At 41.2% G+C, this 144,179-nt stretch overlaps 7 protein-coding genes and 1 long non-coding RNA gene across 9 annotated transcripts in view; 5 read left to right on the forward strand and 3 right to left on the reverse strand.

The window, feature by feature from the left end:
- camkvl (CaM kinase-like vesicle-associated, like) overlaps nucleotides 1–2,920 on the reverse strand; it is a 36,424-nt gene extending 33,504 nt beyond the window's left edge. Inside the window, exon 1 of the mRNA XM_038722467.1 lies at nucleotides 2,575–2,920. The gene's annotated coding sequence lies outside the window, so the exon portion shown is untranslated. The remainder of the gene's footprint in view (nucleotides 1–2,574) is intronic.
- Nucleotides 2,921–21,565: 18,645 nt separating this feature from the next.
- LOC119905435 (follitropin subunit beta-like) lies at nucleotides 21,566–23,089 on the forward strand. Its single transcript, XM_038722470.1, has 2 exons — nucleotides 21,566–21,905; nucleotides 22,395–23,089. Exons 1-2 carry the CDS (start codon nucleotides 21,744–21,746, stop codon nucleotides 22,656–22,658), a joined length of 426 nt encoding a protein of 141 aa, XP_038578398.1. The 5' UTR covers nucleotides 21,566–21,743; the 3' UTR covers nucleotides 22,659–23,089.
- Nucleotides 23,090–23,188: 99 nt separating this feature from the next.
- Nucleotides 23,189–28,475, forward strand: LOC119905432 (mitochondrial glutamate carrier 1-like). Its single transcript, XM_038722468.1, has 10 exons — nucleotides 23,189–23,321; nucleotides 24,166–24,275; nucleotides 24,701–24,826; nucleotides 25,216–25,271; nucleotides 25,736–25,826; nucleotides 25,906–26,024; nucleotides 26,129–26,324; nucleotides 26,429–26,586; nucleotides 26,714–26,789; nucleotides 26,895–28,475. The coding sequence occupies exons 2-10, from the start codon at nucleotides 24,253–24,255 to the stop codon at nucleotides 27,052–27,054; spliced, it is 1,005 nt and encodes a 334-aa protein (XP_038578396.1). The 5' UTR covers nucleotides 23,189–23,321; nucleotides 24,166–24,252; the 3' UTR covers nucleotides 27,055–28,475.
- Nucleotides 28,476–29,840: 1,365 nt separating this feature from the next.
- On the reverse strand, nucleotides 29,841–45,449 carry LOC119905433 (tetraspanin-2-like). The gene is made up of 8 exons (XM_038722469.1): nucleotides 45,238–45,449; nucleotides 38,472–38,574; nucleotides 32,952–33,049; nucleotides 32,742–32,816; nucleotides 32,573–32,656; nucleotides 32,404–32,460; nucleotides 32,236–32,319; nucleotides 29,841–32,145 (listed from the first exon to the last, which is right to left on the reverse strand). The coding sequence occupies exons 1-8, from the start codon at nucleotides 45,304–45,306 to the stop codon at nucleotides 32,080–32,082; spliced, it is 636 nt and encodes a 211-aa protein (XP_038578397.1). The 5' UTR covers nucleotides 45,307–45,449; the 3' UTR covers nucleotides 29,841–32,079.
- LOC119905436 lies at nucleotides 33,363–35,189 on the forward strand. Its single transcript, XR_005444819.1, has 2 exons — nucleotides 33,363–34,287; nucleotides 34,418–35,189. It is a non-coding gene; the product is annotated as an uncharacterized LOC119905436 (long non-coding RNA).
- Nucleotides 45,450–50,562: 5,113 nt separating the features above from the next.
- ngfa (nerve growth factor a (beta polypeptide)) lies at nucleotides 50,563–73,503 on the reverse strand. 2 transcript variants are annotated; one of them, XM_038723699.1, is made up of 3 exons: nucleotides 73,319–73,503; nucleotides 55,002–55,109; nucleotides 50,563–51,885 (listed from the first exon to the last, which is right to left on the reverse strand). In XM_038723699.1, exon 3 carries the CDS (start codon nucleotides 51,872–51,874, stop codon nucleotides 50,984–50,986), a length of 891 nt encoding a protein of 296 aa, XP_038579627.1. In that variant the 5' UTR covers nucleotides 51,875–51,885; nucleotides 55,002–55,109; nucleotides 73,319–73,503; the 3' UTR covers nucleotides 50,563–50,983. The 2 variants fall into 2 exon arrangements, with proteins under 2 accessions (XP_038579627.1, XP_038579626.1); XM_038723698.1 differs by having other exon boundaries at nucleotides 73,316–73,503.
- Nucleotides 73,504–123,629: 50,126 nt separating this feature from the next.
- LOC119906265 (potassium voltage-gated channel subfamily A member 3) lies at nucleotides 123,630–129,584 on the forward strand. Its single transcript, XM_038723831.1, has 3 exons — nucleotides 123,630–126,748; nucleotides 128,465–128,539; nucleotides 128,679–129,584. The coding sequence occupies exon 1, from the start codon at nucleotides 123,876–123,878 to the stop codon at nucleotides 125,469–125,471; it is 1,596 nt and encodes a 531-aa protein (XP_038579759.1). The 5' UTR covers nucleotides 123,630–123,875; the 3' UTR covers nucleotides 125,472–126,748; nucleotides 128,465–128,539; nucleotides 128,679–129,584.
- Nucleotides 129,585–137,774: 8,190 nt separating this feature from the next.
- kcna2b (potassium voltage-gated channel, shaker-related subfamily, member 2b) overlaps nucleotides 137,775–144,179 on the forward strand; it is a 9,377-nt gene continuing 2,972 nt past the window's right edge. Inside the window, exons 1-2 of the mRNA XM_038723822.1 lie at nucleotides 137,775–137,945; nucleotides 138,690–144,179. The exon at nucleotides 138,690–144,179 is cut by the window's right edge and continues 2,972 nt beyond it. Coding sequence (XP_038579750.1) covers nucleotides 138,807–140,309 — 1,503 coding nt within the window. The 5' untranslated portion in view covers nucleotides 137,775–137,945; nucleotides 138,690–138,806 and the 3' untranslated portion in view covers nucleotides 140,310–144,179. The remainder of the gene's footprint in view (nucleotides 137,946–138,689) is intronic.

The raw sequence follows: 144,179 nt of genomic DNA on the forward strand, positions 1-144,179 counted from the left end.
AGCGCAGCCATGAAAGTGTCCGACCTCAGTTAGAGTGAGTCCTATACTGCGCTGTGATGGGCCAGCTGCGTATTCGGGGCGTGGCTTAGAGAAGGGTCAATTCAGGGAAAAGTTCAAAAAAGCAAAAATGTTCCATAGAGTGCCTACAATCTTCAACAGCTGTGGTTCTACCTAAATTTAATTAAAATCTGTTTTTATGATCTCCTGCTAAAAATCAGACAAGAACATTACCAAACAAAAGTTACCAAATCATTATAGAAAAAAAGCAGTTCAAAGGCAAGCAGATTTCAAATTGTGATTCAAATGATTGCCCAACAACAGTTACATGTTATACAAAATAACAATCATGCAGATCTTACAAATTGTTATAGCTAAGTTATTATTTTACCATAAGATGATTTACAAATCTGTCCCTCTGTCCTCTAATACCCTGCTGATATACTTCATCCTCCAAATGTTTCTGGCTAGTGAGAGCACATCACAGGTCAGCCAGCTGAAAATCTCCAAAATGAATCGCAGATTTTTTCTAAAAGGTAGCAGGCTTAACTGTGCGGATGAAGGTTATAACCTAAGCTGCATCTTCCATCTTCTGCACAAAAAAAGTCTGCGAAACATACAGTACATGCACACACAGACTTGAACACACACACAAACACACACACAGTATATCACTGAAACCATCTTTGTTTGATTATGTGTGTTGGCTTGTCAGTAATCTGGCTTGTTCAGCAAAATCCAAGGATAGCAGATTTTTTTTGTGCCATGAACAGTACAGTACACAACGAAAAAGCTCACCAATGATTTGAAAGCCTTTTGTCCTTTAGGCTGCAGCTTTTCCACAAACTCTAAATGAGGTCTCGAGAGATGAGTTAAAACATAAAGCACTGCAGCTTACAGGTTAGCTTAAAGGACAGTGGCTACAAAGAAGGAGGAGAAAGAGACTTGTACATAAACAGATAGATAGATATAGAGAGAAACAGATAGCTGAGATGGACAGATCTGATTGAAACCATCATGTGACAGTGCGTATTGTGAAATGGAATGCTCAGCATACAGGTGCGAACTGCGAGAGATGTGGCAACTTAAGTGTTGTCTGATAGAAGGTTTTTGTCACCCTGTTAAATAAAATCAGAGTGAGCATTTCTTTACCAGTTAAAGACTAAAAAGGACTGTGATGTGAAAAACAGAGCAGCATGCATATGTCAAATAAGATGAGGATGCGGGCAACCCCCCCCCCCCTCGCCTGCCCCCCTTTTGTCATCCCCAGACTCTTCATTTTCGGCCACTTTGTTCGCTTTCTTGGTTAAGCAACCTCCTTTAGTCTCTCTCTGGGGTGCAGGAATGTAGTAGCCTACACTAGATTTTCTGTGATGTTTTCTCTTCTCTCTTCTGCTCTCCTCATTTATCAAATCACACAAGCTCATATAAAGCAAGTTAATGAGGCCGGTAGAGGGTGGACTCTGCTTTCACTGGAAAAAATGAAATATGATATACTGTCCTTGTGGTTTTAATAAACTGTTTTAGTATGTTTATTTACAATGGTTCAAACTGTAGCCTGCACCTCTGCTGCTACTTTTCTACTCCTCTACCACTAATCCAGTGCCCTGCATGCCCAACTTACTGTATTGCCCATACATTAACAGCAACTGTTTCAGCAGCCTTTCTCTTTCAACATTTGAGCTCACTGTGCTATCAGTTATTTCAAATTCCCACTTAAAACCTAATAACACCCACTTTGATTCAACATAAGCCTGCAGTCAACATGCTGACCTAGTATGGAGAAAGTAAAGTGGCTGGTGCTTCTGCTCTGTTTAATGCATAATTAACAAGTGAATAACTGGAAAAGCTAAAGCTGGTGCAGCTTCACAGAATCAGCCAGTGAAGGGAGAAGGTGTGAGGAGGGAAATGCAAATGCCCTGCTATACTTGTACCTCAAAGAGGACTAATTTTTCTTCAAAACTATAACTTTTACTTTTAGAGAGAAGTCCTACAAAGTGACTACTTGGACTAACTGTAGGCCTAATTGTAAAGTGACTCTCTTTGGTGAGGAGCATTAAAAGTGTAAAAAGTAAGTTTTCAAATATCCTGATGGTAAAACCTGCCACATGAAAGTGAGGGACTACCCTCATCATATCTGTAATGCTGAATAGAAAGCCGGGACATTGTAGAAATAATCGAAATTTACTGATAGGTTACGTTACGTTACAATAAGGACAAAAATTAAAATCGCTCCATTGACGACTATGGGCAATTTCGGTTTGGCACATAGATACAGTCATTTACAAACACTTAAAAATTCAACAAGCCCGTTGTTACATATAACCCACCGTCTCTCGTTAAACTTTCTTTCTGACATGACAGGCAGCCAGACGCTTTCTTCTGCTTTCTCCGTGCCAGTTTCACTGCAGCAGTTTTACGCGCGGTCGCCGCACAACGCTCATCAGCAGCAGCAGAAGAAGCAGCGCGTCAGAAAACATCTCTTTTATCCCTTTTTCGTCTGCTTTCTAAACCGCCAGCAGGGATTCAATCGAGCGAAATTAAATCACCGCGCTTTGAGTGAACAGCGTGCCTTACCTTGAGTTGCGGCTTGGAGAAGTGTGGGTGCGTGTGTTTACAGCCCCCCTATCCAAAATGGAAATCTCTGGTCCTAGTTGGTACCTGGACTCGAGGATAAAGAAAAAAAAAACAGTACTAATGTTTCTTTGTTGATGTGCAGAGAGTGCCAGAGAGGTGAACTAACCGCAGCTCCTGCTCTGGCACGACTGTCTGTTCTTCGGTGAGAATTAGTTTGGTTGTTTCTGACTGCCGCCCTCCCTCCCACTCACTCTCACTCACTCACTCACTCACTCACTGTCTCCCACCCAAGAGAAATAGCCTAAATAGTCTTTCATCTATCTCTCTGCCTAGCAGGTGGGCATTTTTGAATAATGTTAGATCATTATTAAAGGCTGCTGGAGGCCCAAAATGTGTGTCTTCCACCCCCTCCAAATCCTGCATGTTTTTATGGCGAAACTAAACTGTCTGTATGTGTGTTTGTCAGCACAGTTGCTCCGGCTGTCCGCAGGCAGCAGATTGGGAGTGGTCAGGATTAAACCGTGGGATTATACCTCAACATTCATCATTTCATCTCACACACTGGAAGCACACTGGTGGACAATGACATCAGTCTTTGGCAGACACCGGCATGGAGACAGATTCGTGTGGGTAGGGATGGAGTGAAAGGCAAGAGGGAAGGAGAGAGAAAGAGAAATGAGCGAAGTACCTTTCACCTCAGATTGATCCACGTGGCCTAAATATATGCGTCATGTGAAATCCATCACATACACTAGCCAGGCAAAAAGGGCAGAAACGGTCACGAGATATTTACTGGGTGAATGTGTGTGCTTGTGCGTATGCAATGTGACTACATGCAGCCCTGTGTGTGTGTATGTGTGTGTGTGCGTTTTTGTGTAGTGGTTGCATATACACAGCCAAGTCGGTATATGTGTGCCTGCATACTGACAGATGGTTACTGTAATGACGCAGGAACTAACTACTGGGTTTCTATGAGGTTGTATGTCTGTGCCTGTGCACATGCTTAGTTGAATTGTGTGTGTGTTTCTTAAAGAGCGAGCGCGCGCGCGCGCCTGTGTGTGTGAAAGAGAGAGAGAGAGAGAAAGAGCGAGAGAGACAGAGAGCAAGTTGAGTTTGATGCAGATGCAACAGATATCACTTCTCCCCCTCCCCCCATCACACACACACAGACACAGACACAATTTAATTTAAATCTGAAAGACAATGAAAGACAATATTAAAGAATTACATTAACAAAAAATAATGTGAATAACAACATTCCTTTAATAGAATAAAATACATAATGAAATACAAATATGAAATACAGTGATATACATGGCATATACCTATAAGTAATCCAGTTAGCATTTCAATGTGATTTTAACAATGTAAGAAAAAAATAATGCTGATAATAAAGATAGGTTAGTGGGGATAATACATATAATACATATAAGAGATGGCCATTAGTCTATAGCCTAAATGACAAAATAAGGAGATGGTGACTTTAAGTAGAATATGGTAAGTGCAAGATTAACTTTTGGGGACATTATATAGACTTACGTTCATTTCCTAGAGACCTACCCTAAACCAGCTACTTGCCAAACCCTAACCCTAGCAGTCAAAAAATCTGCCACCAGTCAAAAAATCAGCTTTTCCCCTTGGATTTTGTCCCCAATTAGACAAGCCGCAACTGGTCTTTAGTCTGAAATGTGTCCCTGAATGCAGCCTAAGTCAGAACACACACACACACACTGTGTGGCAACATGGTTTTGCCTTTTTGTCCAGGTGCTTACAGTCTTTTCCCACAGACATTCTCAAGAGACCTTGAATCTGCTGCAGCTTCCATTTGCTGAAAATACATTCGTACAAAGGTATGTGAGTGTGGGTGTGTGGCTGTGTGGGTGTATGTGTGTTGGGGTCTGACTAAAGCCTAGTTCACACTACATGATTTTAAGCCCGATTTTCCAGTCGGTGAGCTCGGCGACCGTTGGGCTGTGATCAGGGGTTAATCAGCGATCGATCGGCGGCCGCCAGTCATTATGTGTGAACTACTCAACAACGCATCAAAACAGCCCCCTGACACATCGCTGACACATCGCAGATGCGAGCCAGATATCTAGCATACCAAATATCTGGAGGAGCTGGCCAACTCGACATCCACATCCAGCCAATGAGAGCAGGCTTTTTCTCCACAAAACACTTTTTACTCACCTCCAGCTCTCTTTATAGCTCAGACAATCCCTGCTACCTGTGTGTGCTAATCCATTATTTCACCCATATTCTTTGTCTTTATAATTGCTAGCTTCATAATAACAAACAACAGCTGTTTCATTTCGTGTCATTTCCCGTTTCACATTTTGTGTGTGTTTTCTTGACAAAACGTGGTTTGGAGACCACCCGTCCAGTGACACAGCCGCTTTCAGTGGTAGGGTGCGGGCAATCACAGCCTCAAAAATTACTATGACGTTGGACTAGAATCCAAATAGACACTGTTACATTGTAAGAGGTCATGACCCAAAAAGTTTTGAACCCACTGATTAGGGTGAATTATGATTCAGCATTTTCAATTTATAATTTCTCTCTCAATATCAGAACACTTTAACCAGATACAGTTACACACAGGGGATGTTGATTAGCTGATATAACAAACCAATCAAAGCAATTTTTTATCAGTTGACAGGCTTATATCATGCCTACACGTTCTCACTCCCAACTCTCACATATAGATGCTTGGTTAAGAATCCTTGGCATCACTTTCGAACACCCTGGGTACCCGTTTTTTGATGTGTAGGGCTCCACGGTCAAGTTAGCAAAGTAAAAACATTCAATGTTGACTTTTTATTTCACAATGGGAACGAACACCGGCCTCCAGACTGAAAGTCTGGTTTCTGGCCTAACCGTCCACCCTAACCACCTCCTTGTGACAACAGGTGGGATGTCAGAAAACATCAAAACAACAAAAGATCAGTTTTGTTGAAAGAATACAGCTGGATAGAGGGGTACATTACTGATATAGAAGGTAAGTTTGTGTGTTTATATTAACCAATATTATATTTGTAACAACGTTGGTTCATCAAGCTTACAGGCTAACAGATGTTGTGTGTGTCCTTTTCAACCTCTACTGTCTTGTCCTCCTTCATGTCATTAGTTTGCTCATGACTTTCAAAAGAGCTTGCTCAAATGTATCATATACCGCTAACATCAAATATACATTCAGAGGACGAGATTGCATTAAAGTTTGGAGACTTGTGTTGACCTGTCAGGCCCTTGCCCTGCCTACCGCCACTATTGATCATCATCCACCATTACCCCTGCCACCACAGGCTTATAATTATGCTACTGCTCTAAAAGAAAATGAGAGCAACTACTACTGTGGCATGACAGTCACCCTCTCCAATGCAGTCACTGGTGATGGAAACAAGGGAACAGAGCACAAACAAGACCTGGCACAGTGTTCTGTTCCCAGTGTCTGACTTCATCTGTGTTCAAAAGGATTGATCCAAGGATTGCAGACTTTGACAGCTTAGAAGCCAGTATGCAAAGACAGAAGAGGTGGCTAGTGACGGAGCCCATTGCAGCGGCACAAGAACAGGTAACGGATAATCACACATTATCTTGTGACTTTGTCATCAATCCTCATGCCCCCCATTAAGGTGCCTCACCTGACTGAAAGGTTGTTGACAGCGCTGGGCTTCTTCAGGGGCTTCTGAAGATAAAGTTTCCAGATGTGGACAGTTTGGTTGAGTACCGTTACCTTCTTGCAGGACCAGATGGTGTTTTTGCCCTAAAAACCTAACCATGACTAGTATTACCTGGTATTGGGACAGATGGGCATCACAGGGATGATATGGTGTGATTTTGTTTCCTCTATTGCACCAATGAGTACCACCTAGAGTGGACACACTTTGATGCAGAGAAATGGGAGTCAATGAAAACTAAGCTGTAAAAAATGTCTTCCCTTCAATAAAAGTACGTAAGAACTGAATAGCCAATGTAGAGTTACAGTATGTTTCGGTGTTTCCCAAAGGAAGAATGACTATCCATAACTTCAAATGTCCACTTTAAATTGGAGAGTATTTGCATTTAAAATGAAATAGGCTCATAAAAATAATACAAAATTCAGAAAAGAATTATATTTTGTGTCGGTTATGTAATCAGGAACTATGTAGATTGTTGGAAATACAGAATGAGTTTTGGATAACCCCTTTCAAATAGACATTACCATAGGATTAAAAGAGAGGTCCCTGAAAGTTGGTGAGTAGAGCACAAACAGTCCATGGCTGGAGAACCACGCAGTGAGGGGAATGACAACAACGAATATATGATTTTCTTTGATGTGCATGATTGCCCCCTCTATGTGCATCCGCAAGCGAGCAATTTCTTGTATGTATGTCATTTCTTCATTACTGAACTGCACACCTGTCCCCTATAATGTTGGGATTACAAGTTTTACATTTATGTCACTGAGGAGGTCTTTGATAAGAAACCCTTTATCTGCAATGACGTCATTACCTGGTTCCAGGAGGCTCAGAATGCCTGACTCTCTGGTGATTTCTTTATCTGAGATGGATCCTGTGTATGGGTCAGTGCCTAGGCTAATTGACCCAGAAGGAGTCATGCAAATCAATGACTTTAGCATTGTGGTACCTTTGTAATGGAAGTATGTGACTGTGCTCAGAACCTTTGAGCTTAAAGTTTGGGTGTGGGTTTCAGTTCAGTCTAGCACCACCCGTTATTTGGGGAATGTCTTTTTATAGATTGGTGGCATCAGTTCATCTATGGCCTCTCTACTTGGCCATATTGATAATGTTCCAAGTATAAAGAATAGGCAATTGCCCCACATTATGTCCTGCTGACTGTGGCTTGTGACAAGTTAAGCCGCACAGGTAAATCCACAGTGAAAGAAAATCCCTGTCTGACACAACAGGAAGAACTGGTTGAAGAGGCATAGGTGTTAAGCATGGAACCCACATTTCAGAGCATCTTCTTCTGTTCAGTTTAACCTTTGTATTTGACTCCATGTAACCACAGACTCTGCTAGGAAGACTGCTTTGAGGGTGTCATCATTCTTAAATCCAGTGCAAAATATGATCAGCTTGGGCTCTCACTGAAAGCGTCAGGGATGAAAATAAATAAATAATAAATAAATAATTTTTATTTTCTTCCTCCAGATGAGCAATCTTCCTCTGTACTGCATCAAACAGACCCATGAACACATAGTGCCTCCAAAACCTGCATTAAAAAAAGTATGCGTTAGAAGAAGAGACAAAAAAAAAATGGCACTACAAAAATATTGAAACATGAAAAGCAGTTATTGTAAAAGTAAGACCAAATCTTTCCAAATGTATTTTATAAACAATATTATAAAAATAACACAAAACACAAAAAAGAATGAATTACTAAAAACAATATTAAAATTGGTCCATAAAAATGTATTAGTTCAAAAGATTTTCTTTTCTTTACCTGAATTACCTTTTTCATATTTCATGAGGCAGGAAGCAAATGTCAGTAGATAAAACATTGGTCTAAAATTATGTGATGCATATCATCATAAAATGAATACCTTAGGTTCTATCAGACATTACTTTAGGCTCTGAGTCAACATGTGATGAACTTAGATCATTATTTTTTGACATTTAACAGATAAGATAAGCAATTACTCAAGGTAATGAGAGATGTATTGATGAGTGCAATCACTAGTAGCAGCCCTGTACATAGCTGGTAACTCAGTTTTCTTCCTTATGCAGATTTGAAACCTTCACCTCTTCCTCATAAAAGTTATAAGTTGCACTACAAAATCATAGAAAAACGTTATTGTTGATGATCTTAGTTCAGTTCCTATCTGTACAGCTAAGGTTTAAAAGCATAACTAAATACACACAATGGTACCTTTTCTGATCCGGATGTTGATGCTCTGGGTCTTGTGACACTACACAGACATGACAATTGGGGACAAATAATAATGCATTTATTGTCTTTTCATGGTGATAAGTAAATTATTTGTCTAATGTCAGGTGACAGTTACCTCCGGATGCGTTGAATTGTCTTTCTGGCCTTGGGCTGATACTATGACATGCTAACTTAGCTAGCTTATTACATTACCTGAAAATAAGGTTTTATCTTGGCAATCCACTGCCGACAGGTGTCTGGGTTACTTGGAAATCGACAGAAAGACAGGCATTGATCACGTTCTCGTCTTTGATAAGATGTACAACCTGGTACGCAGCAATATGCCATACTAGCATCATCGGCTCAACTCACCTATCTGCTTCATGTAAGCACCCTTCCTTGATCCTTGAAATTTCAAAATGGCGACTGTCTTGATGTAAGCGAATCCCTGTGTCCTTTTTACCTGTTAATAATTTCAAACCTTGAGCTGTTTCAGCTACCTCGGTCTGTCTGTCCCGTCTTCCTCTTTAGCACCACCTGGTTTTTCTATCTTTGTGGGGACTTATACACACAAAATGGCTTTGCTATTAATGTGGGGATTTACCTTCATACACAAACTTTTTTTGCCATCTTTGTGGGGATTTGTACTGTTTTTTTCCTCAACAATTTATTACGACAGAAGTGAAACCATTGGCAATGTTATAGTAGCTTCCAGCTTTTCTGGTAATGTTGTTCAGTTCTTAGCTTCTTTAAGTAAAACATAACTGCTAATAGGTTACTTGTACATAGTTTCAGCTACAGAAGCCAATTCAAAATCTTCAGCTCTTTAAGGACAGTTATGCTTCTATTCAAACTGTGTCTACCTTTTATGCTTTTAGATAATATTAAGGTTTGACATTATTATAGTTAGGTTTTAAGCTTTTATAGCAAAGCTATAAACATTATCAGCTAATGCAGGTTAGCTTCCAGGTTGTTGCAGTGCAGTGCAATGCAATTAAACACTCACAAAGCCTTTTCAGGTAACTTCCTTTGACAGTCTTACAATTTAGCTTTGCAACATTTTTAGCAATGTATTTCAGCTCTTAGCCTCTTTAGTTAAAGCAGGTTGTTAAGCATTTGAGCTTCAAGAATTTCAGGCATTTCCTTTAAGTCTTCTGAATTTTCAGCAGCTTTTTGCAAATGAATTTCAGCTTTCATGCATTTTATGCAGGAAATACAGTTTTTCTAGGTACATTTTTAACAATGTGTTGCATTTTTTACGGCATATATTTTAATGTAAAATTGTAATTTGTAAAGTAACTAGTAATTATATCTGCCAAATAAATGTACAGTAGTGGAGTAAAAAGTACAATAGTAGTGGAGTAGAAGTATTAAGTCGCAGAAAATGGAAATATTCAAGTAAAGTACAAGTGTACTCGAGTCAATGTGCTTAGTCATTTGACCACTGGTATTTGAATGATCAAATAACATGCATGGTCATCAAGTAGCGGATGTTGTTGATGACACTTGCGATATCAAATCTCCTGAACAAGCTGGTAGGATCTGATATGGCCTAGAGAGCATCGGTGCAGAACTCCTAACTGGTAGGCACAGGGGTGTGAGATTGCCAAATTATGTTTCATGATGAATCATCATTATGAATCACTGTATTTGTAATGATATGCACTGACCATCACCTTCATGAGATCATTAAAACTAAGCCACAAAACACGTCCCTCACCGTTAAAGACCCACCACATGCTGGACAGAGCCATCTTTCTAGCCAGACAAACAGATGAGGTCAACAAAATTGTGCCATTAAAAGCAAAACAGAAAGCACAGCTGTTGGGATGAAATTAAAATGCATTGTAGCTTTGAGGACTTAGAGCAAAGATCCCTGTGCCAAATGTGCCATTCGGAGCCGGCAGGCTTCAAGGCCGGCAGCCATCTAGAAGGAGGGCTCAGAGCTCTGGCTCTCCTTCACTCACTTTTTCACATTCTGGTTCCCCTTTCTCTTTCGACTGTTTTATTTCCATTCCTCTGCTTGCTCTCCCTTTCTGTCACACTTGGCTTTAACTCAGGGAATGTGTGTGTTTGCTTGCATGTGTGTGCACGTTTGTGAGTTTAGATACATATCGGCTATTATAAACCTTGCAGGCTTGAATAGAGGTTGACAAACAATTGATGTATTTTAATAAAAATCATCCTGATTCAAGCACTCTTCTTTGTGCGTGTGTGTGTTTGTGTTTGTGTGCACTCATCTTTATGAGCTACCGTGGCACCCATTCAGTTGTCTTTACTCTCGGATTTAAATGCTTCTAATTGTTGTGCATACACACAGTAATGGTTTGATACATGAATTTACATGCAAATTTCCCCTTACAGGCTTTTTTAGCATTCAATTTAACAGCCTGAAATCTTCTAGTATATATTTCAGATTTGGCATCAAGTAATATAATGTTATTAGTGGTGTGACCATCTACTGCTTGCACTCCCTTACCATGTTGTTGCTCAAACATACATGACACACACAAATGCACTCACCATGTGTTTTACTGGATTGTCTCCCACTTCCTTTTGTCGGAAGCTTACCATCCCTTTCTCCCTCTGCCATCCTGCTCACCCCCTCCCCTTTCATCTTGCCTGCCCTCCTCTGCCGTGTTCTGTCACTCATCAGCATCCCTCACACAGTCACTCAACTCCCAATTTTTTCTTCCCCTGCTATCTCTTCTTCCTCTCTTTCTTCCATTTTTTCCTTGGTCTGTCTCTTTATACTTGTTTTTTTTGCAACTTCTTCTCTTTTTTGGCCCTCCTCATTGGGCTGCAGGCCAGTGTGGGTCAGAGGCAGGTTGTAATTACTTCACTCCTCCTCTGACAGCAATAGTGAAGGAAAAAGAGAGCGAAAGCTAGAGAAATAGAATAAATAAAAGGATAAACAGACTATTATTTATACCCAAAATCAGTGCTAAACTGAACCTTCTGTCCCATTTCTTTTTTCACCAGAAAAGTTCACATTCATGCAAAATCAAATTAAATGTGCTGCACCTCACTGAAGTTACATCTGATTTTATCCACTGACAAGGTACATGTCTGCACAGTCTGACATTGAGAGATAAATAAAATGGTAATATAGAATGAGTTCTCCCACATGCTTAATGTAGCATAGGAGATTTGGCCTTAATTGGTGACGCTATATTTGAGTTGTAATGTAGGGCGGGCAATGCCTCTTTGACTTCAGTACTGGGTTGGGAGAATTTGCATTCCTTTAAAAATCAATAGCAGTTCTGAAAAAAATTCACCAGACATAATGCATTAACATGAAAAGGAAAAACGAAGGAAAGACTTCAGTGGATTGTATTTCATTAAATTTTTCGTTTAGATCAGACCTGCGTCACGTTACAATTTTTTTTTCATAGTGGCAGCTTAAATGGCAGGAGAACTCATTAGTTAAAGGTTGTAACAGGCAGGGGTAGGGGATTGTTTGAAGTTTCAGCTGGATGCATCACTGTGAACGCTTTTGTTAATTACCCAAACTAGTGAGGAGGAGACGTTTTCAGTGTTGGCCATAGGCCACCCTCCAGATCCTATTCTTATCCTGGGTGATCGATGATATTTCTTCAGCTGTCTGGGGATCACAACCTACTGAGACCAATTACGGGTGCCAATATTTATTTATTTATTTCCTTTTTCATAAAATAGGCAGGTCTTCACACACTGTACCAGAGTCATCTTGTACTCAAACAAATGTAATTATGGAGTACTTATTATTGTTAATATAGTGTAATGTTTTCTTTTATAACTTTATTGTTGTTGCTGGTGAACAAAATATTTTAGACTAACTAACTATAAAATATATATAAGTATTTTTGAAGGTTATGTTTACATTTTTAAAATTGTAATAAAATACTGAGTTGTAGTGTAGTTAGTTAGTGTTAGTGTAGTTACAGGGTATGTTAAAGTGTATCATGAAGTTTTTTGGTTGTTACTGGTTTTTTGTTGTCCAATGTCCTGTTCACTGTCCACTATCGTAACATCCACCCAAACACAAATGTGTTACCCACATGACAAAAACCCCAATCAAAATAAACATTAAAGAGAACTAAAGAAAAATGCATGTCTGAGCACACATACAGTATATGGAATAAATAAATGAAATGAAAAAAATGCCACTGAGGCCAAAACTAAAATGAAAGGGAAACGACATGAGATGGTTGGCAGTCCTCACACTAAGAGGAAGGTGGGGAAGGAGTGAAAGGAAGGAGAGTACTCTACATGTTACCGGTAAGCCCTCTTCACAACTAGGTTGATTATTTTAAGAACTGTGAGATTGATTTTGAGGCCCTGTGGGGGCCTTGCGGGTCTGTGCGAGTGAAAGTGAAGGTGCATACAGACCAGAAAAGGAGGTGGAATAAAAGTTAGGACAGGGAAGATCACAGCGGAGAGGAAGGGAGGTGGGAGGAGTGAAGGGGAGTAGAGGTGGTCTCCAGATTCCTGAGGTTATTAATAAGAGTGTGTCTTCAAGGACACCAATGATGATTTGGGTCAAACTATTTCCTCTTCCTCTTGAGGTGTACCAAGGGCACTCAAAAAAAGGGCCCCAGAAAGATCACCCTCTCCCAACTTGAAATAGGCTGCTGTTGTTTTTAGGGAGCAATAGCCCTGCATTACTGAACATGGTAAACAGTATAAATATCCTCACACTGGCAGGGTTATAATTAATTTCAAGAGAATCTTATTGGCAGGTAAAAGAAATGTGTTAGCAACTGGTGTCAGAAGAATCCTTTAAGAGACAAACAGATAGAACAGAAAACGAATGATTACATACTGTCCTTGGAGATGCTCCATTTTCTAATTTCATTCACTGGAAAGCTTGAGAGTCTGAGTTTTTTCCTCAGCCAAACAAGATGTATGTCCACTCTTTTTTTGCTGCAGTCTCTCCATTTGAAGAGGACCTTGCCTTGGCTTCTTATTATATGATCAAGGAAGCAGAATGTTCACTGCCGCCTACAGAGCGGTCTCTGTGTGTGTGTGTGTGTGTGTGTGTGTGTGTGTGTGTGTGTGTGTGTGTGCGTGCGTGCGTGTGCGTGTGTGTGAGTGTGTTCACAAAGATATGCAGTTTAATGGCGATTCAGTCTGAATTCCGTCATATAGGCCTAGATGCAATAAAAAGACCTAGCTGCCAGCTGTGACTTCTTGCCATGTTCATTTTACACCTGTTCCACTGAGCTTTTAGTTTGAGATAATGATATGTCCTCTGGGTTGTGGGAGTGTCATAAAACGTTTCTGCTCAGGTGAGTTATGCTGTTCCGTTACAGCTACCCGTGGAGAACAAAATGATGAAATCAAAAGATTTGAGATTGTGTATGTCTGCCATCTAGTGGTCAAATTATGTCACAGCTGGGAGTATGTCGTAGAAAGACTCACTGAACTACTGTTTAATTTGAACAAAATCAGAGTAAATGAAATGCCGTGATTCAGGAGTAGTGAAACCAAGTGTTAAAGTTTTTTTTATTTTATTTAAACTTCTGCCTTGTTGCCTTATATCATAAATGTTGTCATAAATGTAGCCCACCGTAATATGCTATTTATTATCCAGACAACATTTTGAACAGTAAACATATGGGGGTCTATAGCCAATAGAAATACCACTAGATCCGTCTGTAGTTTTCTGAAAAAAAATATGTGTAGCTAATTAATTGCGTTGTTATAGTTAAAATAAAGCATCTTCTTTGTATACACCACATTTAGAGGGGGTTTATTTTTGAAACGATAGTAAGAACAAGTTTATTGCAAAACCGCTGGTAGTTAAACGGCTCTGGTTAAGATTCGAAAGAGACCAATGAATACGGTTTCCCAGCATGCCACGGGTGTCCACATCAATGTTCACATACAAATACCTACAACACAACGAGGGAAAAACGGGAAATTGGACAATGTCACCGCAAGTTTTTGTTTTTTTTTGTTTTGTCGCGGACAGCAGCAATGTTATGATAATATTTTTGGGGTTTCGCACCGTAACAAAGGTTCCGTGCAAAGACGAGGGTGTATTAATACATCCTGTCAGCCATGTTTCCTTTCGTGGGCGGAAGCTCATTGTAGAGGTCACATGCTGAGTGCTAGTCACTCCACCAATCACCTCGGGGAAGGTCTGAGACAGGAGCCAATAGTTACCCTTGCAGGGTATCACCTGATTCGGGTGAGCGAGTGAACAGAAAAATGGGTCTGTGAGTGGTTCTCACAGGAGAAACTTGGTGACGTAGCTTCCCGGCGTCACCGGTGGATGTGACGCTCACTGACTTGGAATCGCTCGCGGCTGGCAAATGAGCACGATGGATGAGGTGGGGCACAGCTCCAGAACCCAATTCAGACTACTCTCCCCCCACGTTTTGTAACTTATGAAGTAGGACAGAAGTGTCTTTTTCATAGTTTACTCAGCAGAAGGTACAAATGCTGGTAGCTAATGTGTTATTCTTAAAGATTTACAGGTATATGTCAAAATCATTTAATAAAATATGACTTTGTTTTAAAATGATATTTTATAATTGTTTTTAAATTTAGCCCTCAAATTAAACACACACAGGCATAAATATACATACATTTAAAAAAATATAAAATATCTTAAATAAAATTTTTTTTAAAACCTGTTCTGCCCGGAAACCTGGTATACAGTATGAAGAGCTGAATACCTTGTTGCACCAGACAGATTTTACTTTAAAAAGAGAGTTTTAATATAGTCTTTTGTCTGTTTTATTATTTATTTTATTATGTTTTTTAGAAACAGAATCAACTTTATTTGCCTGGTATGTGTACACATACGAGGAATTTGACTCAGGATTGTACATTGCTCACGATGTGCTTACTCATACAACAATGCAATTAAAAAATAATATAAAATAAAATCAGACACAGGCTACAGTATAGAGAACACAATATATATACACTAGAAACAAACAAAAACAATATAGAGAGATTGAGAAAATAGTGCAATTAAGGAGAGTGCAAAGGATGCAGGAGTAAATTATTATTGTCATAATAAATATCATTATTTTGTACATTTCGTAGGTGGATGTGATATACAGGTACACATACGTACATGAATGTACACATGTACACAGTGCGATGGAGCATAGTGCAAAGGAAGCTGGAATAAATAAGTAGTATTATGTGCAGGTGTTATGTGCTTGAGGTGGGAGGATTTAGTAAACAGTATATAAAACATGAACAGTATGAACAGCTCTGAAATAGAATGAGCTGTTCATACTGTTCATATTGTAAAGTCCTCAATGGAGGGCAGGTTGGCATTGATGATCTTTGCTGCAGTCCTGACTGTCCGTTGTAGTCTGCTCCGTTCCTTTTTGGTGGAAGATCCAAACCAGACAGTGATGGACGTGCAGAGAACAGACTGGATGATGAGGGAGGATGAAAAAAAAGAAACAGTCAAGCAAAATAAACAACACAGCACAGCCATGAGAACTAGAATAATAACAATACCTTTAAATAAATAACTTAGTGAAAAGCATAAAAATAGTTCTACCTGTGACACCCATGGACAACCTCAATTTGTTTGTGTGTGTATGTCTCTGTGTGAGTGTGTGTGTCTGTGAGTGCGTGTGTACTTGTGCATAAGCCTGTTGCAGAATGTAGTTGTTAGAGAGAGTGTGATGCCATAACAGCGCCGCACCAACCCCAGCAACAGGCAGGCAAGAACCCCAGTAGCCAGGGAACCCCACGACCTTCCGAAAGGGCAAAGGACCCAAGACCACATGTGCCAGGCCAAGGAAGAACAGCAGAGAGCCGTGCCGGGAGCCCCCGCTGCCGCCAGGGAGTGAGAACGTGGGAGAACAAGAGACGACAGCCCCCAGCCTAGGCCAGAACCCCGCCACCCCCAACCCTCCGTGGCCCTCCCTCACCAGCAGTGAAGCAGCACCCTGCACACACACACCTTCTGCCCCCCAAAGGAAAGGGGCAGCAGCCATCCCACGACAGCAGCAACAGCCCCACAGCCCCAGGAGGCCACCAGATGCACCCAGCCCCTAGGACCAACCAACTGTCCGCATGGAACCCAGAGCAGCGAGGTCACAAACACCCACCCTGACTACATGATAGAGTTGATCAAGGAGGACCAGAGAGACTGGAATTTGTTTTTTTATTGTAAATATATTTTTAAAGGAAATTTTGTACATTATATGTTAGTTTGTGTAAATAGGTCTATAAATTATTTGTATCCTGTGTCAATTCGCTGCTGCAACACCGCAATTTCCCCTCGGGGATCAATAAAGTATCTATCTATCTATCTATCTATCTATCTATCTATCATATGTCAGTGAGAATCATGACTCTATACTATACTAATATGTATGTATGTATGCCTCTATACTAATGTCACTTAGGTCCCCCAGCACGCAGAGTGATGGGGAAACTGGGACGGGGTACCTTAGCCATATTGATAGATCTTCACATATCTTCTGCCAGAGCTTTTGGACAGGTGCACATTGCCACATAGCATGCATGTAACTATCAGATATGTTACCTTTGCAGTTAAGGCAGATGTTTGAATGCCTAAGACCCATTCTGAACTTCCTTTGTCCTGTATAGTGTGTTCTATGGAGAGTTTTATACTGTATGAGTTGTAGATTGGGATTTTTAGTCATTCTAAAAGTATTTCAACATATTCAATATATTCATAGTCCAAAAATTTTGGTCAGGACTAATGGATATACCTGTCTCCCACTTTAAAAATGGGAGAGAGAGACTGAACCAATTTAACAAAACCAAAGAAAATACTACAAAATGCCTTGATTCTGGAGGTAGGAGTTGTGAAAGCAAGTGTTGAAAAGTTTTATTTTATTTAAACGTCAGCCTTGTTATCTTATAGCCTAAATGCTGTCAGAATTGTACCATTTATTTAGGCTGCTCATTATCCAGGAAACATTTTGTACAGCAAACATATGGTGGGTCCATAGCCAATAGAAATACCACTAGATCCATCTGCAGTTTTCTGAATAAATTATGTGCAACTAATTAATTGCGTTATCATAGTTAAAATAAAGTATCTTCTTTGTATAAAGTCACCACATTTAGAGGGGTTTTATTTTTGTAACGATATTAAGAGCAAGTTTATTGCAAAACCGCTCGTAGTTAAGGTTAGACCATTGAAAACGGCTCTGTTTCCCAGCATGCCACAGGTGTCCACATCACTGTTCACATACAAATACCTACAACACAACAAGGGAAAAACGGGAAATTGGGCAATGTCACTGCAAGTTTTTGTTTTTTTGTTTTGTCGCGGACAGCAACAATGTCAAGATAATATTTTTGGGGTTTTTGTTCGCACCGTAACAAAGGTTCCGTGCAAAGACGAGGGTGTATTAATACATCCTGTCAGCCATATTTCCTTTCGTGGGTGGAAGCTCATTGTAGAGGTCACATGCTGAGTGCTAGTCACTCCACCAATCACCTCGGGGAAGGTCTGAGACAGGAGCCAGTAGTTACCCTTGCAGGGTATCACCTGATTCAGGTGAGCGAGTGAACAGAAAAATGGGTCTGTGAGTGGTTCTCACAGGAGAAACTTGGTGACGTAGCTTCCCGGCGTCACCAGTGGATGTGATGCTCACTGACTTGGAATCGCTCGCGGCTGGCAAATGAGCACGATGGATGAGGTGGGGCACAGCTCCAGAACCCAATTCAGACTACTCTCCTCCCACGTTTTGTAACTTGTTATGAAGTAGGACGGAAAAGTGTCTTTTTCATAGTCTTATTAAGGATGGACAGTTTGCTCTGCAGAAGGTATAAATGAAGCGCCATGTGCTACTGTTTTGATTTCATTGCGATTAAATTAAATAGGTTTAAAGTGACATTTGCCAACTCGACTGGGTAAGTCAGGTGTAAGGCTGAAATATGCTGGTAGTTAATGTGTGTTTCTGAAAGATTTACAGGTACATGTCAAACACACACACACGCACACACACAGGTGTAGATATAAAATTTTAATTGTGGGTTTCTTTTAGGTGTTGCAATAATCAAACCAAATAAATTAAAATTGTCAATAAAGGATGCAAACTGAAAAATGACTTGTTGGTGTTGCAGTGTAACCTGTTGACCTCGGGGCATAAGATGAGGCATGGCCCCTATAAAACAAAAGGGGTTCATGTTTCTGACTGACCCAGTTCCAGGGCCCTTATCGGAGCGTGTAGAGTTACCCGTTCAGTATGATCTCAAACAGAAAGCCACAGAATAAAAACCTCAAACCATCAATTGCAAACGTCATTAAGGTAAGGAAGACAATGAATGAATGACAACAATGAAAATGTTTAACAGAAGCGAGATCTAATGTTTTGTCCTTTTTGTTGGCCTATTCCTAAATTAATTCTGGGACTTTCAATCTTGTGGCTGCTGATTGGAGTTGATCGCAGCACTACAAATCTGCCTGACAACATTCACTCTTGAATACAGAGTTTCAGACTTTTTCAGAGTCCCGTTATTCAAACAGAAAAATTTCATACCCCTCAACAAAATCTGCATTGGTAACACAAGTACATTTAGACACTCATGAAATAATTTATGATTTATTGTGACTTTACAGTTTTATCATTTCTCAAATTCACCCATTTTTTCTTTTGATTTATATGATGCCCCTATATTGTGACTCTGTTGCAGGACAGCCATTTGATGACAAATTAAGTTATTGGTTATTGTTTCTGGGCACAGGACACAGATGCCATCTTGTAATCTAAAATAATACTTTATATTTTTTTCTCTTTAAATTCAGTTATGAAACATAAAATATTGTAGCATGGTGTGTAACCAGCACACCTGCTGTGCACAATGTTCTTCAGGAGGCCACTGTAGAGTATTGAACTAACTGATGCTCTGGGAGATGTGTAGATCCATATTTTAAATAGCTGTCTTGCCTATAATCCACCTATCTCAAAAAAGCTGAATCTGTGTCAGGGCAGATAGTTGGTGAACTGTCCATGACCTACTTTGTTGTAATTATCTGATGGATTTGTTACATACAGTAACTGAGACCCAACATGATAAATATAAAAACAGAATAACAGAAACATGGGTCAGGTCAGAAAACAGTGGCTAAATCTCAAACTTATCACTTCATATGCATACATATACTAATTAAGCTCTGAATAGGTGTGTGTATGTCTCAGCATAGATTTACAAAAGTTTTCTTAAAGAAGCCTGATCTGTATTTTTGTTGACCATATAAATTGCACATATATTCATCTATATGATTAAACAGTTTGACTTCAAGATGAAAAAGTCTGCCTTTTTTGCATTTCTCAAATGATGAGAGTTATTCCATTGTTTACAAACAGTGCTGATGTAAACAAACTACCATCCACTTATAACAAAATAGGTCAATTGTCAATTGTCCCAAAACGACATATGCAACTGTTCCCCACAACGACATGTGCGAGCGTTGGAAAGTTCTAATCCACTAACAGGTGTATCAAACCTTAAGTATGTTACGAATGTCATGTGACCTTAAACACGGGGTTAACTTTGTGAAATGGTCCTAGTTTGGTTAGGTTTAGGAAAAGATTGCGACTTTGAGTTAAAACAAGTACATTACGTAAGTAAAATAAGTCATGTGACTTAACTCATGTAACGTCAGTCATCTACGAAATTTTATTTAACTTAACTACTACTATATAACTCAACTTTGACTTTCTGCCTTGTGGACTCAAACCTCGGGTTCAACGGGCTCCTGTCTGAAAGTCATGAGTTAACTTGATCCATCCATCTGAACCACCTCCCTACCCAGACTTTGTCACTCTTTATACTACGTCACCTGACTTCCTCCTTTGCTGGCATCAAGCAGCCACTAAAGGTCGTGGCCTAACAATAAATGTAAATATGGGCTGTAATAAACCGCTGCACAATTGATTAGCCGTTTTTCAGGTGAGGATGGGCTTGAATTTTGTCATCTCAACATGACAACACAGCTGCAGCATTTGAAATATATTAAGCACTAGTTTCTGGTACTTTAGTTTCTGGTCACCATGAGCATCACTAAGAATTACGGGCCATATAGCCATATTTGGCAGTGGTGCTGCTTCTACAAAATTCATTAAACACAATGTGATGTAAAAACAATTGTCAAACTCACAGTTCCCAAGTGTCTGGTCACCAGAACCATGGGCCCTTTATCCACAATTGTTTTCATCATGTTTATTGACTACTTTGGGAGGGAAAAAATCTGAGGGCACATGGCCACTCACATTAGGAACAGATGGGAATAATGAGAGCATTAATGGCTTAGATAAGGAGGGCATAACCTTTCACTTGGGTAGGACAGAAACATGTGAGTGCTGACCCAGCATGAGCCAGATGAGATCACTATTAATAATCAAATTGAATTCAGAATTATTTGATCATAAATGTGTTGATATAACTTGATTTCATTTAATTTAGCTTTTGTACAATTTCTTAAAAAGCTTCTTTAATGGTGTGGATTATGTCTCCAGGCCCCTGGGGGAAATTAGAAAATGAAAAGCATAATATTATTTTCATCCAACATATTCAGTTTTATCTAAATTGAATTATTCTTTTACATATTTCTTTATGTTTGTTTGTTTTATTTGTAAATGAATTATTTTTATTATGAAGACATTTTATTTTCACATTTCACATCTCATTCATATACCAAATTTGCAACCGGTAGTGACACTGTGACATTATGTAACAATAGTATGACCTCCTCCTCACCCCTCCCGTGCCAAATGGTTGAGCCCATTTCCTTCATTGTGGTTCTTACATGTTACATGTTAAAATGAACACTGTACATTCATGCACACACACACACACACACACACACACACACACACACACACACACACACACACACACACACACACACACACACACACACACACACACAAAACAGACCCACATGTTCTTGTTTTGAGACCACTTTTAACTTGCTGACATGTGATTTCTGGAATGATGCTGTAGTCTACTGGGGCAGGTCAGGGTGGATTAGGGTTTCCATAAAAGAGGATGATCTCCTTGGTCTTTTCAGATATTCACAGAGGAGAACAACAGGGGAGAGTTGGGGGACTGAGTGGACACAAAGAAAGCAAGAACACAGATTTATAGGATAACTGAAATAATTTCCACTACAATCAAATTGTGAAAAAAAATCTACATATGTCAAGGTGTGTTTTTTCTCTTTAATTTGGGTTTGCATACACTTTAACAAACTGATATTGTTGCAATGATATTGTCTTTTGTCTGTCATCTGTTGTCTTTTCAGAGTGACTGTCTCAAACTGTCTATGCATTCACCTATGTGTCTGCACTTTCAGCATGCCTTCGTTAGTGTTGAAATATATGCTGCTGTGCGCGTTGATGGGTGGAACGGCGTGTGCCTGTGTGCTGAAGAATCATACCTTATGGATTGAGAGGCACGACTGTGCCCAGTGTGTCGCTGTCAATACTACTATCTGCAGTGGCTACTGTTACACACAGGTGAGACGCACACATACTCACACTTTTCAACACTTAATTTTGAATATGATGCAAAAAAAAGGAGAAATATTTAGAGCAAAGTGTATAGGCCAATTAAGTGATGTTGAAGTGGTCATGCGATAAGGATACTTGATGCAACACCCTGTTTCTTGGGTGCAATGAGACAGGGAGGTCGTGGAAAACATACTTCAGCAATATATTTTGCTTCAGCATCTTAAATGTTCTAAAACACTGTTCAAGTTCAGTATGTGGATCAAAATGAAAATCACCCATTTGTTGAATCTAGATACATTGTGAAAGTGATATGGAGGCGAATAAACATTTCTCTCGTTTAGATTTATTGGCACCAGGATGTCCCTCAAGAAGTGTTACCAAATTATAAAACATCTTCTGACAGGCACCCCATTTCATTTAAAAAGTTGACACAACGTCATATTGTTCTGTTCAACCTGTGCACCGCCTCTAACAGCCCCGATTCCTCTTTTCCAGGACACCAATTTGTGGGGACGGTTTGGGAGGACCTTCGTCATCCAGCGTAGCTGTGTGCCTCTCTCCCTGGTGTACCGAGCCGTGCCAGGCTGCCCTCAGGATGTCAACGCACCGTTGTATTATCCGGCAGCCCGCCGTTGCCGCTGCAAGCGCTGCGACGCACGCTCACACCACTGTGTGCGCACCAGCCGATTCTCTTATGAACAATGCACCATGGACCTTGGCAGCGCGAGGAGCCCGACCCAGCCCGCTCTGGAAACCTGAACATGAGCTGATACAAGCAAATGCACACGCATGGCAGGGCTGCAGCTGTTGGACTAGATGGAGCAGCAGTGTTTCTGCTTGTTGATGTTATTGTGGTGCATCTCAGCCACTCAGCCGGTCACGTTGTTTTCTCTAGTTTGATAGTCAAGATATTGCAACACTGTGTTGAGCATGCACTGTAGCTTCACTGTGAATTGTATTGCCTGTGTAAATGAATTAAATGAAAATTAAAAAATGGAAATAAATGAGTGCATGATAACTAGGCCTACATTTCTATATAAAGCAAAGTCTCATTTAAAGGTTTCTGAGCTGAATATTCTCAGTTTGGGAGAATAATAACTATATATATTAACTATAATATTATTGTGTCAATTAGTTATTAGAGAGCAATGCTGCATTTAAGAGCTCTGAAATGAATTTATGGGGCCTGATCAGCTACACATGTGTTCAAGTCTCCTCCCAACATCAACGCAACGTTGCATCATACTAACCGGTTCCTGAGACTAGTTGTTCCAGCCTACTTTACAAAACTCTTTTCATTGGCCAAGAAGTCAGGTCGGGAACATCCGTTACTGCCGCATGCTCTTTCCATTCGTTCATTGAGTCCTGCTGCTGTGGGGAGGAAGAGTCGGAATCTGAACATTGATCCATCTTCATTTAAAGGTAGACAGGTTCTTTTTGTTTTTATGAGATGTAAAATAATCATGTTTTTTTTTTAAAGAATACTGTTTTACATTGTTGAAAGTAGCATATTAAAGTAACAGCACGGCAGGTGTAGGCCTACAACATTTGCAAATGTGTTTTTCTAATTGACCCCTAAACACCTGTTCGCATGATTGCAGACTCACTGTGTTTAACAAACTGAGGCTTGGGTCACTTTCGAGCTTAACGTGTCATCCATTCAGGCACATTTAATACTTAGAAGCAAAAAAAGTAAGTTTTACAGAAAAGCCGCAAGTTTTGGAGCATTTGAGATTCTTCTTGAAGAGCTTAATTATTTCTAGTCCAGACATATTATGAATGTCACTGAATGTGCAAAATATAGTTGTCTATGTCTGTGAGTGACATTAATCAGGCAATGTATTGCAGCACCTTTTGCACACTCCTATATATTTCATCCAACTTTTCTGATTCTCTTAACTTGTTTGATTTTGTTAATCATCTCACTGTTACAAATATAATAATGGAAGATAAATAATATCAAGGTTGTTTTTATTTATTACTTTAGTCACTCAGTGAGTGTAAAGTTTTGTGACCCCTGGACACATGACCTGTTTGCAACTGTAATTCCCTCACACAGTAGGCAGATGTATCCTTGAAAGCTATTTGGACTGTGGTTTGGTTTGTGATTTATGATATTGCGATGACTGAAGTTGGCTCAATTTCCTGGCTACCAGTGCAGTGGGTGGAGAGTAATGTTGAATTTATCCCTGGATCTGCAGGGCTGGACTTGCCTCTGTGTGCATATATATAACCCTGAGTTTCTCTCTACTCTTGCCTTGCTCAGTGTCTCTTAGGGACTCTCCGCCTGCACTCCCTCTACGGCCGCCTCCTTTGTGCTGACCAACTTTTGCACTCCAGACAACCAAGAACCATGGCCCAGCAACAACAGATTAGGTATGAACCTGCTCTATCCAAACCCTCCAGCATGAAACCATTGGCTGCTGAGAGAGGAAAATACGAATAAAGCATGCCTATTCCTCCTAACTTTATGGAGTAAACAAATCTAGTTTGCCATCTGTTGTTTCCCTAGAGTTAACATGGCAAATTATAGAAGCCTTAGGATGTATAATGCCTCCTGCACATGTGTGTATGTTTGATTAACTCTGTTGACATGCTATTTTTGGATGACCTAATTCCCAGAGTCACATTATACCAAGGTCTGTTGCAATGCTAATGCCTGATGAATGACCAATCCTTCTATTGCTTCAGTTAAATTACAGCAGGTTTTGTCACCTTGTCCGAAAGTGCCCTGCCTTACTCCACTTGTAGGAAAAGAATGATTGCTATGCACATGTCTGTTTTGACTTATCCTTACACAGCCTTCCAGCCAAACTGATCAATGGAGGGATTGCAGGCATAGTAGGAGTCACCTGTGTGTTTCCAATCGACCTGGCCAAGACCCGCCTGCAGAACCAGCGCAGCGGGCAGCAACTCTACAAGAACATGTAAGAACAACACCAGCCAAAAGAAAATCTTCCATTGTCATTGAAAGGATCTTCACATGTATTGTCAAAAACCTGCCTGACATTTTAAACTTCATTAAATGCACAATATAATAGTCCTTTCTTACCATGCACATTCTTTCAGTCTATCCATCATTACCTTTGAGTAACACCCTTAGTGTAAGGTATCTTTCTGCGGTCATTGACCGTGTAGATTTATTTTTATTAAGTATTAAGCTTGAGCTCCTCTTCTTCCTTCCTTGTATGAAGGCCATGAACAGTTTTCCTTTCCAAGCCCTGGTTGTATTATATTATACTCACTTGATGATGATTGCGTAACCATCAGGTGTTTCCTATAAATTTGCTGAACTAATCCTTTTTTCCCCCTTCAGGATGGATTGCCTAATAAAGACAGTTAAATCTGAAGGCTACTTTGGCATGTACAGAGGTAGGACTAGTCACACTGTCCATACTAACCTGGTGAATATTGTCCTTGGACAGAATATCAAATATATCATATAGTGGTATTTTAGATCTGATATACATTTATTATGTGACCAACACGTTTCTCATGTGACCTAAACCAAACCTACCAATTTCTTCAAAGAAATAAGGAAGCCTCTCTTGAGCAAGGTTAATTTCTTCGTCCATGCTTTTTCACTGCACAGCCTGCACTGAAGCTATGTCCAATTTATGCCTCTATTGTAAACTATTGCTTCTTTATCTGATTGACAACCTCTGTGATCCAGTGAATGGAGTTAATTTTTTTTATAGCCATCTTACTGTCTTTAGTTTCTCTACTTTTTCCTATTTATTTCATTTCTCTACTGTGCAAGCAATCTACTCAGTGTGTGTGATTCAGGAAGAGTAGTTGGTTCATTAGAATAAAGAGCTATATGCTTGTTGTTGCAGGTGCTGCAGTAAATCTCACCCTGGTAACCCCAGAGAAAGCCATCAAACTAGCTGCTAATGACTTCTTCCGCCACCAGTTGAGCAAAGATGGGTGAGTAGTGGCACTCAGCAAGACAGGACTCCTTCACTGCAATGTCATCCTTGGTTTTTAACCCAGTATGTGTCTTCAGTGGCAGGTTGACAGTGGTCAAGGAGATGTTGGCAGGATGCTGTGCAGGAATGTGCCAGGTCATTGTCACCACACCCATGGAGATGCTCAAGATCCAGCTGCAGGATGCTGGCAGGCTAGGTAATTACAAGGAAATCAGATGAATAGATTACATGCATCAAATAATGCTTTGGGATGTCACTTTTTATGCCCTGGCAAAAAACGCTTTTTCCTATATCTGCCAGTGGCCCAGCAGAGGGTGATGCCTTGTGTAGCAACAACTCTGAAGATGGGGGGGACCAGTGCTGTTCTTAGCCGTTCATACAACACCAGCCCTGCGTCTCAAGTCATGCGAGTGTCCGCCACACAGATCACCAGAGAACTGCTGAGGACCAAAGGAGTCCCAGGATTGTACAGGGGACTTGGAGCCACATTGATGAGGTGAGATGGCATTAAATACTTGCTCTTGTTTACCTGGTTGTCCATCTTTGGTCATCGGCCTGCTAATGTGCTGAACTTAATCTCCTTATTTGTTGCCTTTTCAGGGACATCCCGTTCTCCGTTGTGTACTTCCCTCTTTTTGCACATCTGCACCAGCTCGGCCAGCGTTCACCTGAAGACCCATCTGTGCCCTTCTATTGGTCCTTCATGTCTGGCTGCTTGGCTGGATCCATTGCTGCTGTGACTGTCAGCCCTTGTGACGGTGAGTGACTGGTCAATGTCTGGGGGACTGGGAACTGATTATCAGTTTTATTTTCAACTGAAAACTAAAGTTGTCTCATAGATTTAATCAATTCTTAACTGAAATAAGTTTTGTGTCACTTGTGCAGTGGTCAAGACAAGGCTACAATCCCTCAAAAAAGGAGCAAATGAAGAAACCTACAACGGAGTGGTGGACTGTGTCAGGTAAAGTAGTCATACAAACATCAAACATTATGCCTTTCACTCTCCAAGGGTAGCATGACTGGCCCATGTCACATGTTAACCCTGCACTCTCTCTTCCAATGGCAGAAAGATCCTGAGAAAGGAGGGCCCCGGAGCTTTCCTCAAGGGGGCCAGTTGCAGGGCCCTGGTTATTGCACCACTCTTTGGCATTGCCCAGGTTGTGTACTTTGTAGGAGTTGGAGAGTTCCTGCTGGGGTACACCCCCTACAACATCTACTCTGTATAAACAAGATGTTTCCTAGTCTTTGTGCCGCCTCATTAAATTACAGGCCGCTATGCCCTGGGCATAGCCATGGACCCAGCACTGTGTACCTTCTTTATTGTTGGAGGCTTTCAGAGCTAAAGGGACCAGAGAGATTCCATTTTATTTTTAACAAAAAGTGGTTTCAAAATATGCCTTTAGCATGACTATCTCTTAAGGAGTTGATAGTCCAACAATGATCGCCATTTCACCTAGATCTGACTTGACTGTGCCAGTGGCACCAAACCTTTTCTCCCTGTTTCCTTAGATTCAGCCCCCATCCCTAAAAGCACGCTGTATCAATTACCCTTCACTGTAATCTGTATATGTCCCCTCCAAATGCCCCATCTTGGCAAGCACTAGGTGATGGCTATTACATGTTGTTGAAAACCCTTACTGTGTCAGGGAGCATCTACTAAATAATGAGAAAGGCAGACTTGAAATTTTACTTGAATAGCTTCAATCCTGTTGAAAGGGTTAAATGAACCTTGGCCATCGATGTTGCTCTCTTTCTAGTGTATTTGTTTTTGAAGCGGATGTCATTTGGTAAATAAGTTCTCTCACAAACTGATTGTCACATGTTCTTCTAAACAACCTGGTTGGGGAAAATATCTGGAAAACAGAAGTGGGTCATGGCTTATGAATGACTGAAACATTTGGACTGCATGTCCACTGGGATGCCATACAGGGATTCTGTGTTGCATTACTTTCTGTTACAAGGAGTGATTTCTGGTGCTTCTGAATTGGTTGGGCCCTTGTCTACGCTGCTTAATAGTTGGTAACAAGACGGTAGCTGTCCATAGGTGCTTTCTGGGGTTTATTTTTCAGAACAATTGTGGTTGACTGTACATCTTTCTGTGGCAGCTTACACAACTCTGTTTTATGTAACGTACAAGTTTGAACTCCAGAGCTAAACGGCTCAATAATGCCTTCTGCAGTTGACTTTGTTGAACTGCTAATGTGGTGATGGACATGTTGTTTGACGGTGGTAAACTAGACTGATGATGGACAAGATTTATTTATGGCATTTGCTGTGCTTTTGGGACCATGTCTACTAAAAAAAAGTGCAACACGGTTTACATATAGCCACTTTCTCTAAGTTGACTATGGTTGTCTATGACTGGTCAGGTATCTTGTCAGAGATACAGGCGCCCACTTGAATGTATCATGTTGGGGATTTAGCAGAGCAGAGTGCGATGTAGGGTTGTGCACTAATTTCATGGGTCAAACTACTGTAACAATTTTAACAATGTAAATATTTATCATGTATTTTTAAAAATGTTCTCAAATGGCAAGTTAAACTCAAGCATTTCAACCAGTTGAGAAAATTATTGAAAATTCATTTTAGAATTATTAATGAATATAAATACGGATTTCCAAATGCTGAATAAATATGTTTAAATGCAGTTTACTTGTGTTATTTGTGGAGTATGTGTAGCTTGAATTATTTCATATTATAGTATATAGTCACAAAGGTGGAACTCAGTCATATATTCTTTGGTAGGGTTGTTGGAAATAGCAGAAGTCACTGGCATGGATAAGTTTGTGGCAGTTAAAATGATCACGCTGCAGTGTTGGGGTAACTCTACCCAGGGGAGTCCTTGAGCCTTTGCCGCGTTGCACACATAACTATCCCCTCAACTAAATATTCAGCTGTTCTGTACGCTCAAGTGCAGAAAGATGAAACTGACGTGGAACTCATGCAACTAAACCTGGAAACCTACTTAATCGCAGGGGATATCAAATGTAATCAGCTGAGAAGAAATCACTTCATGATGTAATAAATGGTTTAAATGTGTTTCTAAAACATTTCTCTTAAATGACTACATGGATTCTTTTTGATTTTTCCACAAGCTGCCTTAAAGACATGCTTTGCTTAAATATAACTCATTCCTTCACCTCTAGAACGCTACTCCTCACTGTATATTATGGGTTACAAAAAATTAGTGTTGGTTTTCCTTGGGATGCTGCAGCTCATAAATTTATACCTACAACTACAATATACACTGCTACATTTGGAATCTAAATCTGCATATTTAACTGATGGGGGCTGGAGAGAGACATTTAAAAGTTTGTTACAAATAATTTAAGTGCTTTTTCCCTACTTTTAAAAAGGAAAGATTTCTTCCTAGTATGCCTTTTTCCCTAGTGTCGACACTGCACGTTCTGTTATAACGCACGCAAAATCTGATGAAAGTATCACCCTGTATAAATTACATTTGGCAAGGAGTGGAGGTTGTATTGCAGTGCTAGAAAGGACTGGAAGTGTGGGGACTTACTGGTGTATTTTCAGGGCCTGAAACCAGGCAGCAATTGGAGGATGTGACTACGGCTGTGTGTGTTATGGAGTCTGATGCTGATATCATGATTAAAAGATAATAGATTTAACATGCTATTAAATATAGGAAAGCTGCTTGTCTGAATAATAAACGTATATGCAAAACTACTCTTATTAAAAAAACAGTCAAAAGCTTTTGACAAATACATGATTCTGTTTGTTTTTGCCAAGCACCACATCTTTTGAACCTTTTTTTCTGGACATGTTTCATGAGTGAAATCCATAACTCCCTCAAATCTGGAAAATAAACTAATAAGCAAAGTCATTCAGATAACCTAATAAACACGCTACTTGGTAAAGGCCACTGGAAGAGTACATTTTGTCACATCATTTTATTAATTACTAAAATGTTCTTCTTGCATTAGTTCAATTCAACAGGAAATGACTATAGACTTCAGAACATGTACACCTCTGTGCTGAAATATGACACAGGAAACTGTAAAACAGCTTTATTAAACTTCAAACACCTATCTTCCTGAGAAGCCTGGAATGGTATTAAAATAAATTAACACACAATCAACTACGAAAGGCTCTACTGTGTACACAGTGTCTTTTTATGTGCACAGTACATTACATCTTCAGATTTGCTCAAACAACAGAGGAACACTACAGCTTTGTGGATGGAGCTGCATGAAACTGTTCCCAGTTGATCTCCTCTTAAGTGACAGTCCCAACAACATGAAGTGGTAAGTAAGCATTTGTTGTCTCCTCACTTGTCTCATTACACTGAAATGTGAAAAGTCTTCCACGTAGCTTGATCATTTGAACATAAACACCATAAAGATCATTGGGTTAGGTCCTCAGAACAGATTTTTTTAGTACCAAGAGGCTTTTGAAATTGTTGGATGACAAACAGTTGTTGCTTTCATCATTTCGCTTTCTTGGCAGAGATGACAGTTGAGTGCAACACTTTCAAAAATCACCTAAAAAATAATGGCAGGTCTAGCCATATGCGCTACTGGTTGAATGTGTGACAATTAATTGCAGTCCAACTCTACAAAACTTTATGTACACACACTACGTTCTTTTGCTACGTGTTGTTCAAAAATAGCTTGGTATGAAAGAAAGGCACGTTAAGAAGCTGTTTTAGTTTGGATTTGCTTTGACTATTGCAAACACCGTCACGACTACAACACTGTACAACTACTGCAAGCCTTTGTCTACACACGGCATGTTAAATAGTAACACATCAGCCAAAAATAATGGACAACTACAAGAAAACTCACACATATTTACATACCAGAGTCCTGACACTTGGAATAAACCCTAAAGAATGAACAGTGGCCTGAATATACCTTCCTAAGTGGAAGTGATTAATCTTCCATTTATGTCTTCCCAACCCTCTTATCTGATGGGGTTGATGAGGTGAGGGGAATCGAGGGGTCGTTTCCCAGTTTTTCTTTTGTTGTGGATGATGCACTTTTAAGGCACAGAGGGGTTAAAAGGTGGAAGTGGGAAGAGATCAAAGGCCTTGCTTGGATAACTGATTCTCACAGCCCCGGTGCCTATTCTCAGTCGACTGTCTAGTGTATGTTTAGCCTGTAAACATGTCCTCATGATCGTCTTGACATACAGTCGAGACTCATAGAGGGATTTCTCTTACGTAAGAGGGCAGCCGGTTGGCTTAGCATGAGGACTGGAAACAAGTGAAACAGCTAGGCTGGCTCTGTCCAAAGGTAACAAAATCTGCAGAAAAAGGTCATAAGGTTACAAAATCCATCTACCAACTACCAGGTGTCTCCTGGGAACAAATGCAGAATAGCTATTTCCAGTCTTTATGCTAAGCTAAACTAAACTCACCTGTTGTTAGCTTTACGTGCATATTTACTGCACAGACAAGAAAGTGAAAAGGCGTATTCCCGAAAATGTTACACTGTTCCTTTAAAATAACTGCAGATTGTTCTTGTAGAGAGTGGTTTGTGTTGATTGTACAGTTCATAGCTTATGTGTTTTCTGTATGTGTGTGAGTAAGAGCGCTGGGGCTGCATGATGGCTGTATTCTCAAAACATTCACTGGCCGTTCCCTCTCTTGACAGCCCACTCTGATTCCACCAATCAGGATTCCCTATGAGATTCCAGACAACCTTTTTTTTAAGGCTATGGTCTCGTATAACACAACATTGCTGAGCTTGTCTGTCTGTGCGCGTTTGTGCGTGTGTGTGTGTGGGTGTGTGTGTGTTCATTTGTGTGCACACTGCACAGATAAGCGAACTCAGCTGCTTTCACCCCAGATTGCTCTCTCGCAGGCTAAAGTTTCCCAGAGCCAAGGGGTCAGTGTCAAGGCTGTGTGAAAAAGCATTGACACTTCTGTGACAGTATGTGGGTTAAAATTTTTAGTGGTAGCCAAATGGCCATGAGGAAAAAACTATTTGACATATTGTTGTTTCAACATCAGAAATGTTACTGTTCCCACAGGAAATGTGAATGGTCCAAGTCTTATCAGTATGTTATGAAATGTAGGGTATGCTGCAAATAAATTAAGACAAATGCAGAGAAAATAGTGGAAGATCAGGCCAGGAGAGCTGGGTTGAGCACCATAGTGGGAAGGAACTTTTCTAACATGGTCTCTTCCTGGTTCACTGGATGGATGATGGTTGACATTTGACTGAAAGCTGTGCAGTCTTTCGGGGCAGGGTACAGGGGATGTGAGGGGTAGAGGTCAAGGATCCAGGTTAAATGACCTCCCTGCTGTTGCGAATGGCACAACAGAGCACCATACTGAAGATCATCCCAATGATCTGTTGAGAAGAAAAAACAGACTTTTACTAAAAAGTCACTCACAGAAAAGTGCATATTTGTGTGTGTTTTCGACTCCAATCATCACTCACCATGACTCCGGCAATGCCGATGCCCACGTACCCAATGATGTAGAGTTTACTGTTGAAGAAGTTCTTGATGCCTGTCTCACAGTCCTGCATACCAGAGATAAGCGGAGTGAAGCAGTGTCAAGTCGTAGTGTACCAACCAGAATTACATTTCCATCTGACAGATCTTACCGTAGTGTCTGGTTTGAGATCAGGGCAGGGGTTTGCTATGGTTCCACAACAGTTCAGCTGAATATGTGAATAAAAACATCATATGATGGGAGCATATCCATAAGCAAATGGCATTTAAATACGGTATGTATTAAGAACATAGTGTTACCCTAAAGACTTTTCTACTTACTACTTTCTGGTAGGAGATGATCAATGTGCCGTTATTGTTTTCATTGTAGGTCGTTGCGTAGAAGTTCTGAACATCTTCGATAATCTGTGTGAGCAAGGCCAAGTGAATGATGTGGTGCCGCTGGGATTTATCACACTCATTGCACTACTCTGTAAAATAGCAAATTCACCTTGTCTTTGTTTAAGAATCCAAAGACCCCTGCGGCCACCTCAGCACCAAAGATGATCAACAGACAGGCAAAAAACTGAAAAAAATCCACAAATGACAATGAGTGAATTATCTGTGATAATATAGGTATTTTTTATTTAATTGAAAATTCCAAGACAAAAGCATTTCAATTCCATTATTTGCTCCTGTGTTTGGATGCACGTGTACTCACTGAACCCAGCAGGCATTGAGATTCCCGAACAGCTCCACAGCAGCCAAAGAAACCAACCAACATCACCAGACTGCCAGCACCTATCAGGATATACACGCCTGGAGGGACAGGGAAAAAGAAAGTTATCACTTACAAGAAGTGGTGTAGTGGTACTAAAAAAGGTAAATAAGACCTTTAATCATGAGGCAACCATCAGAATACCTTTAAATGTGATATATTCTATTTAGCAAAATAATTACAGTTTTTCTCAATTGTTTACACACAAATTCTGGTACTTGAGACACAATGACCACAACATGTAACTCATTCACCAACCCCCTGAACCAATTCTGCTAAACTACAAGCACAATTCCTGCTTTACACTCAAATTGCAGTTCTAAAACACACTTTTTTCAAAACACTACACACAATTCTCTGCTTTTGGCACAAGTTTCATGCAGAAAATATCTTGTTTTCACAAGGAACACACTGCCATTCAAATATGCACACTGACTCATCACAAGGGCACAACAGCTGTCACACAGTTTTCCAATTAGCAATCAGAGCTTTAGCATAAAAGGGCAACAGGTGAGCTCTTCAATAGAGCAATGGATGCTAACATTGGAAACAGAGGCAGAAGAGGACGTGTAAGAGGACGTGTAAGAGGACGTGTAAGAGGACGTGTAAGAGGACGTGTAAGAGGACGTGTAAGAGGACGTGTAAGAGGACGTGTAAGAGGACGTTAATCTCTGATGAGATCTGAGCCACTTTGGTTGATCATGTGGTCAACCATGGTCTAACAATGAGGGAGGCTGGGCAAAGAGTACAGCCAAATCTGAGCAGGTACACTGTAGCATCCATCATCTGGACTTTCCGAAATGAGAATAGGTAAGAAATCTACTCTCACTAGCAAATTGCAGTACTGCATATCAATACAGTACTCAATGAGTACAGTAGTACAATATTGCCTGTGGACTGCTCTGTAGGACTGTAAAAATACTGTATTATTAAGTATGTTTCAAGTATTTAGGAAATGTATACCTACTTTGTATTTACAGTATTTTACTATTTGTTTGGCAGAACTGAAAGAATACCAACACAAGGTGGTTGGGAACATCTTCAGTCTCCTGAACAGGAAACTGAAATCAAACATGGTCCTAGAAAACAACGCCACAACATTACAGCAAATACAAAGAAAAATAATCAAACAATGAGAGATTTCAAAATATTGATAGGGTAAGCTTATCAACACTGGACCATGTCATGTGCAGAAATCATCTCAGGATGAAGCAGGTCTACAGGGTGCCATTTGAACGCACTTCAGAGAGTCAAAGAATTGCGATATAACTATGTGCAAGTGAGTCCCACAACTGATGCATACACAACACTGTATACAGTAAATTATACATGTTTCAATATTGTAATGATTGTGCTTCACAATAGTGACCACTCCATGTCTATTTCTGATATTGTCATGTATGTTTCAGAGTGTCCTTGAGCTAGAGGTGGCTGCAGTGGAGCACCAGTTCATCTTCTTTGATGAGGTTGGGTTCAACCTCACAAAGACATAAGAGGGGAAGGAATGTCATCGGCCAGCGTGCCATTGAAGTCCCTGGCCAGCGCGGAGGGAACATCACAATGTGTGCAGCGACTACCCACCACGGCGTCAGCAATCACCATGCTACCCTTGGCCCCTTCAACACCGCCCATCTGATCTCATTCCACCAGATCAGGTAGACGGCCCAGAGCAGCTCAGGTACGTTGTCATTTGGGACAACGTAGGTTTACACAGGGCTGCTCTGGTTCACTGCCCACCCATGCTTTTTAGGTGTTTATCTCCCTCCATATTCTCCATTCCTCAATCCTCTTGAGGAATTTTTTTTTTTTCTGCCTGGAGATGGAAAGTTCATGACTGAAATCCACAAACTCATATACCTCTTCTCCAAGCTATGGAGGATGCATGTGGAGATATAGCAGCTGATGCTCTTCATGGCTGGAATCGCCATGCTAGGCGATATTTATTTATTTTTTTTCCCCCCCGCTGCTTGGCAAGGGAAAACACTGCTTGTGATGTGGATGAGGTGCTGTGGCCAGACTGCAACCGAAGCGAAGTTGCGGCATAGTTTGTGTGGGTGGGGTTTTTTTTTTTTTTTTAAACTGTGTACAGTAAATTCTTTTGTGCAACTTTATGTTGGTTGGGAATGGGATGTACACCGTATACATTGTTTTTGTGGGACAAATAAAATATATTTTACTGTGTATTTGTGTTCTGTATTAAAAAAAAAATATTCTCAAATAGTTTACAACACACTTATGTATGTACGGTCTGTAGTAAGTGTAACCCTGAACAAAAAAAGGCTTAAGTCATTATGATGAATGGAGAAGAGGTGTTTTCCATTCATCAGTGTTTTACATTGAGCACATCAGTGTTCAACTGGTTCTTATGAATGTCTATTCATGATAGTGTGTCTTTGGGGGGGGGGGGGAAATACCATTTTGAATGTAAAGTTTCATTTTTGCAGGAGAACTGAGGGGTTTTGCTTTTTTTTTTTTTTTTTTTTTTTTTGTAGAGTTCCAAGAATAAGGCATCTAATGTATCAGCATAAAAAGGTCTGTTTTTCTTAACATTTCTTGAAATTATGCCTCTTTCTCAAAACTAGACAAATCCACAACTTCTCACCCAATTCCCCAAACATCCTATTTTCAGGTCAAAATGAAGCTCTCTACTCAATCATTCAATTTTGCTGAAAAAACAAACTTTGCCCTCAGACTTGACACACAAGCTCTCAAACACACACTACAAGTCAGTCTTAGACAATGGTTGGATAAATTCAACACAACAAAAAATGGTTAAGTAATGTTGCTAGTTCTCCCCCTCAAAATCCTTTTTTACATGATCACAAAAGAAATTTTGCGCACTTTTTTAAAAAATTCCTTAGTGTGCTGTACACTACAACACACCAGACAACAAATTATTCTGCTCCAGCATGTCTTTGGTCTGGGACAGGCCAGAGATTCTTGTTCTCCACCTCCTCACCCTCCCTACTCTTCCTGCCTACTCCATCTTCACCTCCTCCTCTGCCCTACTCCTGCTCTGCCTCCTCATCTTCCTCCTATCCCATCTGCTCCTCCAACTGTACCTCTTCCTTCACCTCTTACTGCTCTTCCTCCTTCTCCTCTTCTTCCTCCTCTTCCTCCACTCTGGTGTCCTCTGTCTTCCATTCAGATTTCTCTGGATCCATTGTTCCAAACCTGAATAAACTGACTCTGGCCCTTTTATCTATCTATTGAAGCTTCTGATTGGTGTGTTATCAATTTTGACTGTGTTTCCACCTGGGTAGCTTTGTGCTAACTGAGCTCAACATGTGCTGATTTAGTGAACAATATTGAATGTCTGCTTTCTCAATGACCACATGGTGTAGGCAATGAGAAATGAAGGGATTTGTGTGTAGAGTTTAGAGAGAAAAACTGTAACATGCTCAGATTTGTCCAGCTCATCTGGCCATTTTAATTTGTAGAGTCACCAGCAGAGGACAGCATAGAGCTATATATAGGGCATTAACATTTCAGACTGTACTATTTCTGTGGTCAGCTGAGCAAATGGCAGCAAAGTGATCTGTGCTTTGTCAGACCCTTCTTTAGGAGTGGACCCACGTTTATTGTGCCTTTTAATAACGTCCTCACATGAGATGCCTTGTAAATAACCTTGTTGGCAGGAGCCTGATTTAGGAGGAGCTCTAAGTGGGATCCACTCATTAGGAAACATTCTGCAGGGAGGATTTCAACAACAGATTGGTTCCACCAGCATGCAGTGTGGTCGTACAGGTGGGGTCTGTTGCCAGGTGACAGGACGGGGTTGAGAGAGGACGCATCAGCCCCCAGGTGATATGGGCTCAGGTGGGAAGCCAGGTCATAGGATCCCGGCGGTCAACAAAAAGACTTGATGTCATACAATAATTGAGTTGGGTGTGTCATTTCTATTGTCGTTAGGAAGGAGAGTTTAGTTTCCAGCTTAAGGTGTCAAATGCCGCATGTCACAATAATAATTTAAAAAAATCAAACAGTCATGTTCTCATTTTCTCATAAGTTCGAAGTACAACAAAAAAAAGCAAGAAAGCAAGTTTTGAGCGGGCTTGACGCCATGGGAATGAGACATAGCAACTGCTGAGTGCTCTCAGCTTTGTCCGTGGTGACAGCGCTCTCACTGTCAAAGCCATGTGTAGCACTTCACTCTCGGAGAACTTGACAGAGGCCACCCATCCCCAGTCAAACCACATGGACATCTGAGTCTTTGTCCACACACATATACAGGACGAAGTGATGAAATACCTTACCAGTATTATTTTGTAAGAAAATCTGCAACACTTGTCTACCATTGCACAACCTTATATGTCCTAAACTGGCCTCAGAGAAGCAAATAAAGTACCCATCAGGCAGAGAATATTTTAGCCTGGAGGCTGTTAAAATAACAGACATTTTCATAAGTATCACACTGATTGCAGAGAGTGGGAGAAGGTTAATCATGATGGGACTGGGGACACCACTCTCTCCTCCTCATGTCATTTGCCTTTCCATCTTGTTTTTCCTTCATATCTTTGCCATGTAGCCCAATCTGCTTCTATGATGGTCCTCTTCCACACGCCATTTTACACACGCTCTTTCCATCTGGCAGGGTGACTGACTGAAAGGTGGTTAAGAGCACTGTGGTTTCTATCGTGCATTTACGCTCCATGTACAGCAGTAATTTCCTGTTATTCACGCTCATATCCTGTGTGAAAGAAGCACGCACATGCCTAATAAACAAAAGCAGCAGAGTATTCTTCAAGTCGGACAGTTAAACGTGTCGGCGTCTTGGTATTGAGACACCCACCGAGCTATGACACTCACACACAAAAAGACTGACTCGCACCGAAGCACTGAATAGTTTCTCCTTACACCCGATTTTTGTGCGTGTGTGGGCTTTTGTATGTGCTTTTGGAAAGTGTATTTGTGTGTGCCTGTGCATAGAGGGAAACCTGTGGTAGGAATATCGCCTCTGACACAGAGACAGGCATTTCTTATTCACAAGGCAAAGGGAGATGCAATGAAAAATGTCAATACACTATTTTAAAGCCCCTCTCCTGACTGAGAATGACAAAGATGAGAGGAAAATTGTGTAGCATATTTGAAAAGTACATTATGTTATCATTATACATTCCAGTTTGTATGGACTGCTATGGAATATATATATATATATATCACAATTAGCAAACTTCATCCTCTGACTTGTGATGTAAAGTGATACATTACTACAAAAAATAAGGACAACTCATTTTTTTTGCTGATACTTCAGAGTGAAACAACTTAACTTTCCATGACCCATTTAGTTTTCTCAGCTTAGGTTTCTCAACAACTATAAAAAAGACACACATTTTTTTATGAAACCTGAGGTGAATTGTTCAACACGTGTATTGAAACAATGGCCTTGTGTAGAATGTTTTGCAGCATATTGTTATCTATCGGCTGTGGAGATCAGCTGAGGTATGGAGCTATTGCACTCACCAATGAAGAAAGTGTCTGGAGCCTTATCACCATTGAGCAGGGACACAGTTTCTGGGTCAAAACGCAGCCACAGTCCCACTGCCAGAACAAAGGATCCCATCAACTGCAGAGAGAGATGACATTAAGACAAAAAAATGCATAAAAACACAAACACAAAAATGACCTCTGTAGACAAGTGGTCCACAGACATGCGCTGTCATGGCTTTAATTGTAACCAAACACTAATAAATACCAACTGTATTCCCTAACTAGTCTTCCTTTTTGCTCCTTTTAATTTTCTTTCCTTTTAAAGATGTAAGATGTAATCATTATGAAACTGTCACATGGTTGCAGACGATCCTTATTTTGAGAAACACAGTCATTAACTATACAGCAGAACATGAAATTTTCTTTTATGCATGTCATAATGAAGCATGTTTCTATCCTGGATTTAGATTGCTGTGAATTGGTTTCAGTATTCATCACAAACACAACACTGTGTTCATCTGTTTTTCTGGCCTTCAGAGGTTCTTTAGCTCTCCTTGAATGTGATTTTCCACATAAAAAAAAGCAATTGGTGGTGTGGAGTTTCCACTGCGGCCCTCCACCCTTTGCAACAGGAGTACAATTTCAGTAAGAGTTAGTTGGGCTAAACATTGAATATCGTGTGTCAAAACAATAGGTCTGAATATCTGTCTACATCGTGGGTGGATGATTTAGTGTTCTAAGCCAACAGATCCCAGCAAAATGTAATTTATGTAACTTTGAAACACCCATTCGTCATTTCTGGCTTCCCAGTAGGGAGAAAATGACCATAGCTTGGCTACGGGCAGCAGTGTGGCACCTTGAGCTTTAACAAGCTCTCCTGTTTGTTTGGAAATGTGGTTGTATTTTGCTCATATTTTCCTATATCTAATCCACCATCAGTATACACGGACTGAAATCATACTCCCTGCAATGCTCTTGTTTTGTGGTAAACTGACTGCAGTAAAAAAAAAAAAAGTCAGAAAGGAGGAAATGCTTTTTTTCTGCTCTCAAGGGAAGAAACTGTGGTGGGTGCTCCACTGACAGATCAATATGGAGGTTTTAACCATCACTGAGCCTATGCCCCCTGAGGATAATCCAGTCTAAAAACCTTCTGAGCTGAGCTTCAAAACAACACAGTGTCTATGTGTGTGGCTACGTGCGCAGAAGCAAAATGATTTGTCTAAATGGAGAGTGCTTGTCACATGGTCTCTTCTGTGTCCTAGTTCGAGAATTTAGGTAGACCACTGTTTGTGTGACTGTTTGTTTTGGTGTCCTCGTGCTCTGTTAAGTGACTTTATTTAGAGAAACAAACCACGTTGCCAAGTTAAGGCAACAAAAAAAAATCCCATGTCTGTATCTTCATTTTGCTTTATGTCTTCTTGTTTACCAAATCTACATTGCCTTTTTGTGGTTCTGCGCTGGCTCTTGTTTCACCTCTTTCATCTTCTGTATCTCATCCTCGTCCTTATTGTCTACACTCCTCTGCTCCTCTGCTTCAGATTCGCAGGTTATATTTTATGGTGTTGGTCTGAAGTAAAGCCAGTAGCTCAGTTGTAAAGCATTGGAATAGGACAGGTGGTGGGAAGCCGACCTCCTCCCAAATGGATGATTTAGTGTCATGCGTGGTGATGCATGGGACAGCTGAGCTCTTGGGGTTTCAGGATTAGCAGGTCCAAAGTGATAAAGTACAGTGAAGCGAATTCGGTAGATATGTAGACTTACTGAACCAGGCTGGATTAGTGTGACAGAGAGGCTCTGGATCTACTTAACACTGGTATTTGTCGGAACACCTGGTGGTGCGATGGTGTTGTTGGAGGTGTGAGGCGAGGACTGCTGCCCACTGAATGATGTGGATATACACACATTACTAAGAGCTGGTGTTGTCCAAAAGCTAGATTATGTTAAGTGCTGTATGGAGGAGCAGGTGGTTGTTTCACTGTTGGAAAGAGGTCAGAGCTCAGCCAAACCTCATTATTGCTACATTTGAAAACCACATGCATAGATGGATACCACACTGAAAGGTCTCATTTTAGAACAGGGGGCTACATCCAGCACTGCATTCAGTAGCTGACATGCTAAGTACATTCTTAACTCTGGCACTCATGAGCCTGACTAGCCCAAAGGTCCCATTAACCCCACTGCTTACGTACCTCCCTGCTATACCCCCCACCACTTTGTCTGCCATCATTACCCTGTCTGACACCAGACACACCCCTCCCGTCCCTCAGCCTCTCTACCTCCTGAATTTACCATCCCGCCCCCTGACTTATCTCCATGTATCCTCTACCCCACCTCATCCCGCCCCCTCCCTCCCAACCTCACCCAAAGGACAAAGACCCACTGTCTCCCTGTGACTATACGCATTGGCGCACAATAGGAGGGAAGCAGCCAGACACAATGAAAGAGGGAAGGGAGAGGTAAAGAAAGAATAAGCCATTAGAGGTCCCATCATCTTTTTTTCTTTGCCTACAGACACAGACTACAGAAGCATCTTGTTGAGAGACATAGTAAAAACTTCAACCTGTGTCCTATATAGGTCCTGTAAAGCCTATATTTCTCTAAAACACAGATGGAAGTGAGAGTAGCAGAGTTCCCCTGCGTCCTCTGAGGATCGTTTGAATGTCTGGATGGAAATCTCTCTGTCAAAGCTTTATTGAGGTTCTTTTACATTGTAAAGCCTACTTTTTAACGGTGCAGTTAAGAAGTGTTTTTGTGAGGGAAATTTCCATGAGAACAGGGGCTGAGCTGACACAGGGCTGTGGTCTTGGTCAGAGACAGTCTGTGGCATTATCCACTTTCTAAGTTAGGCTTATTTTAAGATAAAAAAAATAGTCTTACTGTAAATTAAAACAAAAGCAGTCTATGACAGCAAAACAACTGTAAACTGCTTCTTTAAATCCAGCAGTAATTGGTGAGTGATTTAAGCCTGTCAAAAATGGTCTTCTGTCTTTCATATGTTTGGGGAAACAGATGCAAGTGCATATTAAAAACGATGGGCAGAAGGAAAGTGTAAATAGGAGTGAGATAATTATGGGTGGAGTAAATCCCATTGTACTCTGCCACAGGGTGAGGGAGGGGGCGCATAGTGGCACACATGAACCTCCACAACACACGCAAATGTGTTGTGGAGGCCGCTAGGGCTGAACACTGGAGCAATATTTAGAGTCAATATTTTTAAAGTTAGTGCATGTTAGTAGAACTGAATTAGACGCCTCTTCTACATAATGGCTGTGAAGGGTTATGGATAAAATCTGAAAATCGCTCTCTATACTGTGTGTAAATTTAAAATTTAAATGTTGACACACATATATATAGATAGATAGTAATTGCAACAGTAAAGCCTGCTGCCAATCATCCCATTGAATCAGCTACATAAATATAGATGGATTCCATAGATACCTAAATTGATGCCTATAATTTATTACCCAAACCTCTGATAATACCCGAAATACAAGCATAATCAAAGTGGCCCTGCACCAGACTTGATGCCAAAAGCTTTAAACAATCCCTGTACATTAAGTGAGATTGTTTGACAAGGAACTTAGTCTTGGCGTTCACTTTTCGGAACACATACTATCTTAACCCTCGCCATTAACTAAATTTTAGTTTTCAACAAAGCTAACATAAATTTGAAAACAATCCAATAGTGCAGCAGTGTCAGCATTAAAAAATAAATATACTATCACTGACTTATCACTGACATACAATAGAAACAACAAAGGACCTAGGGCACTGCCTTGGTGGACACCGTTAGGCACAGGTTTCATCACAGAAAGTAAGTAAGATGCCATTCCAGCCCTCTGAACTCTTCCAGGTAGGTAAGATGTCGGTCATGCAATTGTTGTATTAGAAAAACCAATTACCTTTCATTTGGACGACAGACATGACAATATGGCAGTAGTTATTTTTGTAAATGTTCATTTAATTTTCTTCCCACTTGTTTTGAATGATATCACTGCTCATTTAGCTCCATAAAGTGTTTGGGACTTTCCTGTCAGGGTCTTTCACTTTCTACACATTTCTCTACATCTTTTCTCTCCTGTTCTGTTGCATTTTCCGTTAAGCTCACCCAATTATTAAAATGGAATGCATTGTGTATCATTTCTTATCATTTCTTATGTTTAATAAGCACATTGCAGGATGATGAAGGCTGCCATGTTCCCTGCCACACAGACATCATGCTCATGAAGAAGAGGAGCTGTACAGTTACTGACTGAAACTTTGGCTCTTTGCAGTAATCATGTGGCATGCAGTTTTAGCTGGCTAGAAAATCAAAAATATTGTTGTTCGACCAGCTGACACAATGGCAGAGTCTGAAACAATTCAAGCAATGGAGAAAACAAACAGAAACAGTGGTGTGGTCTTTTCAAGATGAAGAGCCATGCAGACGGACAAAGGCAGGTAACAATTAAACGAATTATTAATCTAACTAACCAAATTAATCATTAAGGCAATAAGAATGAGAACACTCCCAAAACGTGTTATCTCAGTTGTTTTTGATGAGGAGGAAGAAAGCTGGAGGAATATCTGTGGGAAAGACACTTTGTGCTGCACCTTTCACGCACACCACCATGAAGCAATATTTGCCCCACACCATTTACCTCCCAAGCTTAATTTTTGACTAAACAGGGCATTCAGTGAACTATAGCACATAAACACAGGCCAGGCAAGCTAGCAAGGTATTGATGTTCTGCTGCAAGCTCTTGTTTTTGTAGCTATCAGTGTTATATATACAAGAGCTTGTCTGTATTATATTAATGACAGTTTAGTTAAGGAACCCTGCAGGAATCACTACATCATGATGTTGTGACATGGAGTGAGAGAGACTTATAAACACAGAGTCACTTTCTAAGTATTGATTTATGACTGTGTTTTGAGTGTGTCAAATGAGCTTATTAAATAAGTGCATGGTGCTCTTCATCCTTCAGGTAAAAGCATCTTCATTTTTGGGCTTAAAGTGTGTGAGTGTCAGTACGTCTCACAGCCCCTATCTGTTGACAATATTCAGCGTCACAGCCTCGTCCAACAGAAGAGCCACCGAGCCTGGATCTGCTCTGCCATCCACTCATGGCTCATTGGGAGGCGCGGGTGGGGGTTGTGGGGGTTCAAAGGGCAACAATTCTGCCCCTCCTCCACCCGCTTTCATCGTCTCATCAACTCTCACTCCAACATCAAGAGAGGGGGCTGCACGCGGGGCGGGTGCTGTGATTGTGAATGGAGGGTGATCACGGCTAAGTTATAGGTGAAAGTGCATGGGGAATGTGGAGAACTAGCAACCAAAGGGTGGAGGAGCATCCGTTCAGGTGTTTCTGTGCTCCTGTGTGATGTGCAGAGTGCACACATCCACAGAATTTCCCGCTATCCTCATATGGATCTTTTTTCTGTCATTATCTGGGTCAAGTCCATGCCAACTGTCCCTCTTTTGCCATGTGAGCGCGCACACACGCACATGAATATCCCTCTCAATCTCCCAGTGACCCTTTTCTCTCCAATCATATTGGCCCTCTTGCTTTCTCTGTTTTTCTTCTCTCACTGAACATTCACTCTTGTCTGCTAGGCGATCACCCATCCTCTTTCTGTCTGTCCTCTCTCACCTTCACCTGACTGTCTTTGTATGTGTCCACATTCAGATGTATCAAAAGGAGATTTCAGCAACAGCCACACCTGTCCTGGATGTGGAGATAGAACCATGTAATGGTGCAGGGCTCCCACATTTAGGGCTCCAGCAAGCGCAGCTGCTTAGCCAGGCAGGAGCAGCAAACTGAAGTTATGCTATTGTCCCACTGTCACAATGGATCCATTCACGCTGCACTCACCACCTGATCCACTCCACAGATGCTTATTGGAAAATCTCTCTCTCTCTCTCTCTCTCTCTCTCACACACACACACACACACACACAAAGGACCGTCCCCTCTGAGGAAAGAGAATGGTGGCACACATAGGCCAAAGTGAGCCTTACACACACACACACACAAGTTATCCACCAACTTCCTCTAGATTTGAAATTAATGTGTTCATTAATAGCATGCAGTATGAATGGAATTGCAAAAAACAAACAAATATGTCAGGGTTTATGAGAATAAGTGCAAAGTAGTGTGGAGACCACACGCGCGCGCGCGTGCGCACACACACACACACGCACACCTTTCACATCCACCTGACAGTTTGTCTTGGATAAAGTGACTCTCTTGTTTCTCCTTAGTGCCCAAGCGCTGCTTTTTTTAATTTAGAAGAGGAGGCAGCTGGGGGATTTTGTGCCCCAAGGTGGTTGTAACTTCAGTTTATCAATCAGCTCTGCACCTTTTGTTAATGAAGCGATGTGGCGCAGAGAGCCAACTGCTGACTTTGTTTTCCATGCTGCCTCTCAGTCGCTCTCCCTCTCTCTGTCTTTTCATTCAGTCTCCCTTTCAAAAACACGCTTCCCCGGGAAAAGGGGGGCGGGTTTTTTCCTCTGTGGAAAATCTGATTTGAGCTCGGCGAGCCAAAACTAAAAACCTCTGGCTGTCACCCTTTCCGCGCCACGCAGAGTAGCCTTAACCCCACGCCGGACGGCAACTAATTAAAGCAAACAAGAGTCCGACAAGAGGACGAATGCGAAAACTGTAAACAATCCCAGCATCGTTACTAAAAATAACACGTGGGTGTGAAAGTCGGCTGTGTGGAGTGAATAGTCTGCGCTGCTGCACTTGCTGCGTGTTCATTTTACGCACAACTTGCATCTCGTTGCCACACAGCGATAACACCGAACATGCACTTACCCAGAATATAAAGTTGAACACGAACAAAAGGTATTTCACACATTTCATTCCTCCTTCCACCTTCCCCATTTCGGCAGGATGTCTCTGCGTTTTGCCTTTGTCCCCGCAAAATGCTCCGACGGTAGTATTGGCTGCGCACACCGTGACAATAACAGTCCACCCCGGTCACAACACTTGTGCATCAAGAAGCGCCTCCACAGCAGACTCTCTCTCTCTCTCTCTCTCTCTCTCTCTCTCTCTCTCACACACACACACACACACAAACACACACACATGCGCGCGTGCACGCACACAAAACACTGCAGGATCCGCTTAAACTCTTTCCAGACCGCCCCTTTCGATACAGAGGGGGGCTGATGGGGGGACCGAGACTACACGATGGAGACTTGGCAAATGTTTGGCCTAAGTGTTGTGTTCCCTGAAAAAAAGTATTTACTATTTACCTGTAGTAAACTGATATCCACTATGTCCTTTTTCTATTTGCCTCCCAGGTTTGCAACCGCATGCCACCTTATGGTTCTAAAATGGTAAAATCTTGCCTCTAGCAACACAGTAAGAAAACTTGCAGAGAAAACTAGCACATCATTGGCAACACTTGCTTTGACTGTGAAGTCCTTTAAGTGTTTGTAATATTCTTAAAAAGTATATCTGAGAACCTTCTAATTTGTGAGTTTCTGTTATTTTCTTCTCTGCTAGTGTAATAAATATGCTACTGCCTGTCTGGGGTGATTATTATATTAAGTGTTATTACACACCACAATGTCTGCCCGGCTATGCATAGTAGCAATGGTTTTCTGCCATAGGATATTTTCACCACATTGGCTGACAAGCTAATTTAGTGACCAAAAGATATATAATAATGGTGTTTATTTGATGTAGGCTAAATCCACTTATTATTCTGTTACCATCCACTCGCACCTTCAATATAGATCAAAAATAAAGATCAGTGTTCACCAAGTTTGTGATTTAACCCAACTAAGAAACAGTCACTGTTCAAATAGGACAGCCTGTAATGAATTAACTTTCCACATCAGCATGGACAGTGAACCTGTGATATTTTTCAACTGGGATATAAATCCCATACAGTTATAGCATCTCACATATGATGTATGGGAACCAGCATATTTGATGACAGAATTACTGCAATGTCAAACCTCATGCGCAGTGCAGGTAACATACTATTAAGACAGCAAGTTAAAAAGAGAAAGCCTTGCATCTATGCAAGAATTAGTTCCTTAAAAAGGATTTGTTTCGTTTTGTAATCTCATTATTAGATGACAGGTTTTACTTCATTTCCTTTTACAAGACAGCATTTACCTCTTGCAGCAATATAAGCATCACGTGGAGGGAGAAAAAAGGGTCAAGAATTTTTATAAAAGGAAGTTGCCTAATCGTTTGTCAATAAGACAAGTTGAACAATTATCAAAGAATGATCTGGGAGCTAAACTCTTTTCTTCTTCTATCTGTTTTGCTCCCCATGGTGTTAAATTAAGCACGGAGATTCAGTTCACTCAAGTTTATCATCTCTCTGTCATCCTCATTCAACTTAATCTTTAAAGATGGAATGAAAATCTATTTGAACAAGTAACTGCCCTGGAAAAGGTAGGACTTTTTTTTATCACAACAGAAGTCATAATTTCTTTGAGAAAAAAACAACATTTTTATTGTAATGTCACAGTTAGTTAGTGTATGTGGTATTTTTCTTTAACTGATGTTGAGTTTTACAAGTAGTTTTCCACCCATGGGTACTGGGTAAAGTTAGCCCAGTCCTGAGTTGGGTCAATTTTGTGTTCATATTTCTCTGAACTTAAAGCACAATTGACTTCTTATTTGTAAATGCATTGTCCTACCTTATGCATAGCATATAAACACAAACTAGATAAAAGTAAGAGTAGTTCTTCTGCTGGATTTCTTCCCTCAGTGTTAACTGTGACTTGGAGAATGTAACTCAATGTTCAACATAAATATTCCCCCCACAATGATGGAGAGCAGACATCTTTTTATCGCTGGGAAATTAGGCAATGGTTAGAAAATATCCTTATAGAGGACCAAAGTGGTCTGCCAAGCTGAATGCTAGAGGGAAGAAGGAGTCAGACAAGAATGGCATGGTAGTGAGAAAGGGGGAGACGGGCTACAAATGCTTAGATGATGTATTTATGTGAATATCACCAACATGTAGTTCTCGTCAGCCACTCACATGTCCCGTCTGTCTCAAAAAATTAACTGTCAACTCTCAAAGCAGCAGAGTTTGTGCTGTGAGACTCATTAAGGGAATTGCGGAGGACAGAGAGAAAACAAAACAAACAAAAAAAAAGAACGGGAAGGGGGGAGGGGGGAGGGTGGTTAGTTTGGATGCTAACCAGAGCAATGCCAAAAGAGGAAAGGCTGATGAGACTGGGACAAGACCACTATGTCCCAGCTTGTTGTGGGCTGTTGGCGGCTCGGTTGCTATGTGGTTCCAAACATGTGAACAAGAAAAACGAGCGCAGGTCATAACCTCTATGAAAATAGAGAACAAATAGCTGACTAGATAATTTTACAGCTCAACATGACAGGACTTAACAGGTCCATCGGGGGGCTGGCATGGCCAGTTGCTCTGTTCTTTTAGCCAACAGGACCATATTTCATACACACAGTGAGCCAGCCATAGTTTTAAACAAATTTAAACTGTTGTCTTTTCTATTGTTGAGTATATTCAGAATTTGAATAAACTCCTTATTTTTATCCTTGTCTCTTGAAAGGGTGGGGTCAGTAATAGCTGTTGTTAATATAGCTGCTGTCTGTTACGCCCATGTTTGAGTCAGGGCCTGGATCCTTTTCGTCAGCTCTGAAGTCATTGTTGATGACAAACTGTGATATCAGTCGGATGTGAAGGTCAACAACAGTCTCAAACGAGGTGAATTAAGTTGTTTGGGCTGTTTGTTTTTTGAAAATAATATTAATGAAGCTGTGATCCCAATACTTAGATCAGTTGTGACAACACAAAACTGAGAGAGACTTTAGCAGTGAAGGAGACTTCTATCTGTGGCAGCATAGCACCATCTACTGTTTACACTGCAAGCACTGACTGTGTTGTCATTTATTTTCAGAGAACAGTCTGTGTTCTTTTGTCATGTACTGGGGGTTGAGTAGTTCAAATGCAAGGTTTTACAAATGGTCACAGACAAGTTATTCAATGTCTTCATCCAGCTGCATGTCTGCCTATACTTGACATTGAAACAATTTGGAAAAGTATACAAAATTAAATAAATTATAAGAAAAAAATACGGTGATACCACACCTTGTCTCTACTCGGTTTCTGTGTAGGTGCAAAGTCTGCAGCCAGAATTCAACTTCATCCTTCTCTCTTTAAATGCAGGTCACCGCCTTGTCTAACTTGACAGCTACTGCGGAAAAAAATGAGAAGAAGAATAATAAAAAAACAGTTAACGTGCCACACCACATGTTTGCAGCTCCTGCCAAAGTGAGAGGTTGTCTGGGGTCACCTTCTGAAAAAAAACCTTTGATCAGACAGTCTTGCAGCGATGAGGTTTCCTGGCAACGCATCCATAGCTGAATAGTACTATTATTTGTAAAGTAGCAGCATTAGTGAGGGTGAGAGCACATCTTGGTACCTGGGGAGGGTGATGATGTGAGGCAAGGCACAGAATTCAGCTTTCAGTGAAAAGAGAGCAAAGAAGAGAGAGAGAGAGAGAGAGAGAGCGGGCTCTGTAACATCCCCTCTCATTTTCTTAAGGCACCAACATTTATCAGGTATAGACTTCAACTTAACCACAAGAGGTCAGCATATTCTTGTAAAAATCCTGTCCAAGGCATGCGATGTGAACAGAGAGAAAATGTGTAGATGTATGTGATTGGCACACATTCCCTGGCTAATACAAAGATAATCTGCAGTATACAGGTCTGAATTACCAGCTGGTGGAAGCGGAGGGGGGCTGACCCCCAAGGGACCAGATTCATTGTGTGTCAGTTTGTTTGAATGGAATTTGATCATTTGCGAGTTTTCTTCAGAATATGCACCACCAAAGAACAAAATAAATCAAGATGATGAAGGACAGGTCAGTGCATCATCATTACCAGTTTTGTCTAAATGTCTTGTAAAGGAGCATTGCGGCAAAATGTACATATTCCTGCATGCTCCTAAAAATGCTTTTGTTTACCAAAGAACTACTTAAAGGGAGTCAATAGGGGACTCCAGCTATTTTTTGTCAATGGGGCTTTCTAGTAAAGTAATGTATATTATTCATATGCTATACACTACGTAGTACCGTTACCATGTGTTGCAAAGTACTTGTTTTTCTTACGTTACTGCCAAACCAGCGTATAGTTTCTGAATTATGTTGGATGAAATCTGATCTGATGAATATTTCTCTCGGTTGCCCTACACTGCCCTTCTTGTCAACCTACATCTTTTAAAAACAAACTGGTGACAATAGGAATGACATGGCTTAAGTGAGTGAAGAAATATTGCAAATGCATACCATGAAAATGATGTGACTTGTATGCCATTGCCCTCACATTCACCAGATCTCAACCTAGGGAAGCACCTATGGGATATTTTGGACCACATTTGTCACCCATCTGTATGTATTTCCTCACGTACACAGGCTCACAGGCATTTCCCACAGCTGTGCTTACACCAATTTTCCAAGGTGACAGGAATTCTGCTGCACCGCTGGGAACACCACAGCCAATCCATCTTCCCCTGTGTGTATAAAACGCATAGCTGGACTCTCAGGCTAGTATGGTGGGAACGACATTCCTTCACCCTAGGAAGAGTCGACTCTGCTACTGGCTGCTGTCCCCTGTCCTGGAATAATGCTGCAGTGTCAACAGAGATTTAGCGATTTAGAACAGCCTCTAATAGTAACAATATATTTGAAGAAATAGAGAGCAACATCGGGGATGTTAGGAGCAGTGGTTCACAACCTTTTGTGCTTGTGAAATGTTATGAAGCAAAGTCTTCTTGTGACCCTTTTGTTTCACGGGGCATTTTAGGGGCCTTAAGAGATAACTAACTAACTAGGTAACTATTGAACTAGCAATTATTAGAGAAAAGCAAAAAACTAAAGCACTACTATGTGTTTTACCAGCTAAGCACCAAAACAGTAAAGTTGTGGAATAAGCCGAAAGATGCTTAAAAGCGACCCAGCATTGAGGTGGGAACTGCAGAGCTAGGTGATTATTCTCTGCGGGTGTGTCATTACAACCCGCCTCTTCAATATTTCACATTTTCATTGAATTCATTATTCATATAAACGTATTGATAAGAGCGGCAAGAAAGCCAACATGTGAACACTATCTTAAACTGACACAAGAAACCAGGCAAGTACTGAGGTGTTTAATAAATAACAGCATGAACAACACAACAACAACAACAACATTAAAAGCTTGAATTCATTTTGTATATACACATACTGTATATATTCATATTTGACTGTATAAACCATAAATATGACATGCAGTCCTCATAACTTAAAACAACCAGGACTTCTTAGACTGAGGTAGGGTCAGGGACCGAGGGGTTGGATTGATGAAGCTGTTTGTGTTTGTGTGTGTGTGAGTATGTGTGTGTGTGTGTGTTTGTGTTTGTAAGTGTGTGTGGACTGAATGCTATATTCACTGTGTGTGTGTGTTTGGAGGTGGGGAAGAGGATTACAGTATTGGCAATAAAGCTGCAGTGGCTGTTTAGTAGAAATGTGTGTGCTTGGGTCAAAGTTCAGTGGTCAGGAGTTGACCTCCCCAGTTAGTGCCCCATTTTTCCCGCCCAAGACTTCCGGCTGAGAACACACACACAGGCGGCGTTGATGCGGATGAAACGCCACGCTGTCCGTTCTTTGAAGGTGGTCAGGGCACTTACAAATATGTGTGTGTTGGTGCAGTAGGAGTTCCAGTGGCGACTGTCAATGCCGCGACAGCCCGAGTTGCCTGATTTGGAGCCCTGTTTGCCGCCCCGTCCCCCCGGCCTTCCCCCATTTGCAGTCCCGGAGCCTCTGTGTGTGGGGGATCGGCAGGTGGTCTCATAGAAGAACTGTTTCTTCACCACGTTGTTGATTGTAACGTTGGGCAGGACTGTCACCTCGTTCCCAGCTATGTCTGTGGCTCGTGTCAGGTTGCCCACCCAGGTATTTATGCTCTCACATACTGAGTACTCTCCTCGGTGCATGTTGTGTGATCCTGCTCTGCGCCGTACCCTCACCCCCCTCACCCGTTCAATGTCATAGCCCTCACCTTCCAGGGCATCATGTGATGGGGGCACCTCGCTGAAGATAACACGTGGCGAGGAGCGGTAACGTCTCTTGGAGAACAACTTGGGGTCCACCACTGGGATGGAGGGGTCAGGGGGGGAATCTGACGTAGTGCGCTTGGCGACAGGGCTCCTATCCTGGGTGTGTGAAGCTGCTGGATGGGGCCTCTTGGTCCTATGGTGGCTGGTCCTATGATGCTCCTGGGAAGAATGGTGTTCAGAAAGGTAGTCCCCTGCTGCTGTCTGCTGCTGTCCTGCTCTGTGATTGGCTGCCATCTGCTGTCTTAGTTTGTGGTTGGCTGCCCCAGCGCTCTGGGCCAATCCACCTCTCATGTTCAGTACAGCCTGGACGCCGATCAGGAGGAGCAGGGCCAGTGGTGACGACCTCATGGGCACACGTCCTGAGCCGAACACAAGAAAAACAAAAGTTCAGAGACAATCATGTGTATATCCAAGGTAAAGACGTACATGGTTTTCAAAACAGCAATAAAATAAAACAACAATTACATTTTCCTAAAAGCCTTTTTAAAGTTCTTTGGAGTGTCACCTTATGTTGCCCTTATATTAGCTGTATTCAAGAACAAAGCTAATCATTTAATTTTATTGTGATTCATGTGAATATACCCTGGTAAAATATCATTCAGTATAACGCTAAGTGAATTTAAAAAAATATGCCCATGCATAGAATGGCAGAAATATAGCTACCCAGAAAGAAAGAAAATTATTCAATTTTGAATACCACATATTTGATGCATCACGGGTACAACTCAAAATTTGGAGTATTTTTACAACTATTTTCTGTCTTACACCAAAAGAAAAATGCAAAAATCAATGAAAAGTATTTTTCACTCCATCCTTTTTTTCTGAGTCAATTAAAAGTTATTTTATTAACATATAAAATATTGGTGTTGTATGACACGTATCACTACCACCCAAAAATATTAATTAAATGTGATTTCTTTGGCTGACTATTATTAGTAGCAGCAATAGTATTTTTCTTTGAGGGATTCTAAAATTCATTCAGCATAACGGGTGACATTGCAGTTTAACATGAAACTTTTTTGGTCAAAAAAAGGATAAAAGTGCATTACTGAAAGACAGATTTCATTGATGTGCATATTTAACAGGCAGTACTTTTCATCCATCCATCCAAATAATAAAAGTATGTTTTCTGTGTTGTACTGAAAGCCAAGCATTTTTGTTACAAATGCTACTAGAGGGTGAAAAAGGAAAATGATAATATACTTCAGAGAGATTTACTCACTTCAGCCCATAGCTAGAGGGTCTTCAATGGGTCTTCTTTTTGATGTCACGCACTGTCACATAATTACCATCATGCAATATGCTTTAAAATGTCTGTTTATCTTTATTATACTGAATGACATTCACGAAGCACGAAAGTTTGGACAGATTTAGTATTATTTGTTGCAAACACCAACACAACCATGCCATGTGTGTTCATATATATTTTTAGGATGAATTTCTACATTGTACAAACACTTTTGCCATTAGAATTTTAATCTGGACAGTTACACTGAAGGACATTTTGACACTTTAGAGCTCAAAAACTCAATTTAATTTAGTTTAATAATCTCGTCTTTGACTCACATACATACAGCTTACATTCTTGTTAAAACTGCTGACGGACAAAAAGAAAACAGATACATCACCTATCAAGAAATACTACCAAACATTTTCTAGAACCACAATCCAGATACTCAAGCGTGATGATGTGCTGTTGAACTTTATTTTACTCTTGGTCACACAAAATAAGCAATTTGATGCCATTTCTTAGGGCTCTGAAAACCTGAGATGGGGATTTATCATTACTTAATGAAGCATAGCATTAGTCTAGTTCAGGCAGAGCACCGCTTGTAGGCCTACTGGCTGATTGGCATCAGCTGTTTGCAACATGTTTACAGTGAGTGACTGTGTAGTTGCTATGCTGCAGAATCTGTGTATTCATGTGAAATCTCTAACAGTCTTTCGTTTGACCAATGCAAAAAATGCAAAAAATACATGTTTTGCATTGGTATCGCTAGTGTTTGCCTTGTTGCTATGTCCACAAAAATACATTTGAAGATTCCTGGATGGGCTCAACTTGTTTTGGGCACATTTTCCCCTGACGGTTAGGAGTTGCTTTGGATTTAGCAGTAGCCTGGGAACCAGACAAATCTGCGAACTCATGTTTTATTTGCTCTGGTAGATCACTACTTTACATAAACTTTGCTTATGGTTGTCCATGCCATAATGGAATTCATAGCTAAACCCCTACTTATTGCTAATTTGGTTAGCTTTGAGAATGCCTGGCTTTTGACATTTTAGTTGTATGTTATTTCCCTTTTATCAAGATACTATTAGCATGCTGCAAAATGTTCATCTAATCAATAATCTTGAGATACCTATGCTTCACATAGATTAGGTACGTTATAGTTATATACAGAATATTTCCCTTGAATTGGGATGTTTATGTTTATGTTTATGTTTACGTTCTGGGGCGGCAGTAGTTCAGCTCGGCCCAGAGTTGCGTAGTGTGGACTGGTAGCTGGGGAGGTGCCAGTTCACCTCCTGGTCGCTGCTGAGGGTGGCCTTGAGCAAGCCCTTGAACCTTTAACTGCTCGGGGTGCCACACTGAGTGGCAACCCCTCACTCTGACATCTCTCTGTGTGTTATTGATATGGGTCCTGTTTGCGCATGTGTGTTTCAGACTGTGTATAATACTAACAATAATAACAGAGTGAAAAAACATTGAATTTCCTCTTGCGGGATTAATAAAGTATATCTTCTTCTTCTATCTGGCTAGCCAGGATCTTGCGCTAATTAATAATTAAATAGCAAGCAATAATTGTGTTTTGAGGGATCTGCTCTGTCAGCAGAATCCTCCTTGCTGCTCAATTTCCTTGAACTTCTAACCTCTAACAGTAGAGCCTTTCCCTCCAAACCTAACTGTGAAACCACTTGCTTAACCTAACTTTAAGTGTCTCTTATTGAAATGAAGCCATGTTCAACATTAGTTGCGCTTGTGTTGGCTCATTGGCGTTAGCTGCAATATGCTCACACTAAACTCCCTCCACCACTCCAACCTGTTATATTTGATGTTGTTGATTTAACTAAGATTTACGTTCAAGTGTGTGTTTATTAAAGGGGGAATTCACTCTCTCGGCAAAATCCTCCTCCCTGCTAGGATTCATTGAGAGGTCCCTCAAACAGCAGAGTCTTTTCCATCAGATCTTACTGTAGGGGAGACCCAGGATAGTTGTAACAGCACCACTTTTACCATGAAGGGATGACATGTAATCAATTTCATGTGTGACCACTTTCTTCCTGACCTTGCACGTGAAATTTCACAGCTGTGTGAAGAAGTATGCAGATTTTACAACCAAAACGCTGATGTTCTGTTGATTTATTTTTATTAGTGCTGATACTGTTTTAAATAACTAAGTTATAATTGTCTAACTTGTATTAAGGGTACATGAATCTTGTTTTGTGTGTTGCTGTGGCGAGTGTTTATGTGTACCTGTGGAATGTGTCCAGTTGAAGTGGGAGCCCCTGTGGACTCTAGAGCCAAACTCCAGTGCAGGCCGGGCCCCTCATGCCTGCCATCTGGACCCTCTGAACCACAGTTCTGTAACACACAGACACACACACACGCATACCAAATACTTAACTTAAATATATGGATTCATGATTCAGCTTTTCATATATAGTAAATCCCATGTTGTCCAATCCATATTTTACGAAAACCATTCACCATTTCAAATAACAAATACTGGTAATTGAATTAATGTTTCTGCCATTATCAAGACTAAACTCAAATAAATAGAAGGGACATGCTTATGTGGACTATTCAAACAACTTCAACACTTTCTTTATTTCTCATGAACGTACAGCGAGTTATTTCTTTGTCAAGCACATATATTCAGCCCATTGCACATGTGATCACTAGAATGCTGTATATCAAACACAGCAACACATCTTCTTGCTAAAAACATCATATTCTCACTTATAACATTATATAAATGTGAGAGAGAGAAAGAGAGAGGAGAAAACAAAATGGGGCTCATTTCTATCCTTGAGATAGCACATTGGACATATAGTAGTATAGTATAAGTTTTCTTCTTTCAGTGGTAAAATAGTGCAAGACGTAGTAGAAGTAAAATGTCTATAAGTAAGGTAAACACATTTAGAATTGTAGATGAGGTAGTTTTTGAGAGCAAAACTCTCGCCTCTCTTCCCCTGACCACCACTGCTCTCACAGACAGACACAATTTACCATTAATTGACCTTGTCTCATTCAAAGCACACACACACACTCTCCAAGCTTAGACTTGCCATATGCTGGAATGTGTGGAATGTCACACCTAATTTAGATGTTACACACACACACATATATATATATATATTGAATGTAAAGTTCAAGTCACTGCACTGCATGCATTGTAACAGGAGATGTAAACACATGCGCGTACACACAGATTGTCACACACGGACACACATGCCATATATGTGTACATACATGCGCATGTAGGAATGCATGGAAGGTTGTTTTTATGAATAGTTTGCAAGCCGTGATGTTTACGAATACCCCCCCCCCCCCCAGCCCCCACCACCACCCCTCCCACCACACACACACACACACACACACACACACACACACACACACACACACACACACACACACTCAGAAGGTCACTGAGGTGAGTTTAAACTGGTGTGTCAGTATTTTGGGATTATCTGCAAAGTTAAAACACACCTTGCTGGTGTTGGAACACACAGTTTATTAGTGCTGTAAATGTTTAGCTCAACATGTTTAATTTTACAATCTTGTTGTGAGAGGTACAGCATCCTGGCTGGATATATAAAAAAGCTTAGGATGTGATTCTGATTAATTGTTGAAATCTTCTAGATAAATTATTTGCATCGAAATGCCCCTCAGTGTGGCACATAATAACCAGAAGAGGTCAGTGTTGGCTGCATAGACCAGAATTCAAAGGCCACCTCAAGCATTTAGCATCTGAAATAATTTTTTCATCATCATTTTTTTTTTACTACAAGCTAAGAATGTGATGTGTACTCAAATAATGCATTTAGTACAATTCTGCAGAAGTGGTACTTTTCTTGAGTATTTCTATTTAATGCTACTTTATCCTTCTTTTCCACAAAATACCACATTAACTATATGTACTGGTTAAGATTTTTAAGCTAGGATTCAGCTTTTCAAATATCCTATTGTGATATACTGTATGTGATGTATGTGCACAATTAGTATTTTATTAATATTACTTATCTATACATCAAAACCATACAAATGATATGATGAACATGAACATATATGAATATTATGCATTACTGTAAAATAAATAACCCAAAAGCATGTAAAATAGTTACCTCAAAACAACCACAACGTAACATACATAACATACATAACATACATATATATAATGATATATATAATTATTATGGCCACTGTCTTGCTACAGTCACCAAACACTTGCTCAGTGTGGGAAATGTTGGGTCTCTGTAAATAACATTATAAACAGTACCGTCTATACCTGCTCTATATGAAAAGTCCAGAGAGATGACCTGTGTTATGAACTGGCTCTATATAAATAAAATTTAATTGAATTAAATTGAACATTAAATGGTGCTTATATGTTAATTCATCAGTACTAATAGTCCAATAACATAAAAAATCTGTGGCCATTCTACTAAATTATTACTTTAGCAGATAAAACCTAGGCACTTTTACTTCTTTAAATGCAGGACTAACATGTTATTAAATACTTTTATATTGTGGTATTGTTTACTCAAATAAAATATCTGAATACTTTTTGCCTCATTGCAATTGCAAAACAATCAAGTAATCTTGTAAGATGGAAAGCGCTAGAGACTTTTGCGAAACTCACCTACCAGTGATATCTTTTGGCTTCAATAAACACAATCATACACACACACATGGAGCTGGTCCAAATAGGCAGTGAGTTGATTCATCCAGGCTGAAGGGCAGCTCACTATTTACAGGGAGAGCCGGGAGGATCCTAATGTTAAAAATATGTGGCTTGTGTTTAATGCCAGTGGAGCCAGCGTAAACATTGCAGCGCAGGGGTCAGAGCAGTTTAGAGAGCACCTCTGACTTATAGGATTACTTCAGCACAGGATCAGAATATGTCTGGCTGTCTATCTGCGCTCCCATTGCTGTTTGTTTGTGTTAATGGTTTTGTGGAAACAAAACTGCACTCTGATCCAGAAATTGTGTGCTAGCGTCACTGGAAAGTTAGATATTTCAGCCACATCTGAGAGTGCTGACAGGGTCTGGAATAGAAAATGTTAGATGAAATGGTCCAGTGGATTTTACAAACTAACATACATCCTATATCAAACTGTGGGGGGAAAGGCGATCCATATGGTGCTGATATAACAGGAAGTCTCAGATGGCCATGTGAGGCTCCCTGCATTTGACATGCACGGAATAGGGTGAGCTGCTTTCCTCTTTAGTATTCAGGCAGACAGATCAGAGCACACAAACACACATGGGACATGCCCTGAAGAATAAGAGAGCCAGCAGGAGACAGTCCTGCTCACATGTGTCAGCCAAATAATGACAAAGGTATTCCAAAACTGTTTAAGCAAATACCACAGAAATGACAGACACAGTATGGTTCATATTTCCAGACACTCAACATACTGTATTAATACACACTGATATAAACAAAGCAGTTGTTCGATATCCTTTTATGATTCATGCCTTGTACAGTTTGCACCAGGAGGATGTTTATGAGAACATACTTTGTAAAACAGCCTCATGTGGTTGACGTCCCCTGCTCTAAAGAGGTTTCTTTTCTCACAATAAGCTGATTCACCAGCTTTGCCAAAATGTAAATCAAGACCATTTCTGTTGAGTTATCCATCACTTTCATTTTGGTATAAGCGTACAAGGTACCACCTTGCACTTCCTGGTTAAACAAGTTTGCCAAAGCTGATGAAAGTATTTGGAAAGAAGACATAAGTAACGCAGCCAGGTTGTGACCTGGAAAACCAGCATAAGAGGAAAACACCTCAGACAGAAACAAATTACTTAGCCCAAGGCAGTGGAGACTGGCCACACATTTACTGTTACTGAGCATGTAGTGCTAGTAACACATTTTCATTTAGTCTGCCTGTCCACAAGATGCTCCATTTGTCAGGATCTGGTATCTACAAGCTGCCAAATTACTGCATGTGGTTACAGCACAATGTGTTGATGGTGATACAATGACAACAAGGCAGGTGGGCCAAAACATGAGGAGTTTAGGAGAGCGTTGCCTGCCATCAATCCGAGGTTAGTTTACACTTAACAGGGTTTTCTTCCGAGCTGCGTGATACATTAGTCATTAGATACAAGTACATGTTAAAAGATGTGCAGGAGCGGCACATCAACAGTTCCCTCAAACAAACACACACCTCTCTCTCAGAGAGATGACAACGGCATCAGATTATGAGGGAGTGAGAAGGAGAGACTGACAGCTGCAGAGACAGAGAGAATGAGAGAAGAAAGAGACATGGAGAGAGTGATGTGGAGAAAAACAGAGAAAGGTAAACAGTTTTTCTGTGTCTTTCATCAATTCAGTGTGGCGCAGTTCCTCCTACTGTCATCCACTGGAAATAATTAGGGATGGGAGGGATGACTGCTAGGTCAACTTGCCCTCTTTTCACTTTTACACAAATCCAAATGTTGGAAGATATATTTATTTCCTCTTAAGAAACAGCATTTAATGCTGATTAATCATTGTTTGAAAAATGCACTTAAAAGGATCAGTCTTTGAAGGCAAAATAATTCTTACTTTTGGAGAAGGTTTAAACTCTTCAGTTAAAATGGAGGATCGCAACAGAATTCAGATGTCTTTTCTCATGGTGCCTTTTCACTTGACAGAGCCATCAAATTGTATTTGCCTCCATTTCACATCCAGTCACTGATTCATCCACAGTTGCAATTAAAGCTTGTCATGTATGGGAAGACAATCTGCTTGTCACAATTTAGACAAGCCGCCATGTGAAACTAATACAACAGCCAAGATACCGCAGTGAATCAAGTTTTTGTCACGCAAAGTGTGACATGCAGACAGAGTCTGTTAAAAGCACAATGAAGTTACACTCTCCAAACGTTCTTGAGAGGCTGTCAGTGAGCTGGCTATTCTTGGGGACCCTTAAAAAGTATTATATATGGGATACACAGCACAGGTCAGACAGTCAGAACAAATAGCGCTATGAAATAAACTTAATTTTTTTTTTTTTTCACAAGCCAGAAAATTCTGTAAAAAAAACCCATAGTGCACAGCTTATAATTCTGATTAATTCAATGTTATGGAGAACACTGGTTCATTTACACAGATGCCATAAATGAAGTAAATTAAGATGGGATTTATTAATATAAACTAAACCATTTGAACTAGCTTGAAATTGACTGTTCATGTTTGCACAGAAACACATGTTCGTTCAGCATTTTCTGTAGTTAATAAACATTTCAGTAAAACTCAAATTACAATTGTACTCCTAATTACTGTGTTTATTCATTGTAGACAGTTTTAAAAATTGTGTTTGGTATTATGTATGTGCAGGAAATATTTTCGTTGCCCATATCAGATAATAACTGACTGAACTGAAGTGAACTGTTCTGCACCTTTGTTTCTCAAACCGTCCACAGCTTTCATTTCAGGCTGGTGAACAAAAAAGTAAAAGTAAACGTTATCGACCTATAGACATGTGACAGTCGTAATGTGAATAACAGAGACGAAAGAGATCAACTTCTGCCCTGTCCCTCATCTTCATGTTTAAAAGACATTTGCTGTGAGAACCAAGGCACCTGTGTTGCATCAGGGATACTTCAAACAGTAAACACAGGAAGAGAGAGACAGGCAGCATCAAACTGACAGGCACACACAACCTGTTAAAGCACTTGACTCCTCAGTGTGATGATAAATGATGCGATATACCGAACAAAATAATATTTACTGTACAAACTGTTATAGTGCGAACTGGCCAACCCCTACAATATGGAAAAAAAGAACATATGTACATGTCTTGACATCAGCTTGTTTTAGCTTCAGGTTTCTGGGTGCAACAATAAAATGTGCCTGGCAACCACAAGCAGGTAAATCTATATCCAACTTTCAAATGTATTTCTATAAAAATAAGTAGCTTTCTAAAGACTGACCCTTCATTCAACTTAGCTGGCTGATGCTGGCAGCCGCACAGAGGCAGGTACTTTTATTTCACTCATCCGTTGAATGTTTCCCAGCTCAGTGTCACTCTGCCAATAAGACCTATGAAATATATTTGTGGCTTCAGGTTTTATGAGCAACCATTTGAAACAATTTTACTTGTAATAAAACAGTAAATGAACATGGTGCCATGCAGTGAGAGGGGGTATATCAAGAAGCCAGTATTTGAAGTTCTTTTTTGTTTCGATCAGCAAGTGTACATTATATGCACAGTTGGCGCCTGTAGGATTTAACATGAAACATGTACCACCATTTTACACAGCTGTGGTAAAATAAAAGCTTTTCTATCTGTGCAGGGTATCTTAAGAATATCAAGGAAGCATGGAGCCAAGGTGTGGAAACTAAAAGGAACAGACTTTGATAAAGAGCCAATGTCTTCATCCTGCTGTTTCGTGACTTTCTCTGGTTTATCCAGGTTCTCCCTTTCTGCTCCTGAAATTGGACCTAATGTTCGTTTTTTCTCTCACGGTTAAAAGCCAGAGGTAATGTCATGCAGACATGGCCATTTCTGTGTCCAACAGCAATAACAGATTTTTAGCAATGTGCAAGCACATGCACGTGCAGGTGCAGAGCACTGCTCTTCTGGATCTTGTGCGTCCTTTCTATCATTTCCTTGTGTTTTGGGGGAATGACACAACAATTTTTCTGATCATATTCATATATCTGAACTACCTTCCCCCTTCCCTCCCCTCCAGTTTTCAACTTGGCCACGTCAAACCTGTGGTTGGACTGTGGTTGTTTGTTTGTTTTGTTTTTGTGTTGCAGGCTACAAATTATTGGCTACTGCTTCAGAAGCTGTAAAGTGATTTCTCTAAAGACCTGCCAAAAACACAGACAATTCGATCACAATTCCCAATGGAATTTGTCTTGGAACTGGGATATTTAAAACAGCTGGACTTGTGTCAGCATATGGCTCCACTTTTGAACTTTTTCACTAATGCAAACTGTCCAAGAAAAAGAGATTTTAAAGCTTCTAGTTGAATGTAAATTCCTACTAATTAAATTGATCCCACACACCATCAGACAATAGGTGCAATATACATATATGAATTTTGGCTTACTATACACTCTTCATGTCTTCAAGGCTCAAAGGCACTTCAACTTTGACAAGGCTCCAATTCCCGTCCAAGATAATGAAACACATTTCCAGGAACCACAGGCCTTAAGTTTGGCATATTATGTATGAAGGAGGCCTGAAGCAGATCTTATAATTAGCTGAGATTTCACACGTCTTCAGCTATGCATAATGCTACACTTGGTGAAGCTTTAAAGTCAGCATTTGGCACAATATTTGTTTCGGAGTCGTTTTTTATTTGGAAGGGCTACCTTGAAACAACACAGAGACATGAGTATAATGTAACCTCAGCCTTTTCCCTATTGTCACACATTGTCCTATGGTAAGTCGAACAATGATTCATCATAATAGAAAGATTGAATCCTTGCGGTGGTTATGAAATAAACAACATTTTAGCTGACAGCAAAATTCAGCAGTAATTACATTTGAAAGAAAGAGTTGAGTAACACATAGAAACTGTAAACTGAAACAATGCATCTCTTTGTACACCAAGGAATATCACAAGTTGTTATTGTTTGTTTAACATTGTGGCTTCTAGCACTTTCCCAGAACAAAACCTGCCTACTTTGTAAAAAAAAAAAGTTATGTAATACCAATGTTTCTTGGCTATATGTTATGCATGCATTTAGAAAAGCATTTGTATTTATTACAAAGGCACTATGGCAACATTAGTGAGCCCACTCCTCTAGCAATGCCAACACAATGGCCATGAAGTGATTTGGATTTATATCACAAACTGAGAATTATCTTGCATTAATAAAGCTAAAAGTTTATATTATAGAGGAAAAACAAGGGTCTTGCGCTGCGAGTACCATGTGGTTTGCCGTATTATATGCTTTTCCTGCATCATTAAACAGTGCCACATTAGCTACAATGCTAATGTTGCTAGCAGTAGATCGCTCTGTTTCAGAGATTCAAACACTGCTTTTGTAATAAGCAAACCAAACATATGTATATTAATTTGTTATTGTAAAATTTCAGAAATTCAGAAACACAAGTTATTCTTTTTCATCCATCTTTCAAATCAAGTAGTGATCAGTAGAGATTTGCTGCGCCAGGTCAGCAAAGCTCAGGTCACAGTTCAACAAATTTGAACTTTGTGGACATTAACGTGAACACTTTGTTTCTGAGACAACTGCTGTCACTCGATAATTCTACTTTCAAAGGAATTTCATATACACTGAACAAAATTATAAATGCAACACTTTTGTTTTTGCCTCCGTTCATCATGAGCTGAACTCAAAGATCTAAGACTTTCTCTATGCACACAAAAGGCCTATTTCTCTCAAGTATTGTTTGCAAATCTGTCAATATCTGTTAATGAGCACTTGCCGAGGTGTGGCATATCAAGATGCTGATCAGACAGCATGGATATTGCACAGGTGTGCCTTAGGCTGGCCACAATAAAAGGCCATGCGAAAATGTGCAATTTCACTATTGGGAGGGTCCGGGAGGTCCAGAAACAAGTCAGTCAGTGTGACCACCATTTTTCTCATGCAGTGCAACACATCTCCTTCGCATAGAGTTGATCAGGTTGTTGAATGTGGCCGGTGAAATGTTGGTCCACTCCTCTTCAATGGCTGTGTGAAGTTGCACTCAGGTCGATACCCTGATGAGGACGACGAGCATGCAGATGAACTTCCCTGAGACGTTTCCTGACAGTTTGTGTAGAAATTCTTTGGTTATGCAAACCGATTGTTGCAGCAGCCGTCCGGGTGGCTGGACTCAGATAATCTTGGAGGTGAAGATCTTGGATGTGGAGGTCCTGGGCTGGTGGACATTCCGGCAGTCAGCATGCCAATCGCACGCTCACTCAAACTACTGGCGACATCTGTGGCATTGTGCTGTGTCATGGAGCTGCACATTTTCGAGTGGCTTTTTATTGTGGCCGGCCTAATTAAGGCAGACCTGTGCAATACCCATGCTGTCTGATCAGCATCTTGACATGCCACACCTCGGCAAAGGAGAAGTGCTCACTCACAGATTTTGACAGATTTGTGAACAATATTTGAGAGAAATAGGCCTTTTTTGTACATAGTGAAAAAGTCTTAGATCTTTGAGTTCAGCTCATGATGAATGGGGGCAAAAACAAAACTCTTGCGTTTATAATTTTGTTCAGTGTATGTTGTGATGCTGTTTAATGTTCTTGATCGCTCATGAGGCTGCTGTCTTGGTTCCTAGCAGAACTCCAGGGATGAGGTTTCTTTGGCAGTGAGGCAAGACCGCAGCCAGAGCACCGTGGCTATGTTAGTGAACCCCCCCCCACTCACCACCACCACTGCCACCACAACCAAGCCCATCCCCGGTCAACCCACCCTCTCCCTGCACTGAACCCGCAGACGTGGGAGGCCAGTCCTCCAGGCCTTGAACACAGGATGAACACAATGATTAACATGTTTTCCAGACCCCTAGTTTTTATGACCTTGACATTCAACAATCTTCTCATGACAAGTGGTTAATCTTTTGGCATTGTCTTGGTAATAACTCCCCCTTCCTGGTGAGAATCTAAGATCCCACAGCAGAGCAGTGAGAGGAGGCAGGCCAGAGGCAAGAATGCCTGACTGGCTATGGAGAGCGATGTAGACAGAGGGATAGAGAGGAAAGAATCAGAGACATCAAGGAATGGGGAGAGGCAACAAGTAATGGAGGGCGGGGTACCAATGGGCAATGAGATGTCTTGAGAATTTAACAAATAAAGGAGCATGTGATAGAAAGAAGCAGAACAAGGAAGGACAAAGTTACAGGGGAGCAGAAACGGATGGACAAAGAGGAGTTCAAGGACAGGGAAGGAGGGAGGAATTAAAGCTACAGGGAGTTGCAAAGAGTTGAGGAGTCAGAGACACATGCAGTTTCATTGCTGTCTCTTTTCTTCCAATAGCTTTAACAGAAAAGAACCTTCCTCTCATATCTGCTCCAGGAGACACAAAAAACAGCTGTCTCAGAGGTGTTGTAGCTCATGTTGCTTATTTACTCTAAGGGCATCCACCGGAGCAGAACTTGAAAAACTATAAATTAAACTATATCAGCATGTATGTGGTTGAAACTAAACGCTAACACAGATTAGGAGAAATAAATCTCAGTTGTGTTTCTGATGAAGATCTGACTAATGTTAGAATGAGTCATTCAGTTCATCATCACGAGTTTGATTTGAATCTTACAATCTGATATTTGTGTTTTGAATGTGTCTTTCACAGCTTGTACCCTCCACAAAATTGAGCATATAGATTTGCATGTGACACTTTGACTGCATGCTGTTGTAAACAAAACAGCGGAGGAGCGGTGAATGAGTAAATGAGTCACCCAGGTAAATTTGCTACAGAATATAAAACAAAAAATGGGCGTAAATAGACAGATGTGCTCAGTCAGACACCCACGTTTTCTATTGTGCCCCATTTGGGCTGCGCTTTCATCTGACGCCATAAGCATGGGTGTGGGCCCATAGACGCAATTTGGGTATATGTTGCATCAGACGTTAGGATATGCATGTACAGTATTCTTTTAATATTCGTACTTGTGTTCTGTAATGACTTGAAACGCTGTTGCAGTACAGTGAAAGCAATATGGCTGCAAGCAAGCGTTTAGCTACTTTAAATAAGTGCAACATGGATTTGATTTGTCGAACTTAATTATGTTTTGTTCCAGTAGTTTGGAGTGAAAACGTCAACGTTGAAGCATGTAGAGATTAAGTAACTCACTCCAGGGTACTGAAGTAAAATAGGAAAAAAACTGCACCAGCATGAGGACATCCTGCTGCCACGTGGCCTTAAAGAGCCATCAGGCATAACTGACAGCCTCTTTCCTGCAACCTCAAATCCTAATGTGGTCCTGGACTGTCAGTTGGTTGAGACTAGAAAATCTCAACAATTAATCATGCAGACTAGCACAATCAACTTTGTTGTACTGTTATACATAGATGCCTTGTCAGGACTGTATTGAATTCTCTGAAGAGTGTAAAAAAATGCAATGTTGTTGTCACTCCCAGCATTTGTTTCATTACAGTCTCACCCCTCTCGCTAAAGACTTGACCCGGCCATTTTCTATTCTGTGTGGTCTCCGCATCGTTCTGTCATCTGTCTCTCTTTCTCTCTCTCTGCTCCTGTGTCTCTCTGCCGCCCCATCTCCCTCAGTCCATATCTTCCTCCTCCACCCCCCCTCCCTCTTGTTCCCCCTTTAGCTGATATCAACCACCTGTCTGCGTGGGACCTCCCAGGCCCATCCTCTGTCTGTTAGCAGCATGCCATGTTCAGCATGTGAGCAGAGCTATGGTGAAAGAGATATGGTGGCTACTTTCCACCATGTCTGCATGTGTGCGTGTGTATATGTGGCCTGCAGCGGGGGTTAAGGTGAATTAATATTTACCGTGGAGCTGGATGCACAGGCTTAACAGAGAATCCAGCAGAGAGAAATGGCTTCCTGAAGCGTCTTCTTCCCCAGAACTCCGCATGATACGCCGTCAGTCCTCACGTTTTAAGTAAAACAAAACTTGATTACAGACTTAAACAGATTGTCTGTAAAGTCTTCACAACTCTATAGTTTTTGGAAGCCTGTCCGACTAAAACAACTATAAGAGGAAATATGCCTTATAAAATGCTGCTCATTGTGTAGGTGACCAATCTGTTATGCATACTATGCATTCCCAAATCAGCTATAGTAAGTGGCTTCACTTGTATCCTTGGGGCTATGGCGTGTATGTGTGTTTGATGAGTATCCAACACAAAGTTATACATACGCATGTACACACAAGCTCATACACATGTTCAAACCACATTCCTCTGATGTTGGTGTGGTTTTATGTATGTATTTCTTCTGCACTTTCTTTGAGTAATCTTGATCTCTGTAAATACATGGGATTTTGTAAGAACATATTATTGTATGGCTAAAAACCATATTTATAGCAAAGCGTCGGATAGCAAATGCTGATTTAGTATTATTTTGAGCCTTGAGTGAATTTGAGTATTTGAAAAGATCAAGTATTGTTGTTCTGTTGATGGCAACGAGGGAGCGTTTCATGTCCAGACAGGTTATAGTCAACCTACCAATCGGGATAAAGGCGAAGGAAAGTGTGAGTGAGACAATGTCATCACATCAATCCAAATGTACACACACACATAAAGAGCACTTGCGGTGAAACAATTCAAAACACCAGACATGCACTTAGTCAACAGATAATACCACAACACAGCCCTGGTAATTTGGTGATTTATTAGCTACTGTGTGTTTGGACTGTGTGCACATGCATGAGAGAAGAGTGAGCCATAGCTGAAAGTCATAGAAGCATTTAATGTGGAATGAGCAGGCATGTCTGCACATTTAGTTGTCATTTTGCAATGACAGTGTGCACAGACACAGAAAGAGAAACACGCAGACACAGGCAAACATAACCCTTTGATGCAGCACCTGCTGAAATCAGATCTTCAGCAGTCAAACACAAAGACTGACTGGATTCAGTTTTCAATGTATGGAAAAGTCCAAACACAGGAGTGTATTATTCTTGATTTTGTACAGTGCAAATGAGCTGAAAACCAGGTCCATATGGGAAAAAGGTGCTGGGACAAAAGAATCCTGCTCATGCCTGACAACAATTCTGTCCAAATCCAGTAAGTTACAAATGTCAAACAACGTTAGCTGTGATTTCTATTGAGTAAATTTTCTCCCAAACATTGTGAGCGGTTGTTTGTAAAGGAAACGCCAACAAGAATTACTGCATAAAGTAACTCTGGGGCTCACGTCATGTTTCCGTGTTTTCCACTCCACTCTGTGCTCTCCACTCCGGTGCCACATGCTTCGGGATCCTGACCTGCGGTGACCTCCAGATCCCCGTTCTCCTCCACAAACACAGACGTCACCCTGAGTCTGAACTCTGACCTCGTACCTCTCCCGCTGATTTCAGACAGAACACTTCAGCTGGTTCACTTTACACCAGATGTGCTTACCCCATTCTTTGCATTGACCTTTGCCAGACTGCAGCTCTAGTGACCCCAAAAATAACCAAAGCAGGGCCTAGGTTTACGTTTGGACCCATGAATTATCATCTAATTTTTCCCAAACAGGAAGGCTTTGTTCCAGATGTTCAAACATCCGCGACATCTCACAGAGACAGAGAGATATTCTTTCTTTTGCTTTGAGGTAGTATAAATGGATGTTTTCATAATATTCCAGGCTACTATGAGAGTAATACCTTCAAAATCACGTGAAATTGTTGGTACAGCACTGAAATTCCTCCTCCCCTTTTGTATCAAGGTAGTCCTGTAAAATTTATATGTTTAATGCTGTGACTTGTTACCTGGAAACACTTGTGGTAGTTTCTGTCTATAGCCATGAATCAGTGCTGCAAAATGCTGAACTACCTGTTTCAAGTTAATTTCATGGAAAAGAGGCTTAATGATTACCTGGAAACACCTGTCGTAGTTTCTGTGTATTAACCATGAATCAGGGCTGCAAAATGCTTAACTACGTGTTTCTATTTCATTTCATGGTAATATTCTCTACTTGCTCAATGTAATGTGACATATATCCATTTTAAAAACTGCACATCTGTCTGTATTTTCTGTCAACTCTACAGTAATGTTACCCTTTGCTTGTCACAGTTGGCTTTGTACGCATAGTTAATAGCAATTTTTTTTTGATATTGTATATAGTGTTTTTTATAAAGTAATTTTGGTTATCACCTCAGTGTCTTAGACAACCTTTAGCCAAGTTAGCTAGTCACTCAATGTAGGATAAAAATTTGCCTGATTTTCACAGCTTAACAAATGTTATGTCGCTATGGCTCTTTTTGCTTTTGTAAGGTCAGTAACTTTCAATTTTGGGAACTCTCCTAAGCGCTGGGTGTAAAAAAAAAAAGAAGAGCCAAGGTTATCTAATGCTAGCTAGCTAAGCTGTGAAAATCAGGATAACATTAGTACTACACTAGGTGACTAGCTTACATTACTAAACGGTAAAACAGTATTAAACATATAATTTGTACAGTATTAACTTGAAACAAAAGGGAACGTTTGGAACAAAAGGGAGGATAAATTTCAGCATTATAATACAGTAATTATTATTATTATGTGATTTTGAAGGAATTACTCTGATAGTAGCCTATTACATTGTGAAAACATCAACCTTTATTAACTCATTAGTATCAGGTTATTATTCCATTAAAGCTACAGTAGGCAATTTATTTCAGAATAATTGTTTGTTATATTTGTTGAAATTCTCTTTACATCCCAGGAGCAATCATAAATCAAATGCTCTGACATGCACGGTCTTGTGGCTGTCACAAGTGTGCTGTGACTGTAACAAGCATGGCCACTCATTTGATCTACCTGCATCCCTCTCTTCCTGTGCACTCATTGTGAATAAAAATGTGTTTTAGGAGAGTGGCTTTGGAGGAAGAGAGGGATGAGATTCAGTTAGATACTTTAAAAATCTATCTGGCTCTTTCAAGTTTCTCCAACGTTGCCTATCCTAGCTTTAATGTCACCATATTACCATTTTTTTAATTCAAATATTGTACTGTTGTAACCATTTTATTGTTCAGTTACCATATTTTTCCCAAAGTATTCCTATAATGTTGCCAAGCTATTACATGGTTATAATGTAATATAACCTGGTATTAATATAAAGTGCTACAATGTGAGACAGTGTCCACATATCGAGGTTGGACTGAAACTGCTTATATTTTGCACTAGCAGTTTTAGCAAAACATGTGACTATAACAACAGATAAAATAAAATAAAAATTATCACACTGTGTTATCTCTTGACTTCTAAGTGTCTTTAAGTTCTTGACTGACATGTGACGATTCCATACAGGACCACACTATTACTGCTAGCAGGATGCAAAGACATATAAAATATAAAAACGACCAAACAATGCAATTATTTTACATGGTAAGTCTGTGCTTGAAAAGTACATTTTCTGGGGAAAGAGGTCAAAAACAAATGGGCTATTAATTTATTAGGACAAGACATCTTGTAAGATGGAGCAATCAGACTTCATGTTTCTGTGTGAACAAACCCTAAATTAGTTTTTTGTTGCCAGCTGGCACTGTTCCAGATTTTAGTAACACTAGTAGTAATCATGTTGCATAATTCCAATGATTACTTGTCGCTGTTCTAAATTAGTTTTTATGCTAGTGACTAGTGCTTTACATTGCTTTAAAGGGTTATCGAAAGTGATCCTTTATAGGTGCTGCTCTTTGAGGTTAAAATAATGAAAATACATAACATTTTCTAAAGAAAAAAATTATAATTCCACTACACATATCAAAATAACTTATTTTCTTATATAGGGACATCCAGCACAGTGCATTCGGGTTCTGAAGAACAGCAATGTTTGTGATATACCTCAGAGGGTTGAGTTTAGGTGAAAAAAGGGTTGGTATGTTTGGTGTTAGGCCCCAAGGTTAAATCGTCAAAGTTAAACTGACAGTCCAGGTGTGCTGTCGCAGCCTCTCCCCTGCCCAGGTGTCCTATACAATGCTCTGCAGTCTAGACAGCTCACACTTTTCCATCCTTTTATATGTTTGAGGGCTGGATAATCTTCCTGTGGTAGTACAATTTCATAGATTTGCATGTCACGTGTCCACGCTGAAGAGCAGTGAACAAAACAGCCGTCGAATATATATTTTTATTAATGGATATTAATGTTGTTTATCCTGACTAAAATATTATTTTCACTGTTAGACACAACAAGCTCAAGTTTAACCTTAAAACTGTCACAGATACATTGTTGGTTGTTTGGGTAAATAACCCAACTGTAAAAACAACTCATTGTCTTGGGTGTTTTTCAACCAATGGGTTTTGTGTTGGATCTGTAAACTATGGACGGATCAAAACTGTGGTGCAGCCGTAACGTGCCGTAGCCAGAGTCAGTGGACTTTCGGCGTAACGCATTCCTTGTAATGATTCAGTTAGTTCAGTATTTGTTCCATAGTAATTTCTCAATATTTTGTACACCTAATTGTGTTACCCTTTATGTATCTCACTCTTTTCTTTCTCTCTCTCTCTCTCTCTCTCTCACACACACACACACACACACACACAAACACTCACACACAAACACACACACACACACACACACACACACACACACACACAGACACAAACACATACATACACACATGCATGCACACATAGGCGCTAACATAGGGAAAGCTGTAATTCAGCTTCAAAGGGAAACCTGAGAGGGTCATGAATAATCACAGACATCTTTGTCTGCAGGGGAAAACAGCACTGTCCATCTGCCCTCCATACACATACATACACTAGTTTATATGACTTAAGCTGTTTTTAGCAATGCCACTGGGTGAACTTTTTTGCAATTAGTAAATCAGGGATTTGAAGTGCATTGGTAATATTTATACTGAACGCTAAGGTGATATCACAAATGCACCTTCAGCCTGCAAGCTTGGATCATTCTGCATGATTGCATGACGGACAGGTGAGCCAGCAGGGGAGCCAAGATACTACATTGTAAATAGACATACTCCAATGTAGATTACAAGCCAAGGACAGGCGGTTGGTTAAGTGTAAGCAGTGGTCTAGACTAGATGAAATATTTAAGCTGTTTAAAGCTGACAATCAGACTACTTACCTAGACTGCAAAATTATCTTAGAATCACATTACATTAACTCATTTGGCAGACACTTTCATCCAAAGTGACTTACATTGGAGGAACAACATACAGTCAGTAAATTAAGATCCTCGAGCAAGCAAACGCACTTTCTCTTGGTTGTTGACATTGCTATGTTTGAGCTTGTTCAAAAAATGTGAGACAAGATATATGTTGTAGATCTGCAATGTCTACTGGTGGATATATGGTATGGTATGTTGTATTTGGTTTACCATTCATGGCGGGGCTGTTGTCGGCTTGTTGTTGGATACTCTCTGCCTGTCAGTCAATGACGGAACAGTGGCAACAACATGTTTTGATTGTCTATATCCTAGAACGTTCTCTTTCTACGTAGATGGCTTAATTATGTAGGCAAAGCCTGTGGGTGCTGTCACGACACCAACAAACATGAATGGGTTTTCTTTCCCACCCTTTTGGTTAATCATGTTTTTCTCTGAAGAGGACAAAGGACATCAAATTTATAGAGCTCATCTTTCAAAACAAAAAGGGCACAAAAACATATGCATTTTAATTTCAGCTGAACTTCAAGAGAAGGTGCTTTGAATTATACCGTATTAACCACATGGACAAAGTACAGTATCTGTTGAGATGTCATGGAAGATATACAGCCAGACTGCTGCAGATTTCTGTTTCCACTTCCTCTGCGGACCAAATGAGAGGTGATGAAAACACAGTCGGCTCCTCTCTGGCACACACTGGCAGTGAAATTGAAGCTCGTAAACAATTTAGAACATTTATTTTTGTACAGAACGGAGCACCTTTCTCTTGAGAGAGCTTTACTCACTGGTCTCTTGCTGGAAATTTTGATACATTTGCTTATCCAAAACAGACGTGTGTGTGTGTGTTTGTGTGTGTGTGTGTGACAAAAATATGCGCTGACTTATCACTACTATTTGGTATTTGGGAATTTTCTAAACCCTAACCCAGCAACACCTACAGTTTTTTCCATCTTCTTCGGACTAAAATTAAATCATAATAACACAGGTCTAACGTGGCTGACCTAATGACTGCACCTCTAGGACACCGTTCAAGCCTTTGGTGTGTGATGTTTGTTGGTGTGCGTAAACGTTCGTCCGCGGTGACATTCCTCCCCTGTCAAAGCCCGAAAGGAATTCCCTGGTAGGAGTGGCAGGCATGAGGTCTGTGTTTAGCACACACGCTTGCATCAACACACACAATTACACACAAAAATATACATATCATTGCAGAAAACATTGATCAGCAGCACACCCATACAAGCGCCAGGCCCCACCCAGACATAAGGATAACCTCAGCAGCATACCTCATTTTGGACACTGGAGATCATCAGAACCTTCAAGTCATTTAAGGATTGTGTAATATGAGCGGAGAGAAAGACAGATAGAAAAAGAGGGGGAGAAAGAAAGAGAGAGAGAAAGAAGGTAACCTGATGTCCCAGGAGTTTTCTGAACAGTGAACTGGTTCCCATTGAAGTTTGGAGAACCCCTTTTTTTCTAATCCTCACCTTTATTCTCTCTATCTCTCTCCACCCTCTCCTCTTCCATTCCCTCTCTGCATCCATATATTCCAGGAAAGCTACTGTACATGAAAACGTTGAAAGGACTGAGCCAACACAAACTTTACATTTATCACCCAACTAAACTTTTCTTAGTACCTCCTGATTGTGGAGGTCAGCAGGAATTTTCTCCCCTCCAACAGAGAACTAACAAGCTGCTGCTGAGCTCAGTCTCAATTCAGAGGCTCCACTTTTACTTAATGGCAGGTATGAAGAAAACCTTTGAGTAAATCTTCTAAGAGAGACTCTTATCTTCTCTCTTCTGTTTGTCCTAGATGCATACACATCCCTCACATTAGCACCATGTTTAATTAGAGTATTAAAAAAACATGGTAGGACTCACCACCTTGGTAATGCTCCTTCTCTGCTCTCGCCACAGTGAGTGACAACTTCCAGATCAACTCTGCTATATTCCACCTCACTATCTCCAGGCCAAGGGCAGAATTATCCCAATCTCCAAATCCCGCTCCTGCTTTTAAAGCTGTGAATCCAGGTCTCGGGCCATCCACTTCTGACTGTTTCCCTCCCACACTCTTTGGGAAATGGATTGTTCTAAAAGTTTAGTTAGAGGAGTCCCAAAGCTGCTCCCTCCCTCCTGTGTGGATCACAGCAGGTCCTAGTGCCTACCCTATCCACATGCTCCGCGGAAGAAAAAAGTGCACAGCTGCTCATAATTTACACCTAGCTGCTGTTATTCATTCTATCCGTCCATTCACAGTTTGTCTCTTGTGCTCAAATCAGTGGAAATAAACTTTCACCCAGGAATGATTCAACTTTCTTTTGAGACTTGACGTCACTGAATGGTCAGGTCAGACTTTGCCATGTCCAGTGAAAGCTTCCCAAAATTATCATTGTTGTTCCACACCTGAGTCATTGCTAGCATTTCATAGGATACCCTTGGATATGGACTTACTTGTGCAATATGCCTCGGCCATGTGCGTAGTTAAACCACTTCAGTGTGTAGAGGATGGTTGTGAAGACAAAGTCAGTCATCGAACCATTTCAGAAATGTGGTACCCTGCCATTTTCTACAAGCTGATATCGAAAATATGCACTGTCTTTTCCAATTCAAATGTTGCAAATGCATACAGTCCAATGAAAATCAAGGACTTCCAAGAATAGACCTTTGATGGTCTATTGCAAACAGGAATTCATCCCTGCTACTTATCAATGGCAAATGGAGAGAAAATGGGAATTAGAGTCAAACCATGCAACTATGATATCCCCTCTCCCTGGGTAGAGATCAGCCACACCCTGCATTCAGCATGGCCTCCAGTATCACAACAGACCCTCTCTGACATTTCGCTCTCCTCTCTTGTTTATGCATCTTTATTTTCCTGTCTCTCGGTCTTGCCTTCTCACCCTCTTTCTGGTTGCTCTCTTTCATAGCTTCTCTCTGACCTGAACCGTATCGTTGTCAGAGCCCCTGGCGCTGAGCAGACAGACATCCCACCCTTTCTGCTGCGACAGAAAAAAATGAAAGAAAGGAAGGATTGTGTGTCAGTGTCATCCCTTTCTCCTCCTCCTGGGAAAATGAAAATTCCTTTAGTTTGAATTGAAACACTGATAAAACTTCATCGGGTACAAATGGTTCCTGGAAGAAATAACACAGGTGAAGACTTTAGATGGGTCTCTTTCTAATCAAGACTTTTGTGTGTATCTATGTGTGTGTGTGTGTGTGTGTGTGTGTGAGAACAAGCTTGTGTCACTGTCAAAACTGCCTTAGCCCTTGTTATCGAGACTGAGTCTGAAAGGGGAAACCCCAGACAGTGAACTCTGACCCAGCACCCCACTCTGGGTGGTGGTTGGTGAAGGGTGAGAAATGCTGAGAAGGGCTAAGTACTTTGGGTTGGGAGGGTGGGAAGTAGTTTGAATGCACCGATATCATTTCAGGCATTTTGATGCTGGGACAGTTTTGGAGGATCTGCATGCATGTTTGACCTTATTTCAGGCCTAGACCTAAATGCAGGTGACCTAAGTGTAACTGAAATGTTGGTCAAGTTTCTAAACCTTAGGCTACTGATTTTAGGTTTAAGGTGAAGGACTGAAAGTTACTGAACCTTTATATGGTATTTTAACTTTCTGGTCATTTAGTTTCACTCATTTTTGTCATTTATATAACATTTATATCAGCGGGATACAACTGTTCAATAATGACAAATTTGTTGTGCATTTGTCATTATTATAGTGCATGTGTGTGTGTGTGTTATGTGTTATAATAACTGGGATGAGTCATAATTCAGCTCTATGTGTGGTCTTCAGTTTACAACTCTATAAATTCCAGTAAATGCCTGCAAAGTTTTGTTCTGACGCTGCCACACTGTGCATAACTATTGAGATGTATTCTGCACAATACTGCACCATCTTGTTTACTGATTCCAAACATTATATCATGTAGTTAATTTCTGATGTGCAGCTTTAGAGCACCTCCAAGCACTTAACAACAGGCTAATCTTTAGCCACGCTCAATATGTCTCACAATGATATCTGAAGCAAGCGGTTGGACAGGTTTTTCCCTGGCACAAAGATGCTGTTCAGGAGACATACAGGCCTGCTGAAACAGACGCACACGCTCGTGTTGAAGCACACATCCCCATTTATCTCAATCATTCCAAGAATAATTACTTCTCTGAACTTGAGCGTCATGGTTCTGTGTTTATTAAGATATTAAGTCATCCAGGTGATGGGATGACAAGTCAAATGCGACTTACAGCAAAGGGTCAGTGCACCCAAACTACAAAAATACATATTTTCTCTAAGCAGATACACTGAACATTTTTATTTAAAGAGGTCATATTATACTCATATGCTCAACAGGTTTACATGGTTTCCTTTAAAAAACACCATATTTTTGTCATACTGCACATTGCTACAGCTCCTCTTTTCACCTTGTGTGCTGAAGGCTTCATTTTAGCTATGGAGCAATACATCTTGCCTCTACATGATCTTTACTGGGAGTTGCACATGCGCAATTTCTAGTTAAGGACTACTAGCCAATCAGAAGCAGAGAAGGGCGAGTCTTGAGAAGCCAGTAAACACAGTTTCAGTTCAGCTGTACATGTTCCCCTTACCAACTTAGCAACATGGACTGGAACAAGAGCTTTAGAGTAGTGAGTTATTAATTCGTAACAAAAGTATCTTTCATCCGTAAAGTTATAACTGAGTACTGTCTCTACATCACAGTAACGACTTTATGTCCATCGACTGCCTGGAGGGTAGCTAGTGTTTGGAAGGGAGAGGAGAGGTGTGTGCTGCAGCTCAGTGTTTTTGAGGTCGTGTCAGAGTAGCCACTTGGCGAGCACATTTTGCTTTCATCCCTGTGACATCACAAACGGCTGGACTACAAATGAGCTGTTTTCAGGCAGTTCAGAGCAGTGTTTTCTGTGGGAGATGGGAACACCCTTTGGGGTGGACACTTTGCAAACCTATTACATGCACAAAAAAGATAAATAACTCAATAAAGGAGAGGGAAAAAGCCAAAAAGCTTGGCATGACCTCTTTAAAAATTTAAACAGTCTTCCCTGGATACTTCTTAGACCGCTAGTTCCTGTGGACAGTGTGTTTTGTGAAAATTCCTTGCTATGAGCACCACAATGACATTTCATCCAAAATATAAAAAAAATGTATTTCAAAACCTGGGCAAATAAAACCAAATTTCAAAAATTTAAAGTAGAAATTATTTACAAGGATACATGTTCACTGGTTTCCAGCATGGTCACATAAGATACTGTTTAATTTCTATAGGCACTAAATGATTACGTACATGGCACGTTTGTAAAGGATATGATTTGAGCGAAATGTTCTTGCAGAATGAATGTCCAAGCACACGTGAGATTACTATTATGAAACTCCCTCATTACTTTAATACATCTGACCTTTAACATGACTCCATCCCTGTTTTCTCAATATTTAATTAACATTATAAGATCCCCTGCATTATGTCATTTTTTTTACATCTACAAGCACTGGTCAGGCTCTCCTCAGTAAATGATGACACATCTCTCTAATGTTTTCCATAGCATTCATTCTTTCTCTACCTTAATGGCCAGTGAAAACCTACACTAAAGAAGTCATTGATTGAGGCTTTCTGGCCCAGTTATCCATATGTCATGAGGAAGGTGGATGAATGGCTTAATTTCACCTGCACCTTTGTTGACTCTGTCTGCCTATGGTTGTGTGCGTGTATGTGTGTCTTCCTGCGAGGCGACTGAATGGCTGTTCAGTCGCACATTGTTGAGTTAGAGGGCTCATCCTCCTACACCCTCATCATGGCCTTGCACTGACGCATCCCAGAGGCCTCTTCACTCATTGACTCTTCTGTCCCCTTCCTCCCACGGCCCCGCTAGGCAGAATCCCGCTATTGTCTCATCATGCGGTGTACAGAGGCTAGCAAACAGCCCAGCTCACACTCATATGCACTATGCACTGCACGGTACTATGTACAGATGGATTTGGGACAGCAGCAAAGCATACCTGAACCTATAGCATAAAACATACTGTACATCATTTGCTCACATAATTTCAAGATGTCTTTTTTTACAAGCTGAATAGTTTTCCAGTTGTTCCCACTGTTTACCCTCTAACCATCTCCTCTCAGTGGATACCGAGAACTTCATTAAACCCAAAGCCCCTGTGTATGTTTATTCGTGCCTGTGTCTGTTACTGTGATTCTGTGTGCTGGGTAAGTAAGCGTATTAACCTTTGGCCTCTCTCACCATTGTTTCTGTGACAAGCCCGACTGCTACTGAAACCCGTTCCCAGAGATTTTGGCAAAATGTTGAATCTACCAACATCTTGTGTTTATTTCGCATTTGGGTCTACGCCAAAGTGAAGAGGATGAGAGCACGTCTTAAGATTACATGCTGTTGTGCATCCCACAGTTGGACTCTCCTTTTATGGACTCCCCATTATATCATATGACCACAACATTTGCAAATGTTTAAGTTGAAAATGTTTGTATTTTTAATGTGAATTATGAACTCTACCATGTTGTCAACATTTTAATACATACGTCTCATTTTTTTAGCCTCAACGTTCTTTTTACTTTGGATAAATATATAAAACAAGAAAACTTCATGACTTTAGTGTAAAAAAAACGAAAGTTGAAATCATTTGTCAGAATTATAGTCATGCTGTGACTATAGATTTATGGTTACTAGTGTCCGAATAACCCAACTCCATATCAAAGTTGTTTGGAGGCTCGCTGTTTCTCGCACACAGAGGGCATTGTGTCCTGTAATGGAGCCCTGTCCTCGGGGTCTGTTGCTTCACAGCTCACAACTCATAGACATGTAGGCTTAGATCTCTGCCCCAAAACACATTGTTGTGGTTATTCTTCCAAAGTGCTGATAAAAACAATCACAGTCAGGAGCCAGTAATGATTTTCAAAAAGTCACGTAAATCTTGGCGCAAACCCAGAATGCATGGAAGTGCACACAGTCTATCTCCCATGTGGAGTAAAAAAAATAAAAATTGAACGAGCTATGAGCAGGAAATCACTTGGCTCGCGTCCTCACTCACATATCAAAGTCAATTTTGTTGTCAACTTTCCAGCATGTATTCGTGCCCAAGATAGTGCTTGGACATTAAACCTTCCTCATAATTTTTGACAATATCCAATTTCCATCAGTTCTTCCCACAACTCTTTTTTTCCATAAATAATTCCCCCCTTTTACATGAATTCCATATATATGAGGTCTCAAAAGCCACCACTTTTCTCCAAAATGTGAAACTTCTGTGACTCACATCTGAGCTCAGCACACGTCAGAACATATCTTCTGATGTCTATTCATCATGCTATATTGATAATTATTTCCTCTCAATTTGTCAAAGAATGTTTCCCATTCACTTTTATTCCATGTTTGTGGTCATTAACGCCTCATCACTTACGACTGCAAGAACAAGTAGGTATCTGTTCCATTATGCTGTTGCCAACAAACACTCAGTGTCATACAAAATACAAACATGTGACAACCATCAAAACTATTTTTAAAATTACACACTGCAGATTTCCTTATTCATGTCACAGTGCCTCTCCTCATATTTTCCACTCTGATCAGTGCAAGACAGATACCGACTGGCTAGTCAACATAGTGGAGCATTTAGCAAGATACCTTCAAGAAACTTCTTAAAATACTTATTTAAACTTGCTTTCAGATAGCTGGCTTGCCTCTTATATTTTACCTTTGCTGTGTTCTATTTCTTTTTAATTTATTTTTATACATCCATATATCATTTTTTTTTACCATTGCTGTTATTACTTTATTACGTTCTTGATGTGTTTGCTTGGATTTTTAATTGATTTCATGTAAAGCACTTTAAGCTGCAAATTTATGTACAGATACAAAACGTGCATGTGTATTATTATTATTAAAGAGCCAGTTATTGGCCTCAGGAGTTGGTGGAGACCAAAACCAGAGCTAAAAGGAGAGGGAATATTACTTACATTTGACAGGAAACAGACACCACTACTGTTAATGTTACTCCAATCTGACTGATGTCTAAATAGGTATGTATTTGCTAACATGTTCGCCGTATAATTTTTATTGTCAGTTGTTAGTGCCAGATTAATTTGAAGGTTAACACTCAAATATGAAGTCTGCACCAAAAAAAAAGTTAAATACAAATCTTTAAAGTAATAAGATAATTTATTTCTCACACAAATATGATCTCCTTTGCTCAAACAAATAAAATGACTTTAAAAATATATAAAACACTGTGAATGAGCCACATCAGGGTGTTTGGGAGATTCCTCTCACATCTTTTCCCTCTCTGTGAGACCGTCTCGGGTTACCTATGTAACCCTTGTTCCCCGAGAAGGGGAATGAGACACTGCGTCTGTGACAGGGCTGAAACATGAATGAAACTACTCCAATCCTATTGGTGTTGCTAGAACGGTAGCGTGTGATGGCGTAACTGGAGGCGTATATAAGCACGCCGGCACACCGGACACATTAGCCCTTTTGCTATGAAGCAAGGCACTCCAGGCGGGGTGAGGTGTGGCGGTCCGACACAGTGTCTCGTTCCCCTTCTCGGGGAACAAGGGTTACATACGTAACCCGAAACGTTCCCCTTCGAGGGAACTCGAACTGCGTCGGTGACGACACTATGGGAACGAGAATACCCACTATGCCACGCCGAAACCTCCGCCTGCCCCCAGTGTGCAAAAACCTGAGGCACGACTAAGAGGAGAGCGCACGGGTGCCGGGTGCAGAAGGAAGGTCCAGACTGTAAAACCGGATGAAAGTGTGAGGAGTGGCCCAGCCAGCTGCCTCACACAAATCGTGGAGCGAAGCCCCTACGAGGAGGGCCCTAGAGGCCGCCATGCCTCGAGTAGAATGCACTCTTATGGCCATAGGTGAAGGTAACCCGCGCACCTGATAGGCCAGGGAAATAGTCTGAACAATCCAGTTGCTGATCGTGTGTTTAGAAGCGGGGAGCCCAGCCTTGGGGGACCCGAAACACACCAGCAACTGGTCTGCTTTCCTCCACCGGGAGGACCGCAGAGTGTAAATACTCAGTGCTCTGACCGGGCAGAGCAGATGAAGTCTCCCGTCCTCCGCCGTTACATGAGGTGGGGGATGAAACGCCTGCAGCACCGTAGACCCTGCCAACCTGGATGGAACCTTAGGGACATAGCCCGGACAGGGGTGCAGGATGGCTCTGACCCTCCCTGGGGCAAACTCCAGGCATTGAGGAGAAACCGAAAGTGCCTGGAGATCCCCCACCCTCCTCAGAGAGGTGATAGCGAGGAGAAAGGCCATCTTAAGGGTCAGGTGCTTGGCCTCAGCCGACTCCAGGGGTTCGAAGGGGGCCTCAGCCAGCGCTTCGAGAACCACCGCCAGGTCCCAAGTGGGAACCCTGGAATGAGTCACGGGTCTCATCCTCCGGGCTCCATGGAGGAAGCGCACGACCAGTGGAAGCCTCCCCAGAGGCCCATCCCTGAGAGGGGTGTGGAACGCCACCACGGCAGCCACATACACCTTGAGTGTGGATGGGGAAAGGCCAGCAGAGAAACGGTCCTGGAGGAACTCCAGTACCATAGTCACCGGGCAGGTAACTGGGTCCACTGATCGTTCTCTACACCAGGTGGCAAACACACATTCCACTTCAGGCCGTACATCCTTCTCGTGGACGGGGCTCTGGAGCTGAGCAGCGTCTCGACTGTTCCTGCCGTCAGGCCCGCCTCCAGGAACTGGGCCCCCCTCAGGGGCCAGACCCACAGTCTCCATAGGGCGGGGCAAGGGTGAAAGACCTGGCCCTGCGCCTGAGACAGCAGGTCCTTCCTCAGAGGGACCTGCCATGGCGGGCCCTCCAGGAGCAAAATTAAGTCAGAGAACCACACTTGGGCTGGCCTCGGCCGCGTCTGTACCATGGCATCCAGCCCTAGCGGGGCTGGGGGCGAGATGAAGAACCACAGTGGACAGTGCGTCGTCTCTTGAGACGCAAACAAGTCCACGTCTATAGGGCCGAACCTTTCGCACAATAGCTCCACCACCTCGGGGTGGCCTCAGCCCCTGTCTCGACAGCAGGTCTGCTCCCTGATTCTGGGTCCCAGGGATATACATCGCTCTGAGGGACAGCAGTCTCTGCTGGGACCACAGGAGGATCTGATGTGCCAGCTTGCATAATGGGCGCGAGTGCAGACCCCCCTGGTGATTCAAATAGGCCACCACTGCCGTGTTGTCGGTCCTGACAAGGACGTGGCGACTGTGGAGAGCGGGCAGAAAACTCCTCAGAGCTTTGAAAACCGCCAACATTTCCAGGCAATTTATGTGCCAAGAGAAATGATGCGCCTTCCAGGAGCCTCTCGCAAAGCGGCCGCCCATGACCGTGCCCCACCCCGTGAGTGAGGCGTCTGTCGAAATAATTGCCCGGCGACATGACGCTCCCAACACGGGTCCTTGGGCCAGGAACCAAGGTTTCTTCCATTTCTTCTCCTTGCGTCCTGGCATGCTGGAATCTGTTGACGACGGCGTCCACCGCCTCGCCAAACAGGCCAGAGGTCGCGATCGGCGCGTCGAGGAGAAAGGTCTTCTCCTTCTCCTGGAGGCCTGACAGGTTGAGCCACAGGTGCCGTTCCGTGGCTACCAGCGCTGACATGGAGCGGCCAATGGCGCGGGCCGTCTCCTTCGTGACTCTGAGTGACAAGTCCATAGCTAGGCAGAGCTCAGCAATATCCTCCTCAGAGGGGCCTGCTCCTGAGTCCATGTCCTTCAGCAGGTCGGCCTAGTACGCCTGCAGAACCGCCATTGTGTGCAGGCTCGAACCAGCCCGGCCCGCCGCCATGTATGCTTTGCCCACCAAAGCAGATGTCACACAACATGGCTTGGTAGGCAGCGCCGGCTCCTTAAGGGATGATGCATGACCGGCGAGAGATAGCTGGCCAAAGCATCCTCATAGCCGAAGCCCTTGACCCCCACGACGTCACTGTAGACCCGGAGCGGGGGAGTAGTCAGACGTGCTGAGAAGGGCTTGCCCCAGGACTTGCACAACTCGTCGTGCAAGTCCGGACAAAAGGCAGAGCCCGGTGCGGAGGCGGCGCACGGCGCTGCAGGAAGCGCTCACCCAGCTTACTCATCGCATGTGTCTCTGGCACATCATGCGGCCAATCGAGCTGGAGCTTGCTCACTGCCCGTGTCAACACCTCCAGGAGCTCGTCATAGCTGAGTGCCGACTGATGACGTTACACCGCTTTTCTCTCCTGGAAGTCTTCCTCCTCCATAATGCTAAGCACATCCAGCTCCTCAGAACCGGACAGCTGCAGCCTCTCATGGCTCATACCTTGAGCGGGAGAAGCAGCGAAGCGGGCTCCCGAACAGGACAGAGAGTAGTCGGAGTCGGCAGACGAGACATGGGAAGCCTCGGCAGTCCTGATGCCGTCAGAGATGTTGCGCTGGGAGCCCCGTGACCGAAGCCGCTGCGCCACCTCAGCGACCGCCGGGCCCGATCCACGGGGACAGCGCATCCTGCCGTCTTGGGAGAAGAGAGCCGCATGGGACCTCAGCACCCTCAGGGGCAGGGCCTCGCAATGGCCACAAGCAGCCCCCTCGAGAGCTGCCTGGGCATGCAGCATCCCCAGACAGGAAACACACAGGACATGAGTGTCCCCAGCCGTGATATAGCGTGGGCATGGAAAAACACACCGCCTGAATTGTTCAGCAGCCATCTCTCTGTCTGCCATCTGACTTCCTTCCAGGTAAGAGCTTCTTCGGTTTTTGCTGTAGCTTTGGTCTTCAAACATGCCAGAGTGCCTGCTGAATAGAAAAAGGCTAATGTCTCCGGTGTGCCGGCGTGCTTATATACGCCTCCAGTTACGCCGTCACACGCTACCGTTCTAGTAACACCAATAGGATTGGAGTAGTTTCATTCATGTTTCAGCCCTGCCACGCCCAAAGGCATTCCCATAGTGTCGTCACCGACGCAGTTCGAGTTCCCTCGAAGGGCAACGGAGTAAAATAAGCAAAAAAAAAACCTCTTGTACAACCAAAATAATAATCAAACCACATAGTTGAATAAATGAATATCCAGAGGCCTTAATTAAGGCTTCAGTGGTGAGATCATTTTTAACATCCAGCAGTGAAAAACATAAAAACACTCCTCTTCCTTCATCGCATGAAACTTTTTAACCCAACACTGTTTTCCGCCTGTGGCTGGTCTGAATAAAGTACAGCTCGAAGGCACATTTATTTAAAAGTTGTCACTTGATGAATTCAGAAGTGTTACTTCCTTAATTCCTCAAATACTTTGCTTTGTTCTCTAGGTTTATCTCACTTTGGTTGCCTCTCACAAAAGTATTTTGTATTTTAAGATAGCTTGATTACAGGTGTTGTCTCTTAAATATTATATTACTATAATTGCCAGAAGAGAGATATAAAATTGTGATAAATTGAGGGTTATAAATGCTTCCTGGTAATCCGGGGGGGCACCAGTTAATTCAAAGAAGTGTGCTGGCATAGAAGTGTCATGAAAAATGACATGAACAAGAAACTGCCTGAATGTTTACGACTTAAGTGACAGCTCTGGTTAATCTGTAATGGTAACTTCAATTTATCAAGGGGACATAGCCTGTCATTAACATGTCATGGCATGCCTTAAATATGTGAAATCTTCTAATAACAGTGTATTTCCTTCATCTCAAGTTGTAAAGTTTCCTAAAGATATAATTATACTGTCAAATATTAAAAACCATGGGAACATTTTCAGCATTTGGTAGAAAAACATTTGACAGTTTCATTTGAATCCTTAATTTATGTTAAAATTGTATGACATAGTTATGACAGTATTGTGCAAACCTTATGTTTGTCAGTATGTTTTAGAATTGAATTTAAAATTTTATTGATCACTTTTAAAGCTCTTCATGGCCTCTTGCCTTGTAATATTTCTGACCTTTTAGTCCCATACACACCAGCACGTACCTCGTACGAGATCCTCGGGCAGAGGTCTGTTGTCTGTTCCAGAGTCTCGACTGAAAACTAAAGGGGACAGAGCTTTTGCTGTCAGGGCCCCAAGGCTCTGGAACAGCCTGCTTTACACTTGTTAAAGCACTTTGTAAGTTGTTTTTGAAAAGTGCTCGATAAAATAAAGATTATTATTATTATTATTATTATGCAAACCCATTCAGTTCAAGGTTAACAGCTTCTGTGTACCATTGATCTAATCACCATTTTGTCTTCATGCAGTTATAATATGACCACACCTATTACAGAGACTTGTTGGAAGCAACAAAAAGTTGGTAAGAGTCAGAAAGTGTTGGCAAAATTTGTAAAAGGTTTATCACATGGTGTAGCATATCCCTCCAAAAGATGGTCTGACACTTGAACTAATGTTTTTAGATTTAGTGAAAATCCCAAAACCAATGTAAGAGCTGGTTACAAAAAAACCCCAAACAACAAATGCATTAGCTACCTTACCATATAGTTTCAGAACATTAGCATAGTTTAGCACTAGTTTACAAGCCTAGCATTAGCCCATTAATCAGACAGCTAGAAACAGCTACAATGGCTCAAAACTTATTCAAAATACCACCAACACATTAATATTACAGTATTATGATAAATACTAACCTTGTGCCTGTTTGAAGGGGTGGTAAAACATTACATCTTTCTTTCACTGTGTGTGCATGTCACTGTTTTTCCTCTTTTCTGTCGCATGTAGCAGGAAACTAGTTAAGGTGCCAGCAGGTGACTTGGCCTACATAACTGAATAATAACCGACAACGTTCAACGAGGCTATTTCTTCTGTAGAGCTAAACATATACTGGATTATTTACACATGGGATCACACATCAGTGTTTTCAAAAAGCAAATACCGTGTTTGTAGATGAGGATTAGAAGAGAGGGTGTGGAGTCAGGGTACGTTCCAGAGCAGAGAGGACGGAGGCAGCAGAAGAAGGAGGAGAAAGGAAGGGAGGCAGAGTAAGTTGTGAGAGGTGAGTTAAAAGAGACACCTGGGAGAGGAACAAAGCAGCAGCTGGCTAGGAAACCCTACAGAGAGTCTTTTGAAGGGTTAAACTGGGTCACCATGTACACTCTCGCATATACACACACGCATACAAACAGCCAGGCATACATACATTCACAAGTCCAAACACAAACTGCTTAGTGAGATGTTGTTTCCCTATGTCAGAATGAAATAGGTTTTTGTTACCAGCATGTTGACACTAAGATGCTCCATTACCAGTGTGAAGTGTTTGAGTCTGACATACATTAACAAGCTTGTCTTTACAGACTGTCTTTGTAGCAGTGGTCTACATTATCTGATGCGGAAACCAGAGATGTTTATGCCCAACAGATATAAAGTTAATTCATGACAACGTTATGACACCTTGGAGATCCCAGGGTGTTTCCACCTCTGACTAATCGGAAAAGCTTTCCAACCAGGTAAAGAGTGAAAGCTGTGTGAGAACCCTGAGGGTGATTACTGTTCATAGTTGGAATGCAATGAGAGAAAATAAGAATGAATGCTTGTTAGACACACTCTTGAGGAAAGGCTCAATTACCACCCCCACAAACCTCTAGGCATGACCCCCACACCTTAAACAGTCAAAACACTCCCCGTCTGTGAAGATGTGTGTTATGACATTCCCTCTCCAATCTCAATGGAATCACATCTAAGGTGCTCAAACTTTAAAGGAGCACTAAACAATCAAATTGCTTTTACTCACGTTTATAGACAACAATATTGCCTGGTCTCTTGCAGAGCTTACAGAGGCCTGTACTTAAATTGCAATATGTAGCATTGCTTCATATTCATTTATGTTTTTGCTTTGAGAAGAAAATTACCTGCAATGCCAGCTGATAACTCCAAGCACCATCCTAGATGACATATGGAAAATGAGAGTAGGCGCAGGAATGATACTGAGAAAGCCACTGGACTTACCAGGAACTTTGTAAACTCAATACAGATATACTGGAAGATTTAATTTAGCGTTGCTAGTGGACAATTTGGCAAAAGCCCAGAGTGAGTTCAGTGTTTTTTTATGTCTAATGCAAATGTTTTTATAACTTTCATTTCCTATAATTTCTGCATATGGCAACTACAATATGGTTAACTTTAACACCTGGTTAAGATCATTGTTAACAGCTATTAAAGTCAATTACAGGTCACAGGTTACAAAAAGTCCAATATAGCTTATTTCTCTGTGCTTCATTGTTCAGAAACTATTAAAAACACATCAATGAGCCACACTGTTGCAAAGAATGCAATATTATTACGGTGAATATGGCCAAGGTAGCTTATTTTGAATCAATTCTACATACCGTCCTTTCACTTTAAGTACTCTGTGCTTAAGTGCTTTTGTGGTTCTGTGAAAATGGTCCACAACAGAAACACAATGTACTCCTGTTTGGCATTTTAAAATAAATGAAACTATATATTTGTGACCAGTTTTTGAACAATTACATCTTCAGTAGCAACAAAATTGATTGGGGATGAGAGCCTCAGACAGGGCAGGGCAGTTAGGAAGTACTGAGAGAAGGACTAAGATGCTTTGGGGCTTTTTCATGAAATTTGTGCTCAATAACAAAACTGTGGAATATCTCCAGCCTTATTTTTTTAATACAACAATGTTGGGGTTAAACTCAACGACCTCCAACCTCCTTGTTGTACGTAAAAAGTGAGGAAACCACCAAAAACTGTTTGATAAATCAAGTGATGAGCTTGGGAAGGAATGGCATTGCACAAGAGTTAGACATGAGGATCCAGAATGGCTTTCGTCAGTCACACAAACATTGAAAATGAACAGTGTGTTTGATCTGAAAGTTTTATAAGCTTTTAGGCTCGTTCCTTTATCCAAAGCTATCCTTTGGTATGCTTAGACAAAAAGAGATCAGTGTCAGCCTGAGTCTGCAAGGGGGATTAGATAGGAAATACCAGCATAACACACAACATGTAATGGAAATGAGCTCACCAGCTTGCTCTGGAGCCACCAAGGGACTGGGATGAATTGTGAGCAGGGACAGATAATTCAAATACACACCAGCATGCACTTATACACAATTAAGAGGGACACACACCAGATCTACCATGCCCAAGCTTCAAGACCATTTTTGTCATTTGTTTAGATCTAACCAAAGCACAGAGTTACTGGAAAGGTCCTGGACATAGTGAATTACTGATGTAAACAGTGGCAAAAGTAATATTAAGAATTCCTCAGAACTCTTTGGTTAGATGCTCTTGCTTTAGAAACATGCACTTCAGATAACTCTTGAAAGTTTCCAAAGAAACAGAAGAACAACCCCTTCTTATATTGCACAAGTCTGCTCCTGAAATCAGGAAAAAATGCTGTCTTCCTCTACCAGTTCTCATGCAGAGAGAACTATTTCGGCATGTTTGCTTTTGCCAGTATAACAAACATTAGTTTATTGCTACTGCAATGTTACATGTTACATTGTCTTCATTATCTTCATTTTGTGTTTTCCCAGTATCAAATGAAATCAGGATCGGCTTGCACAAGAAGTGTTTCTGCAGCATTTAAAGAACCACACCGGTGCCGTTGCATGCTTAAACCAAATAACTGCTTTCTGCTTACATGTTCAGTTAGTTCCAATCATTTCCCAAAGTATGCATGCATATTTTAAACCAACTTAAAACTTAATTGTGATTTTGCTCATAAAACAATCTTTTATTTCCTGACAAATTTCTATGATCTACTGATCTACATGATATACATTCATTTTGTGTAGTTCTATGTTGGATTGGTTAGCCAAATTTTAGGAGAAATGTCTCGTCTACAGGAAGTTCTGATTGGACAGACTGTCTGACTTCCACTTTGTAGAGTTACTGTTTTACTAACTAGCGCGCAGGTTGTCTTGACTATCCAATGATAGCACACATGTGAATTTGACATGAAGGAATTGTGCCTATCGTGTATGGATAAAACTTTCTTCAACTCTGAAGTCAGCAAAATAAATTTCATAGACCATTCAGTACAACTGTCAGATTTTACAGCATTCGTGTTGGATAACAGCCACAAACAATGCATATGCGTTTCACACTACGCTTAGCAAGTTTCAAGAGTTGGTTTTGATAGCATACTAAAATTAATTGAGAACAACCGGCCCCTGGAAGGCAGGAAAAACGCATTTAAATTACAGCACCACTTGCACTGGGAAATGGGGGGCAGTAATATAAGTGGTAAGCAGGGCTGCTTGTGCAAAACCACTGGTATGGTCCTTTAAGCGCTTCAGTTCCTCTGTGTGTGGCGGCTTGCAGTAGATATCTGACAGACAGCAGGGCTGGTACTGGTCTAGAGGGCTTAGTTACAGCCATAAACAAAAACCCAGAACACAAGGCACATCTAATGCCACACAGTAGCTACTATCTGCTACTTCAAAACAGCATCTGCTACAGCCATTACAGCGCCACGGTGAAGGATGGATAGAATGAGAAGAGGTAAAAAGGGAACAGAAAGAAGTATGGAGTAAGAGAGCAATGAGCAAGAAGGCCTTTGGTGACAAGGCATTTTCACTAAGGGATAAAGGAATGTCCAAACTATAAAACAAAAATGCAGGCAGATGTCATTTGTTCGGTGCTGTGGAGCATCATGGAAAAAGCTTCACTGAGTTCAAGGATTCTTCCAACATATGTTTTCACAATACACCTGGCAAAACAAGCTACAGAAGACTATAGACGGGTTGTGACAGAAGGTGGAGCATGGAGAACATCTTGCAGCATAACGATATTGAGCACACATGATGAAACATATAGCTGAGGCTAATCCTGGTAAATTGATGGGATAAACATATTAGCATAAATCACCACAGTCTAGAAAACAATAAAATCTCAAATATTTCAAAAGAATAGATCTGTCTGTCGGCATACAGGTGGAAAACTAAACTCATGCATTCTGGTGTTTGGAGTTTTTTTTTCAGCCATGCTCACAGTGTGACTCAAGCGGTGCCAATGCTAGTCTGTCTGTCTGTTGGTCCACCTCTTTGTTCCAGGCTGAAATATCTCAACAACTACTAAATATACTGCTATTTGACATTTTAGACATTCATTCATGGTTCCCAGAGCCAGCAGACTTTGGTGATCCTCTTACTTTTCTTCTAGCACCACCATGAGGTTGACGTTTATGGTGTTAAGTGAGAGGTCTCAACGACTACTGAATAGATTGCCATAATACACCTATCTATCCCTTGAAGATGAATTGCAATACTTTTGGTGATCCCCTGACATCAATTTTCCCAATATTATGACCAAACACCTGCAAATCTATTTCCATCAGCCTCAGCTGTACTGTGTTTAGTGCTAAAAAGCAGCTTTTAGCAATAGTACATCAAGATGGTAAACATTATACCTGCCAACATCAGCATGTTAGCAATGCCATTGTGAGCGTGTTAGAATTTAGCTCCAAGCACCGCTGTGCTGAAGTACAGCCTAAAAAAGTTGCAAGAGTGGCTGTGGGCCACTTTTCCCCCATTTATTACTTTCACTTTACTGACCAAACTATTCTAACGTCAGCAGGATAATTAAACACAGACATTACCTCAGTAGTGATCCATTAGTTTGCTATTTAGTTAGTCATATCCTGACTAACTGTGCAATTTAAAATACATACACTGCTTTTGGAAGTTTTGGAACTGCTCACTTATACCAATCCCATTATCAATCAGTATCAATGACTAATTGTGGTGTATTACAACTTCTTCATGGTTTGGGCCACCATTTCTATAGGTTTTAATAACCTTGTATGATGCAAGTTAATTGCTGAGATCTGGGAATGCAGCAAAAAGTTTGACAGGGCAACATGTATGATAAGCCAGATAATCATACAGGTTAGCCAACCTTATTTTGAAGATAAATAAAGGCAGAAGTTAAAAGTATTATCCAAAATGACTGACTTCCTAATTCAACTTTGACCTACCATACTTAGAGGTGCACACACAGCTTTCCTTGTGTAATGAGAGACTATTACCAACATTTTTGGTGTGCTGATTTTCTATTTGGCTTGTTTTCAAAATGTCTGATCATTGGAGGTGTTTATTTCCCTGTCAGACTTCATTGCAGTGATATCACCATGTTCCCAGATCTCATCAAATACTTTGGTGAATAACATGTTATCATAACCAATAGAAATGATGGCCAAATCCATGAAAATAAGAGCCAGGATCTAATAACCCGAAATCATCCTTTAACAGCCAGCTGTATTCAAGTGAAATGGAGTGATTTCAAATGTTGAAATGTAATCCCTCGAGTCATCATTCACATCTCAGTCCAAAGTGCTGTTCAAAGTAATATTGAATACCTCATTTCTTTGTATTCCAAAAACCTCTCTCTCCCTTGTGGCCTCAGGATGGCTGGGGCTCATGTTTGCAAACTCAGCCAAAAAATACTCACACCGAGTCCAAAACTACTCTTGCTGCAGTTATCTTGGGCCGAAGTGCAGGAAACTCAGCCTTTTGAGGGGAAATTGGTGTCTAATTGTCTACTCAGAGAGCTCCTCATGTCCATAAAGCCAATTGTGATAAGATAAAAATATTTATTTTCTCTTCTCAATCATCTGAGAACTCAGAACTTTCTTTGACTTTCATTGTATTTGGCACCTCATTTGACATGGGGATAGCTCTGGACAGATGCTCCCAGACACATCGGTCTGATTTTCTTCTGAACTTTTTGATGTACTCTTTGGATGGGAGAGGCAGGGTCAAAAACTCATGAGGATATTGTACACTAAAGACTTTAAAGGGTGGGGTGGCAGAAAACACTGCAAACAAAGAATAAAAAGAGTTGTGAAATGAGTAAGAAGTCCATCTGCAATTATCCGAGCTTAGTGGTCTGGGAAAAGGGATGATTTGAATATATTCTAGCAACAATTGTCATCTCAGCAGAGGCTGAGTTGGAGTAATTTGTTGAATATGTCAAACGGCCGTTAAACAACAGTCTGCTTTGTGCTGAAGAAAATACTGATAAACTATGTCTATCATTACAAACCGTCGAATCCCCTGTAGAGAAAATGAAACATCAGCAGTATGGAATGAAGCACCTAATTGACTCTGAATGACTGGAAATTGTGTGGAACCCAGACTCACTCCAGTGGTTGCCATTTTAAGGAATGAGCTCCAAAACTAGGGGAGTAATCATATTTTCAGGAAGCCAGCTTTTACTTTTGCGTTTTCCGTTGATTTCACTGTGTGTGTGTGTGTGTGTGTGTGTGTGTGTGTGTGTGTGTGTATATAACACTTGGGTGGTTAGATCTTGGCAGACACACACAGCCTCCATGCCAGACACCTCTCTAATCAGCGCAGGTCACTGGAGCTATGGCTGCTCCCTGAGCCTCTTTAACTGGGAAAAGATGTCATGGCTTCACCCTCCGTTCGGCACAGAGCTCCATCACTTCATTCAGAGATGGGGACTGTTTCATAATCATTTCATTATGGACCCCAAAGAGATTTCAATATCCTGTGTCTACGCATTGAAGGTGGAGATGCTTACCGTGTTACACTGAACGTTGCAGTAAGCCTTTCCAAACCGCTTTTATGGCCAAGCTTAACTTTCACAGTAATTGCTGCTGTGTTTTTCCACTCGCTCTTTGCCATAGAAAACATTCTTCATCAGACAAAGACCAAGTCGTAAGCTTGGTTCTCTGTGACGTATTACCTTTACTTTTTCCCTTAGAGTTCATAGAAAGGGGCTGGAAGCTCAGCTAACAAAATTTATTCTTCTCAAAGTATGGTGAACTGCAGATGGGAACTACTCTTATTAAGGAGGCAACATGCACACATGCGTGCACACACACATTTAAATCCACGCACGTCATGTTTTGGGACTCCCAGGGGTCTGCTGAACCGAACTCTCCTGGTGTTTAGTGTTGTCTAGCGGTGAGAGAGGGCCTCAGAGCAATAAAGATGTCTCTTCTACTCCATTCATAAACCTCTGACTAACACTATCCTAACCCAGTCGGACCACACAAGACCACTTCTCATTCAATGTGTGACCACACTTTGCCAAAAAGTTACCTTCACCAATCCTCAGCTAACTGCAAAGCTGTATTTTACAACCTTAACAGCAATTCAAACTTCTAAACATCTTACAGAAAAAGTGAGACCAAAATAGTAAGATGCATTTTGTAATACTTAGCCATTAGTCTTACCTTCATAATTGGTAGATGTAAATGGACAGTTCTGCAATGCTTCAGATGTACCGTCTGTAAATCGACTATCCAGTCAGCTAGAGTTCACCGTGAGTTGAAGTTTCATAGCTGCAGACAGCTTCTGTTTGAGGTCTGTGCTGAACATCACAGAATATGAAGAGCAATCTGGGTAAGAACGTATCGGCGTGCCTGTAATTCCAGAGTCAAGCCAAGATTTAAAGTTTCTTACCAACTTCCTGTGCTTTCATCTCCACAATCCTGACAAGCATGCAGCAATGAACGTTTGTAAAATGACATCACCATAAACCAAACCACACATAAGACATGCCTCTGTATGATGTGTGTGTGTGTGTGTGTGTGTGTGTGTGTGTGTGTGTGTGTATGTTTGTGTGTGTCTGCGTGTGTGTCTGCGTGTGAAAGAGAGGGATGGAAATAGAAAGTGCAATGATCAATTATGATGTACGGGTGTGAGTCATGTATTTATATGACATCATCTGCACTAGTAGCTTTGTATACAATAGAGATGTGGCCAGAAGTCTTTCTTGACCTACTTTATCAGATGACCCACAAACTTAATATCAGCACAACACAAATATAATAGGAAGATTTGCTTCTGTTGGATGAGAAAACTACCTCCAAAAAGCTTGTGGCCTATGCTTTTAAATGTGAAAAAAATATTGCATAGAGGGAATCGCCATGTGGATGTTTGTTCTTTTTGTTTCGTTGTTGGTGAGTTCAGAGCACCAGGTCAGATCTTCAGCAGCACCCTAGGCACTTATTAATCACTCCGTCTTGCTCAAGCACACCTTTGTTTGCCAGAACTGGGAGGGGATGAGATGCAATGAGCTTCATGGTCATTAGCATCTCAAAACATGGACAACAGACAAGACAAGTTTCAGCTTTAGTGTCCCCTTGGGTAAATTCTGGTTGCAGGCAGTGTTGTGTACAAAGAAACTTAAAAACAAAACAAAGAAAACACACCAATAAATTAATCACATTTGACAACACATGAAAAAAGAACAAGAGCTGAAAAACAAAGGCACAAGAAATTTCTGTCAAACAGGTCCAAATCACATCTGGCAAGCAATGAATGGGGGTGAACAGCCTTATACTGTCGTGTATACTCAGCATGTACGTATTTAAACTTCTTAGTTCAGTGAAAAACTAGGCGCTATATTTTAAGGAAACAATTTAGTAGTCCCAAAAGAAAGAAAATGGTGAATGATTTTCAGCCCAAATAAACCTGACAAAACAGTGTCTGAATGACAAATGTCCTGTTTGCATTATGTCCTGCTTCTCGCTGATGATGTCACGTGTTCCCGTGCCACGTTGAAGGTCTGCAGAGTGTCGGCCATATGTCAGGGTAGGGGGTACAGAGAACAGCCTTGGCTTTCACACATTTATTTCTTTGTTTGTTAAGAGATGCTTATTGTAGCAACAACCTCCTTTTGTGTGTTGCCGTTGGGGCCAGCTCTGGTTTACATCTTGACTGAAAAAAAGGTGCTGGAAGAGAGAGGAAGAAATATAGACAGAGAACGAGGGAGAGGGAGAGACAGAAGGCAGACAGAAAGAAAGAAACACTTTAGGAAAGAATGACATGGCACAGAGACAAGGCGGCCATTAAATCCAGCTGACAATCCCTCTGATTGATTTCGCCACAACAGAGATGGCAGTGAGACTCCGTCTGGCAGACCGGAGTATGTACTGTAAGGGCAGGATAAAACACAGAGACTGACAGCTATTTTAAGCCAGCGACTTCCAGCTACTTCTGAAACTCTACCTAGTGCTGAAGGGAAGTGGGCAAACAAAAACAGAGTGATGGGTCTGCTGTCAAATAGTTTAAAAAGCACAATTAAGTAAAGTGTCTACAAATACTCACACCTGCAGACACTAACAGACAACTAGGGTCTAAACTACACAACTAATCAGCATTGCTTCAGTGTGTAGACAGAGATGAATGATGAGAGGCAGGTGATGTCAAAAACATTCCATGCTCTGCAGAAAACCATATGGACTACACTGACACTTATCCTACCTTACAAGCACCTACAGTATCACAGAGCTGTAAAGAGAAAACATGTTACTTAAGACATTCCTTTCCGTCCCTTTTTTCTTTGTCTTTGACTAGTTCCAACTTTAACCTGGAGATTGACGTGCTATGGTGTGGAGGGGGATGGTGGTGGGGCTGAGAAGAGCCTAATAATGGGCCAGAGGTGGCAGGAAATTACCAATGTTGTTTGGATCAACCCCATGTTTGCCATCTTTTGTTCCACTGTCTGCTCTTGTCAGTGTCAATCCTCAGTTAGTATCCTAAAGAATCCCAAATGTTCCTGTCTCTATGTGTGTTTGTGGGCAGCTGCAGATGATTACCTGGGCTCAAAAGTGTATTATAGAAGCAGATACAAAAGTCTGTGACATTAGCGTAACTTCCTGGGTTAAAGGTCTGATGTACTTTGTCAGACAACTTGGTGCCCAGTTAACCTTTGCCCGTTGCCCGATTTCTCTCACAGGAAGCATTTAGTTCTTTGAAGTCTATCCTACTTTGAGTCATAAAATGCCTTCCTGATCACAACTGTTTCTTTTGCAACACATCCAAGCAAAGGAAGTAGACTATGACTCTGAATAAAGATTTAAAGTTTTGCTTTACAGTACCTCCACAGAAATTCTCCATATTTAAAGTGCCACAACACAGTAACCGCATCAGTCATGGCCTGGCAAGTTTCAGAGGTAGATTCGACGAACAGATTAATCCATTTTCAGGTTCACGCTTAGTACGTGTGGTGGCATCACACTTTGTCAAGTCCAACCCAATCCTCCTTCCTGCCTTGCCAATCCCTCCATGAGCCTTTTCCACCACACTAAAGACACAATGATTTTAACCCCTGGCCCTGACTGATTGTGACCAGGTGGTCTCCATCGCCAGTCTACAGGAGGGATTGTGTGTGTGTGAGCTTGCACACATATGGAGATGACTCACAAAGAATACTCCACAAAGAATAATCACATGGAAAACCACCAACTTTCACTACATACACCCAGTCTGACAGATGCAGATGTGATTTGGGCAGCTTAGAGGAGGGATATATGACTGTGTGTGTGTGTGTGTGTGTGTGTGTGAGAAAGAGAGAGAAAGGAAGTGAAGTATTCACAGGTGTCTGTGGCCATTAACATGTGTTTATAGCTCTGTCTCACACTAACAAAAGTATGGACGTTTATTCTTTATGTCTGCGGTTGGGTTGACAGCCATGGAAAATCACTGCCCCTATGTTCTCTGAGGCAATCAGTTAAACACAAGCCTAATTAGTGCTGTCATACATCTTGAGTGGGTAACTCACTGTTACCATCTAACTAGACACTCGCAATTATGTTATATATCAATGCCTACACAGATGACCTACAACGATGTTCCCACATTGACCATATTAAAAGAGAAAAGGGTGTTTATCCATGCACTTGGAGTGGATAAGAGGGAGTTGTGTGCATGTTTCCTTTCTCTCACTTTATACTTTGTACCCAAGGTGAAATTAGAGCCTTTGGTTAAGATTTAGCTATGGCAATGGTTGTATCTGTATTTGAATCCCAGGCATGTTGGAGTCTTGAGAAGTAATTCAGCACATATTACGAACTCTTTAGAAAGCACTCAACTTATCAATGTGGAATTCATGCTTTGAGCAGACTGGACAACTCAGATGTGTGTATCATTTGATTACAAACCATCTTTTCAAAGTATTTCAGTGGAACTGTGTTACTAGAAAGACCACTTGGCTCCAGCTTACATCCTGTCAGACAGTACTAAACACTGTGTGGGAAATAAACTTGGAACCATTTAAAGTGTTTATATTTGAAAGGTAGAAAAGGTGTATACAGAACTCTTAGAGATCCTACATTAATGGCTTTCCAGTGGCCGTTGCATTATCTGGCTGCAGAAACACCAGAAGTTCGCCAGAAGATGAATAGCAAAAACATACATGTTAAAGCAAATGAAGTCAAGGAAGTGGAACTGGAGTAACAAAATGCAAGAGAAAAGTAGTAAGTGCACGGGTGAAAGGCGAAATGGTGATAGAAGAGAATAGAATTGAAAATCTAGCACACCCAGAGAGGTAGTCTGTATATCGAGAGACTAACATCCTTTAGAGTCAATTTTGAAGTGGACGTGGAGATAAACAAGAGCTAATGTAACCCAGAGATTCATCTCTGAGTAGCGTTTTGGCCAGACAGCACAGCTTTCATACAAAATGACTTCTCACCTCCTCTCAAGTTCTGCTCTGAGATATGTTGGTCAACATGTTGGTGAAGAATGTGCTTGTTAAAGACATTTTTTTCAGGTTCATCTTGAATTATCCAAAATCACTTTCATAAAATTAACTATAACTATTAATTATATTTCAAATGAAACCAGTCTATACAGAAGGTCTTCTAACCAGTGGCCAGAGCTAAATATTCAATGCAGACTGTGTGTGGCTGAGCAAGACAGATGGGTGGTAAAGGGTGGTAATTGTCATGTTCCACCCTTTATTTTTAATGATGTCAGGGTTATTACAAGAGAGCCATCCAAGCCCGGGGTTTTAGGTTGCATCTGTGTCTCTTCTTGTTCAGGTGAGTGTGACCAGGGGCAGTGACATCTGCTGAATAAAATATCATCCACATATGGATACACAGACATGTGCTTGCACACTTTGATATACACACAAAAGCAATGTGTCCTCTGCAGGCTATAGCTGCAGTATTCTGCCAAAGTTCATCAATCACATTTGTAATAGACTGTTGATTAGTGTTCCTTGATGCTCCCTTAAACACACGGGTATATGCCCTCATGACACACACACACACCCACCCACACACACACACACACACACACACACACCCACACACACATCCACTTTGACGCATGCTAAATAAAACATTGGACTCTAGTAAACCAATCCTGCCCACATATGCTGAGCACAGCATGGGCAGCACACTGCATTGTTCTGCTGTATGACATTCTGTGGGCTTGAGTTTCAAATTGGAAACCATAACATAGGTCGGAGCTGAGAGGGGAAGTCTTTCCCAACTAATCTAAAGCACATGGATTTTTGTCACCGCTGATTTTTCTGCCAGCGACATTATTGTTAATCCACAAAGTCCGTTTGACTCCAGAGCACGATAACATGAAGAAAATCGTGTCTTTTGATATGCCAGGTGATGTGTTGAATGTGCTTGCACAAGGACTTGGAGCGCAAACTCAAACACACCCTGTCCCATCTGGAGGAATGTGGCTGGAGATGAGGGGAGACAATGAGGGCTCGCAAGGCATAAGTGAATGTAAATAATGTTCCATAATGACAAATCATGAGATTAGCTTTGGAAAAGCAGCCCCACCTTACTCTTTGTTCAGTGTGGCTCATTACCTTTAATTTAATAACTTTAATTGGATAAATAAACTGTTTACAAGGCACTATTATGCAGCACCATAAAACCCCAAAGAGAGACAGAGCTGGTTGTCCCTGTTGCTGATCATACTTTTATTAACCCTCTCTCAGTCAAAACGATTTAAACTCTCCTGTAATGAATGTGCAGGCTGTCATGCTCTTACCACAAGGCTTTCAGGCATGGCTAGTGGTGAAATGGTATACTACAATGCTAATGACAGAGTAAATCTTGTAAAGCTAAGGCGTTTGCCTGATTAGCCACAGTAATGTCATTACTGCCCTATTTAGCTAAACAAGAATAAATGTGTAAAACCCCACGCCAGAGCTCAGTGTAATTACTTGAAATGGAATTGTTGTAATTGCTTGGTGGGGGTTCAGGTAAATTGATGTAACAGTGTATATCCACTGTGTGAACTTTCCCATCGCTTAATCACATATAATTACGTAACCTTTCAGGAAATAAGCTACAAGTATGTGTTTGTGTGTGTGTGGCCTTGTATTACTCATGTTGTTGGGACATACATCTGTTTACACAGTCACATTGTGGGGACTCACCTTCCTTTAGGGGCCATCTGTTCACATTGTCCCATGTGGGGACACTTGCCTCCCATATAAGGCCAAAAGACAGTGCCCATAAAATAAATTATTTTTAAATTTTTAATGTAAGTCAATGTAATGTCATCTGAAGTGATGGAAACGCCACTGTGTACACACACAATTGTCTGCATGCATGTTACTGTAAAGAATACATATACTGTACAAAACAAACAACGTGCTAGCTGCTGCTGACTAAACCCATGTAGTAAAGGTCTTACATAATGAGCTGCTGTGTATTTCACTAATTCACCTCATAAAGAAAAGGAAACAGACCACCATGGATCCTAACATGCTTCCCTGGGTGAGCAAGCTACTTTCTTAACCATTAAGTAAACATGTGGCTTTTCAGCTGTATGTTGCAAAACCAAATGTGTAAAGCTGACTACAGTGCTGCACATAAATACTCATCAAATCAAAACCGGAGGGGGAAATGGTCTTAAGCAGGTTTAGAAATTTTCTTACTGGAGTGCTGTGTGCAGACTAAAGGCACAGCTCCAGACACAGGTGCTTGTTTGGCATCTCTGACACTGTGATATAGTAGTTCGACCTGCCTTAGAGATACCTCTGGGTGTGACCCTGCATGATTTACCTTTTATACACACATACTCACACACATACAGCACATGAGATCTTATAGTACAGGAGAGATTTCCACTTGATTGCCGTCCAGAATTTTTATGGATGCATAAGTGATTTAAGAGTCTGCAGGAGCCATAGTACCGCATATTCTCAGAATCCCTTTACAGACCAAAATCCAACTCCTCATCTCTAACAATGATTGTCCTCAGATTTCTCAGTTTAAATAATTATTGGTGGAGTTTTCTCATGTATACTACAGATAGCTGGAATCTGGAAAACACAAAGTCTTTATGGATTTCTTTAGGACTTTTTGTGATCATTTTAGGATTTGGTCCTTAAAAGACAATTTAGGTCATAGGTTATTAGAACAGTAAGCAGTAATGCACCAGTGGACTGGCCTTAAACATAGCACTAAGTGACCAGGTTTCTACATTGCTTTATAAGGCAAGGGAAAGACAAGTTTATGCCTTGTTTATGATTTAGGTGTAGTGATACAGTAGTTTTGGTGGAGTGATGAATTTAGTTTAGTGTCTCAGATAAACAATTTATCAATTAACAGAAATATTTTTATTCAAATTCGATCAGTTCCTTTTAGTTTTATAGCTATCATGGTGTTTCACCCTGTGTGACTCTAACTGCTTGATGTTGATGTCAAAACAAGAAACAACCAGTTCTCCCTCTGATGGGTACAGTAAAGGCTGTATTGTATATGCTCTATGATTGCACATCATTTGTGTTTGTGTCTGAACAAACATGTGTTAATGATCTGTTTACATGTCTGACAGATGAAGCCAGCACTTCAGATTACTGTTTTTCATCAACAATCATGGCCAAGGTAGTGCTTTCATGATACATGACACATAAAGCCCAAGTGCAAAACAGCCGCATCAACTAGCAGAAATTCCACCTGATTGGAAGGCGATTGAGCCTGTTTTTCAACTGTAAAAATTCCTACCAATGCTCAAGAACACATTAGGCCCCTAGTGTCCATGTTTATAACACGTCCAACCTGACCTTGCTCTGACTCAAGAATTTCATTTAGTTTACGCACGCAAAAAAATGGAGGTGAAGCCTTAGCTTTGCCCATTTTTGCATTTTCCAGAGCCAGGCACTGCCAAGACAACACATTTTCACTGCCAACTCGTCACATATGGATGCTTGGTCAAGACCCCTTGAATGACCCCATGAAATATGACATTAAGGGGCATTCCAGTAAGTTACAAACTGACACCAATGGGTCTTGACCATGTGTCCATATGTGACGACTTGGGAGTGAGAATGGGTTTGCCAAGATTGCAAAGGCAGGAATCTCCAGGATCCACACACATCACACTTCACAGCACCTCCTCAGAAACCTAAGGGTGATGTCAAGGACACTACGTAAATGTTTTATACAGTCTATGATACACACACCTGTTCGCAATGAGCAATGATAACTCACACTTATTCTAAGTCCAATGTAAATGAGCCAAGCACCGCAAAATATATGCTCAAAAACATTGTAAACACTATTAATTAACCATTAACCATTAATTAAACCAAGCTTTGGTTATATTGATTAAATCTAATATACTTCATTAGGAATGTGTGATGGGGTTTGGGTTTTCTCTGATTTGATTAGCAGTGCTGGGAATATACACAACTACCTCACAAATGTCATCAGATTCTGATTCAAATGTTGCTAAATCCTGATTGGTGCACACTGTATAGAGAGGCATGACATCCCACCCACTTCAAACCCGAGAAGAGCACAGATAAAACTGCACAGACAGAAAAATAACCAGAACTGTTCCAACTTTGACAAAGAAATTGTTTGTTTATGTTGGATCACATCACTCATATTAAGAAAATTTATTTTAAGGTGATTTAAGGAGTAAATTGCAATCAGTCACAAGAGGCATTGGGTATAGTACCGCAAAGAACAAAAACGTCACCATAAATGACAATAACCTTGTTTTCTAAATAAGCTGATGTGCTTCTGATCTTGTAAAAGTCTTTTCAATTCGGAAAAAAAAAGTCAAATTTACCAGATGCTAAACAAAAAACGTTGGATTATCCCATTGTACTGCATCCCATTGTACTGCATCCCATTGTACTGCAGCGGCATTAAGTGGAGGGACAAATGTTAGCCATAACTATATCTTGAACCATAGTTTACTGTTGTGGTGGCAGCCTGGCTGACGGTGAGTGTCCTGGTTATTTCTCCTTTTTTGTTTTGTGATTCTGTTTTTCCTGTACTCTGCCTGCCTCCCTGTGTCTCCTCCCCTGCGTATGCTCTCCCTCTCTCTCTCTCTCCGCTCCTGAGCCCAGCCAACGACCTGCACCTGCACCTTGTCAGCCACCTCCTCTGCCTGCCACACCTGCCAGCAATCAGCCTCATCTCCAACAGTACTTCTACCCCGGTTCTCCATCGCTGCTTGATCGTCGTTGCTCTTAACCCGGTCTCACTTGATCCCTCAAGCTATCACGTAACCTGCATGATCTGTCTCACAGTTCCTAGTTTGTCCATAGCCACTAACCCCGTTTGTCTGTCTGTCTCTCCCCAGGTTCACTCACCCTTGTCCCCCGTCAAGTCGGCTGGGCTCGCTTACCTGCCGTCTCCCCTCGGACTTCCCCCATGGCGTCCTCCCAGTTCGCCCCCAGTGCCCCCTGGCCCTCTGGTCTCAGTCTCCTCGGTTTCCCATGCCTGCGTCTCCCCAGCTTCCACCTCTCCCCTCAACTCCAGTCCCTCAACCCCTTTTTTCTCCTAAATAAACCTGTTAATCCCCAGAGTTGCGTTTGGGTCCACTCTGTCCCCACACCACACCCTAACAGTTTAATAGTTTAATAATATGGTTGAAGGTTTGTGACTGTGATTTGGGAAACAATTTCCACAGGATTATACTTGTCTACGACAAAGGATTTGTTCATATTTACGTGGGTAGGATCGGTTCTATGTACACATGAGGTAACTGGGAGAACATGCTTTACACTCAAGGTTGAAATAAGAGGCCCCTGATGTAGAGGATTCCACATACGAGAAGACCACCAGCTCAACCTCAACGCACCTGACTGCCTGTCCATTGAAACAAGATCCTTGGGAGAGAGAGGACCAGGATTCTGCCTGTACCCATCTATTACAAACATTGTACTCCCAACCCACTGTCCTTCCCCATGTCCACTCCCTCCCACCTCACCGAGGGCAGGGATCAGGTGTCTCCCTTTGAAATCTAGGATGGGATCAAACAGGACGCAGGCATTCGATAGGGCAGCCCCACTGCCACAAGGACCCTTAATGGAGGAGTAGCATGACTGGGACCTGGGCCAAACGGTGTGTGTGAAGAGAAGAATTAGAGCGAGAGAAGGAAATTTACAACTAGTAGCTGTGCAGCGGGGCTGTTGGTGTGTCCTCTGTGTGTAGGGGGTATAATTGAGAGCTCATAGACTGAGAGGGAGGCATGACAGGGTCACTGCTGTCTTTTCTTTAGCTAACATTTTGTGGCAAAGCTAAACATGCAGACACATCTAGAGCATACTGGCTAATAATGAATTTCACAGTTTAGAGTAATTCTCAGCATACATTCAAAAAGCAGAATAAAAGAAGGCAGTATGCAACTTGGGAAAAGTTACCAATCCCCACATAATTAAAGTTATTATGCACAGAAAAAGGATAAATCCATTGCTTTTGATCAAACTGTAGCCTTAATCACGAAACTCCAAAAGCCTTTGTCCAGCCAGTCAGCCTCAAAGCTCTAACCAAATCAATCTGGCTTTGCTTGGAGTCATGTAAATGCAAGCCATCAGGGGAATATGGGTGGTATGGACAGTGGCCAAAAGCTAAATAACCATATGTTGTAGTGTATTTGGTCTCTCTGCTACCCATAGTAATTGTTATCAGATTGGTGTTCTGCTGAACTAATGGTTCTGCTAATGCTGAACCATGCTGCATATTTCTTAATTATAGTTGTGGAAAGATGAACAGATACAGACATATCATATTTTGTTTGCATTTTATGTGGAAGAATATTGTTGTTCGATGTAGTAGGTGTACTTCTGTGGAAAAACCCCATTCTTGTGCTAATAGTACAGTGGCTGCCAAAGATCACCATTTTGTCTGTAATAGGTAGGTGATGTACTATTTATTCATTTTGTATTAACAACTGTTCAACATATATACATTTCAAGTTGGGTACAAAGTACATATAAAATGACATACATTACATAACATACCAGCATGTGAGCACAAGCTATGCTAAACTATGCCTCTAAACTCAGACAAACACAGACAAAAAAAGAAGAAAAGTTTACAGCTAACATTAACATAATATTATATTATTTATAAATATTCAGAAATAAAATGACAAATCACCCTCTGATGACATTTTTTTTCATCAAGCGGACCCTCGCAGTCCCTCGCGTACTCGCAGACGCAGATGTAGATGCAGAGGCAGAAAGTATAATCATTGCTTTAACTGTGTGAACGGAGATCCATCTGATAGTTTTTGAGACTTCAAGATTTCACTCCAAACCACAAATCTCAATCCGCAGATGGCATTAAATTAAATGTCAGAATAAATGTAGCCTAATCGTTGTTGAGAAATTTCAGTCTGAACCAAAGTCGTTGACCAACCAACCAACAATGACTTTGTCTTCCTAGAGCTCTATTGTTGCTCAAAATGTCCTCACTCTCAGAGTTTGAAACTCAAAGAAGTCCTCACAAAGACAGAAGTGCACGAGCACACACAAACTGACCTAAAACCAAGAGTTAAAACTAGCCATAAGAACATGACAGAGTAATTACTCTCACTGTCAGAGGGGGGAGACAAAAGTTCTGCATTACAGGTTTAACCCTAAAATAAATAGTAACTCTTGTCGGGATTGGGACTTGTCGCCATATGGTAGATAAGTCTCCACATGTGGTGATGTGAACAGATTTTGTCCCCACATTATAATGAATTGCACACACTCACAGTCTTCTTAGAAGTGTGATGGAAAGTGTCATGGCATGATGCCAGATAACCTTAAGGTGTTACCTTTTTTTACCTCCTCTTTCTAACCCAGGTCACATTCATACAGTGTTTCCTCTTTTTTCATCTTGAACATATTAATTCTAATGTTTAAAAAGTGTAGCGGGGGGAGGAGATACACTGTAAAATGATAACTGTAAAAATAACTGCCATGTTTAGATTCTTACACAAAGTCTTTGTGTAAGAATCTAAACATGGTTTTTACAAAATCTAGTCAGGTAAACTTTGAGGTTTCGGACACACACACAAACACAAGCACAGACCCTAATGTTTCTTTGGACTGCACACAGTGCAAGTTGCAGACAAGTTCTCACATTTCTCAAATGCTTACATTCCACTTGCTAGCTCGTTTTGCCCCAGTCTCAGTGTCAGTCTCCTGAGTGTACACAGTCACACAACCAAGCTGGGGGATGAATAGGTGACTTCGAAGGCTTTACAGCTCTGCTGGATACACACACACAGATGAATCAGGTGCCATTTGTGTCTCTGGACAAACTCTTGTAAAGCTAGCACTGTAAAGCTCTCTAAGACATACACCTTGAGGGAAATGAGAGGAGGGAGACTTTATGAAGCGATCTAAGAGTCACTACAGAATTCCCATGTCTGGAGTGATTTCACTAAAAGTCAGATTAACCTCTGTAAGCAACCAGGGTTGCTGTTGAATCTTACATTATTTCCCAGCCAGCAGGGCCAACTGCTCACAGGCTTGTTTCATAAAGATGACAGCTCTCAAATTCATTGTGTATACATACAGAAAGTACACATGTATTATACAGTAAATCCCTCCTCACCTAGCTATTAACGTGTTATTTCTTTTCCGCCGTGGCCTTTCAGCCTGTCAGATTAGGCAAAATATACTGTTTGCATTATAGGGGTTGTTTAGTTATTGAAGTGGAAGAGGAAGTTGTCTCACGGTAAATAAGGAAATAACAAAGTGTTTGCGTGTGTATGTGTGTTTTTAATGTGTGTGTTTTCATTCATCAGTCTGAACTTCATTTGTTTCCTTTAGCCTGGAATGTTTGCATTTGTTATACCTGTATCATACCCGGTGCAGTGAGAATGAAGATGCTCTATCTATCTCTAACTTTATTGTTTTAGCACAGAGTACAGGTGTTGAGGCAATGAGGACCAAATTAAATATTCAGATTCAGATTCGATTCTTTATTGTCATTCAAACATGTAAAACATGAAGGAACAAAATTAGACCTTACGGTTTGTTTCAGTTGTCACTTCCGGGATTAGCTGGATTAGTTTGAGAATTATGAGACATTGCTATAAGCAATAGCACCCAACAGTATGTAAAGTCGTTAAAAGCACCACCTCAACCAGCTACAACAGTGAAAGGCTGCTCACACATTAATACATCATTAATAAAAAATCCAATTCTGCTCCGTAGTAAATGATTGATTATTTTAGTATATTTTTGAGTCACCGCTTTTATTTGTAAGAGAATATTTTTACATTGTGGTATTGCTACTTTAGATCTGAGTACTTCTTCCCCCACTGGGTTTTGGTATAGGTGGGGGGTATAGTGTAAGTTGTGATGGTTCTGGTTGGGAGGCTAGATGGTAGGGAACACATATGTCAGTGAGGGACCTCACAAGTATAGAAGCGTGTCTGTCTGTGTACATATATGTATGTTTAACAATGCCGGTAAGTCATCAGATAGTCCATGATAATGATGATGCTGCTGATAAAGGTTTGTCATCATATTTTGGGGGAGACAGAGTAGCTTCAGTGTTATTTGCTTCCCCCAGGTGGTCAATAATAATACTACAGAGACAAGCACAATGAAAAAAAATAGGACAATTAAACCCAAAGTAGAAACATATTTTGTAGGAAATATTTGTCAATTTATTTACAGAAAATGCAAATTGACATATTTAACATGTAAAAACGTGCAACATATTAAATAATAAACACCCATTATCTTGTATTATCAAAATCCACAGTGTCACTAATACTCCCTGTGGTAGTTTGAGACTGACGGCTGTTTACTGCTATCTAGATCAAGCTTCCCTATCTTCATTGATACGCACCACCCCTCCTCTGCTCCCTCAGTCCCCTGACTCTCTCGGGCCCAGCCAAGGTGCGCTTGTAATGGGCAGCTCTGGAAACCCAAACCCTCATTACCGCCCTCATTACTCTGTGCTGCACAATGAGGACCTGTTTCCTGGCTTTCACCCCTTCCCCAGATACAACACACACACTCTTACAGACACACACATATGCTCAAATGCACTTCATGCCCTTGTCGGTCTCTCTCTTTATTCCTGCGGGCTCTCTCTCTCTGGTGCAAGGCCTTGGTGATCAGGTGTCCATGGTTCTTTGTCTGCTCTTTTGTACAGGTATACAAAGGCTGGCTGTCTCCCTCTACATCTCTTTTCTTTTTGTTGTTGTTTTCTTCTCCCTTCACTCTCCTTAACTCTCCTCCCACCCTTTTTCATATGTCATACTCTTCTTTTTTAACTTACGGCTCCTTATTCTCTCTTTTGTCTTTTTGTGATGGGGAGTATTTGCAGCACTTTCCGCTATATACCTGTACTTTTTGGCAAAGTGCAGGCTACCCTGTTCAGTTTCTTTTGCAGGCCACTGGGGGGCAGTGGTGGTCATTATGTCAGTCTCAGTGGAGTGTTAGTCTGAACCCTGTGGTTTATGAAGCCCTAGATCAAGCTTCTTAGACCACAAGCATCATAATTAAGATCTATAGACTGAGCTTCTATGTTTAAATGTTGTGCTGCATTTGGCCTACAGGTTGAAAAATGATCGGCTGAGGATGTGGAGTGTGAGTTGCCAGCTGTAGTGACTACAGATGCTGATCTCTCTGGTGTCTTTGAGATACTGTGCCGATAGTTCAGCGATCTGAGAGGGACCCACCAATGAATCCCTGAGCAAGACTTAGCCCCTAGTTGCTCCAGAGGCGTGTGACCTCTGACATAAATAGCAATTGTAAGTCGCTTTGGATAAAAGCGTCAGCTAAATGAATAAATATATCTTCATGGGGGACACTCAGGCCCCATGCACATTAATGTGCACACCAGTCATCTATATGCCAGCTGTTTTGTCCTGTTTTCATTACACAACCTTCACTAATGGAGCCTCTAATCACTTTATTGATGGCAAAATGTATTTATAGAGCACTTTAAATAATAAAATAAAATAATAAAAATGATAAAATATTGATTATATTACATAATACTATTGAGCATATATCAGAAAATGTTTCCTCATAAGTCACTTGTTAAAATGAAATGTTAATACAGCAGTCCTCCCTTCTCTCTAGCTTGTGCAAAGGACTTAGGACATGTATCTTGTCATCTGTACACACTGAAGCTTTTTCAGTCTTTTAAGGGTTTAAAGGAGAAAGGTTAAAAGGATGAAACCCATGCTTTCAGGCAACTGTCCTGTGTCCAGTGCAACCTTTCTTGAAATTAGTGTTTCATGACTGGTTCAATATTGTGATCATCTGTGTCTGGATTCAGGTTTCCATCTCCTTTAAGTTGGACCAGAGGTTTTGTACATGGTGCCCAGACATCTTTTCTAGTCACACTCCGGCTTTATGTCAGCTACCTCAGATACAGTTTGTGAGACATACTCCTAGTGCCAATAAAATGTTTGAAATGCCAAACAAACACTTCACCGCAAGCACCAACGTTTTCTATTCCAACTTCCCATATCCAACATAAATAAAAGAATAATAAGTAAACATGAACACTGTAAAAAGGATGAGGTGAATATGACAGCCTCTGTCAATGTACTTATAAATAGAGTTTCAAATGAGGCTCATCATACGTTCAACCAGGAAGACTATGTCTATGCTTCATTCATTTACAACTCTCTCCCTCTCTCATACACTCTCTCTCTTCCTGCTTCTCTTATCAACTTACGGTGTTCACACTTTAGTTAAACCAAGCAGATTTTGCCATGATCTCCATCAGCTAATCACTGTCACTGTCAATCTTCAAATCTGTTCTCTCTCCTGCTGTCAGCTGCCATGCCAGTGCAAAATCGCTGCGGCCCTCCTCCACCCCATTCACCTCCGGTTCATCATATCCAGGCCCAGGGTGTTTCTATACCACCTAATGGCTTAAATACCACAATATCACAAAAGCCTATTCACATTTTCCATATTTATTGTGCAATAAATCATTCGTTCAGTCAGATGAAGTCTCTCCTAATTCAATTATAAATATGGGGTTTGTCAGTTTCCTGTTTAGTGAGTAGACAGGAAAAATAGACAAGCAAGTCAAACTGACTTTAATACTATTATTAATTATTTATTTATTTCTATCATTTTTGGTAATGCATAACAATCATTTTCTAGTGTTAGACATTTACCCTTTATAGTGTGTGACTGGGACAAGATGTTGGGGACTTTTTCACATCCCCACCAAGCTGTTCATTATGTTCCTCTTCATCCAATTATTTTAGACCACATGACTTTTATAAGCTTTTCTTACCAGGAGTTGGACTTACTTACTCATAGAAAGGCCGCTTGATAGTCAGTTTCACTGCTGCATGTCTCATACTCATACAGTGATTAAGTGCTGGACTGCAAAGGGGAATTTGATTGTGCAGCTCTCATACAGAGAGACTCCATCTGGTTGCCTCAGGCGTTATTCCATGTCCATGTGTAATCTTGACAAAAACAAAGCTCAGCAACATCTTACCACCCTCAACACACACACATGCAAAAACACACACACAAACCCTCTCTTTTAATCACACAGACACACACACTCATCCATGTGGAGAAAGGATGTTTCATCCAACGTCGCAAGGGTCGCCAAAAACCCTGGAAAAACAGTAAAGATAGAGTGCACGGGGACTGCTGTGTTTTCACACACATGCTGTGTTAGACGTACAGTGCACAGCTAACTAAATGAATAAACCAGGACAGGAATTACGGCTTTGTGAGATTATTCATAAACACATTTGGATTGGCTGTATTCATGTTTTTTAGACAATTCATGCTGAAGTGTGAATCAAAATCTGTTTAAGTAAATCAAAATACAAGCAAAACCTACCAAATGTAGCCCTAAAGAAATTAGAAGTTTACATATTGGGACAATTTAACTAAAAGAACTTGGTTAACATTTGAACATCAATATACCTCTGCCTATGGAAAACCCTTGCATATGTGTTACTGCATGTCTGTCTTGTGTGCGTGCATGTGTAAATGATTATGTGGCACGTTTCCTTTGACGCTACAGGCTTCAAATTAATCTACTTCTTTCCATCCATTTGTTGCTTCTGCTAGCATGCAAGTGATCATATAAAGGCTAAATTTATACTTGAGCTCAATGTATTTAAGTCACTAATTGCATTCTAATGACGAAAGGTTTGCCAGGAAATCAACCGTCTTTTTTTGCAGTTTTATATCCTTTTGTGACATTCTTTAAGAAAACATTCTCTCTCACACATTCTCTTTCTCTCTAACACTCACACCCATGCTACTACCCCATGTGTCTTTGTTCTTTACAGTGTTTGCAGCTGCTTGTCTTGAGATCCGCATTCCTATCAGTGACTAAAAGATGACATGTTAACATATGCTTCCTTTGTTTGTGTGAATGTGCATTTCCACCTTCGAATGGTAAGCATTTGCTTACAGCTTTCCGAGCATCTAAAGGGAATAAAAGAAAACTGAGGAATGGAGGCAGACAGATGGAAGCTGTCAAGAAAAAAGTTAATGGCTTGGTATTAAGCTTGGCATTACATTTTTTTAGCACAGAACTACAGGATTTTACACAAAGAGAGACATAAAATGATCCTGTGTTCCAGCAGAGCGGTACTGTACCACGAGATTGCCACCTCTCTTTCAACAAGATTGTTACTTTGTCTTGTTTGAAATGAGCCACAGCCTACTGATCTCTCCTTTCAACGCCTTTGTTACATAACGAGCGAATACCTTCCTTTCTTCCTTTCGCCTGTTCCGTCTGTCTCTCCTCCTCCCCTTCGAGTCACATCACTCTCCTTTTGTCACGCTCTCCATACCTTTGTCAGTCTCTTTTTCTCGCTCTCTATCCCTGTTCTAATCAGTGCATGTGGTGAATAATTCACTCAGTGCAGTGGGGACTGAAGCTCTTTGATTGGCAGCTTTATTCTCCTGTCTGTTACATTATTAACATACCTCTTTTGGGCATTGTTGCTATGGTAAAGGCCATCACAGGCCAGAGGAGAGTCAGCAGTTTAATGGAATGACTGCCCCTCCAAACACACACCCTTAATCTCGCTCTCGTTCCATCGCTCCATCCTTCATTCCATGTAGGCCCCATCCTTTTATCCCTCTTTGGTTTGGTTTGTCCCCCTGAAGGTCACTGCTTGGTGGTGGCACACAAGGCTGAACAAATGAGTTTCAGGTAGGCTTTTGATGTGTCTGTTCAGTTAGTCTGGGGGTTATACTAATAGACATAGAAGTTATGTAAATATATATATATATATAATTATCATCCTGTTGCTGCTGTTTACATTCACCCCAGATGAAAATTTAAAAAATGCATTGTGGAATATTCTGGGTGTTTACATGTAGCCTGTGCATATATTTAAATCAATAACTGTAGTATATATTGTTTAATTTAATTTTTATTTATTCTATATTACCATATATTAATAAATGTTTAATTATCTGTAGCAGGAAGGGACTGCAAACTTTCTTTTTGTTATGCAACCTTACCTTGTGTTGTATAATGATAAATACCTTGTACCTTGTATATTTGTATTTTGTTGGCCAGTTTGGTCACATGCAATGAGAGTAATAAAAAATAATGGATTATTTATTTGCAAAAGAAGTTGAAGAAAAAATTATATTAACGCAGTGTGCCACATTGAACCGCTAAAGAGACAGATATTTCCCTTCCCTGGTAGTAGAGTCCAAGGAAAGTGGAGCAAAATGTAGACATTTTATTCTTTAACTTTTACAAATTCCAAAAAACTGTTAAGGACAGCAACTATATATAAAACTCTACATACAATACGCACACACTAGCCTAATAATTAAAAAAAGCAAATAAACTAGAAAGACATCTAACCCACGTGTTCAACAATGGAGCCCTTTAGCCATTTGACCAGGTAGATACATAACAGTGAGAATTAACAGCGTTTTGCTACATGTGTTGTAAATTACTTTCTCGAGAACAATCATGGTTCCTGCAGGATCGGTTCCCCCTGTGTCGCAGAGCACACAAAGATATGCACACACACACAAGCTATATCCAGGAAAAGCCTGGAATGGGAGGAGAGTAGATGATTAATTGAAAGATGGAGGCAATGGGTGAGAAATGGAGGAAGGATGGAGAGGCATAATGGAGGACAAAATGACGCGAGGTCTCATACAGATTGAGGACAGCATGTGACTGAGACTTAACTGTACCAATGTCATTCTGTGTATGGGCTATGTGGATGAGTGTGCACGTCTTTGTATTAGTGCTCATGTACGTTTCCTTATTTTTTACTGAAATTCAATTCACACTGTCTCACATCCTCTAGATGCCCAAGGAAGTCATCTGTCAAAGTGGGTAGCTGGGGAGGTCTGTGGTGAGCGAGCGTGGGGACACATGCAGCATGTATGTCTATGTGTGTGTCTGTGGAGTGGCAGTTTTTGTTTGCTCTGATTCCTCCAGTTGCTCAGGCCTTCCGCAGTCTCTGTGCTATTAGCCCTTTGCCCTGTTCTGAAGGGACAGACAGAACAAAAATACCCTATGTACTTACTATAACTAATTTTCTTCTCTTCTCATCTTCTCTTCTCTCCTCTCCTATCTTTTCTTCTGAATAAAAATAACACTGGGTCCCACAGCAGCAACCTTTAGTCCACCAGAGGTGAGTGAAAAGCACAGATGTACCAACTTTATAATTTCAGAATGATGCCACTCACTAAAATAGTATGCTGGACTCATCTTGCAGTAAGTTCTTCGGCTGTTTTCCTATTGTTGTAGGAGTGCCCAACTCTCAAATGATTCCAGTTAGAGGGATAATTGATCAATCATTGAACTGACAGCAATCATATGTGTGTTCATGTATGTGTGCAATGTGTGTGTGTGTGTGTGTGTGCTTGAGACAATCATATCAGCAGCCTTTCATGGGAAGCTGTGAGAAATTGGGTTAGTTCTTTCATCACATTGTCCTCTCTCACAACAGGGAACAGAAAGATTGTGTGTCTAATTAATGAGCACAGAATCATAGCACACAATGCACCAAATGACAAAGAGAGTTTTAAAAGACCAGTGACAAAAGTATTAAATTTATGGTTTTATTATATATATATATTTTTTTTAAATGACCGAAAACAGGTTGCCAATCTGTTGATATATTTGTTGCAAAACTAACAAAGCGGTGTAAATGGTTTGAACGTCTATCATAACAAAGACATTCGCTTGCCAGGCAGCTGGACAGGTGGAATAGATATGAGTGTGTGAGGTGGGAATTTCTACCTATAAACAATCCAATTGGAAGTACAATTCCCCTCAATATTCCCACCTTTCTGTAATTATTGCCAGACCTTCCTCTCTTTATATTTCCCCTGCATGCAGAAGGAATGCTTTTGGAAAATGGCTCTGATGGTCTTACAGACGTACCTCTCTTGTTACTGTGTTTCAGCATTTGTTCTAGAAAGAAAAGATTTTCTGTTCCTTGCTGACATTTAATTGGTTGATGTTTGGCAAGAACATTCAGTTACTATATCTGCGAGCTATCGATTCAAATGTTATCATTTGTGGACCATGTTAATTGATTGTCCTATTTTAGTGCACTTTCATTTAAGGTCTATAGCGAAATCCTTGTTTTATTGTTCCCAGAGCGTGAGGGTTATATTTTTTCTAAACGTCCTGATATTTACATCTTCTCTTGTAAATTAATAAAATCAATACTTCTTGTGAGATTTTCATTAACAACATTCAAAGTATTACACCATTATGTTCTTCCACCCACTTTTTACAATTAAAATGCCAAATTTTTACCGTTGGTCATAACACATTAGTGATCACTGCTGTTTTGTATTCAAATGTGCACTGTATTAATCAGCCTTACATGCTTTCATTGCACTAAAATCTAGTTATTGTTATTGTTCAACTGTTAATTTCATCTCAATTGTAAATTTTTCAGTTCTGTTTCGAAAACTGCAACGTGCCTCTCGTTTAGAAAAACCACCTCACAAAGCCATGTGTGATTGAAAACTTTATTCAGAAAAAATATATATTATTAACACATATAAATGTGTTTCCTTTTTTCACAAGGTCGGAGATATCTAAATGCCATCACTGAATAATTAATCAAGGTAACACCTTTCAGAGAGGCCAGTGATCGGGGAAGAAGGCAGGTGGAAAGAAGATAGGTCTGATGAATGAGTGAGTGGTGGACAAGAGGAGAGAAAGAATGATGGGGGAGAAAAAAATAGTGAACAATATGCACACACAAACAGGAACTGCTGGACTGCATGTGTTCACTGTCTGAATGTGTGTCTGACAGCACATTCATTTGAAGCTGAGGTGAAGCTGGTATTTGGAGTTTCTCCTGAGTCAGTCTTGACAAGCAGGTTAATCTGCAGCAGTTGAAAGGCAAGCACTGGTCAAAAACATAACCTTTATTTGCACTCATGCTAATAAGAGGTCATGAGGTCATCTATAACCTGAGGCTAAATAATTTGGAAGTGGGAGGGCCTTCGAGTTTGGAAAAGGCTGCCTATACCTACAGCCTGAGCTGTTCTGTTTCTGTTAAGTTGGTTTTCCTTATGGCGGATTCTGTTGCAGTCATGAGGTAAACTATTGGTGGCTGCTGTGGTGTGATGGCGAAGTTTAATTCTTTGGACAGAAGGTCTTGCTCTGGTTGGCTAAGTTCCCTGTGTGATAACGACCCCACAATGGCAGGGATTCCCTACCCGTCAGTCAAAACTGAAGCCAACCTCGGATGAGAGGCAAACGTCTTCAAGGATTTTCAACCATGTCCAGTTGAACTTGAATTTTAACCATCTAACATGTTTACAGAACTCACTGTCTCTACAGATTAGAGCACATACATTAACCATTAGATTTCAGTGTGATGTAGTGCAGTGAAGTCTAAACATCCAGCAGATTTAGGCCAGTTAATCAGCAGATAGACTGTTTGTTAAAGATAACCTTGTAGGGAAAACCTATAGACACTAAGGAAAAGGAAATTAATAATTTGGACCAAAGAATGTGAGAGCGAAGAAGAGGATGAGGGTATTTATGGTTATGCCAGCAGTGACATGATTGATGGTCCCACTCCTGAAACTCTGCTAATAAGCTCCACTTAAAACTTCAGCAAACAGTGATTAAGACAATTAATTATTTAATTCAGTTAGCTTTTTTTAATAAAACAGAAAACACAAAGAAATATGGTAGGGTGCACAACTAGCAGGCCTGTGTGCAAAGTGGAGACCTAGCAGGCCAACCATCTTATATCAGTTGTAAATTACTGCAAATATCATACATGTAGGTTGCTATTGAGTATGCATTACCAGATTAGCAGATTGAGATTATTTGTACATTTTATGAATTACTTTGGCATGTCTACACCTCAGTATGTTGTCATTTTATTAATAATATGGAGCAGAGTCAACATTTAAAAGTTTCTACATTTTCATTTTCTTCTTAGTTTGTGGTCCTAAAAGACCCCAAACCTTTCTTGAAGTTACTACTGAAAGGTACTAAGATAATAGAATTGACTATTACCATTACACTGTTTTTTTTACTATAAGTAAAAGTGCCTGCGAATATAGTGACTTGTCTTTCACCTTTTCTAAACCCTCATCATGGAAACTTAACCTTGACTGTATAAATCGATAAAGGATATGAACATGAAGTCAAATGTCATGAACTTTTTTATTTGTTCAAGCTTCATTTGCATGAGCACGATAATTACGGTGGGTTTTACAAAGAACACATGGGGGACAAAGAGCTAACTCGTTGTGTGTTGTAATATGTTAATGAAAGTAAAGTGTCAGTGTTGCCTGTGTGACCTTGTACTCAAGGGGGATTAACAATTACTTTAGGAATTTCTTTAAAATGTCCTCCACACACACTCACATGTGTGTTGAACGCACAAGATGTACAGCACAATGCACTGATGTTAAGTGGTGAAGAAAGTGATTGGCGGTGAAAGGTGCAAAAGAAAAATAAACTGAAGGAGAAAAGTTCATGTTCGCACAGTCGCTGTTGGCAAGGACAGGCTGACCCACTTACCAAGGATGTATGGCCTGAGAGAGCGTACATGGAGGCCAGTGAGGCCACCAAGGAACACCAGCCACACAGTGTGTGTGTGTGTGTGTGTGTGTGTGTGTGTGTGTGTGTGTGTGTGTGTGTGTGTGTGTGTGTCAGCTTAGTATTATTAATGACTTATTGCCTCTGCCTCTGTGGAGTCCAGGCATGCTTTCAAAAGGTATTGGACCTCCCATGGTACCATCACTCAAGTACACACACACACACACATCCGGGGCCTCAAACACCTTCCCTTTTCCCTTTTCATCTATCTGTAAAACACACAGTGGGAGAAAGCCACAGAAGAGAAATATGGAAATGACCCTGGTGGGTGGCCTGCATTGGAACCCATCCTTGTCTGAAGCCCTCCATCATGCATGTATACTGGGGCTAACCTCCATTTATTTACTACTAACCCTATGTAATGCTTGTGCATTCTAAATTCTTTATTGTGTTATTGAATCTGCGTACCTATTTGCCAAGACAAAAACTAACTATCAATTAACAACGAAAATATTGTCAAGCAATGTTTTAGTTATTATTATTATTATTATTATTATTATTATTAGTGTCTGAAATGGATTCACGTGGTAGCTGAGAGAAGACATTTGCTCTGTAATGTGGAGGACAGTAGGACTCTGTAGATGCACTAGAGCATGTACCAACAACAATCTGGACCACAGTGGCTCTCCTGAGCAGAGCCTTGGTGGAAAGACCAAGTCAGACAGCAGTGAGGAGAGGAACATGTTCAACAGAGACAAAATGTAAACACAGATGGTCACAGATATGTTCCATTAATAATACTATTACATCAAGAAATTTTTCTAAATGCAGAAGCAAGCACTTGCAACAGCCAACACCTACCATAAAAACAATTAGAAAATAAATTTAACTAAGCTGATTTGACAATATCATAATATCTGAAAGCTTTGTATTTTTATTTTTTGTGTCAAGCCAATTAGCACGTCTGTCTTGGTTTTAATTGCACTTACCTTTTCTTATCAGACCAGTGACTACTCTACACGTCCATCACTGTCTGGTTTGGATCTGCCACCAAAAAGGATAGGAGCAGACTGCAACGAATCAAACAAAAAATCATCGATACCAACCTGCCCTCCATTCAGGACTTATACATTTCCAGAGTCAGGAAATGGGCAGGAAACATCACTGCAGATCCATCTCACCCCGGACACAACCTGTTCCAGCTTCTCCCCTCTAGTAGGCGCTACAGAGCACTGTACACCAAAACCAACAGATTCAGGAACAGCTTCTTCCCACAAGCTATCACTCTGAACAACAGCTGATTACTGCCTCATGGTGTCAGGAACAATTCCTGTGCAATGACCCAGTAACTCTGCCTCTATTCAGCCACCTGTTTACTGGTTACCACTTATTCAGATTGTCATTTTGTATATACTGGATACCAAATCCACTAACTGCATGTACATAACACCTGTACATAATACTTATTTATTCCAGCATCCATTGCACTATGCTCCATCACACTGTGTACATGAAGACATGTATGCATGTATGTGTATGTGTACCTGTATATCTCATCCACCTCCACCATGTATAACATATAACCTGCATCATTTGCACTCTGCTCATTGCGCTATTGTCTCAATCTGTCTATATTGTTTTTGTTTATAGTGTGTACATATGTGTTCTCTATACTGCAGCCTCTGTGTGATTTTATTATTGTATATTGTATTGTATCGCAAGTAAGCACATCGTGAGCAATGCACAATCCTGAGTCAAATTCCTCATATGGGTTCACATACATGGCAAATAAAGCTGATTCTGATTCTGACGAATACCGACACAACATGGCAGAAGAGTCATGTATAACTGTCACACTGTGTGCCTGCCTGCCTTGTTTAGTTCTCAGTTTTGTTATTTCAGTCTTTTCTGTATCTGTTATGTAGTCTATGTTATTGTTTATCTGGTTATTATCCATCAGCTGGTGTTTAGTGGTGTTTTGGTATTTTCTTGATTTCAGTTCTGTTCCAGTCTCATGTATTAGTTTCTGTACCATCATGCTTGAGTTCTGTCTGTTTGCTAGATGTCAATTTATGTTCTCTGCCAGTTTCATTAATGAATCTGATTTTGATCATTCTGCTTTAGTCTCTGTGTAGCCTTTATTATTATTCATCCGCATCTTTAAGTTACTTAGTATCTGTCTTGTCTCGTATCTTAGTTCCTAGTTCGGTGTCTTAGTTCTTAGTTCTGTACATTAGTTCATGTCTTAGGTGTATACTCCTGGTCTGTGTACTTTGGTGTTTGTTGTTTTGCCCATGTCTGCTCTTAGTTCTGTTAGTCCCTGGTGTTAAATGTTTGCTGTGTGTCTTCAGTCCTTGTCCGGTCATTGTCATGTGTAGTGAATACACTCTGTTCTGCCTGATTTGGAGTTTCCTGTAATTTTTGGATTTTGCCTGCCTCCAACCAGTAAGCCTTGTATCTTGCCTTTATGGATTAAAATCACTGAACTGCATCTACTCTCTCTGTGTCTTGCATTCCACGAACCCTGACAATAACAGTCTAATGTATATGGGGAATATTGTGCATTACTGTTCATGAAAGTGTGGAAAGGAAAATAAAGGGATGCAGACAATGTATACAGCAGGCAATGAAAAAGGAGACTATGTTTTTTGCCCCCAAAGAGGCCCAAAATGTTACAAAGTTATACAGATGAGAAAAAGATTGTGAGGTGTGGAAAGGGATGACTGGAGGTGAGAGACATGGAAGAGGAGAAGGTGGTGTGAAACACTGAAGTGTGAACAATGTGGAGAGGGGGAAGGATGTGATGGGGCTCCCCCACGTCTGCTTTTTTAAGATTCCCAGGAAAATGTCTTCCCCGGCTCTTTGCTACCCGATCCGCTACCACAGGAAAGAACATGCACTCTGGTTTATATTTTATCTAGTGACACGTGAAGTGTAAGGCAATTATTCAGCAGCTGTTTGTCATGGTTGAACCTCTCATTCATTCTGACTCTCCAGTCTGAGAAATATTTGGTTTCTAAGTAGGGCAGAACACAATGACAAACACTCTAATTAATAGATAATTACAAAGCTTTATAATTCATCAAAGTCCTACGTGGTCTCCAGAGCTTTACTGTGGATAACACATTAGAGTTCTCAGTTCAATCAACTTCAGCCTTTGCCATATTTTCTCCTGTGAATGTGAAGGGGGTTTCTGTCCTCATTCTGTATCTAAATGGAAGTGATGGTTGGTGTGTGAAGCAGGGAAGCACCTCATTCTTGCTGCTGCAGCAGATACACTCTAGGACTGTATCTCTTATGCATAAGTATCACCTACATCTTTATAATTGTGACGCACCAGTCATGCTGGAACCCTTACTGGATCCAACAAAACCCATAAAAAAGCAGATGACTTTAAGTGGCAAAGTCAGTTTCAAAACGGTGAAGAGACACAACCAAGCAAAGGCTGACCCTGGCTGTAAATTGGTGGGGGGTTTTCTGTGCTTGTGCAACCACGTGCGGTGGTCCACATGCATGCTTTACCTGTATGCCCCACTATTTGTCTCCACACAGCGTGCAGGCTCAAACAATAACAGAGTGTCACGGCCAGCCGAGCTTCAGCCGTGTTCCTCCCTCTCCCCTCATCCTTTCTCCCCCATCCCTATCTCCGTTGCCGAGGTTACAGTAGGACCTGATGGGGCTCCTGGCCAGTCAGGCTTTGTTCTACAGATGGCCCTGTCCTCTCTCCCTCTCTGCTTCTCCTCCTGTTGTCTGGCTCCTCTGTGCCTCTGTCATGTGCAGCTGCACTCTAGCTCTGATATCTATTGTTATGCTAATATGAGCAGTTGATTAATACGTACACAGACACAGGAGTTTTGTCCATATGGGCCTCATCTTCATTTGTGAAAATATTATAGCATCCGTGTGTGCTTTTGCTGTTGATATGTGAGTGGATAGGAAGAGCATGTGGGATGGTTGAGGACATGTCACTGGCTGAGTAACAGGAAGACACTGCTCGTAAAAGTGCATTGATTAGAATCTGGATCTAATTTATCATATTCAGTAGATTACTGGTGGAGTTGTCGGGGGGTAATGACAAAGACAAGACATTGAATCTCATTGCATCAACTAGGTTAACAACCATTAACAATAATTTTATTTTAATTATTTCTTAGGTAAACTATCTTTTCTTATTGAAAAGAGAATGCAGACGCACACATGGTTACTTTACAAATTTTGATTTTCTATGTAAAATACTGCATGGCATGACTCAGTCACCATATACATTAGACTCCTGCTGTTGTTAATAAAAGATGTCTGTCTGCCTTTCTCTTTCTTTCTCTGACATTAGCCCGCCTGGTCTCTCTCGGGGGAATATAAGCAGAGAATCACTTAAACTTTCCCCATAGCTCAAGGGAGAAACCATCCCAACATGACCTCCACAGAGATTTTCTATCATGCAATAAAGCCCATCTTTGAGATTTATGTTTCACACATGCTCAGGCATTCCAGTACCATTTCCTTCCTTATCCTTTACCTTCCTGTGACTAGCTTTATTAACACTAAAACACATGAAAAATTTGTATAATTTTTTGAGTCGTGCCAGCAGCTTAGCTCTTGAGATGACAATGTAGGTCTGTCAGTCGGTCATCACTTTGGTCCAAACTGAAATATCTCAACAACTGCTGGATTGACTGCCATGAAATATGTACATTTGTGGCTGAATCCTATCCTGACTATGGTTATCACCTGACCTTTAATCTAGCACCAGGTTGACATTTTTGCTTTTTAGTGAGATATCTTTACAACTATTTAATAGATTGCCATGAAATTTGATACAGATCCATTGTGCAGATAGAGTAAATATTAATGACTTCGGTGATCCACTGACCTTTCCTCTGAAGCCCCCAGCAGCCTGACAGGCTGTGGTTTTGAGTGAAATGTCTTGTAAACTGATGGATGGATTGCATGAACACATTCATGTCCCCTCAAGATGAATCGTAAGTATGTTAGCATGCTGACATGAGCATTTTAGCTCAAAACACCACTGTTAGTCAGCTTGAATGTAGACTCTTAGTCTTGTTGCTTTGCTATTAGAGCCAGCTTTGTTCAGCAAGCACAATTGGTGCACAAGGAAACTGGCAAGGCACCGATATCAGGCCCATTATGAAGGCAAGAAAAAACTCCCAAGAACACCTTATGAGGAAAGAAACTGAAGGAACATTGGCTCGGCTGGACGGGCAGTAGCTTAGACAAATCCATGGCAGCATTAGTGGCAATCATGTGGTGTGTGGTAATTAGGCAAATGTTAATATTTCCTGAGGAGATAGCCTGAAATCAAAGACTTTTTTAAAGGAAAACTTAATGCACATGTAGTCTACGTGTGAGGTCAGAGCCTACAACCACCAGATAGACCAGATACGTGATCCCCATCCTTACTTTTCTCCAAAAGACATTAACTTCACCCTTTTTACAGGAACTGTGTGAATGGATGCCGCTGTGCGTCCCTCATAGAAGATCCAAACCAGCCCATTTTCTCAAGTGCAACCAGATGTCCATGACCTCAGCCAGCTAAGCTGTTCTTCCTGCAAAATGACCCACTTCCCCCTCATATGCTCTTTGAGCCTGTTTCAAGGCCTTTCAGTCAGCCACATTCTAGTTTGAGGCATTCAAGTGCAATGTGCAAGGTAGCCTAATTTCGTAGGTTAATAAGGGAGTTGGGGTGGTCCTATATTTAACACGGAGAGTGGAAACCGCATTAAAAGGCTGTCCCTGAGCTCTTTCCCTGAGGACCGACTGGCCCTTTTAATACAAAACAGCTTCAATGTGGCCTCAATAGGAAAACAAGACTCTACACTGAATGTATCAGTTACAGTAACAGTTCTTACTAATAATCTTCATTAAGCATATATGTAGAATTGTCAGTATGTTAACATTTAGACCCAGAACAGGGATCTCTCTCACACCAAAGGCATGTGTCTTATCCATTGCGCCAAGAGCTCAAGCACTTAAATTATAATAATTACAGCTGGATTGTTCAGACTAGACTATGAGAAAGTTCCACCCTGTTAGGAACATATACATAGATATTGCAAAGTGTTAATAATGTAAATATTCAACAATACTTAGCTTTTTTTACACCTTATGTGTCCCTTATTCCGTCACATACATGAATATTAATAAAACAAGACTTTTTGAGCAGAACATGTGTTTATTATTTAGAAATGTCTCATTTTTCCCTCAAAAAGGTTATTAAAATTAAAATATATGTTTTTACATGAAATATTTTGTGTTAATGTTATAAAGAAGACCTCAGTGTATAATACTAGCATTTTGTAATAACCATTTTATTTATTTCAAGTACAATAATGAGAGTAACTTTCTGGGGACTTAAGAGTCACCAATAGCCAGGAATGACCCAGTTATATTATCCTATATTATAATAAAGTGTTATTATATATATATATATATATATATATATATATATATATATATATATATATATATCATAGACTGTATATAAAAAGATACATATATAATAAATTGATAATGTCTTTTGCTTGAAAAATCTTAGTCTGAAAAGTAACTAGTAACAATATTGAAAAACAAATGTAGTTGAGTTACAATAGCTCACTATAAAAAAATTTAATTTGTGGAAGTGACAACAGAAGAAGAATTCGATCACTATTGCTGCATCCCAATGACAATATAAAAAAAAAACAAAAAAACACTGTGGGCCGGTTTAACATTTCACTTTAGGGTTAGGGCTCGGGTTGTAAGGCTGAAAGGAATACATTTAAGTAAAGTATTCTAAAAAGTACAGTGCAAGTACAGTGCTTATGAGGGTGGGGCTGCATGTGTCAGGTTGGGTTTCGCCACACATTGTCCATGTTGATGGGAGACTTCTTAGATTAGGCCAGTCATCTGATGCCCATTTTAATTTAATCTGGAGGAAGCAGATGCTCATGAGCAACAAACACAGCCATCCCTTACAATTAGCAGAATTTCTCTTTCCTCCTTTCAATCCTTTGGTATTGTGTTCCTTCCACTTGTTGGTATGCTGTCTGAGAGTGTGTTACTGTGAAAGTACAGAGTGTGAACATTCGGAGGGTCAACTTCATCTTTTAGAGAAGCATACATAAAAGAGCTGCTGAAAGGTTTTTTGACACTCTGATGTTTGGTAATGTCTTTGTTGAGCAGATTCAGCTTAGTAACCTGTCAACCTTCATGCTTTCTTTCTCTCTCATTTAATTCTCAGATGCCCACCACCACCCACCCACCCACTAAGCAAACTTGGCAAAGAAGCTCTCAGGTCAAAATGTAAATAAAAATAGAACCATTCTTTTTTTCCATTTAATTCATGACCATAGCATTTATGATCAGCCTGGCTATATGTAGCTAAAGATTTCAGACAGACAGTGGCCATGTGCCAAACTTATCTGACCTCCTGTATTTTTTTCACTGAGGTTTAGAGTTGTTACTGTGCTTCGGCTCCTCCCACTCAGGTTAACATAATCAATGCGATTCTGCCTGCAGGGGAGTTATGCCTCAGAAATATTTTTGTAACAAGAAAACAAAAACCACTCTTGGTCCCTGATAACTTTCACTGTTCATTTTTATTTTATTTCAGCACCTCGGACAGCAGCCCCCCCAAACCCCTTCAACTATTTTGACTGGACATTGACATTCAACCCAATAGTTTTAAAGAAAGTTAAACATAAATACTGGTCAGGTTTCAGGGGCGGAAGGATTACTCTCTCTCTCTCTCTCTCTCTCTCTCAGACTCCCCTGTGTGATGACATCTGATCAAATATGTTACAGGACAGGCGATGCTGTGCTCTGTCGCTGCCCTTTTTGACATTTACCATACATGGCCTATGTCAAAATCCCGCAGATAAAATGTCAATCTGTCTAACGAAAATGATGAACACTATTCCATTTCCAAATGCATTTCATTTTACCATGGCACACCCAAATTCGTTTCTTGGATGAACAAAATGTGTAATAAAAGCTAGCGCGTAATGCTGGTGCGTCTTTTAAGACCTTCCCGGAAAGAAAACATGAGACACTGATATATTTATGAGTAGCCTGCCCATAGAAATGTCCTATATATGGGCAATGACCTTGTTTAAAAAGAAGACTGTTTGGACTCGCCTAGTAGGCATGCGTGTGTGTATGTTTGTGTGTGTGTGGCCGCGCTTGAGCTCGTGTCTACAAGACGGAGGGCACGGAGAGGCGGGCACGCCCAAAACGATGGTGTTGAATGACGCCCGTCTGTTGCTTCTTGTGTATATCGGTGCGTCCTGCGATTGGCGGAGGACAGGGAAAGGCACCCAGCGCTGGCGCTCCGTGGGCGGGTGGAAGGCCTGTTTATAAACCCAGATCTTCCCCGTGGGCGGGAACAGCAACAGTAGGGAGTGAAAGTACAGCACAAGAAGAGAGTGAGAGAGACGGTGGAGGAGACGAGGCTGTGGCGGCGGCTGTGGTTGACCGGGGTTCGCAGAGGGGGCGAGGCGGCCGCCCCTGAATGCCTCTTCAACCGCGCATGGACGACCACCTCAGCCTCCTGCAATCACCCCCGCCGAGCGCATCCAAAACCCGGGGCGACAATCTGGTGAACCACGGATACACCGAGACAGAGGCAGACGTGATGACGGTTGTGGCGTGTGACAACATGCTAGAGGAGTCGGCGGCTCTCCCGGGCCACCACTCTTTGGACCGATATGAACCGGATCACGAATGCTGCGAGAGGGTCGTCATCAACATCTCAGGGTTACGGTTCGAGACGCAGCTCAAGACTCTCTCCCAGTTTCCAGAGACGCTGCTAGGGGACCCCAAGAAGAGGATGAGGTACTTTGATCCTCTCAGGAACGAGTACTTTTTCGATCGGAACCGACCCAGCTTTGATGCCATTCTGTACTACTACCAGTCTGGCGGGCGCATCAGAAGACCCGTTAACGTGCCCATTGACATTTTTTCTGAGGAAATCCGGTTCTATGAGCTGGGCGAGGAGGCTATGGAGAAGTTCAGGGAGGATGAGGGCTTCATAAAAGAGGAGGAGCGGCCCTTGCCCGAGAATGAATTTCAAAGACAGGTGTGGCTCCTTTTTGAATACCCAGAGAGTTCGGGTCCCGCACGGGGCATTGCGATTGTATCTGTCCTAGTCATCCTCATCTCCATTGTTATCTTCTGCTTAGAGACATTACCGGAGTTCAGGGAGGAGAACAGGGATCCGATCATCATTGAGCCTGTGATAAATGGCACACTCCCATATTTCATCAGCCCCTTCTCAGACCCGTTCTTTGTGGTGGAGACGTTGTGTATCATCTGGTTCTCCTTCGAGCTGCTGGTGCGTTTCTTTGCATGCCCGAGTAAAGCCACGTTCTCCAAAAACATTATGAACATTATTGACATCGTGGCCATCATTCCATACTTCATCACCCTGGGCACAGAGCTGGCAGAGAGACAAGGAAACGGACAGCAGGCCATGTCATTAGCCATTCTGCGCGTAATTAGGCTTGTTCGGGTATTTCGCATCTTCAAACTCTCGCGTCACTCCAAGGGGCTTCAGATTTTAGGACAGACTCTGAAGGCCAGTATGCGTGAGCTGGGCCTGCTTATCTTCTTCTTGTTCATCGGTGTCATCCTCTTCTCCAGTGCTGTCTACTTTGCTGAGGCGGACGACCCAGACTCGGGTTTCAGCAGCATCCCGGACGCATTCTGGTGGGCTGTCGTCACCATGACCACCGTGGGCTATGGGGACATGCATCCAGTGACAATCGGAGGAAAGATTGTGGGGTCTCTGTGCGCCATCGCTGGCGTGCTGACCATTGCCCTGCCTGTACCTGTCATCGTCTCCAATTTCAACTACTTCTATCACAGAGAGACGGAGGGCGAGGAGCAGGCACAGTACCTGCACGTGGGCAGCTGTCAGCCTCTGGCTGACACGGAGGAGCTAAGGAAGACTCGCTCCTCTTCCTCACTCAGCAAGAGCGAGTATATGGTGATAGAGGAGCACGGGATCAACAGCGCGTTCAAACAGCAGCCCAACTTCCCCACCACAACGCAAAACAACTCGCAGAATTGTGTGAATATAAACAAAAAGATTTTCACCGACGTGTAGCCAATTTTAGACTCGTGGCTCTGAACACAGGAGGGGGTGGTGTGTCAACAAACAGCTGGTTCTGTCATTGCGCACCAGCGTGTGGAAGTAGCGGCAGATCAGATGAAGAAAGCAAGGACTAGAGAGAGAGCTTAAGAAAGAGCAAACCCTGTCTGTTCAGAGACGCTGCTTTGTGCTCCATCCAAAGAATCAGGATTTTTCATTTCAACAATCTGAATTCATAGCCTAATTCTGTATGGTTCCATTCGCGCTTGGAGAGAATGAGCTCCTTAAGCTAATTAGTCTAATATTCTTCTCAGAGTGAGGGGATTGCCCTGTTGTGCATTGTGCAATAGCCAATATATTATCACAACAGGTAGTGATAGAAGCTTTATAACTGTGAAAGATGAGTACAAAATGTATGCTACTTGAAGGACACTCATTGTATTAACATGCGTTATGAGTCGTGATTCGTCAGTCATAGCCTATTTATAATAATCCGAATCATTTAAATATGTGTGTGTGTTTAAACACATGTAATGTCTGAAGAACACAGTTCTGCATATATTATTCAATTAGACCGTTCTGTGCTATGCCTTTATTGTGCGTTACAGTCTAGTCCAAATGCTACCGTCTTTAAAAACAATCCTTTATAAAACCTTCCTGGTAGGCTATTTAATGCGTAAGCGACACCATATAAACACAGGTGCCAGTCGACTGTCAAGACACACGTGAGAGAGGAAAACACAGTGCTCTTTCACGCACAAACAAACGCAGCGATCAAAGATGGAGCGTGCTTCTCTTTGGATGCCTCAAATATAGCCCGCTGTGATGCAGTCTCCATGGTGACGGTCGTTTCCTCGGTAACCCCGGTCACCGTTGCCATGGCACCCTTGTTTCCACAGTAACCTCCCAGATGGCTTGGGAGCTATTTTGAAGAATCTCTTCTAAAAAGCCCGTCTTCAGTCTCCAATAAGACTGTTTTGTCATCACGCTTTTGCGTGCGCACAATACATGCCCAAACATTCCCAGAGCCACTAGCGCAAATCAGCAAGTTCACATAGTGACTTTAACATTAAAACAAATTGGAGTAAGAAGGTCTGTTTACAAATTGCCACTATGGACTGCCCCTCCACCCCCAAAATGAACCAGACAATATATGATAAGCCGGGAGAAGCTGAAGGAGAGGGAGCGTGTGAGGAATTATGAATGGACTGGGAGCACATTGTGTCTGGCTGTCTGGAATGCGCTACTGCGGGTGCTCAGCAGAGGCTGCTGTTCTCCCACTGATACAATTGGTAAGTTCTGAGCACATGCCCCATGCCCCATTTACCTTTACCAGCGTGTTTAGTGTTTGTATATGTAAACACGTGTTTCATGGACTTGGACCAATTCAGGCAGGTCAGTTCAATCTAGAGAATGACATGATTGTACCTTATTTAAACTACATTTCCACTCTACAGGTGCAGGTCAAACAGTTCCTTAACATTCTTACATTGATTTTATATCGCAACATAATGTAATGAGAGGTCAGTGTATTTTTTGTCAAAGCTCTTATGTAGTGATGTCCCATCTGTTGCGGGGACACGTTTAGACCTCTATCAGCCTGAGTGTGTGGCCCTTCCTATTTTTTGTATTGGGTGTGGCGCTCCTGCAGAGTGCCAAGTTGTATTTGACCTTCAGCTGACTTTGCATGTGAAATGAATAAGGGCACGAAGCCTACCCAGTTTGTCTCAGTGCTGCTCCCTGGTGGCCACCGTCTCCTGCTAACAGAACAGGTGGCTGCTACCTGTTCCTTCAACTCCGTGTTCTTTTGCCATTCATAGAGAATACCCATGAGATACCCCACAGCAAGAGAAAATAGAGAGATTCTGGTTTGACACTGGTATTGTTGAATAAATTCTGTTCTGTTTTTTATCAAATCTATTGTTTTCTTGTGTAGGTATTTTATTCTGTATTTTATTTGTTAAAAACATAAAAACTATCATTTGCATGCTTATAACAAATAGTTTACATTGAAGATTAATTTGCCTACAGTATGAGCTTAACTGATATGCCTGCAGAATCAATTCCAAATTTATGAAATAGAGACATGGGTGAGAAGGCAGGATGGGAATTAATCAAACAACCATGTTCTAAATCTATTTAGTGTGGAGGTGTGTACACTCAAATGTGTGCTTGTGAGCACGTGTGTAGTAGTGCACTAATAATATTTTTATCTCACCAGTGATGGTTGAGTGATAATTAGGGCAGTCTCATTAGCTGGCTCACACTAAAGGCAGAGTGGGAGGTCCAACAGATTGACGTCTTTATTGATCATTCCTTTACATTTTGACCCCCTGACCTTGACTTCATAAGTCATCAGTTAAGTGCCCTGCTCATTTCTCATGTCACATAAAAGCTGCAGTGAGGAGAAACACTGGTCTATTGATCAGCAAGGGAGATATATTCTGCAGGAGATGGGGGCCACTTGTTCATCATCTAATTAGATTGATCAGTCTGAAAGTTATTCTCACAGGCATGAGCAGGATGGATCATTAAAGACAGAAACACAGTACCGTACCATGTTAATTCTTATTCTGTCCACCTCTGCTAATGTGCACCTCTACAGCTGACTCGAGTTTTGGATTTGTTTCTGTCACAGACTCTAATTACCTCTCCTTACCTCAGCTATACTTTCTTAAAGTTTACAGTTTAGACATCTAGCTGATGCTCCTATATGGGCTAAATTGCAGTGAGTGAGCTGACTCAAAGACTAGGGAAATGTTGCTATTCTTGACAACAGAAAGTCTCTCTTACCCAAAAGTTGCCTGTTCCTCTCTTCTCCCCTCCTCTCGTCCCCTCTTCTCTTCTTCTGAACTGACAGTGTTTACAGTTTGATTTTTGCATGAGTGGTAATGAGACAGCAGGGAGAGGAGGATCAGCCTTGCGTTGTTAATAAGACCACCGAGCTATGTGATGGGTCCGGCTACGCTGTGCGGCTCTAACAATTTTGCCCCCCCCCCCTCTCTCAGGTGAAAGTAGTTCCATTTTTCTGCCCAGCCCTCCTGGAACCCCTGACGACCTCAATTAGACTGCCTCCAATTTAGGTAAATAGCCTTTACTTGATAAGGACAGTAAATATGACATGGGTGAACTTCACTTATAATTACTTGCCTTTCTCATTTTAGAGCAGTATTGCCTATTAACCCTTCTGTCCCTTTTTCCTTTTTCCCTTTTTCCCTTTAGGGACGCAATGACTTTGGTCTTCCTGTTGGGCCTGATGGGCCAAAGTTAAGAGTCAAGACAGACCTCACACTGGATACATTTTTCTGCCCCTGCCGTCCTTCCCCTGAATGCTGTCCTCAAATTTGGATTTCTAACAAGCCCTGCCCAGCAGTTCTTCCCCTCCAGTGGATCACCACTCGATACAAAATGCAAAAAAATGCAAATGCTTTAATGAAAACAAAAACAGAAGAATAATATATTCCACGTACAGTTTTGTAGCTGCGGTTTTATGACTGCTTCTTTAACGCACTGTGAGTGGAACCATCACAGGATCAAAAGTAATTCAGGCAGTGACAGAATTCAGCTGGAACCATGTTATGGACATTTCTCCATACTGCTTTCTATATAAAAAATCAAAAGGAATTCAGGAAACAGCCAGCAATTTTGCAAAGCACATTTCATTCCTGTACTTCTACAGATTTCTACATTCTGTATTCATGTTTCTGGTTAATGATATTCATTATGGACAATAACCGACAAACAGCTTTAGCTTCAAGTCAAACGTGGCAAAAACTGAGGCCATCCGTGATTTGCTGATATGAAACTGTGATACAAATCAAAGACTGTTAGCCATATGCCTTTCTTAGCTCTGTGTGCTCTGTATTGCTAGTATATGAAACACACACATATGTACGCTGCTTGCAGCTATTCCCCCTGACCTACACATGGAGAACACTACAAAGGCATGAACATAGACACAAACATGCACACACGAATGCTCGTGCCTGTGAATGGCTCCCTTTTATCCCAGAGTGCACTGGTGGTTTTTTTGGGATAGGGCAGAATATTGTCAGGGGGAAAGCTGTATATCCCAGTATTTGTTCTGTGTTAGTCTGTGCTGTCTTTAACATGACCCATATAAAGAGATTATGAATTGTACTGTCTTTATTTGAGAGGAGCTGGCTTTTTTATCTTGGAGGATATTTAGGTCCAATTACTGATCTTATCTTACCTATTCTATCTGTGCACACTACATGTCTAATATGTCAAATAAGACTGGAGACATCTGAAACAACATAACCATCTCTGTGTGTGGATGTTTCTGTTCCAGTTAAGTCACTCCAATATTCAGGAGTTTGGTTTGGCAAGTAACCTATTCATTTTGTTTATTTAACAGGATAAAGGTGAAATAACAATAGAGCAAAAACATCAAATAGTTTATACTATTTGTGTAATGGGCGTGTAATGGGAGGTACCTATAAATGTGTAAAAATGTGACATATTTTTAATGGTTTAATCAGTCAATGTTGCTCTAATTTCCTAAGTTAACTGGGCCATTTGTATCCATAAAAAAATGCTGCTGACACACAAGAAATGTCACCGTTTAGCAAGTGTTTCCCATGCAGAGGGACAGTCTTTTAGTAGTGAATAAAATTGTTTGGCTGGCAGCCCTTTAGATGGCTGGTTACAGAAAAACACACACACACTGTAGTTGTGCTGAACAGACAGATCAAGGCAACTTTTCTTTAAAGGGGTGACTGGGCCAGTCTTTTATGAGAGTATACTGTATCTGTTTATGAACATCAATGAAATAGAAGGATACTATTGAAAAAAAGACACTATTCTGTCTGACCAATTTAAGAAGTGCAACATCAGACGCACCAGGAATTTAGATTTGCTTTGATAAAGAGACGATTCCCAATTTAAAAAGAGCATTATCTCAAGTTGCCACACATTTGGTTGCATGACTGGACCTCAAAGAGAACTGAATTGTGTATGAGCCCAGTGGAAAACTTCATATCATCCCTGTGCAGAGGAGGTAAATATTAACATTCTAACAGAGGTTTACAGCCCTCACACTGTCATCCTGTGTATGAGCAAGTGTGCTTTATTGCACCAGTAAACGCACCAGCTTGCTAATAACTCTGCCATCCCCCTAGGCTATTGTGAGTCTGTGATCACAGGCATATTGGAAATGTGGTGGTAGTTCGAGAAAATCCCCCATAAACTATTTCACTTTCTCTCTCTCTTTGTCATTTTCTCTGCTCTTAGTGAAACATGCAACCACCTATAAGATCACAAAAATACCTTATTATGTCATCAAAGCTCACCACCAGCCGTGGTGCTACCGCAGGAAATCTCCATAACAACAAGGGAGGGTTGTTGGTAAGATAAAGAAAATGGCCATAAAGAACAGACTCAGACCTCTTCAGGCGCATTCAAGGGATCACCACTTATGCTGTCAACTATATCAACTGTTGCATCGTTTGTGTGTGGCAGTGTGTCATTTTGTGTGTGTCTGTTTGTTTTAGGGTATTGCATTATGTGTGTGCTTGTGTGTACAGGGCTGAATTCCAACAACAGCTAATGATGAAAGGAAGATGGGATGACTTTAAAGGACTTGAGCAGGGTGATGTCTGTTTTACACCAATAAATTGTGAACTTAACCTTTTAAGTTTATATGAACTTATTAGCAAACAGTTGCTCATTTACACATGCAGCAGCTATGGACAACATCATCATTCATTTGGAGTTGTGCTTCTGGTTACCTGGCAAATCTTAGTCCAATATTCACTCTCTTTCAGCTCTGCTTTTGTTTCTATCAAAATCAAAGCATCAAAATGCAACACTGTGCTCACCAGCTAGTTGCTAACTATGGCCGCCTGCCTTTTGGTGCTGAGCAGGTACTATAGAATGGGTTTTTAGAGCTTTTTTGCTAAAAACAGCTACCTGCAGTGACCAAAAGCGGCACTTTGAGAGCTGAAAGTCTGTAAAGCCGAAGGGAGCTGCAGATTTGAGTGATAGTTCTCTTTAGGTTCATCAGTGGAAACCCTTTCACATTATCACATTATTTTCAAATTGACATTTGATAGGTTTTTATTGTGAAAATATCCATCACAGCTGCTTTAAAGGCACATGCATTATTTCATTTTCATTTTGGGAGGGAGTTTTTCCGCACACTGTAATGATGGAGGGTGTCATATGTTGCTCAGGTTGTAAAGTCATCTCAAACAATTTTCTGATTTTAGGTTATATAAATAAGTTATGAAAGGTTTGAAAAGGGCTATACAAAAAGAAAGTGTTAGGTTATTTTAAAAAAGCCGATTTGACTAGACCTGAAATAATGTAAGACCCTTAAAACCTTTTAAAAATATATTAGCCTTGTAAAACATTTCACTAAAATAAAATGAGCTAATGATTGAAATGTTCCTAACACACGTAACATGGCAAAAAATAGGATACAATCTTTTTTATAAATCACATATTATCCCAGTGTAGGTGGCAAAACTGCATGACATTTTCAACTTCTCTAGCAGAGCCACACTATTGGCAGCTGGGAGGGATGGTTGCTAAGGATGATGACGCTGTTGCTAGTGTTTCCGCAAAAAAACGGATTATTCCTGGATGCAGATTGGCTGATCAGTTGCAATTTCCCTCCACAAGTGCAGGAGACAAGGTGGGACTCCTTATACAGACATATGATCTATGAACAAACATACAAAACAAGACTATCTTAGACAAACACATGCAAACTGCTTTGGCAACATTGTTTAAATGAAACATTCATGCCAATAAAGCACACTGAACTGAACTGAACTCATTATAGACACTCTTTGATTTGCAATAACATGCAACGTGCCAGGACACAAACAAAAGCATTCAAAATAATGCATCACAACCAGTAGTTAAGACACATTGGATTTTTTTTTCAAGCTGTTCAAAGGGGTGATGTGCTGCCAGTCACCCCAGTTTTTGCTGTCAAAACAGACAGATGATGGAGAGGGTGATGGTGTAAAACAGAAAGAAAAAGAGAAAAATAGGGAGATGCTGCAGATGACTCATCACTCTGTCACTGTGACCTTTTTCTGCTAACCTCTCCACCTCTATTGTTCCGTCCTATTAAGAACTGCTTTTCTTGCAGACGACTACAGGCCAAAGCTAGAGAGCAGAAAATGGCCGATCCCATACTAGACTGAGTAACATCTTCCACCTTTCACCCATGTAGGTTTAGATTATTTTCTGCACACCTCTAACTACATTTCCTGCTGACTATGTTAGTCTTCTCACTTCCTTTTCTACTCACCGTCTTCTCTGTAACACATATCTGCTCTTCTTGACATAATTTCAACCTTTTCTTCCTTTTCCATTCCTCCCTTTTGAAGTGGGAGGTTCCCTTAATGCCACTGCACATTCAGTGAATGTTGTCAAGTCATGCAGTCTGCAGCATAAATATCATGAATATATCCCTAAGTTTCCTCTCGAAGGCTAAGCTAAGTCACACCTCCAGAGTTAGGTCATTGATTTTTCCCCTGTTTTCGAAGGCTGAGAAAACAACAGAAACTGAAATCATATCCGGAATCAATAATAGTACTATACTATTAAAGAGGTAAGGACATATCTCATGAAAGCAGTGATCAGCCTGGCTGCTCTCAACAGGCAGTTAGAGAACTTCCAAGGTCATCCTCTAAATATAGAGGGACCTCAGATGGAGACATGCAGGGAGAGAGATGAGACTACAAAGGAAAAAAGAGGGACGAAAGGTCAAAATAAGTTAATATGGTAATTAAGTTCATTGGTAAGTTGTCAAGGAGGAGAATGCCTTTTTAGCTGAGTGCTATTTAAATGCCTAAATGCCTAAATTAATTAGAAACCGACTGACGATTTCCATGTGTTCACAGTGAAACGAAAGGTTAGGTAGTATATGGAGCTGTCATTCTGTAATTTAGGAATATAAGTGTAAAAGAGACAAGGCAGCCATGTTGTGTAGCAGGGCATGTATCATGATTAGTGCCATTATTTGCATATATGTGTGCATACTGTATGTGTTTACTTTGTTTACTTTCTCCAATCTCCATTAAAGTTTCTTGTCTTGGGGCTATAGAGACATGGAATTAGTATGATTTTATCTAAATGTGTACACACATGCCAACGCAGTTGCTTAGTGTGTGTGTGTGTGTGTGTGTGTGTAGGTGCGTTGTAGCTGGAGTGTGTTATAGCTTGTAAGTGAGTGATCACCTGCTGCAGCACCAGCTGAGGTCATCCAGGAGAAAGCTCCTCCCCTGCAGTCTGCTGTCATAAGTTGGATCAACATCCTCTTCCCTCCTTCACTCTGTCGCTTGTCAACTCTCCTACTCCCTTTCTCACTTCCACATGTTCTGCTGCATAGAAAGGATTTTAGGTGTGCATGTTTGCTGACTCGCATGCTGGTGACGCAAATATTCTGATCATCTCACTATTTAGTCTTAACTCAACTATTTGTGTGGAATTACAGTGAAATTATTATCTGAGTAAATTAATAGAATGTGCTTACCGTATATCACGGGAATAATGGGTTCTGTGCACATGATAGAGTTATGGGCACTTTCATGTTGTCCTAAACAACATTATAACATCTAAAAATAGTGTGTTTCTTATGCACAGCTCTCTCAATCAACTAAACTCAGACAACACAGACATTTCTTTCTAGACATTTTGGGGCTCCCCCTCAGCCTGGGAACCTGGGCAACCACTATGGTGCACCAGCTGTCACGAGGAGTCAGAATCGAAAATTGCCTAAAAAATATGTTTTACAGTGTGAAAAATACTCAGACAGGAAGTCATGTGGGGTCATCAGTCGCAAAGCATTCTCAAGTTTCTCTGAGGTTCCCACAGGTCTGCTCGGCTGAACACAAAACAGAATCAATGGTCGCATTCTGAGACTTGGCACAACTTGAAGGTGAGAGGGAACTGGAGACAGAATTGAGGATCTAAAATAGTTGGAGGGTCAATGGCCCTCAAACCTCTGGGTCAACTGTGTGCCAGTAATATAAAAGTATTAAGTCTAAAAATATGTGTATAATGTCTGTCTGTTCAGAATTGACTGAATTATGATTCACAGAAGGAGTATGAATTGTTAAGCACACTGTGGCAGTGAGGTGCTAAGGGTTTTAAAGTACCATAATTGCCTCCATGAATTGTCTCACAGACACTGCTGTTGCTCCTGCTGAAAGTGTTAGTAAGCGAGCCAAATCACCGGGAAAAACTACAATAACTAACTTTCCCCGTTGTTTTCAGAACACAGGTATGCACCTGTCCCTTTCACCTGACACAGTACACCAATATACAAACCTTTGTTTTTGCTTAATTGCAATGCTGGACAACAACTCTAACCCTAACTCCAACATTTCTTTTTGAAACATCAGACATATTGTCTCTATCTGCAAAACACATTCAATGTAAGCTAGGAACGGTAACTGAATATATGGTTCAGGTATGATAAGGTTAAATTATGGCTCAGGTATTAAGGGGTCATTCAAGCATGGTAGAGTTAGAGTATGGTTTAGGCTAAATAATTAAAACCTATTGGTTGAGGTTAAGGAAAATATTGTAGTCATGGTTACGAACACTGAAATGTAACATGAAATGTGACATAAACATTGACAGTGTATGCAAATTTTAAATAAGGAATTAGTTGCAAGAATGAAATAAACCATTTCAGTCAACAGAGGACACGCCCCTGCCTCAGTCCAGGCCAATTTAACACTATATCCCATACTCTAAGTGCCCACTTCCCCATCCCTCTAATACTATAAACTGGGTTGTAGACAATTGCTGTGAATGTGGAGGATGAATCATTACACTGCTGACACCCAGCTCTGGATATTAGTAGCTGGGCTCTTAGCTGCCCTCCATTTAGAATTGGGTTCTCTTCATTTAAATTCATGGACGATGAAGATTTAAGAGTTCCTGCCCATAAATCAGCCTGCTTATGTAAAAGTGTCGATAACCCCTAATTGAGACCTTCAGCCAGAGTGGCAAACTGGTTATCAGCTCTATGCAGAGAGGGCTACTGCTGCAGTCCCTGTGGTCCCATGTCATCATCTTTTTCAGCATTTTTTGACATTTTGATTGGAGAAGGCCTGCATATTATGTTGAACCTGCCCTTGAGCTGTAAAGAATGGCAGAGCAAGAACACACAGGGGAGGACATGTGGTATTCCTTCTCTAGGGAGTTGTGGAGTCTTTTTTTCTTTCATGTGCGATTCCTGCTCTGTGCCTGAGGAAATATCTGGGGTTTTTCACCAAGCCTACTTTCAAAGAGTGGAGGAAAGAAGGGCAGGGAATACTGTCTGCAGGAAAAGTGCACCAGTTACTTTGACTGTCTAATCGTTGAACATCTAGTTTGCGATTGCATTAAGAGTTGTTAGCATCAGTCTTCTGTGTGTGTGTGTGTGTGTGTGTGTGTGTGCGCGCGCGAGAGAGTGAGTGAGCGAGTGTGTGCGTGCATGCGCTTATAGTGGACTCTGATATGCAGGTCTGTAAATGATTAGAGCATGATCAGCGACTCAACAAATTGCACTGGAGCCTGCCTCTGTATCCTGCATAAACTAAGGACCTCACAGGTGACACACACATTTTTGAGCACATGCTTTACTTTTATATATGTGCGGACAAATGTAATAAAGCAAACAAACAAACAAATTATCCCAACACTTCCAGCAGCCATTCAAACTTGCACACACCCAGTCAAGCACTCAAACCATAAGTTACAGGAAAATACTGATAAAATCATTAATTTGGGTTAGGAGAATATCTCAGGCAGGTTGGTCTAGGACTTGTCTAGATCTTAGGATCTGTTCACACAGTAATCAGGGATAAGCACAGGTGCAGCTGCTGGTTCATTGTTCCCCATTCCTTCCAATTCATCGCCCTGATTTCAAGATGGTCCCTATATTTCTTTTTCTAATTCTTCCCTGACATTCTCCCAGACCAAAGGAAACATTATATTGTTTGTGGGGTCTTTGTGAATGTAGGCATGTATGTTGTCAAGTGTAGCATCATGGGCACAGGGTGAGCCGCAAAGTCAGTTACAAGATTTAAGGAAAATTATCATCATCTTGCTGTCAGTTTCTGCCTTTCACTGTTCTCTCCAGAGGTTTTGCTGAAAATCGTTTCCACCCTGTGGTGGGCGATGCTTCCCCTTTAATGTGGAGCAGTGAGGACAGGAGTGTCGGGGAAGGGGGAGCGCAGAGGGATGGGGCGAGGCGCGCAAGAAGCTGTTAGTATGCGCTGCGATGCCCTACTGCAGCCCACGCGTCTCAACTATGGTGAATTATGGTGAAATATGAGAGAGATGGGAAGAACCGGCAGCTCAAAAACAGTTGGTCGTGATGAGATGACACAACCGCTTGACAGATTAGTCAAATGAAGGGAAGAAGGACAGATATGAAGGAATGGACTCACGATAACTGGACAAACATACATGCTTCTGCGCACGAAGAGATTCAGGGTGATTTCCTGCATGCCATTATCTGAAATTATGCTGTAGTCCGACAGATAATGCTATGCTGCTTTGTTTAGTGCATGGAGTCTATTGTGGCTGTCCATGATCCACACAGGGGAGGGCTGCAAATGGCTTGAGCATGTCTGGCACCTGCCACTCTAAACTCACTCACTCGGCGATTGCCAATCAACTCCAACACTGCCATTTAATGTTTGAAAATCCCAGTGCATGAACTTGGCTGCTTTGTCTCAAATTTCTGAAAAAAAATAAATAGTTGTTCACTTGTTAAAAACGCCATCAGAGAACTGCGTTATTCCATGGAATGGGTTGTGAACATAAGCCTCCATTTGTTACTAATGTGCATCATTGGTGTCTTCATATGGATATTCCCCATCAGAAAAAAAAGATGGTGGCATTTACAAGAGATCAATTGAAAAATAACATTTTAACGAGCTAAAACGCATAGATGCAAAAACCTATACGGACCTGTTTCGGGATCAAACAGGTGATTTCGCTGTAGATGAAATCTGCCGAAACATGGGTGCTTCCGAGTAGAAATACTGACAGCAGCGCCACCCGCATCCTCACTTCCCCAATAAGTCTCTGCAGATACCAGATTAGAGGATACCTTTACAGGCGGCAGCGTATTGTTCTGAAGTAGAGGCGTCATATGTTGCTGATGCCAGCATTTTAAGATTTCCTTTTTAAAACCACTTGCCTACCATAACATCACCCCCCCCCCCCCCCCGCGCCCCACCCCCACCAGTTTCAACCTGTAGCTTAGCTGTATCACAACATGTATCTGCTGGTCACTGGGGCGAGGGAGGTAACTCCTGCATCCTCACGCCTTGTCCCCTCTCCCACTCCCACTGCTGCGTTACTGCAGAGCCGGAGCTTCGAGTGATGTATGGCTGGCAGGAGCTGCTTTGACCGTGGGAGCTGACTTTTGACCAGACACTTCTGCGGGGCCTGTTAGGCAGTAGCCTACAACCAAAGGACACACTGTGAACAAGCCAGTGCAAATAGGTAGGACTTTAATGCTTTTATTCAAATAGTGTTGCTTTTACTACCAAATTACACATTTATATCTGTGTATTTAAAGTAAAAACGTTTGACCTGAAATAGACCTAGGCTTACTATATGCCTACATCTTCATACATATTTTTTGTGCAGAGGCCTTTGAAGTTTGAATGTTATAGTACTTTTCAAACAGCTCTGCAGTATAGCAGCGGCTATGTCAACCACTGGCTATGACAACCACCCCTAAACATAATTTACTGATAAACTATTCATTTGATCAGTGACTTGATGGAGTTTTTCTCAGCTTTGGGAGAGAATGTTTGTCACATCACACATGCAGAGAGGGGAAATTCATCTTGGAGGTTGTATGGAGCACTCAGCATATAATCAGATTTGTTGGTTGTAATTGCACCCCGTGAGAGCTGATACAGTATTACTGGCTAGCATATTGATCCGGCAGTGTGCTCATATGAGAGAGAACTCATAACCTAATACTCAAAGACGCAATGGAGCCAATTCGTTCAAATGGTTCGTCCCTCCACCACCAACTGCCCTGCATTTCTGGGAATTACTAACAATTTTAGTCTGTGAAAGATTTTACATTTAGCAAAATGAATGGTTCAGAAATATATGGCAGTAATGTTGTTGAATATGCATGCTCAAAATATTTATGAAATAATAAACCTAAAAGAAGTACTGAGCTAATCATGGCATTCATTATTGCAGTCTGCTTTCTGTCCCATCCTCTAGCTCTTCACAGGCAGATCTGCCTGTACCCGAGCCCACAAGCGTGTGGAGCCTTCATCTCCTCGTGGCCCGAGGTGGCCCCACCCTGTCTGAAACCTGCAGGTACCATCTCCTTCCAGCATGACGGTTGCCACCAGCGACCCTGCGGACGAAGCCGCAGCACATCCAGGTCAGCCTCATGACCAGTACGACCCAGAGCCGGATCATGAGTGCTGTGAAAGGGTCGTCATCAACATCTCAGGCTTACGCTTTGAGACACAGCTCAAGACCCTCTCCCAGTTTCCAGAGACGCTGCTGGGGGATCCCAAGAAGAGGATGAGGTATTTTGATCCTCTCCGGAACGAGTACTTTTTTGACCGGAATCGGCCAAGTTTTGATGCTATTCTATATTATTACCAATCTGGAGGCAGGCTGCGCCGGCCTGTTAATGTGACCCTGGACATTTTTTCTGAAGAGATCCGTTTTTATGAATTGGGTGAGGAGGCTATGGAAATTTTCAGGGAGGATGAAGGTTTCATAAAGGAAGAGGAGCGACCCCTGCCAGAGAACGAGTTTCAGAGACAAGTATGGCTGCTGTTTGAGTATCCAGAGAGCTCAGGTCCTGCTCGCATCATTGCCATCATCTCTGTCATGGTGATTCTTATCTCTATTGTCAGCTTCTGTCTGGAGACATTGCCAATTTTCCGAAATGATGATGGGGAGATCTACAATGCTCAATTCCAGTCCATGTCCAATGCCACCTCTACCTATGATGGCTCGGATTATTTCACAGATCCTTTCTTCATCGTGGAGACGCTCTGCATCATCTGGTTCTCATTTGAGTTCCTAGTGAGGTTCTTTGCCTGTCCCAGTAAAGCTGGATTTTTTGGCAACATCATGAACATCATTGATATAGTGGCAATCATCCCCTACTTCATCACCCTAGGCACAGAGCTAGCAGAGAGGCCAGAGGACGCTCAGGCAGGCCAGCAGGCTATGTCTTTGGCTATTCTCCGTGTCATTCGTCTTGTCAGGGTGTTTCGTATCTTTAAACTCTCGCGTCACTCCAAGGGGCTCCAGATCTTGGGACAGACTCTGAAGGCCAGTATGCGTGAGCTAGGCCTCCTCATCTTCTTCCTGTTTATCGGCGTAATCCTCTTCTCCAGTGCTGTCTACTTCGCAGAAGCAGACGAGCCACATTCCCAGTTCAGCAGCATCCCTGAGGCCTTTTGGTGGGCTGTGGTCTCCATGACCACCGTGGGCTACGGAGACATGGTTCCAACAACCATTGGAGGAAAGATTGTGGGGTCTCTCTGCGCAATTGCCGGTGTGCTAACTATTGCCCTGCCTGTTCCTGTCATCGTGTCAAACTTCAACTACTTCTACCACAGAGAGACGGAGGGGGAGGAGCAGGCACAGTATCTTAACATCCCAAGTGTGCCTAAAGCTAGCTCAGCTGACGATCTGAAGAAGAGCGGTCGGAGTGGCAGTGGATCCACTCTCAGTAAATCTGAATATGTGGAGATCCAGGAGGCTGATAACCACAGCACTGAGGGCTTAAGACAAGAGGGCGTGAAAACAGGAAACTGCACCCTGGCTAACACTAACTACGTAAATATCACTAAGATGCGTACAGATGTATAATGTGAGCTACTGTAGATGGTGAACTTGAGCTGGAGTCTACGGGGACTGTGACGGGAGGATGAAGACTCCATGTATTGACCAAAAAATGGCACCCAGTATGACAGTACAGAGCAGATGAGTGAGATTAACCTGGAGTAAAGGTCAGCAGAGAGGACATTATGTTCTCTTAAATGATATATATGGCATATATCATAGAACTGCCACCCATTTTATTTAGGACGTTATCAGTGTCTGCATGGAGTTAGTCTTACTTATGTGGCAGTACTTGTCCTGTTCGCAACAGTAGCCAATTAGTAGCCTAACCAGTAATAATCAATATCAACAGTGTAAAGGGAACACTAGTTTCTACCTTCTTGCTCAAAATGCCGCCAGGAGAAGATGCCCGATAACAGTAATTTTGATCAGCGTAACTTTTATTTAACGTGTGACATTAAAGCAGGCCACGATATAAGCATTCATGAGCCACTTTAATCTGCTGCTCTAACTGCCAAGGTCCCGACTCAGAGGAAAAACTAAGATCACAGCTGTTCTGTTAGGGCAAAACTGAATTGAGCAACTGAGAGCGAGAGAGAGTGATACTAATGTGCTTTTGGCCAAATGGTCATTTGTTGCATTCTTTGTCAGAGAGAAAGCCTAAGTGCACAAGCATTCCTCCCTGGGCCCACACTAGATATTGTCTAGTACAAAAGAGTGGCCTCTGTAGAGACTAGCAGATAGATGACAGTGCTGTGCTGTGGACCACAATAGCACAACACCTTCTTCTTCCTCATTTTTCCTTGATGACGCTCAAGTGGATTTACAGTATATACACTCTCTCGAGACTGCCTTTTTTGTTTCCAGCCAATGCAGGCTAGCAGTTGGACAGAAATGTCTCTCTAAACACAATGAATGTCTTGTTTATTTATTTGATTTGTTGTAATATATATTTTTTGTTTTTTTTAGTAATATGGCAAATGTGTGTTTATCACCTACAATTTTTATGGTTAAAAAACCTAATATGGGAAGAAAGTTCTGTAGCGTTCTGAGTGAGTGCCTATATATCCATTCTCTTAACTGCACCTTCAAGTGTCTCTATAACCGCCACCCAGGTCCACTGTAACAGACAGTGAGAAGTGTTGAGTTTTACACAGCTGCCCAGCACAAAGGTTGCTGTTCTTGACTTCATAGCATTCCATGTTTGTAGAAATAGATAAAATGAGATTAAGTGAATTTTTAGTTTGTTGTTTTTGTCAGGAGCAAATTTTGTCTATGATGTTTTTCACTATGACACTGTACATTGTATGTCCAGAATGTGCAGAATTAAGCAGAAAATGATCCCTCAAACTTTAAAACACAGTTTAAGGTTTGTGGCAGCAAGGTAAACAAGTTTTATGTGTAGTTAATGTATGTTTTTTAAGGCCTTATCTCAAGAAGTTAAACATGACAGTTTTTCTAAAGACCCACTACCAAAGAAAGAGCTCAGTCATCAATTAAAATTAGTCTGACCCCTTAAGGTCCATCTATTGTCATATCCCAAATGCAAGCTTTGTATTATTCAGTCTTGCTGTATTAATGGTTAAGAAGCAAAGTCAGCGTTTAGGTCAGCTGTAAACTTGCTTTGTGATACACAGGAGCTCATACAGATAAAATTGATTTATCATCTACCAAATCAAGCTGATAGGTAATCTTTGCCTACCATGCCCCCTTTCATATGTATTTCTCTCCTTAAACCATACAGAAAACGTTTGCCTGCCTCTGGAACAAGTTAAAAACAACAAAAATATTTTTCAATTATTTCATTGTTAGATTTAATTTAATAAGTGTGGCTGCCTCAATTATCAGGTCACCGAAAACGAATGTGCCATGACCTGGCATTTGTATCTTGGGTAATTAATGTTGTCTCAGTATTTAGTTTTAGTTTTTCTTTTTTGGTAATCATGCAGTTTGAACATTTGTCATTCCATTTGTGTATTTTGCCCACTATAATGCAGGACTTATACTATCTGTCCTTCATCACCTTCTTATCAAACAGATACCATTCTGCTATTGTAGTGCTGCATGTCCTTGAAGTATTCATTGTGGCATGAATTAATAAGAATAATACTTAAAAAGCAAACTGACATTAATATATTCCAATATCTCCAGAGGTATTAGCGCTATGTGCATTAAACTACAAGGGTCTTGTTTTGAAAGTATGTTTCATGCTATGTATGTACATCTTCTGGCCATTGCTATATCTGAAATACTGTTAAGGCACAATCTATGTGAAGTATTTACCCAGAGAGGGTTGTGTGTCCATGAGAACATTTGTTTAATGTCGCTAATGTAAGGAGGCTTGAGAAAGTAACAACAGCCTAAACATGAGAGGAAACACGGAAGGTTTGAGAGGTTTAGAAAAAAAACAGCAAAAGATGAGAGTCCAAAGCAATGCTGCCTTCAGAACAGGGATAGCTAAACCTATGATACACAGTTCAGATGGTAACTACTGTCCCGCTCCTTTCAGCTTAAAGTCTTTATAGACAGTTACAGTCACAACCCAGCACAACAGCTACTATCTGCTGCCAGCCCAGTGGATGCACAGAGAGCCAAACAGTCAGCCAGACTTTTGCTCAGCGAAGTGTATCATAATGCTCCAAGGGACTGTCTGAGTGCCCTTCTATATCCCTGATATATAGGTCCATCATTCTGTGTGCCGTGGTGTCTGTGCATGTGTGTCTGTGTGTGAGAGAGAATGAGAGAGACAAAGAGATTGTGAGAGAAAAGAGAGCTTTTAGAGACACACAAGCTGAGTGTATAGCTTTTAGAGACAATGTGGTAGCAGTTATCTAAAGCATTGCTCTTCTTGACCCCAGGCCAGAGCAGCTACAGTACAGTGTTCTGTATATTATATTCCAGCACTCTGTTTATAGCCTGTGTATATATTCAACACATGCATAGAGTACATTAAACAAAGAAAACTCAAAAAGGAATGTCGTGCTACACACAGTAGAGATGAGATCCACAAGCATGTGTTGACAAATGAGATGAGCTGCATTGTCAGCCAGGGCCTGTTACTTGGAATGTAAGTTAGGAAGAGCAATATGACCAAGAAAGTAAGATAAACACTGCCCACACACTCTTTTGCTTCGTGTACTTGTATTTTTCTAAACTTTTCTTGTGTACTGGAACACCTGTGGGACGTTAAGTGGCTTGAAATCTTCGTCTGTACTGCTGTCTTTTCCCCTCTTACCAAGGACACCACTGAAGTGACACTCTGTGAAGACAAAAACACCCTCTTGGAAAAACCAACAGGACGCCACATCAGGATCATCTCAACCAAGGAAAACATGTCTTTGCTGTACACCAAAACACAGACGAGAGGACAAGTGACACACGCCGGACATTTGAACACATACAGCTGGTGTACACAGGCTTGTACACACACTGCCTGTGAACATACACCTCTGTGTTTCCATCTGCTGTCAGGACAGACACCTGTTGTTCTATCAAATGTGAAGGCCACAAAGTGAATGGACTTAAACCCACTGCTGGTGGTGAACACACGTAGCCATGTAAACAATGTATGTATGTAAGAGTTACAGCTGCTTTCAATGATGTCTTAAATGATGCCTAAAGCTTCTGCTTTGAAACGAGCTTCTGCCATGTACAGATTCCTGTGTAGCAGGGAATCAAAGTGTATGCTTGCTGAATTAATCCAAGAAACTAAAGTTGTATAGTAGGTGAATTATCTCTTAGGTTTAATCCAGGGACTAAGGATGGAAGACGACTAAGATATCAAAAAGGAAGTATAATTTCTATGAGAACATAACTTATTTGTGTCATTAGACACTTTATAATTGAACTGTCGTTAGTTTTTTTTTCACTATGTTTTTCTATTTAAATGTTATTACT

The sequence above is a fragment of the Micropterus salmoides genome, unplaced genomic scaffold, assembly GCF_014851395.1.
Source record: "Micropterus salmoides isolate LMB-PRFRI ecotype aquatic unplaced genomic scaffold, ASM1485139v1 Ms_hic_scaffold_16, whole genome shotgun sequence".
In the NCBI taxonomy this organism is placed as follows: Eukaryota; Metazoa; Chordata; class Actinopteri; order Centrarchiformes; family Centrarchidae; genus Micropterus; species Micropterus salmoides.

Bases quoted from the DNA above. Each gene is read 5' to 3' on its own strand.
- LOC119906265 (XM_038723831.1), top strand. From the start codon at position 123,876: ATGCCTCTTCAACCGCGCATGGACGACCACCTCAGCCTCCTGCAATCA.
- ngfa (XM_038723699.1), bottom strand. From the start codon at position 51,874: ATGAGGTCGTCACCACTGGCCCTGCTCCTCCTGATCGGCGTCCAGGCT.
- LOC119905433 (XM_038722469.1), bottom strand. From the start codon at position 45,306: ATGGGGAAGGTGGAAGGAGGAATGAAATGTGTGAAATACCTTTTGTTC. The intron at 33,050-38,471 runs GTGAGTGCAATA...CTGTCCCTCCAG, and splicing joins TCCAGACACTTTCTTCATTG to GCGTGTATATCCTGATAGGT. The intron at 32,320-32,403 runs GTAAGATCTGTC...TCTGGTATGCAG, and splicing joins ATCTCAAACCAGACACTACG to GACTGTGAGACAGGCATCAA.
- LOC119905435 (XM_038722470.1), top strand. From the start codon at position 21,744: ATGCCTTCGTTAGTGTTGAAATATATGCTGCTGTGCGCGTTGATGGGT. The intron at 21,906-22,394 runs GTGAGACGCACA...CCTCTTTTCCAG, and splicing joins GTGGCTACTGTTACACACAG to GACACCAATTTGTGGGGACG.
- LOC119905432 (XM_038722468.1), top strand. From the start codon at position 24,253: ATGGCCCAGCAACAACAGATTAG. The intron at 24,827-25,215 runs GTAAGAACAACA...TTCCCCCTTCAG, and splicing joins CAGCAACTCTACAAGAACAT to GATGGATTGCCTAATAAAGA. The intron at 26,587-26,713 runs GTGAGTGACTGG...TCACTTGTGCAG, and splicing joins GACTGTCAGCCCTTGTGACG to TGGTCAAGACAAGGCTACAA.